Source organism: Odocoileus virginianus, chromosome 5, assembly GCF_023699985.2.
Source record: "Odocoileus virginianus isolate 20LAN1187 ecotype Illinois chromosome 5, Ovbor_1.2, whole genome shotgun sequence".
NCBI lineage: Eukaryota > Metazoa > Chordata > Mammalia > Artiodactyla > Cervidae > Odocoileus > Odocoileus virginianus.
The window spans coordinates 17,948,335-18,092,513 of NC_069678.1; the positions used below are offsets into that span (position 1 = coordinate 17,948,335).

The window sequence follows — 144,179 nt, forward strand, 5'->3', positions numbered from 1 at the left end:
CTTGTTTTACAGACATGGGGACACTTGGCCTGTAGGGTGTTACTGAATCGTCTTAGCACTGAGACTTGAGGCCTGGTAGCTGGCCATGTGAAGACCATCTGTGGTCCTGGGCTCTTATCGTAGTAGGGCTTTTACTGCCCTGTCAGATCCCCAAATAGGGACCCTGCTCCCAGGAGAGAGTTGCCGAGCCAAGGCCAGAAGTGGTGGGATGCACCAGGGCTGATTTTGCCCAAGCAGTGTCCTCCGTCTGTAGGATGGAGGCTGTGGAGACAGCTCAAGGCTCCAAGAACCTGGCCCAAATGAGACACAGTTCTCCCACTGCCTAGGGCACCTGACTGAGGGATCAGGAGGAGGGAGAGGCCAGATCTCTGCTCTTCCTGGCCTGCAGCATCCTGGTTTAGGTCCACCTGCCCTAGCATGTTGGCTGGCTGACTTTGGAAGCTGTTCTCTTGCAATTTGTGTCTGAGTCTGCTGTCTCTGTGCACACACACCCCACCCCACCCCCAGTCTTCCTGGAGCACAGGGCTCCTCAGACTGGGCACTCCACATACCTGCTTGCCTCCCGTGCTAACTTATTGCTCCTGTGTGATGGCTGGTGCACCTCAGAAGTGGTTGTGTCCTTGGCTGTACGGCTGGAGCTGTGGGGCTTCCATGCCAAATACTCCAATAGAGTTTTTGCTTTGTGAGGCAAAAAAGAAAAAGAAAAAAAAGGGGGCAGAAGACCTAAACAGATATTTATCCAAAGAAGACATTCAGATAGCTAGTAAACACATGAAAAGTTGCTCAACATCCCTCATTTAGAGAAATGAAAATCAAAACTACAGTGAGTTATCTCACACCAGTCACAAAATCTACAAACAATAAATGCTGGAGAGGGTGTTGAGAAAAGGGAAAACTCTTGCACTGGTGGTGGGAATGTATTAAATAATTTGATACAGCCACTATGGAGAACAGTATGGAGATTCCTTTAAAACTTTAAAAACTAGGAATAAAATTACCTTATGATCCAACAGTCATGCTACTGGACATACACCCTGAGGAAACCAGAATTGAAAAAGACACTTGTACCCCAATGTTCATTGCAGCACTATTTACAATAGCTAGGGCATGGAAGTCACCTAGAAGTCCATCAGCAGATGAATGGATGAAGACGTTGTACATATATACAATGGAATATTATTTAGCCATAAAAAGGAATGCATTTGAGTCAGTTCTAATGAGGTGAATGAATCTAGAGCCTACTATACAGAGTGAAGTAAGTCAGAAAGAGAAAAACAAATATCTTACATTACACATATATATGGAATCTAGAAGGATGGCACTGAGGAACTTAAATGCCGAGCAGCATTGGAGACACAGACACAGAGAACAGACTTGTAGATACAGTAGGGAAAGGAGAGAGTGGGACAAATTGAAAGAGTAACATTGAAACCTACACATTACCATATGTAAAATAGACAGTAAGTGGGAATTTACTCTATGATGTACGGAGCTCAAACCTGGTGATACGTGACCACCTAGAGAGGTGGGATGGGGGAGGGGGAAATGGGATGGAGGTTCAAGAGGGAGAGAGCATATATATACCTATGGTGGATTTACGTTGATATATAGCAGAAACTAACACAATTTTGTAAACCAATTACCCTCTGATTAAAATAAATAAGTAAATAAGAAAAAAAGTGTGGTACATATATACAATGGAATATTACTCAGCCGTTAAGAAGAATGAAATAACACAATTTGCAGCAACATGGATGGATCTGGAGACTGTCATATTAAGTGAAATCACAGAGAGAAAGAGAAATATCATATGATATCCCTCATTCATGGAATATAAAAAGAAATTATACAAGTGAACTTATTTACAGAAAAAGAAATAAATTCACAGACTTAGAGAACAAAGCTATGATTACTGGGTGAAAGTATAGTTTGGGAGTTTGGGGTCGACTTGTACGTGTACACACTGCTATATTTAAAATGGATAACCAACAAGGACCTATTGTATAGCACAGGGAACTCTGCTTGGTGTTATGTAGCAGCCTGGATTGGAGGGTAGTTTGGGGAAGAATGGATACCTGCATACGTATGGCTGAGTCCCTTTGCTGCCCACCTGAACATTGTTAATCAGCAATGCTGCAATATAAAATAAAAAGCTAAAAAAAAAAAGATGAGTAGGAGCTTCAATTGGATTTAGGTGCTTGCAGTATTAAAACTGTTAGTGTTCATGAGTACTTGGCAGAAGCAAGCAAGATTATCTCTAGAAGAAAAAATATTTTTAGGCCTCAAACTTTTTCTAAAAATAATTCTTCATAAACAGTGTGCTTCACACAACCAGAGATAACCAAGCATCCTAGAAGATAAGACATCATGAGCAAGAACTTCCTGGTGGGGCAGCCTGTCACAGATGAGCCCACAGTGGAGCATGACCCCTTTCTCTATTATTTCATCCTGAGGAGGAAGACAGAACACTACAAGACATGTCCATTCATGTATTTATAAAAAATTTTAAAGATACTTTGGGTTCAGTCTGGCTATAATTCTAAGCATGCCCTTTATTTATTTATTTATTTTAATACCCAACTCTATGGCAGAGGTGGGGGTGGGCAGTTGGGCTCCACCGTTTGGAAGGAGGAATGTCAAAGACCCTGCAGGCAAGTTTTTGTTGCACTAGTCTTTGTTGTTGCACACAGGCTTTCTCTAGTTACGGTGAGCAGGAGCTACTCTTCGTTACAGAGCACAGGCTTCTCACTGAGGTGGTTTCTATTGCTCTGGAGCGCAGGCTCTAGACACACAGGCTTCAGTAACTGCAGCATGTGGGTTTGTAGTTGTGGCGCACAGGTTCGTAGTTGCTCTGTGGCATGTTGAATCTTCCAGGACCAGGGCTCGAAACTGTGTCCTTGCATTGGCAAGCAGATCCTTGTCCACTGTACCACCAAGGAAGTCCTAAGTGTGCCCTTTATTACAATTTGTCAAGAAGGTGACCAGAAAGAGAGGAGTTCACCAACTATAAAATAATAATCTATAAGATTGAACATTTACTGAGTATTGACTGAATGGAAACATCATTCTAAACATTTAAAATATTGGTATATGCATATACACAAACATGTATAGGTGTATATGTATATACTTATATACATACATATCTATACATTTATTTAATCCTCATAATAAATATAACCATTTTACACAAGAGGTAATAGGCTTAAGGTTATCTTTTACCTTACTGACCTGGTTTGGTTTTGATTTTTGGCTTACAAATAATTCTGCTTTGGACATTCTTTTAAAATGAAACCTGCTATTGTTCATCTTTTAAAGTTATTAAATCTTTTATTCTTGCAACTGATATCTATTATGCACCATCAATGTGCTCACCACACTTTCAGTTGCTGACAATAAAAATGAGAGACAAAGGTATAAGCACTAAGAAAAGAGATGGCAGGTAAGAACTGAAAGGTGTGTACCAAGGGCTAAGAATTGCTTCCTCTTTGCAAGGTAGTTCTTCCTGTGAGGTTGGCACAGCCTCACTGGATCAGCTTCCGAAAGGAATGATCCTGGAGTGGAGTCAGTCTGGGAAGGAGGCAACTTACCAAAGTCCAGACTAAGAAGTGAAGATGAGTTCAAAGGGGAGCAGAGGTTAACAGCTGAGGCTTACCCTTCAGAGACTGTGGACAGCGAGATGAGTGATGGGGAAGTGGAGGGAGACCAAAGACCAGGAAATTAAGAGGAGACAGTGTGTTGTACTGCAGAAACCAACACAACACTGTAATCAATTATCCTACCATTAAAAATAATAACAATATAAAAAAGCAGACAGTTGTGGGGACCAGGATTCCCCAGGGCTAGGAAAACACAGTTTTTGTTCTTGCTTTTCCACACCATTTCCACCCCAAACTAGTGATAAAGAAAAATAAAAGTGGAGTTGGTATTGCTAGGAGAGCTCTTTAAAATGGAGCCAGGAAGCCATTAACAAAATGTGACTTACACATGTCTCAGGCAGGAGGGAATCTGTCCTTCTGAGCACTTATTGTCCTAATGGAGTCATCCAGAACATCCACCAGGAGCTCAGGATACTTATTGGGAGAACTCAAGATTACACTTATTGGACCCTTACCCTGCAATAATTCATGAGAGTCCCCTGGACTGCAAGGAGATCAAATCAGTCATTCTTAAAGGAAATTAACCCTGAATATTCATTGGAATATTGAATTGGAGCTGATGCAAAAAAACTGACTTATTGGAAAAATTATCCCAATGCTGGGAAAGATTGAGGGCAGGAGAAGGTGGGGCAGATGATGAGATGGTTGGATGGCATTGTCGACTCAAAAGGTGGGAGTTTGAGCAAACTCCAGACACAGTGAAGGACAGGGAAGCCTGGTGTGCTGCAGCCCTTGTGGTGTGGAGCAATGAGCAAAATAAAAAAAAGCCCTGGGTCAGCTTTCTGCTGCCCCCTCATGGTGTTAGCTGGAAAACCATGAGCAAATTCCTCCAATGTACTAGTCCGGTTTGGGCTTTTGTTTGTTTTTTACAATTTAAAAATTCTATTTAGGAAAAGTCTTTTACTGAGTGCTCAGTCTCTCAATTATGATGGACTCTCTGCAACCCCATAGACTGTAGCCCACCAGGCTCATCTGTCTATGGAATTTTCCAGGCGAGAATACTGGAGTAGGTTGCCAGTTCCTGCTCCAGAGAATCTTCCTCACCCAGGGATCAAAACCAGCTCTCTTGTGTCTCCTATACTGGCAGGCGAATTCCTTACCATTGCACCACGTGGGAAGCCCCATCTCTTATTTAAAAACACAATAAAAAGACATTGACATATTTAGATACTAGGATTGTAAGTTCAACATTCTGAAAACTAAGATCATGGCATCCGGTCCCATCACTTCATGGCAAATAGATGGGGAAACAGTGGAAATAGTGGCTGACTTTATTTTTGGGACTCCAAAATCACTGCAGATTGTGATTACAGCCATGAAATTAAAAGATGCTTACTCCTTGGAAGGAAAGTTATGACCAACCTAGACAGTGTATTAAAAAGCAGAGACATTACTTTGTCAACAAAGGTCCATCTAGTCAAGGCTTTGGTTCTTCCAGTGATCATGTATGGGTATGAGATTTGGACTATAAAGAAAGCTGAGTGAAGAAGAATTGATGCTTTTGAACTCTGGTGTTGGAGAAGACTCTTGAGAGTCCCTTGAACTTCAAGGAGATCCAACCAGTCCATCCTAAAGGAGATCAGTCCTGAGTGTTCATTGGAAGGATTGATGTTGAAGCTGAAACTCCAATACTTTGGCCACCCTGATGCGAAGAGCTGACTCATTTGAGAAGACCCTGGTGCTGGGAAAGATTGAGGGTAGGAGGAGAAGGGGACGACAGAGGATGAGATGGTTGGATGGCATCACTGACTCAATGGACATGGGTTTGGGTGGACTCTGGGAGTTGGTGATGGACAGGGAGGCCTGGCGTGCTGCGGTTCATGGGGTTGCAAAGAGTCGGACACAACTAGGGGACTGAACTGAACTGAATTGAACTGAGGATTATATTTATGTGAACTACAAACATATTAATAGATTCCTGATCATAGATTCTTATTATAGTCAGTTGTTTTTATATTTGCTCTTTGAATGAAATATAAAACCATATGAAAAATACCTGTACATTAAGCTTAATGAGAACTGGGAAAAAACATACAGTGTTTTCATGGAGTAAAGCTGCCAAATTGTATCTACTTAATCCTGAGGGAAGAATATTGAGGTAACATAATCAGGAAAGAAGTCTAAAAAGAACACAGAGAAAAGAAGGCAGAATGTAATTGTTATAGAAGACACATAATTGCCATAGAAGACTGATAAGAATTGTGGGATAGAGGATTTAGATACTCTGGAATTTCATGTCTGTTTCTGTACTTTCTTATTGCTTCAAAATTTAAAATAAACATCTGTTAAGTTGTGGCTACTGCCCAACTAGACTCTACCCTCTGTAGTGTAGATAAACAGAATTGTGTTCCTTCTTCTGCAGAGATTTTATTAATAATTCACTCATTCATTTTTTTAATTCACTCACTCAAGAAGCATTTAATGACTACCTATTGTGTTCTATGGGCTTCCCTGGTGGTAAAGAATCTGCCTGTCAATGGAAGAGATGTGTGTTCAATCCCTGGGTTGGGAAGATCCCCTGGAGATGGAAATAGTAACCCACTCCAATATTCTTTAGTAGGAAATCACATGGACAGAGAAGCCCTGTGGGCTACAGCCTATGGGATCACAAAAGGGTGGGACATGACTTAACAACTAAAGAACAACAACAGCACTGTGTGCTGTGGCTAAGAAACAGAGATAAATAAGGCGTGACTCCTAACCTCAAAGAGCTCTCATCTGATGAGAAAAATACATGAGTCAAGAAGCAGCTAGACAGATTTGAGTCTGGATAAAGAATTATGGGAACAGAGAAGAGAGAAGCCAGCCAGATGGAGCAAGGGCAGCCAGCCCTCTGGGCAAAGGGAGAAGCAGGTATGATAGCACAGAGGCACCATAGCAGCCACGGGGCGTTCATGGCTGTACTTTAGAGTGCAGAGAGAGAACAGGTGGGGAAAGCTGTGCAGAAGCCACACTGTGGAAACCTGTTTGCTTTTCAATGGAGAAAAGCTAAGGAGGCTTTCCCAACAATTTGTTGCTCCTTAGTCTAGAATGTCAATTTACTTTTTCATACCAATCATGGAGCAATGGACTGGTTCAAAATTGGGAAAGGATTATGTCAAAGCTGTATATTGTCACCTTGCTTATTTAACTTATGTGCAGAGTGTATCATGAGAAATCCCGGACTGGGTGAAACACAAGCTGGAATCAAGATTACTGGGAGAAATATCAATAACCTCAGATATGCAGATGACACCACCATTATAGCAGAAAGCGAAGAGGAACTAAAGAGCCTCTTGAGGAAGATGAATGAGGAGAGTGAAAAAGCTGGCCTGAAACTCAACATTCATCAAAACTAAGATCATGGCATCTGGTCCCATCACTTCATGGCAAATAGATGGGGGGAAAAATGGAAACAGTGACAGGCTTCATTTTCTTGGGTTCCAAAATCAATGCAAATGGTGACTGCAGCCATGAAATTAAAAGACACTTGCTCCTTGGAAGAAAAGCTATGACCAAACTAGACAGTGTATTAAAAAGCAGAGTGAACACTTCACCTACAAAAGTCCATATGGTCAAAGCTATGATTTTTCCAGTAGTCATGTATGGATGTGAGAGTTGGACCATAAAGATAGCTGAGCACTGAAGAATTGATACTTTTGAACTGTGGTGTTGGAGAAGACTCTTGAGAGTCCCTTGGACAGCAAGGAGATCAAATCAGTCAATCCTAAAGGAAATCAATCCTAAATATTCATTGGAAGGACTGATATTGAATTGGAGCTGAAGCTCCAATACTTTGGCCACCTGATGTGAAGAGTCAACTCATTGGAAAAGACCTTGATGCTGGGAAAGATTGAAGGCAGGAGAAGGGGATGAAAGAGGACAAGATGGTTGGATGGCATTACCAACTCAATAGACATGAATTTGAGCAAGCTCCAGAAATTGGTGATGGACAGGGAAGCCTTGCGTGCTGCAGTCCATGGGGTCTCAAAGAGTCAGACCCGACTAGGCAATTGAACAACAATACAACTGTAACTAATTTGCTTCTGAGGGTCAGTCATTCCTTCCTGTTCTCACCTCTTCTTGCAACACAGGAAGTGCTTCTGGCTGTACCTCACACTCAGACACACTCAGGTCACACTTCACACCTTAAATACCATGTAATAAACACCCACTTTCTGTGTGGGTGTGGGTCTTTCCTGAGCTTTCTGTGGGTAATGACCAGGGTTTGAGCCTCTTCTCATCTAGATTTCTGAGGACTACAGTAACTCAGGATCTTTATGTATAAATATAAATATACCTATATATACACGATCTGTGCTGAGTCTTCTTTTGCCACTCGCAGGATTTGTCTAGTTGCAGCGAGTGGGGATTACTCTTTGTTGTGATGTGCAGGCTTCTCTGCTGTGGCTTCTCTTGTTGCAGAGCACAGACTATAGGTGCAAGAGCTCCAGTAGCTGCAACACATACGCTCAGTAATTGTGGCTTGTGGGCCCCACAGCACTTGGGCTTCAATAGCTGTGGTGCATGCTCTGCGGCATGTGTGCACTGACAGGCAGGCTGATTCCCATCCACTGCACCACCACAAGGGAAGTCCCTCAGAATCGTTTCTATGAGGAATAAGCTCCCCATGTTGCTACCCAGCTGAGGCTAGTGATGAAGCGCTCCACTCCCACAAACACTGGTGACTTCTGCAAGATCTCTAAAACAGACCCTGAACAAATTCTTCCTTCTCCCCCATTTTCCAGTGCCAGCCTACAGCCCATGAGTGAAGGGTGCTGGTTCTCTTCAGATGCAGAGAGTGAACAGTACCTTGTGACCTAGGTTTACATTTTCAGTCTGTTCCTTCAATCACTATGTATTTCCTGTCATAGAGCATGCTGTGTGGGGTGCCTGATAGACAACTGTGTGGAGCAGTACACAAGATCACTGACAGCCCCAGAAGGACTTCCTCAGTTAGGATATTTTATTATCTTTTTAACAACCATAAATATTAACTAGTTAATAATGTTGAATTATGCTGAATGCATAATTGAAGCTGGATTTACGGAAAAGATATCCAACAGTGCTTATGTTTGTTTCAACTAAAGCTTCACTGGTTAATCCCTGCACCTTTGTTTAAACTGTTCTGAGGAACTCCCATCTCTGATATAAGTCTTCCCATCCCCAGCCAATTTCCTAGAACTTTCAGTTGTCTTCTTCTTCTTGTTGTTCCTTATCTCTTTATGTTTTTTAGTATTTTAATTTTTAAAGTATTACATATACACACACATACGGCCCTTAAAGTTCAACTTAGTAACATAAAACATAACAAAAAATAGCCAACCTCTGCCACATGCCAGAACTTCTCTCTCACATGGGTAACTATTACCAATTCTTTAATTTGTTTCTTCTATTCCCTTGATATACAGAAATAATATATCCAGCCCTGCTATTTCTTGAGTTTAGGCACTATTTATTGACTTCATGCTATGGGAATGGGTATTTGGCTGTATTGTACCCTACCCTTCTTCACCTTGCTCACTGCCACCCCACATCCCCCCTATAGCCCTTAACAACACAAAAGACTTTCCGCAAATTCGACCAGGATAGTTGTGACATACCTTTATGTTAAATGAATATTCAATATTTAAGATAACATATGATCCTCTATATAGAAAACCCTAAAGACTCTACCAGAAAATTATTAGCACTAATCAATGAATATAGTAAAGTAGCAGGATATAAAATTAACACAGAGAAATCCCTTACATTCCTATACACTAACAATGAGAAAACAGAAAGAAATTAAGGAAACAATACCATTCACCATTGCAACAAAAAGAATAAAATACTTAGGAGTATATCTACCTAAAGAAACAAAAGACCTATACATAGAAAACTATAAAACACTAATGAAAGAAATCAAAGAGGACACAAATAGAAGGAGAAATATACCGTGTTCATGGATTGGAAGAATCAATATTGTCAAAATGGCTATACTACCCAAAGCAATCTATAGATTCAATGCAATCCCTATCAAGCTACCAACGGTATTCTTCACAGAACTAGGACAAATAATTTTACAATTTGTATGGAAATACAAAAAACCTCGAATAGCCAAAGCAATCTTGAGAAAGAAGAATGGAACTGGAGGAATCAACCTGCCTAACTTCAGGCTCTACTACAAAGCCACAGTCATCAAGACAGTATGGTACTGGTACAAAGACAGAATTATAGCTCAATGGAACAAAATAGAAAGTCCAGAGATAAATCCACGAACCTATGGACGCCTTATCATTGACAAAGGAGGCAAGAATATACAATAGAAAAAAGACAATCTCTTTAACAAGTGGTGCTGGGAAAACAGGTCAACCACTTGTCAAAGAATGAAACTAGAACACTTTCTAACACCATACACAAAAATAAACTCAAAATGGATTAAAGATCTAAATGTAAGACCAGAAACTATAAAACTCCTAGAGGAGAACATAGGCAAAACACTCTCCGACATAAATCGCAGCAAGATCCTCTATGACCCACCTCCCAGAATTTTAGAAATAAAAGCAAAAATAAACAAATGGAACCTAATGAAACTTAAAAGCTTTTGCACAACAAAGCAAACTATAAGTAAGGTGAAAAGACAGCCCTCAGATTGGGAGAAAATAATAGCAAACAAAGAAACAGACAAATGATTAATCTAAAAACTATACAAGCAACTCCTGCAGCTCAATTCCAGAAAAATAAATGACCCAATCAAAAAATGGGCCAAAGAACTAAACAGACATTTCTACAAAGAAGACATACAGATGGCTAACAAACACATGAAAAGATGCTCAACATCACTCATTATCAGAGAAATGCAAATCAAAACCACAATGAGGTACCATTACACACCAGTCAGAATGGCTGCTATCAAAAAGTCTACAAACAATAAATGCTGGAGAGGGTGTGGAGAAAAGGGAACCCTCTTACACTGTTGGTGGGAATGCAAACTAGTACAGCCACTATCGAGAACAGTGTGGAGATTATTTAAAAAACTGGAAATAGAACAGCCATATGACCCAGCAATCCCACTCCTGGGCATACACATTGAGGAAACCAGAACTGAAAGAGACACGTGTACCCCAATGTTCATCGCAGCACTGTTTATAATAGCCAGGACATGGAAGCAACCTAGATGCCCAGCAGCAGATGAATGGATAAGAATGCTGTGGTACATATACACAATGGAATATTACTCAGCTGTTAAAAAGGATACATTTGAATCAGTTAGATGGATGAAACTCGAGTCCATTATACAGAGTGAAGCAAGCCAGAAAGATAAACACCGATACAGTATACTAACGCATATATATGTAATTTAGAAAGATGGTAACGATAACCCTATATGCAAGACAGAAAAAGAGACACAGATGTACAGAACAGAATTTTGGACTCTATGGGAGAAGGCGAGGGTGGGGTGATCTGAGAGAACAGCATTGAAACATGTATATTATCAAGTGTGAAACAGATCGGCAGTCCAGGTTGAATGCATGAGACAAGTGCTCGGGGCTGGTACACTGGGATGACCCAGAGGGATGGGATGGGGAGGCAGGTGGGAGGGGGTTTCAAGATGGGGAATACATGTAAATCCATAGCTAATTCATGTCAATGTATGGCAAAAACCACTAAAATATTGTAAAGTAATTAGCCTCTGACTAATAAAAATAAACGAAAAAAAAGAAAAAAAAAGACAACATATACTCACATTTGAGTCACATAAAGCATTATGACTCCATTTCCTTTCTGATGGCTCTTTGTTTTTCCTAGAGCCGATCATTTCTTTCTTCTCCTTGTAAAATCTAGCTTAATATGGTCAAACACATCAGGCAATCAAGTAATCTAGCAATTCCACTTTTTCTGTGCCTTCAGAACTCTGAATCCTGCCAGTAGAGGTTCATAATATGTGACCTCAAAAAATGTCACTTTAGGATTTATCCTCTTAACTACTTTTACTTGTAACCTACAACAATGTTGATTAAGTTTATCATGCTGTATATTACATCCCTATATTTATTTATCTTATAACTAGAAGTTTATACTTTTTAAACACCAGTTCATCCAACTCTCCCTCCTCCTACCTTATTGCCTCTGAAAACCACAAATCTTATTTACAAAACAGAAGCATATTCACAGACATAGAACACAAACTTTTGGTTACCAAAGGAGAAGGGAAGGTAGGGGGTGATAAATCACTTTGCTGTATGCCTGAAACTAGCACAATATTGTAACTGACTATACTTCAATAAAAATTAATAAGTAAAATTTAAATTTTTTTTAAAGAGTGGAGTCTCTATTCCCCACAGCTCTCTGGCTCTCCCACAAGTAAGCCCCAGTGATCTTCAAAGCCAAACATTTGGGGGCTCATCTTCCCAGTGCAGGACCTCTGCTCTGGGAATCCCAACATGGGGCTCAGACCACTCACTCCCTGGGGAGAACCTTTGTAATTGCAATTGTCCTCCCATTTGTGGATGGTCTACCTGAGAATACTGGTCTTGACTATATCATGTCTCACTATGGCTACTTCTTTGTCTCTTTGGTTGTAGAAAATCTTTTCTGCTAGTCTTCCAGCTTTTCTCATTGATGAAATGAAGTGAAGTCGCTCAGTCGTGTCCGACTCTTTGTGACCCCATGGACTGTACCCCCCAGGCTCCTTGGTCCATGGGATTTTCCAGGCATGAATACTGGAGTGAGTTGCCATTTTCTTCTCCAGGGGATCTTCCTGACCCAGGGATGGAACCCAGGTCTCCCACATTGTAGGCAGATGCTTTACCATCTGAGCTACCAGGGAAGCCCCTTCTCATTGATAGTTCTCTGTAAATAGTTATAATTTGTGTGCCCATGAGCTTCCCTGGTGGCTCAGAGGTAGAAGTGTTTGCCTGCAATGCGGGAGACCTGGAGTAGATCCCTGGGTCAGGAAGATCCCCTGGAGAAGGAAATGGCAACCCACTCCAGTATTCTTGCCTGGAGAATCCTATGGATGGAGGAGCCTGGTGGGCTACAGTCCACGGGGTAGCAAAGGGTCAGACACAACTGAGCGACTTCACTTTCTTTCTTTCTTTATGGGAGGAAGAGAGTTCAGGGTCTTCCTACTCTATTATGCTCCATTCTATTCCTTTTAAAAAATGTAATATCTTCTCATGTTTCTAAGAATATTAAATACAGATTTGGTTGTTTTTTTTTTTTTCTCCTGCTCCCTGCATTCTCTTGATTTCGTTTTTTTTTTTTTTTTTTCTTTTTTTAATTGATTCTGTTTGTTTGGAGACTCTCTTTCACAGTTTTCCTCAAATATCTTGTGTTCTTGGCTACCTATTTATATTTCAGGATATATCACCAACTACTTTACTAGAATCTTTGTAATGGATGGAGTGTGCCAATCCCCATAGTAAGTGAAGTAGGAACTAAAGTAATCAGTTGAGAGCGAAGAAAGAGATGTTCAGGGTCATTCTCTCACCTAAATTATACTTTTGGCTCCATTGTTTGCACATGGTTCAAACTCTAGAGCAATCTATTTAGCACTTCAAAGCAGCTTTCTGTCAAAAGCTCCAGCTTCCTTCTTTTGCTAGCTATTGAACACTCAAAGAAATTTTAGGCTAAAGATTCCATTTTCTTCTTCCTTTTATGAAAAGCAGAAAGGAAAAAAACACACAATAATATTGGACTCCAATTTTTATGAAACTTCCTAATAGTCCTCAAATCTTAAAGAGAATGTTCTCAACTCTGATCCATCTAGTCATTCATATGATTAAAAATATATATATTAAAATATCTACCATAAGCCAAGAACCCTCAATGGCTGAATGTCTTGTGGGGGAGACAGACAAAAAACAAGTAAACTAACAAATTAATATATACTTACAAATTGTGATAATTTGACAAAACCAACTGGGTACAATGACCCAGGGAGATTTGCTTAAATAAGGTGGTGAAAGAATGCTCCAAGGAGACAAAATTTAAGTTGAATCGGGGCCCTCTGAGCCCATTTACATAAATTTTAACAAAAAATAATATCTATGCACAATATTTAACAATTTTATTATCATTATATATTATATTTCAAATCATTCATTTTTTCCTAAATTGAATAAGCCTCTTTTCTTTCTGAGCATATTAAAACACAATTAAACAAAACATAAGCGGATGGTTTTAAACAGAAAATATGTAGCTGTTTCTTCATTGCTTTGAACTCAGTTTGCAAACAAAACCGGTTTCATGCTTTAATCAGCACAAGTGTTTCTCACACCTTGAGATTCAGGTATCAGGTCACACTCCTCTTTCTTTCTCTGTGTAGACTTCATTATCTGTGTTTCACAGAGTGACCTTCTTTTCACTTCCTATTCTTGGCTTTTCCACATGTCAAGTTCAAATCTATTTAATCTGCAAAGCTCCCAGGATCAAAAAGAGAAGAAACTCTTTCTTCAGGCTGCAGGGTAGGAAGGAACCTGAATTAACAATGATCACAGGTTAGGAGTTGGGTAAAAGGAAGAGAAGGAAAGAAATAGGAAGACAGAGAAACAGGGGGAGGAGTTTTCCAGGAAGAAAAGTAAGAGGTGCAGGGTGAGGCTAGAAGCCCCTTGAGGAAGCTGTATTCTGGGGATGGAGTTGAAATATCCTCCAGGCCCCATAGGGAGGGAGAATGCTAATGTCTGAAACCAGTTATCCTTTTTTCTTGTGCCCCATTACACCCAGCACAGACTGCCCTTAAATACTTGTCAAATTCACAGTTTAAACATCCATTACAAGCTGGGTATTGGAGGTGCAGAGAAAGGTAAGCATGGGCTTTGTCATGATTCAATTGAGGAGACAGACACATGCACAAAGACCATTTTACAGCATGTTCAGTGTTCTTCTAAAGTCATTTACTAGAGTTAGCTAAAGATGGCGACGACTGTGAGTTCCCCAAGGGGTGGAAATTTATCCAGACCTCTTCTTCACCATATCTTCAATGACTAGAACAACATAGGCCGTAAGAATGCTCTGTAAATGTGTGTTGCTTATGAACAAAGAGGTGCTAAAATATTTATACTTTACATACTGGGCAGACACCATAGTGTTTTAAGCAGGAAAGAAACATAAGCGTTTCTTTCATTTAGAATTCCCCTAGCAGCACAATCAGGAGGGTGATTGGGAGGGGAGAGACGTTAGGAGACCAGCTGAAGAATATGTGAAGCAAGGAAGGTGTGGACAAGGGCAGGTAGCATGGGGAAGATAAGAGTTCTAAGTAACGCCAGGGAGGCCTGGCATGCTGCGACTCGTGGGGTCTCAAAAAGCCGGACACAACTGAGAGACTGAACTGACTGACTGACTGACTTCTCCCTTTGGCAACAGGAAGGAAAGAAGAGATGCAGGGAGAGGCCTGGGCAAAGGACAGCATCAGTCCTGAAAAGGACGGTGACTGGAGAGAAAAAGTCCAAGAAAGAGCTGCCCAGTGGCTGAAGAAAGCAGGTCAAGGATAACAATTGAGGAGTAACCCATGAGCTCAGCCATCAGGACACCACTGGACAAACCAGCCACAAGAAGTTGAAGAGTGGATGGTTGGTGAGGAACCAGAGACAGGAAGCAGAGACAACCACTTCAGAAGTCAGTGGAGAAGACGAGAGGGGCAGGTGTGTTGGGACTCAGGTGATTTCCTGCCGTGGCCTGTGGAGGCCAGGAGAAGCCACCCTTGCCCACCAGAGGAACACGGCCCCATTGCCTTCTCAGAGTAGTTACAGGCAAGGAGAAGGGCAGAAGCTTCGTAAGCCAGGAGGACACAGGCAAGGAGGTCTGGGGCCCCTCCTCCAGGGTCTCTGCAGGACTGAATGTGGTGAGTGAAGCAACTTTCCTCAGGGAGTCCCAGGCCATTACCCAGCTGAGCCTGCTGCACACCTAGGCCGAGAGAAGGTGGGCAGAGCTCCAGAGTTCTCACCTCCTGCCACCCCAGAGATGCTCCCTGTTTTAAACTAATCCAGCCCTCCTTTTCTTCAATCATTCCCAGAACCCCAAGGAAGGCAGGCAGGCATGCTGAGAATCTGGATTGGGAGAGAAGGGTTCTCAGAAGCAAGCGGTTACCTGAGCAGAGGGGCCTGACGGGGATGGAGCTGGAGCTCTGGCTGATGGGGTTCTTCACTGTACAGTGATAGTTGTCACTGACCCCAAATCGCCAGGAGACACTGAGAGTGGTTCCCCCATGTGACACAATTGCCCCCTGGCCTCGGGGGTCCCAGCTGTACTGAACATCCTCTCCAGGCTGGTCCAGTGAACAGATGAGGGTGATGAAGCAGGTCCCATCCTTCATGATCTGAGAGCTGACTGTGATTTTGGGCTCCTGCAGTCTCTCTGTGCCAAGAAGGGAAGGTTCAAGTTATGAGAAGGCTCCAGCCTGGCTAAGCAGCTGAGAGGGAAGGTCAAGTTCAAACATAAGCCCTCTAACCCCCTCACCATAGACATGCAGGATGAAATCCTTGGTGATGTTGATTGGGGGACTATGCAGAGTTATCCAGGCTTGATAGGGGCCAGAGTCCTGCAGCCTCAGGGAGCTGATCTGAAGAGAGTAGTTGTGGCGGGGGATGCTCAGCCGATGATTGTAGGGTCCCTGAGTCCCAGCAACCAGGATTGGTTCCCCTGCTGGTCCTGGTCGCAAAATAGCAACAAGGCCTCGAGAGCTCCAGGTAACCTTTTCTACCTCTTGCCCCACTGGGACCTCCAGGGGCAGAGTGGCTGACTTCCCTAGGGTGCCGATCACTGTCTCCCCTACTGATTCCTCACCACTCAGGATTCCTGGCCCTGCAGATGGAGAGAGAAAACCACAGCTTCTGCCTCAGGGCCTCCCTGCCCGCTCAGGGCAGCCACAGGTCCCAGCCAGCCCCTCCTGCCCAGATCCCTCCAGGCTCCCCCTCAACTCCAGAGGGTCTCCTCCCTCTCCCCGACCACTCGGACACACCCTGGCCCACCCATTGTCTCTTGACTCTTTGCTTTTGTCCTTGGGGCCTGAAGGGGACCAGACTCCTTCTTCCACCTTCCATTTCAGAGCTGTCAAGCAGGGTACATGCTTGGATTCCAGGTACCTGTGCATGAAGGCGGCACCAAGATGGGAAGGGAGCTACTGTTACTGACTGGGTTCTTGACCATGCAGGTAAAGTTCAGAGTGCTGTCCCGAGGCCTCAAGGTGACACTGAGGACAGACCCTCCATGGGACACAGCAGTCTGGGGTCCCAGAGGTGTCCAGCTGTAGGTCACAGCGCCTCCTCTGCTTTCTGCCACGCACGTCAGGATGATGAGACAGTGTCCATTCCCACTAATCCTGGTGCTCACTGTGACACGGGGCTGGGCCAGCCGCTCTGTGTGTCAAAAAAAGAACCAACTGAGCACTGGGAAACTGCTCTGGACCTTCCCTTCATGGGGCAGAAGTAGAAAGTGCTGCCACCAAGACCCTGCACCACCCTGAATACACATAACAAACAACAGAGGTAGAATCTGCCCACATCTATTCTAGAGCTTGGGGATTTATAAGACGTGTCACTTAATATCTCCTCTGATTCTTGGAACAATAGTATGAAGTAGTAGCTTCATTGATAGGTTTGATCTCCTTGTAGCCCAAGGGACCCTCAAGGGTCTTCTCCAACACCACAGTTCAGAAGCATCAATTCTTTGCTGCTCAGCTTTCTTTATGGTCCAACTCTCACATCCATACATGAGTACTGTAAAAACCATAGCTTTGACTAGATGGACTTTTGTTGGCAAGGTAATGTCTCTGATTTTTCATATGCTGTCTGTCTTCTTAGCCTAGAAATACAAACCCTTTTTCCTACCTGGGCTTCCCTGCTGGCTCAGCTGATAAAGAATCCACCTGCCATGCGGGAGACCTGGGTTCCATCCCTGGGTTGGGAAGATCCCCTGGAGAAGGGAAAGGCTACACACTCCAGTATTCTGGCCTGGAGAATTCCACGGACTGTATAGTCCATGGGGTCACAAAGAGTTGGACATGACTGAGCCACTTGCACTTTCCTACTTGCCAGCAAAGCTGTCATGGGACAACAGTGACTTGGGAAATGCCCTGTGAAGCATGAAAATCTGGCCTTTTATCATCACTGTTGCCCCAGAAACCGTCTCTGGAAGACCCCAACGCTGATCCGTTAGCACAGCCTTATATCCAGCTCAGAATCCACACTGAACTCATCCTACCCGAATGGCCATCAGCACAGTGAGAGGTGCGCTCCCACCATCTCTGGGTGAACAGCCCTACCCCAGGTCCCAACAGCCCTCCACCCAGTGTTTCCTTGCTCTGTCTGAGGAATGGGCCACAGTCATTCCAAGCCAATTTATGACAGAAATGCTTTCACCCCAATCATGTGAACCTGACCAGGGCAATTCTGTCAACCCAAGTTTAAAAAAACAAACAGATCACCAGCCCAGGTGTGATACATGAGACAAGTGCTCGGGCCTGGTGCACTGGGAAGACCCAGAGGAATCGGGTAGAGAGGGAGGTGGGAGGGGAGATCGGGATGGGGAATACATGTAACTCCATGGCTGATTTATGTCAATGTATGACAAAACCCACTGAAATATTGTAAAGTAATTAGCCTCCAACTAATAAAAATAAAAGAAAAAAAAAAACATATAAAAAAATAAAATAAAAAATTCATCTATTAATAATAGGAATATTCTCTGTTCCATAACCCAGGAAATTGTATAAGAAGGTTCTCCACTTTCCCGCAATCACTCATCTTCCTGTGTCCATCCTTACTTTTCATTGGTACCTTCCGGCCACGGCATCCTGGTGACCTTGCCTGGTGAACTTGCCATCCACGGCAACCTTGTCCCTCAGGCAAAGACTGGAATCACAGCTAATCCAAGTCTTGCAAAGGCCTTGTGATCCTCCCAGAACATGAGAGGTGGGTGGCCTGTGAGGCATTTCCTTGAAGCCATCTCCCACGGGCCTCCCACTTGTTCCTCCTGGGAGGCTGTCATGAGACTGTTTTGGTCTTGAGGTCCCAGGCTTTCTGCTCCATCCCCGCAGAACAGAGCTGCTGACTACAAAACTTCTCTGCAGTCTAGAATTGGCTTCTCAGCAACTCCCATTATGGTCATCTGGCCCCTTTAGCCTCAGTGTCATCCTTCCTAGGTTATGGGATGAGGACCCAGAGATCTGAGACCTTCAGCCCCTCTCCCTCTCTACATAAGCAGGCTAAACCTAAAAGTACCTGACTGTGTCTCCACTGGCCAATATTGCTGCTGCGTGTGCCTGGCACCCCCGCCCAACTGTCTCTTTTGTAGTTTCCCCTGCTAAGACAATCACTGACATTTCCTTGAGGAATATGATAGTAGTGTTCTCCTACATCTGCACAGAGCTTTACAAAGCTCTTTGCCATGAGTTTTATTCTCACAAAAGGTAATGTTCTATTTTAGTAAGGAGGAAGCTCGAGACATCACAAGTCAGTTGTGGCAGAAATCCCATTCTCTGCCCAAATGCAGGGATTCTACTTCTGTTGGTCTGGGACACATCCCAGCCATCAACATTTTTTAGGATATTCTCCCAGGCAATTCTACTTTCCATGTTTTTCTCAGTTAAGCACATGTTAGTCTCATTATTAGAAAGAAAATTATAATTGTTTCTAAAAGGGAAGTGGGAAAGGCTATAAAAGTGACTGAAAGACAGGCTCCACACACACACACACACACACACACACCTGTTGCCATGCCCCAGATACTCACCGTAGACATGCAGGCTATACTCCCTGGTGTGGGTGACGCGGGAGCTCCGAAGATTAATGTGGACTCGGTAGGACCCTGCATCTGCCCAACTCAGGTGGCTGATCTGCAGGGAGCGTTCTGGGCCCACCACACTCAAACGACCCCAGTACCGTGATTCTGCCTGGTGAAAGGTGTCTGGTCCTCCACCTTCCACCAAGGTCACCGTGGCTATTGCCCCAGGGACTGAGCGACATACCCAGGAGATGCTCTCCACCTGCTGTCCATCCTTCAGCTTCAGGGGCAGAGTGACAGAGCCCCCCAGGGTCCCAGTTACCACCATGGGGGCTCTGGAAGCCCCTGGTCCTGCAGACAGAGAACAGCCTGTTACATTGAAGGCTCACAACAGGCCTGAGGGAGAGTCAGGGTCATGATCAGTATTCCTGTTTTATAGGTGAGAAAACAGAGACCCACAGAATTTAGGTGCCTTGCTCAAGACATTGTTAGTTATAGACAGAACTCAAACTCAAGAGGGATTGATGCAGAAGCTGAAGCTCCAATACTTTGGCCACCTGATGCAAAGAGCCAGCTCATTGGAAAAGACCCTGATGGTGGGAAGGATTGAGGGCAAAAGGAGAAGGGGATGTAAGAGGATGAGAGAGTCCATCACCAACTCAACAGACATGAGTTTGAGCAAATTCTGGGAGGTAGTAGAAGACAGGGAAGCCTAGTGTGCTGCAGTCCTTGGGGTCACAAAGAGTCGGATATGGCAGTGACTGAAAAACAACCATCACCATACCACAATGGTTTCCTTCCACATTTATAGTAATTAATTAACATATAAGGAAATAATCAATGAAGGCTGTCCTAAAGGTTGCAGGTACTAAGTGTCCTGGAGAATAAGCAAAATCCTTGGGAGGGGCCCTGGTGTTGGGGGAGGGAGGTGGATAATCTCTACTGTTTCTGTGAGTCCATCTCTTGCCAATTCAGGGAAAAGGAACAGAAATCACCCAGCCCAGTTGCATCCAGGCAAGAATTGCCTTGCAGCATCCCCCATAATTGCTTATTTGGCCACTTCTGAGACAAAAGCCAGCTCCTCTCAGGCACAGTGAGAATCTGGGAACATATCTTTCTAGAGCAGGAGGCCTAGTATTGTGCAGGCCAGCCCACATTAAGCATGGTGAGAGGGACAAACATTTGGATACCAGGCTATAATGCACTTGAGAGAAGAGTGTAACTCCAGGGCACTAGTCAGACTACCTGAGTTCAAGCCCTTGCTCTACCAAGTGCTAGCTTTGCGATCTTAGGCAAGTTACTTAACCTCTCTGAGTCCAAGTTTTCTAAACTGTGAAACAGGGTTGCCATCTTCCAGGGTTTTGTGTTAAATGAGATAATCATGTAAATACCTCACTATGGTGTTATTCAAGATACTTAATCTCACTGAGGGCTTCCCTGGTGCCTCAGATGGTAAAGAATCTGCCTGCAATGCAGGAGACCTGAGTTCACTCTCTGGATCAGGAAGATCCCCTGGAGAAGGGAATGGCAACCCACTCTAGTATTCTTGCCTAGAGAATTCCCTGGGCAGAGAAACCCAGCGGTCTATAGTTCATGGGGTCGAAAAGAGTCAGACACAACTGAGCAACTAACACTCACTCACTCTTTCAATGTCACTGAAGTAAGTTGGTGCCTTCATCTTTTTGCATCCTCACCAAAACTAGTTAGCACTCTTATAGAGAAATATATATATTTTTAAAAGAATCCCCTCCAAGTAGTGCAACCCATCTCTATTTTTATAATACTGGCATGCAGTCCCAGGAGGCAGAAAGTCTGAAACTGACTCAGGTCCGCTGCATAGCTGTTTAAAGAGAAAACGATGCTTGGCCCAGTGAGGGATGCAGGTCCTGATTCAAACTGGAATCCAGAAGTACTGGTTGTGTCACTGATTCTGAACCATGTGGTGAGGTTTTTGTGCTAAAGGTTGAACTGAGAAGTCCTGTGATAATAGCTGTGGTGATGAGGAGTAGGAGAGATCTTGCTGTGCTGTGAGAGTGGGCACTCCACACTGGGGGACATGCAGTGTCCTAGGTGCCCACCACAGAGTCCACCCTATAACCTGATGCTCCTTCTTCCCATGCAGCTCTTCTGGTTCCATTTGGAGGAATGTGCAAGTTGACTGGAAGCATGCCAAGGGAGTGCTGACACCAGATAGGTCTTCCTGTCCCAAGTTGGCCCAGAATCTTCAGTCCAGCCTGGAAGAATTCCACCCTTGATCAAGGAGCTATGCTCACCCTTGAGTACCATGATTCCTTAAGCTTAGTTCAAGTGCTGCTTCCTTTCTGAGGCCTTAGCTGAGCTCCATACTTCTAGTCCAGCCATGCCTTCCTCCCAGTTTCCTTCAGCCTATGGAAGCATCACTAGGAACAAAGCTAGTGGAGGTGATGGAATTCCAGCTGAGCTATTTCAAATCCTAAAAGATGATGCTGTTAAAGTGCTTCACTCAATATGCCAGCAAATTTGTAAAACTCAGCAGTGACACAGGACTGGAAAAGGTCAGTTTTCAGTCCAATCCCGAAGAAAGGCAATGCCAAAGAATGTTCAAACTACAACACAATTGCACTCATTTCACATGTTAGCAAAGTAATGCTCAAATTTCTCCAAGCCAGGCTTCAATAGTACATGAACCGAGAACTTCCAGAAGTTCAAGCTGGATTTAGAAAAGGCAGAGGAACCAGAGATCAAATTGGCAACATCCACTGGCTGATCAAAAAAGCTAGTAAATTCCAGGAAAATATCTACTTCTGCTTTATTAACTACACCAAAGCCTTTGACTGTGTGTATCATAACAAACTGTGGAAAATTCTTCAAGAGATGGTAATACCAGACTGCCTGATCTGCCTCTTGAGAAATCTGTATGCAGGTCAAGAAGCAACAGTTAGAACTGGACATGGAACAACAGACTGGTTCCAAATTGGGAAAGGCTGTATATTGTCACCCTACTTATTTAACTTATATGCAGAGTACATCATGTGAAATGCCAGGCTGGATGAAGCACAAGCTGGAATCAAGATTTCCGGGAAAAATATCAATAACCCCAGACACACAGATGACACCACCCTTTGGCAGAAAACAAAGAAGAACTAAAGAGCCTCTTGTTGAAAGTGAAGAAGAGCGTGGAAAAACTGGCTAAAAACTCAACATTTTAAGATCATGGCATCCAGTCCCATCACTTCATGGCAAATAGATGGGGGGGGGGGGGGGGAATGGAAATAGTGACAGACTTTATTTTCTTGGGCTCCAAAAGCACTGCAGAGGGTGACTGAAGCCATGAAATTAAAAGATGCTTGCTCCTTGGAAGAAAAGCTATGACCAACCTAGACAGCAGGTGAAAAAGCAGAGACATTACTTTGCCAACAAAGGTCCATCTAATCAAAGCTATGGTTTTTTCAGTAGACATGTATGGATGTGAGAGTTGGACTGTAAAGAAAGCTGAGCGCCAAAGAATTGATGCTCTTGAACTGTGGTGTTGGAGAAGACTCTTGAGAGTCCCTTGGACTGCAAGGAGATTCAACCAGTCCATCCTAAAGGAGATCAGTCCTGGAGTGTTCATTGGAAGGACTGATGCTGAAGCTGAAACTCCAATATTTAGGCCACCTGATGTGAAGAACTGACTCATTGGAAAAGACCCTAATGCTGGGAAAGATTGAAGGTGGGAGGAGAAGGAGATGACAGAGGATGAGATGGCTGGATGGCATCACTGACTCAATGGACATGAGTTTGAGCAGGCTCTGGGGGTTGGTGATGGACAGGGAGGCCTGGCATGCTGTGGTTCATGGGATCAGAAAGAGTCGGACATGACTGAGCAACTGAACTGAACTGAACTGTGCTTTTTGTTGGCTTGTTTGTTGGCTTACTTCATTCTGCTTCACACAAGTAGCTGTGCAGTTTGTCTTTCCCCATAGCTCATGAGTTCCCCAAGGAGAGGAGAAGGTAGAAGGGAATTAGTTATCTGAACATTAGAGTAAGGCTGATGGTTTAGCTGAGTGGCTAGGTGCAGTGAGATGTGTGCAGAGCTTCCTTTTCTGAATCCTGTATCTGGATTCAAGTGAGGGAAAGAGACAGAAAGGGAACAGCTCAGGACATGAATCTTCGGTGCCAGACACTGTGCCAAGTGCGTTAAGCACATTATTTCATTTAACCTTCACAGCAGTCTAGTAAGGCCCATATTCTTATTCCCACTTCACAGATGAAGGCCATGAGACTCAAAGAGCTTAAAAAGCCTACTTGCCCAGAGTCACTGGCTATTAGAAGCAGCAGAGTCCACATGAAACCCAAGTTCGCCTGCCCCAAAAGCTCTGTCAACTACCCTGTGCTGCCAACAGCAGGACTGTACCCTACCTCATTCCCCACTGTGTACCACTCACCTCTACCCCATCACACACAGCACAGGACCAGCACATGAGAGGCCTCAATAGATATTTCTGGAACTGAACCCAAGAAATATGAACATTTCTTTTTTAAGGCAAGATCTGTCTCACCCATTTCTTTGTCATGTGCCCAAAGGATGCCCCCATGGACAGTGATCTCCAAGGGCCTGACCTGGACACCATGGAGGAAGGGAAGCTCATTCATTCATTTACTCTGTGGGAGGACAGGAAAGTGGCAGCAAGAAGAACCTGACAGGAATCCGTTGTCTGAGTTTCAGTTCTGTGAATTTGGTTGGAGACAGTATGGTTCTGAGTTTCCTTTTTGCTTCTGCATTCCCACAGGTGCACTGACTTTCATTCTCACAGATCACCAGCTGTGTGCCAGAAGGTGTCATCTCATGTCCCAGTTCATCTTCTGTAAAGTGAGCTTAATACTCTCTGCCTTATCTATACCACAAGATTGTTGGGGGAATCAGACTATTTTAAATTTGAGTAAAAGTTCTTTATAAACTTCCAAGTTTTAAACACCTCTAAGGGATTCTATGGCAGGCTTAGGGCACAGACTAAAGGCTAGGATGGGAGCCACCCTGAAGCCAGGTGACCCCAATAACTAAACAAGCTGCTTTCCTCCTGAAGAAGGATGAAAGCGAAAGACTGAAACTCAGATGACTAAGAGTAGAACCTGGCCCCTCACCGTGGGTTTCTCGGGAGATCTGTTTCCCTGGCCTCCAGTTCCCCAGCCTGTCTTCTGCCAGCACTCAGGTCCTTGGGGGCAGGGGAAGGAGCAGTAAGAACTCAGAAGGACAGGACCTGTCACAAGGTGCTATGTTCGAGATCACCTACTGATGTCATTTGTGGGACCGGAAAGCCCAATTCACAATGAAGGTGACTCATAGGGGTGGAAGGGAAGAGAGGCATGAGACGATCATACTTGAGATGGCAAGATGCAGACAAGGTCCCGGAACTGACTGTGGCAGATTCTCTATCTCAAGTCCCCAGCTTCAGTCTGTCTGGGGGCATCCAGGCTCCCTGTGACTCACTAGCAGTGTGAGAGTGACAAGACACAATCAGAATTTGCATGATCTGAGATGATAGTACACACACCTCACACACACTAGTTCCCCCCCCTCCAAACACATACACAAGCACATACACACAGTCTGGCTCCCAGTAAAGCAACATCTTCAGTGAAAATGACCTATTGCTAGAGAAACCCAATGTGCAAGGAGGTAGAGGTGCCTGGGAGGTAGTGGCAGGGACAGACTCACCAGTGAGAAGACCAAGGAGGAACAAGGACCACAGGAGAAAAATACCCATCCTATTCAGCAGACTGACCCGCCTCAGGACGGCCAATGGGCCATGTGCATGTAAATGTCAGCCCACAGACACTTCCCGTTTTTATTTATTTTATTTTATTTTTTCATTTCCTGTTTTTAGAGCTCACTTTAATCACATGTAGCTTTTGAGTCACAGGATGTAAAAATAAACGGACGTGAAAGAAAGAAGCATGAGAAGTAGCAGAGTGAGCTGTTTTAAAGCCAAAGCTGACAATGTCTCAGCCTTGCTTTAAACCCTTCCAAGGTCCCCCACCCTTTATATGCTAAAGTCTAATTAAGGTCACAGTCCTGGAGGACAAAATCCTTCAGGATCTGCTGGCTTCCCGTCTTGAGCTTGGTCTCATGTTCCATCACCAAGTCTACCATCTAGGACTCCCCCACATGATTTCTTACTGCTGGAAATGGTTGCTGCAACTTGGTTTACTGGATTACCCTAGTCCCTGCCACCTAGCTTACCTTTCCCCAACACCCTCCCATTCCCCCATTAAAGTTGTGCCCACCTCGGGAAAGACTTCCCTAAAACCCCAGGCTAGAACAGGTGCCCGCTTCAGGGCCTCTCAGTTTCCTCCTGTTCACCTCTATGGTTATATCCACCTTGCTTACCATAAAAGTCTGCTTACTTGAATATTCTTTCCCCAGTATACTCTCAGCTCCTTGAAGGTAGGGTCTACCTTTTTCATCCTTTAGTTCCTAGTGACTAGCTCAGTATCAGCATATAATATGAATTTAGTTCCTACATACTGTACCTTCTTTAGCACACAAAGAATGCTGGAAGGATCCAGGAGAAAAGACTTTTAGGTCCACCTCTACCTCCAACCACGAAGGACTACCAGATATTATCTTGCTCTCTTGGCCTGTTGGTGGTATGATTGAGGGAGTTGTCTTAAAAGTCCTGATCCATGGCTGGATGGAGGGAAAAGGTAGAACTGGGGCAGGTGTAGAGATCCCTCCCCTCTTCTCCATACCTAAGAGTCCTGATGACTTTGTGAGGCTATGCAAACTCTGCTGACATCTCCGTGAGGATGTGATTTGACTAGTGTTTCCCGTTGGCTCCCTTACTTCTCAAATTTTGACAAGCATCTCCCTAGTAGTCAGTGTATGGTGGCTATATGTCCTGACAAGACTTGAAGAGAATCCATGCTGTTTTTAAGAAGGTCACAAGTGGTCTCCCATTGGTCACATGCTATAGACCCTTTGGCCCTTATCTTATGTGACTGCTTGGTGGAATTCGATATTGCCATCCTCCCTGCTTGAAACCCTCTCTTGGGGGTGCTCCAGGATGCTACTCTCACTGGATTCTCCTCACTCATTTTTTCAAAGCATTGCACTAAGACTGCTGATTCAAAGATGAAAAGAAGTCTCTGTAAGCATGTTGCTCATAGGCCAGTGGGAAAGAAAGTCACATCAATAGAAAAATAAAGTGATGTGGATGACTTAGCCTGGGGATTGGGTGCAGTGGGATAGGTGGGAAACTTTATGATATGAGTCCTGCCTCAGCTGCTTACTAGCCCTGTGATCTTAGCAAACTACTTTCCAATCAATAAGACTCCCCCATTACCATATATTTCCCTAAAGATGGTTTTAGTGCATAGAAAATCATTCATAGGCTATATTGTTTTTAAGAATTAATATTCAGTTTATTAAAAACAAATTAAAAACCTTGGTCAGCCTTAAGGCCAGTTCAGCTTACAAGTCATGTTGGTCTATTTACAAATCAAGAAACTTTTAACAAACCTTTTTAGTGACTTTTGATAATATTTGACTTATTTTACAAATGTATAAATTGATTCTTTTAAGGACTTCAGTCCATTCACAGATCACTGACTTGTCATGGCAAAGGAGCTTCCATAACTCAATGAAGCTATGGGCCATGTCATGCAGGGCCACCCTAGATGGATGGATCATAGTGGGGAATTCTGACAAAACATGATCTACTGGAGGAGGGAATGGCAAACCACTCCAGTATACTTGCCATGAGAACTTCATGAACTGTATAAAAAGACAAAAGAATACGACACCAAAAGATGAGTCTCCCAGGTCTGAAGGTGTCCAATATGCTAAAGGGGAAGGGCAGAGGACAGATACTAAGCACCAGAAAGAATGAAGCAGCTGGGCCAAAGCAGAAATAATGCTCAGTTGTGGGTGTGTCTGATGATGAAAGTAAAATCCGATGTTACAAAGAACAGTATCGCATAGGAACCTGGAATGCTAGGTTCATGAATGCAGGTAAATTGGATGTGGTCAAACAGCAGATGCTAAGAAAAAACATCAACATCTTAGGAATCAGTGAACTAAAATGGACAGGAATGGGCAAATTTAATTCAGATGACCATTATATCTACTATTTCGGGCAAGAATCCCAAAGAAAAAATGGAGTAGCCCTCATAATCAACAAACGAATCTAAAATGCAGTACTTGGATGCAACCTCAAAAACAAAAGAATGACCTCGGTTCCTTTCCAAGGCAAACCACTCAACATCACAGTAATTCAAGTTTATGCCCCTACCACCAATGCTGAAGAAGCTAAAGTTGATCATATCTATGAAGACCTAGAAGACCAACTAGAACTAACATCAAATAAAGATGTTCTATTACACCTGGAGTAACAGGCAAATTTGGCCTTGGAGTATGGAATGAAGCGGGGCAAAGGCTAATAGAGTGTTGCCAAGAGAACGCACTGGTCATAGCAAACATCCTCTTCCAACAACACAAGAGAAGACTCTACACATGGACATCACCAGATGGTCAATAATGAAATCAGATTGATTATATTCTTTGCAGCCAAAGATGGAGACACTCTATACAGTCAGCAAAAATAAGAACGGGAGCTGACTGTGGCTCAGATCATGAACTCCTTATTGCCAAATTCAGACTTAAACTGAAGAAAGTAGGGATAGCCACTAGACCATTCAGGTATGACCTAAATCAAATCCCTTATGACAATACTGTGGAAGTGAGAAATAGATTTAAGGGACTAGATCTGATAGACAGAGAGCCTGATGAACTATGGACGGAGGTTCATGACATTGTACAGGAGACAGGAATCAAGACCATCCCCATGGAAAAGAAATGCAAAAAGGCAAAATGGTTGTATGAGGAGACATTACAAATAGCTGTGAAATGAAGAGAAGCGAAAAGCAAAGGAGAAAAGGAAAGATATTCCCATTTGAATGCAGAGTTCAAAAGAATAGCCAGGGGAGATAAGAAAGCCTTCCTCAGTGATCAATGCAAAGAAATAGAGGAAAACAATAGAATGGGAAAGACTAGAGGTCTCTTCAAGAAAATTAGAGATACCAAGGAAATATTTCACGCAAAAATGGGCTCAATAAAGGACAGAAATGGTATGGACAGAAACAGAAGCAGAAGATATTAAGGAGTGGTGGCAAGAATACACAGAAGAACTGTACAAAAAAGATCTTCACGACCCAGATAAGCACAATGGTGTGATCACTGACCCAGAGGCAGACATCCTGGAATGTGAAGTCAAGTGGGCCTTAGAAAGCATCACTATGAACAAAGCTAGTGGATGTGATGGAATTCCAGTTGAGCTATTTCAAATCCTGAAAGATGATGCTGTGAAAGTGCTGCACTCAATATGCCAGAAAATTTGGAAAACTCAGCAGTGGCCACAGGACTGGAAAAGGTCAGTTTTCATTCCAATTCCAAAGAAAGGCAATCCCAAAGAATGCTCAAACTACCACACAATTGCACTCATCTCACACTCTAGTAAGGTAATGCTCAAAATTCTCCAAGCCAGGCTTCAGCAATACGTGAACTGAGAACTTCCAGATGTTCAAGCTGGTTTTAGAAAAGGCAGAGGAACCAGAAATCAAATTGCCAATATCTGTTGGATGATTGAAAAAACAAGAGAGTTCCAGAAAAACATCTATTTCTGTTTTACTGACTATGCCAAAGACTTTGACTGTGTGGATCACAATAAACTGTGGAAAATTCTGAAGGAGATGGGAATACCAGACCACCTGACCTGTCTCTTGAGAAACCTGTATGCAGGTCAGGAAGCAACAGAACTAGACATGGAACAACAGATTGGCTCCAAATAGGAAAAGGAGTACGTCAAGGCTGTATATTGTCACCCTGCTTATTTAACTTCTATGCAGAGTACATCATGAGAAACCCTGGGCTGGAAGAAGCTCAAGCTGGAATCAAGATTGCCGGGAGAAATATCTATAACCTCAGATATGCAGATGACACCACCCTTATGGCAGAGTGAAGAGGAACTAAAAAGCCTCTTGATGAAAGTGAAAGAGGAGAGTGAAAAAGTTGGTTTAAAGCTCCACATTCAGAAAACTAAGATCATGGCATCTGGTCCCATCACCTCATGGGAAATAAATGGAGAGACAGTGGAAACAGTGTCAGACTTTATTTTGGGGGGCTCCAAAATCACTGAAGATTGTGACTGCAGCCATGAAATTAAAAGACACTTACTCCTTGGAAGGAAAGTTATGACCAACCTAGATAGCATATTAAAAAGCAGAGACATTACTTTGCCAACAAAGGTCCATCTACTCAAGGCTATGGTTTTTCCAGTGGTCAAGTATGGATGTGAGAGTTGGACTGTGAAGAAAGCTGAGCACAGAAAAATTGATGCTTTTGAACTATGGTGTTGGAGAAGACTCTTGAGAGTCCCTTGGACTGCAAGGAGATCCAACCAGTCCATCCTAAAGGAGATCAGTCCTGGGTGTTCATTGAAAGGACTGATGCTGAAGTTGAAAATCCAGTACTTTGGCCACCTCATGTGAAGTGTTGACTCATTGGAAAAGACCCTGATGTTGGGAGGGATTGAGGGCAGGAGGAGAAGGGGACAACAGAGGATGAGATGGCTGGATGGCATCACCGACTCGATGGGCATGAATTTGAGTAAACTCCAAGACTTTGTGATAGACAGGGAGGCCTGGCGTGCTGCGAATCATGGGGTCACAAAGAGTTGGACACAACTGAGTGACTGAACTGAACTGAACTGATTCATAATTGGGGATTGGAATGCAAAAGTAAGAAGTCAAGAGATACCTGGAGTAACAGGCAAGTTTGACATTGCAGTACAAAAGGAAGCAGGGCAAAAGCTAACAAAATCATGCCAAGAGAATGCACTGGTCATAGCAAACACCCTTTTTCAACAACACAAGAGACAATTTACATATGGACATCACCAAATGGTCAATACTGAAATCGAATTGATTACATTCTTTGTAGCCAAAGATGGAGAAGCTGTAAATAGTCAGCAAAAACAAGACCTGGAGCTGACTGTGGCTCAGACCATCAGCTTCTCATAGAAAAATTCAGGTAAAACAAAGTGGGGAAAACCACTAGGCCAGCCAGGTAAAACCTAAATCAAATCCTCTATGAATATGCAGTAGATTTGAAGGATAGATTCACGGAATTAGATCTAGTAACCAATGTGCCTGAAGAACTATGGATGGAGATCTATAATATTGTACAGAAGACAGTGACCAAATACATCCCAAAGAAAAAGAAATACAAGAAGGCAAAGTGGTTATGTGAGGAGGCTTTACAAATAGCTGAGGGAAGAAGAGAAGCAAAAAGCAAAGGAGAAAGGGAAAGGTACACCCAACTAAACACAGGGTTCCAGAGAATGACAAGGAGAGACAAGAAGGCCTTCTTCAATGAACAATGCAAAGAAACAGAGGAAAACAACAGAAGGGAAAAGACTAGAGTTCTCCTCCATAAAACTGTATATATCAAGGGAACATTTCACTCAAAGATAGGCACAATAAAAGACAGAAATGGTAGATACCTAGAAGAAGCAGAAGAGATCAAGAAGAGACAGAAAGAGTACACAAAATAACTGTACAAAAAATATCTTAATGACCCCAGTAACCATGACGGTGTGGTCAGTCACCCAGAGATAGTCATTCTAGTGCATGAAGTCAAGTAGGCCTTAAGAAGCACTGCTGTCAATAAAGCTAGTGGACTTGCTTTAGAGCTATTTAAAACCCTAAAAGATGATGCTATCAAAATGTCGCACTTAATATGTCAGCAAATCTGGAAAATTCAAATCTGGAAGATCCAGGCCACAGAACTGGAAAAAGTCAGTCCTTATTCCAGTTCCCAAGAAGGGCAGCATTAAATAATGTTCAAAGCATGGGACAATTGCACTCATTTCCAATGCTAGTAAAGTCATGCTCAAAATCTTACAAGCTAGGCTTCAGGATTACATGAACCAAGAACTTCCAGATGTCCAAGCTGGGTTTAAAAAAGAAAGAAGAATCAGAGAAAAAAATTGCCAACATTTGCTAGATCATAGAGAAAGCAAGGGAATTCCAGAAAAATATCTACCTCTGTTTCATTGAATATGCTAAAGCCTTTGACTGTGTTGCTCATAACAAACTGTGGAACCGTCCTAAAGAGACGGGAATACCAGACCATCTTACCTGTATCATGAGAAACATGTATGCAGGTCAAGAAGTAAGTTAGAACCCTGTATGAAACAACTGACTGGTTCAGGATTGAGAAAGGAGTATGCAAGGCTTTTCTTTTGGTCACCCTGTTTATTTAACTTACACACTGAACACATCATGAGAAATGCTGGATTGGATGAGTTACAAACTGGAATAGACGGGAGATACAGCAGCAACCTCAGATATGCAAATAATACCACTCTAAAGATTGAGGGCTAGAAGAGAAGGGGTCAATAGAGGATGAGATGGTTGGATGGCATCACCAACTCAATGGATATGAGTTTGAGTAAACTCTGGGAGTTGGTGATGGACAGGGAGGGCTGGCATACTGCAGTCCATGGGGTCGCAAACAGTCAGACATGATTGAGCAACTGAACTGAACTAAATGGAAGAAAGCAAAGAGAAACTAAACCTCTTGACAAGGGTGTTCAGTTCAGTTCAGTCGCTCAGTTGTGTCTGACTCTTTGCGACCCCATGCATCGCAGCACGCCAGGCCTCCCTGTCCATCACCAACTCCTGGAGTCCACCCAAACTCAATGTACATTGTGTCGGTGATGCCATCCAGCCTTGTCATCCTTTGTCGTCCCCTTCTCCTCCTGCCTTCAATCTCTCCCAGCATCAGGATCTTTTCAAATGAGTCAGCTCTTCGCATCAGGTGGCCAAAGTACTGGTATTTCAGCTTCAGCATCAGTCCTTCCAATGAACACCCAGGACTGATCTCCTTTAGGATGGACTGGTTGGATCTCCTTGCAGTCCAAGGGACTCTCAAGAGTCTTCCCCAACACCACAGTTCAAAAGCTTCAATTCTTCTGTGCTCAGCTTTCTTTATAGTCCTACTCTCATATCCATACATGACTACTGGAAAAACCATAGCCTTGACTAGATGAAACTTTGTTGGTAAAGTAATGTCTCTGCTTTTTAATATGCTGTCTAGGTTGTGAAGGAGAGTGAAAAACCCAGCTTAAAATAAAGTATTAAAAAAACTAAGATCATGGCATCCAGCTCCATCATATCATGGCAAATAGAAGGGGAAAAGGTGGAAGCAGTGACAGATTTCCTCTACTTCAGCTCTAAAATCCCTGTGGATGGTGACTGCAGCCATGAAATCAGAAGATGGTTGTTTCTTGACAGGAAAGTTATGACAAACCTAGACAGTATATTGAAAATCAAAGACATCACTTTGCCAACAAAGGTCTGTATAGCCGAGGCTATCGTCTCTTCAGTGGTCACATATGGTTGTGAGAGCTGGACTGTAAAGAAGGCAGAACACCAAAGAATTGATGCCTTTGAACTGTGGTGCTGGAGAAGACTCTTGAGAGTTCCTTGGAGAGCAAAGAGATCAAATCAGTCAATCTTAAAGGAAATCAACCCTGAATTCTCATTGGAAGGACTGATGCTGAGGCTGAAGTTCTCATATTTTGGTCACCTGATGTGAACAGCTGACTCACTGGAAAAGACCCTGATGCTGGGAAACCTTGAGGGAAGAAGGAGAAGAGGCAGTCAGAGGATGAGATGGCTGGATGGCATCGCTAATGCAATGGATATGAAGTTGGGCAAACTCTGGGAGAAGGTGAAGGACAGACAGGCCTGGTGTGCTACAGTCCATGGGGTAGCAAAGAGTTGGACATGACCGGGCAATTGAAAAACAAGAACTTCAAATCTCACTATCAAGTGTTATATATTTAATTTCCTTTTAAAGGTTTGATCAACAAATAAGCCCTCCCAAATACTTAAAGAAGGCTTATAAATCTAACCCATTAAAGTTTTAATTATGGTAATTATTAATTTGTTTTAAAATATTCAATACCTCATATATACTTGATAACATTTCCAACTAAAATCTAAAATGTAAATCAATTACTCAACTACATAGTTCAAATCAGAACCACAAAGTTAACTATTACTTTAATAAACTAAATTTCTCAAACAATACATATGCTTAAACAAATGTATTAATTAATATCTTGAACATGTTTATTCTGAGTCTTTTGTCTTTCCAGAATTGAAAGATTCATAACTACAAAGGAAACAATAGTTTCAAGACCAGTTATTCCTTGGGGAACCTTCTTAACCAAGTGGTTCAGTCAATCAGTCACATCCCACTCTTTGGAGTGGGACTGTAGCCTACCAGACTTTTCTGTCCTTGGGATTCTCCAGGCAAGAATACTGGAGTAGGCTGCCATTTCATTCTCCAGGGGATCTTCCTGACCTAGGGATCACACCCACGTCTCCTGCATTGCAGGCCATCTTCTGCATTGCAGGCAAATTCTACCACTGAGCTACCAAGGGAGTCCTCTCAGCCAAAGACAGTTGCTTAATGACCAGGCATCACTGAGACAGTCAGTCAGTCAGTTCAGTCGCTCAGTCGTGTCCGACTCTTTGCGACCCCATGAATCACAGCACGCCAGGCCTCCCTGTCCATCACCAACTCCTGGAGTCCACCCAAACTCATGTGCATTGTGTCGGTGATGCCATCCAGCCATCTCATCCTCTGTTGTCCCCTTCTCCTCCTGTCCCCAATCCCTCCCAGCATCAAGGATTTTTCCAATGAGTCAACTCTTCGCATGAGGTGGCCAAAGTATTGGAGTTGCAGCTTAGCTGAGGTTCTATTTACTTGCTTTGCTGATGCCCTCTAAAACACTGGTCTCATAGCTTGTGTCCTCCAGATTCAACTTGCTTACTGTGGTATTATCTAATTCTTTCCCTTCCTGCAGCTACAGAACTTGATTTTTCCTTTGCATTTCTTTTGTTCTTAAGATATTTAAATCTCTTTCCATTTTGGTGTAAAGAGTTTTGAACTTGTCAAAATTCTATACTCTTTTCATATTCTTCCAATCTTTAGGAGTTTATACATATTAAAACCCCCACACAACATTAAAAGTAAAGTCCAACAAAGTGCAGTTGTGTAAAATGCAGGGTCACCTTAATTGCAGAGTTCATGAAGAGCTGACTAGGGGCTCATGGTGAGTCTATGCAACTAAATTTAGGACTATGGCTTCAGGATCCAAATCATAGCCCAGGCTGGGGTTTGATGCTCTCTGAGGGCAATGCCCAGTAGATATGACTGGCTGGATTCCAGGACAGTAGCAGGGATTCTGTCCTGAGAGATATTTTCCAGGCATTTGTACTCTTTGCAGGTCTGGTTTAAGGACATTGAGAAACTGGAGATGCTGGGACCAATCTGCCTCCTCTCTGCTTCCCAGGACTAGGTGCCTTTGCATCCCCAGCCCAATGAGAGCATTAGCCTTCCCTGTATGACCACAGGGGCTAGGATAATACAAGACCCCATTTGCTGACTACATTATATCAAAATTCACATTACTTTAGATTTTTACTGTACTTAATTACTATACTTAAGTGATACTTCAATTGGAGATCTGTGTATCACAAGACTTATCTATGTTCACAACTTCAGAGAAGGTCCTTCCAATGACACTTCCCTCAGTAAGCCTCAGTTGGCTTCCCTGGTGGCTCAGATGGTAGAGCATCTGCCTGCAATGCAGGAGACCTAGGTTTGATCCCTGGGTCAGGAAGATCCCCGTAGAAGGAAATGGCAACCCACTCCAGTATTCTTGCCTAGGAAATCCTATGGATGGAGGAGCCTGGTAGGCTATAGCCCATGGGATCACAAAGAGTTGGACATGACTAAGCAACTTCACTTTCACTTTTCATTATCTCTAAAATGGGGGTAACAGGAGCATCAATGAAGTAGGGTTGATTTGAGAATTAAAAGAAAAAACATTAAAATTTTGAGAAAAATTAAAGATAAAAAGATAATTAAAAGAGAGAATTAAAAAAGAAAAGGAGAAAAAGCTCCAAGCACAAAATCTTACCTATAGTAATTACTCAACAGGTATTAGTGATTATTTTTATTATTATTGATACCTTTGAACCCTCCCCCACCTTTGTTCTCTCCTCCCACGCAGGCTGTCCCTACTTTTATGCTCTTACCTGGGCTCCCTAAAAGCCCCTTACCTCTCTTCTCATACTGCAGTCTCATTCCTTCCATCCACCTTTCACTACTGCTGTTGGAGTAAGCTTTCTACAAGTCCTTGAATCATGCCATGCCTCTGCTTGAAAACACCTGTGAGGGCCTTCTCTGCTGACTCAGTGGTAAAGAATCCATCTGCCAATGCAGGAGACGTGGGTTTGATCTCTGGTCCAGGAAGATGCTGCGTGCTACAGAGCAACTAAGCCCATGCACCACAACTACTGCACCCACATGCCACAATTACTAAAGACCCCAAACACCTAGACCCTGTGCTCTGCAACAAGGAAGCCACTTCAGTAAGAAGCTTGTGCACCATAACCAGAGCAGCCTCCACTTGCCACACCGAGACAAAAAGTCCAAGGAACAGTGAAGACCCAGCACAGCCAAAAATAAATAAAATTATTTTTTAGAAAATACCTGCTGGATCACCACTGCCCTTAGTCTGTTGTCTTAGTCCATTTGGGCCACTAAAACAAAATTTCTATAGACTGGGTTCCTTATAAACAAGAAATTTACTCCTCACAGTTCTGGATGCTAGGAAGTCAAGGTTTAAGTCACCAGCAGATGTGGTGTCTGGTGAGAGTCTGCTTCCTGATTCACAGCAATATCTTCTCATTGTGTCCTCACATGGCACAAACTCTGGGATCTCCTGTATAAGGACATTAATCCCATTCTTGAGGGCTCCAGCCTCTTGACCTCATCATCTCCCACTTCCTAATACCATCGTATTTGGAGTTAGATTTCAACACGTAAATGTTGGGAAGACACAAACATTTAGTCCCTAGTTCCTAGGTTGTAAGACCCTTTATCTGGGCTTGGCAACCATTCTTGGCCCCATGTCCTGCAGCTCCTCTCTAGACAGCTTTGTTCTAGCCACAGGGCCAGTACTAGAGTGAAGTGAGAGAGGCACCTGGAGCAGGGGTCCCCCACCCCTGGGCCGTGGACCAGTACCAGTCCATGGCCTGTTAGGAACCGGGCCATACAGCAGGAGGTGAGCAGTGGGCAAGTAAGCAAAGTTTCATCCGAATTTGCGGCGGCTCCCCATCACGCGCATTAACACCTGAGCTCCATCCCCTGTCATGTCAGCAGTGGCATTAGATTCTCAAAGGAGCACAAACCCTACTGCATGTGAATCACCCCAAAACCACCCCCCAACACCCGCTCTGTGGAAAATTTGTCTTTCACAAAAACGGTCTTGGTATCAAAAAGATTGGGGACCACTGATCCCCAAATTTAAGGAGACACAAATTTAAGCAGACATTCTCTCTCTCTGGATTGCACATCATCAGCATGACCAGCCTCTGGAGAAGCTCTCCATGGGCAGAGTCTGCTATCCTAATTGTCCTCCCCTTCCTCTTCTTCCTCTTAGACTTCCTGGGTTCAAATTCTCATTGACTACAAAACTCAGAGTGAGCTACTTAATCTCTCTGTATTTCAGTTACCTCTTCTATTCAAGCTAAGTCACTTCAGTTGTGTGACTCATTGCTACCCTATGGACTGTAGCCCACCAGGTTTCTCTGTCCATGGGACATAGAGTGTCCACTCTGTCTATAGAGTAGAAATGATTTTTAAAAATATCCATCTCATAAAGCTGTTGTAAGGATTAATGAATTAATACATGTCAAATATTAGAAAAGAACTTAGCACCCAAGAAGCACTCACTGAATGTTAACTAAATCTACACACTCCACCATCCTGAAGTTTTCAAGTCCTCTAATGTTACAGCCTGAGTAAATATATGAATCTCAAGATACAAGAAGTTACAGCTATTACACTGTCAATTAAAAAGAAGCCAGCTTCCCAAGGCAAGATAAAAGGAATTTTTATGTCACCCCCAACCACCAGGACCCAGTGACTCCACAGAGACTGAGCCAGACCTGACTTTGAGTGTTTCCTATGGAGACATAGGTCAGCAGTGGCCTGCCACAGGGACAGGGGCTCTGGCTGCAGCAGACCTGGGACATGTAGCATGTGGCATAAGCCCTCTTGGAGGAGGTCACCATTAGCCCCACCATAAAGCTGCCAAACAGACAATGCACAAACTGCAGAACAATTATACCAAAGAAACTCTCACACTGTTAAGAAAGTTCTTAAGGGCCCACAACAGATTTCCCAACCTGGGGATCTGGAAAAGGGACTGAGAAATCCCAGGGAATTTGACCTTGGAGGTCAGTGGGATTGATTACAGAACTTCCACAGGAATGCAAAAACAGGCTATTGGAAGGCACAAGCAAAACTTTTGGAAGGCACAGGAGCCAGGAGAAAGAGGCAGTGTCCCTACAAGAGATTGAGCCAGACTTGCCTGTGGGTGTCCGGAAGTCACTAGCGAAGACACGGGTTGACAGTGGCCTGCTGTGGGGTCAGGGGCACTGAATACAACAGTAAGTCCCTTTGAAAGAGGTTGCCATTACCCCTACCATAGTTTGGTCTCAGGCTAAACAACAGGGAGGGAACACAGCCCAACCCCTCAACAGAAAATTGGATTAAAGGTTTACTGAACATTGGCCCTCCCGTTAGAATAAGACCCAGATTCCCCCAAAGTCAGTCTCTCCCATCAGGAAGCTTCCATAAGCCTCTTATCCTTATCCATCAGAGGGCAGACAGAATGAAAACCACAATCACAGAAAACTAACCAAACTGATCACATGGATCACAGCCTTGTCTAACTCAATGAAACTATGAGTCATGCTGTGTAGGATCACGCAAGACGAATAGGTCTGGCAGAGACTTCTGACAAAACGTGATCCACTGGAGAAGGGAATAGCCAGCCACTTAAATATTCTTGCCTTGAGAAGCCCATGAACAGTATGAAAAGGCAAAAAGGTATGACACTGAAAGATGAACTCCCCAGGTCGGTAGGTGCCCAATATGCTACTGGAGAGCAGTGGAGAAATAACTCCAGACAGAATGAACAGACAGAGCCAAAGTGAAAACAATACCCAGTTGTGGATGTGACTGGTAATGAAAGTAAAGTCTGATGCTGTAAAGGAAAATGATACAGAGGACCTGGAATGTTAGGTCCATGAATCAAGGTTAATTGGAAGGGGTCAAACAGGAGATGGCAAGAGTGAACATAGACATTTTAAGAATCAGTGAACTAAAATGGACTGGAATGGGCAAATTTAATTCAGATGACCATTATGTATGCTACTGTGGGCAAGAATCCCTTAGAAGAAATGGAACAGCCCTCATAGTCAGCAAGAGTCTGAAATGCAGTACTTGGATGCAATCTCAGAAATGGCATAATGACCTCTGTTAGTTTCCATTGTAAGCCATTCAATATCACAGTAATCCAACTCTATGCCCCAACCACTAATGCTGAAGAAGCTGAACCTGAACGGTTCTATGATGACCTATAAGAGCTTCTAGAACTAACACCAAAAAAAGATGTCCTTTCCATCATAGGGGCCTGGAATGCAAAAGTAGTAAGTCAAGAGATACCTGGAGTAACAGGCAAGTTTGGCCTTGGAGTACAAAATGATGCAGGATAAAGGTTAACAGAGTTTTGCCAAGAGAACGCATTGGTCACAGCAAACAGCCTCTTCCAAAAACACAAGAGATGATTCACACATGGACATCACCAGATGCTCAATACTGAAATCATATTGATTTGCAACTGAAAATGGAGAAGCTCTATACAGTCAGCAAAAACAAGACCAGGAGCTGACTGTGGCTCAGATCATGGACCCCTTACTGCAAAATTCAGACTTAAATTGAAGAAAGTAGGGATAACCTTTAGATCATTCAAGTATGACCTAAATCAAATCACTTACCATTATACAGTGGAATTAACAAATGAATTCAAGTTGATTAGATCTGATAGACAGAGTACCTGAAGAAATATGGATGGAGGTTTGTGACATTGTACAGAAAGCAACTGTACATACTCAACAAAGTGATCAAGACCATCCCCAAGAAAAAGAAATGCAAAAGGTAAAATGGTTGCCTGAGGAGGCAACTTACAAATAGTTGAGTAAAGAAGAGAAGCTAAAGGCGAAGGTGAAAAGAAAAGATATACCATTTGAATGTAGAGTTCCAAAGAATAGGAAGGAGAGATAAGAAAGCCTCCTAAAGTGATCAATGCAAAGAAATAGAGGAAAATAATGGAATGGAAGACTAGGGATCTCTTCAAGAAAGTTAAAGATACCAAGGGAACATTTCATACAATGATGGGCACAATAAAGGACAGAAACGGTATGGACCTAACAGAAGCAGAAAATACTAAGAGGCGGCAAGAATACACAGAATAACTACACAAAAAAAGATCCTAATGACTCAGATAACCATGATGGTGTGATCACTCACTGATAGCCAGACATCCTGGAACACAAAGTCAGCTGGGCTTTAGGAAGCATCACTACAAACAAAGATAGCGGAGGTGATGGAATTCCAGTTGAGCTCTTTCAAATCCTAAAAGATGATGCTATAAAGTGCTATACTCAATATGCCAGCAAATTTGGAAAACTCAGCAGTGGCCACAGAGACTGGAAAAGGTCAGTTTTCATTCCAATCCCAAAGAAGGGCAATGCCAAAGAATGTTCAAACTACCACACAATTGCACTCATCTCACATGCTAGCAAAGTAATGCTCAAAATTCTCCAAGCGAGGCTTCAACAGTATATGAACTGAGAAATTCCAGATGTTCAAGTTGGATTTAGAAAAGGCAGAGGAATCAGAGATGGTATTGTCAACATCCATTGAATATAAACATCCATTAAATCTTAAAAAGCAAGAGAGCTCCAGAAAAAAATCTACTTCTGCTTTATTGACTAAGCCAAAGCCTTTGACTGTGTGGATCACAACAAACTGTGGAAAATTCTTAAAGAGATGGGAATACCAGACCACCTGACCTGCCTCCTGAGAAATCTGTGTGCAGGTCAAGAAGCAACAGTTAGAACTGGACATGGAAAAACAGACTGGTTCCAAATTGGGAAAGGAGTATGTCAAGGCTGTATATTGTCATGCTGCTTATTTAACTTATGTAAGTCCATTTTGCAGAGTCCATCATGAGAAATGTTGGACTGGATGAAGCACAAGCTGGAATCAAGATTGCCAGAAGAAATATCAATAATCTCAGATATGCAGATGTCACCACCTTTATGGCAGAAAGCAAAAAGGAACTAAAAAACCTCCTGATGAAAGTGAAAGAGGAGAGTGAAAAAGCTGACTTAAAACTCAACATTCAAAAAACTAAGATCATGGCATCTGGTCCCTTCACTTCATGGCAAATAGATGGGGAAATAAAGGAAACAGTGACAGAATTTATTTTCTTGGGCTCCAAAAGCACTGCAGATGGTGACTGCAACCATGAAATTAAAAGATACTAGCGCCTTGGAAGTAAAGCTATGACCAACCTAGACAGCATATTAAAAAGTGGATACATTACTTTGTGAACAAAGATTCATCTAGTCAAAGCTATGGTTTTTCCAGTAGTCATGGATGGATGTGAGAGTTGTACCATAAAGAAAGCTGAGCACCGAATAATTGATGCTTTGGAACTGTGGTGTTGGAGAAGACTCTTGAGAGTCCTTTGGACTGCAAGGAGATCAAACGAGTCAATCCTAAAGGAAATCAGTTCTGAATATTCATTGGAAGAACTGATGCTGAAGCTGAAGCTCCAATACTCTGGCCACCTGATATGGAGAACTGACGTCACTGACAGCACTGGAAAACACCCTGATGCTGGGAAAGATTTAAGGCAGGAGAAGGGGACAACAAAGGATGAGATAGTTGGATGGCATCACCAACTCGATGGACATGAGTTTGAGCAAGCTCTGGTGATGGGCAGGGAGGCCTAGGGTGCTGCTGTCCATGGGGTCACAAAGAGTCAGACACAACTGAGAAACTGAATGGACAACCTACCTTCTCAACTCGATTATACACCTGTCACTAACAATATCCATCCTCAGTGAAGTTTCCCTGGTGCTTTTTCCAGATTAGTTAAATCTTTCAGTTGCATTGCCAGGAATTCAACACAAACTGGCTTAAGCAAAGTAGGGAATTTGTTGGATCATTCTATTATTTATCCACTGCTAGGTAACCAATTATGAAATTTGGCAGCTTAAAACAGTAAACATTTATTTATTTATTTATTTATTTTAGACATTTATTATCTTGCCGTTTCTATGGATCAAGAATCTAGACACAGCTTAGCTGGGCACCTCTGGCTCACAGTCCCTCACTAAGCTACAGTCAAGGTGTCAGCCAGGACTACAGTCATTTCAAGGCCCTCCCAGGGGAGGATTCACTTCCAATTTCACCTCCAAGGCTCTTGGAAGGCCTCAAGATCTCATCAACTATCGACATTAATTCCTTGCTGGCTAGAGGCCATCCTTACAACATAATACCTATCTCCTAACATGAGGTCAGGGAAGGATGGGACTGTGAAGGGAGGGTAGAGAGAGTCAGCCCAAAATGGAAGGCACATCCCATCCCTTCTGCCACATTCTACTCACTAGAAGCAAGTCACTAAATCCATCTCATACTCAAGAAGAGTTGATTACACCAGGGCATGTACTAGTTGTCTCTACCAAGAGGTAGAGATCTGTAAGGGGCATCTTCAGAGCCAAGTTTAGAACGTAAGTCTCCTGAGACTGAAGCTAGTTATGCCCGTTATAGGTTTGCAAGTACTGTGAAGGTTAATAATAGACTTGGGAGCTCTACCCCAGCCTGAGCATATACAAATCTGTGGTGCTCGGTATAAACAGCCCTCGCTGGAACACAAACACACACAGAGCTGAGGAAGTTGTGGTAAGTGCTTCCCCCTTCAGCCTGTAATCTGAAAGTAGATCATCATGGCGAGCCCAAGGAGACACACAGATGACTGGGTTCTGCAACGTTTCTGCAATAAGCCACCGAAGAGTCAACCACACATACTCTCTCCCTGTCTATGGACCCTTCTCCTCTTCTTGCTCATGGGTAAGTCCACATTGTGGCCACTGGTATTCCTGTGAGGCTGGTCACATTTTTGCTTGGGACTCTAGTTATGTAAGGGCTTCCCAGGTGGCACAGTGGTAAAGAATCTGCCTGCCAATGCAGGAGCCACAGGAGCTGTGGGTTCCATCCCAGGGCTGGAAGATCTCCTAGAGGAGGAAATGGCATCCCACTCCAGTATTCTTGCCTGAAAAACTCCGTGGACAGAGAAACCTGGTGGACTACAGTTCCTGGGGTCACAAAGATTCGGACATGACTGAGCAACTGAGCATGGCACACAGCACTAGTTGTTAAAAGCAGGAAACAGTCTCCTTTTGGTAATTTTTCTGCAGGTTCCACCTTACTGTGAACTCTGTGTGTGTGTGTGTGTGTGTGTGTGTGTGTGTGTGTGAGTATACATAGTTACACACCATGAGTAGGTGAATTTCTAGGCCGAGACTCAAATAACCCCAGGTTTAGACTCTATTCCTCTTGCCGTTACATTTTCAGAATAAGAAATGCTGCACGATGAGTTTGTTCCCTATGCAATGTGGGTAAGACCTACAGAGGGATACAAGAAACTTGTCCTGATAACAAAACACCTACCAGTTTCCAAGGGAAGGATAGGACTGCTGCTGCTGCTGCTAAGTTTCTTCAGTCGTGTCCAACTCTGTGTGACCCCATAGATGGCAGCCCACTAGGCTCCTCTGTCCCTGGAATTCTCCGGGCAAGAATACTGGAGTGGGTTGCCAATGCATGAAAGTGAAAAGTGAAAGTGAAGTTGCTCAGTCGTGCCTAACTCTTAAGGATCCCACGGACTGCAGCCTACCAGGCTCCTTTACCCATGGGATTCTCCAGGCAAGAGTACTAGAGTGGGTTGCTGTTGCCTTCTCCAGATAGTACTGCTGGAGCTTCTTTTTATATTCTGCCTTGTTTATCACATGCTTGGAAGCTTCACTGGGGATCTGGAGATGGTCTGGTGGCCCTCAGCTAGTTGGTTTCTATCTGAATATCTTTTCTCCCCAACATTTTACCTCCCCATGAAGGCCCAATTTCTGCTAGTTTCTGGAAACTTTTCTCAGGAACATGGCCTGAGCCATCTCTCTCCAATGGGAAGAGCTGACACCAGTACCCCAGAAGGGTCTCAACCACTGATACAGTGGCAGTTACTGTCCCTCTGGAATTCTGCTTCCTCATCAGGGATTTGAGAGGATAATGCAGGAGCACTAGGGACCTCACAGTAGTAAGGATGAAGTTAGTGGCTGAGCAGTGAGCAGAACTCTAGAAAACTCTCGGATGCATGTATAGGGGTAGAGGGACCCCAGACCTCAGGCTGGATTTCAGTCTAACCTCTCTTCACTTTCTATTTCATCTTTGTTTACCATAAGAACACAGGTAGCAGCAAGGCTATTTATATTCACACTTAACTCTTGGGGTGCTTCCTTGTTGTGTTGGATAAACCTGGAATTAGCCACATTCAATGGCACCCAGATGGTCAAAAAAGTGAATTTCAAACAGTTCAGTGCAAAGAGATATCTCCCTCTGTGATAACACCAGTCAGGGTGACCTCAAACCTTACTGTTTTGGTCTAGAAGGCAGTTTTCTTGATGCTTCCATGTTTCCAAGGAGTGCTTTCAGGAACTTAGGAGGCAGTAGGTTGAACAAGTCCAACCCCCTGCCCCCAGCTTTAATATCAGGAATATTTGAAATTAAGTTCTTGTTCCATCATTTATCAGGTGTGTGAGTCTCTACTTCTTAAGTGTAGAATACAAACAATAAGATGTACTATGCAAGACTGTTTTATAGATTAAGGATGTATGTGTAAATGCTTGGCATACAGTTGGTGGAAGCTATGTTTGTTATTATAATAATCATTGATATAAGTACATTATTCAGAAAATATTAAAGAATGGGCAAGTCAAATTCAGTTATCACAATCTTTAAACCCTCCATTTAATAATTTGTCAAACGATGTAGTTCAAGATAAGATGGATGATACCTGCAACTCCTGTATGGGATCTATGTAGCACTGCTTACTGCAATAGGATCTGACCTGTAGGAACCACATCGTGCTCCTCCCACTGACATGTGTGAGTTTTGTTTACCATTGTTGTGAGGAGAGACAAGGTCAAGACACATTCATATGCCCCCAGCCAAGACCTACCACCTTCTGGGCTCCCAGGATGGGGTCATCAGTGCTCTCAGCCTTTATACCCCAGGGTATCATCTACCTAGAATCTGGGTTCTGCCACTGATCAACCCTGTAATCTCAGGCAAGTGGCTTAAACTCTCTAAATTTCAGTTCCTTATCAGAAAAAAAGGACTACTTATGAGATTAATTTTGAGAATTCAAATGAATGATTTCTACAAAGTGCCTAATACACACATAGCAATCATAAGCAGGGTCTTCTGGATGACAAGAGCTCTCTTTTAGGCAACCTCAAACCACCATCACATCAGCTGAACTTCTGTCTTCTGAATCTGCCCCAGAGTCTACCTGAACAGACCCTCCCACGTCCTGGATGTCTAGTCCTGTATCCTCTCTGGCAGCCTCTCTGGAAGGTCCAAATGCTCAGCTGATGGGGGTCTGGGCAGAGACCACTGCCCTGGCCTGCACCAGTCTCCACCCTGCATCCGTGTTTCCTGTGACCTTTAGGCTTTAAGAACACACTTCAAACTTTTCCCATCCCTCCCAGCTATTCTTTGGCCTCTCCTCTCTCTCCAACATTCTCTACATATTTTCCCACCCAAATTCTAGTGGGAATAATCTGAGTCCTGAACCCATCTGATTTAGTCTAGGGTTTACAGAGTGCTCTTGAGAGTCTTAGAAGCCTGGAATTTGGGAATCCAGGCTGGAGTCACTCAGCAGAACTCACAAGGTGTCTCCAAGGAAATAAGTTGCTGTAGCCAAATGTCAGGCCTCTGGAAGCCTTGGAAACAACAGTTATCAGCAATCTGAGTCTTTCCTGAGATGAGCAAATCAGGTGCTTAATCAATGCTACCCAACCCCAAGCCTTTATCCTAAGGATAGACCAGATTTTCCTGGCCAAGTCAAAGTTAAGCTGAGATTCCCTGGACACTGAGGAAAAGGTAAGGTGATAATAGAGGTGAAAGATGCTTTTTTTTGTTCCCAATATTTTATTATGAAAATTCTCAAATATACAGAAAACTTGCAAGAATTTTTCAGTGAACACTCAGATACCTCCCATCTCAGTTCTCCCATTGGGGTTTTACTTTTCTTGCTATATCACACACCTATTCATCTATCCACTGGTTTAGTCATCCATCAATACATCTTGTTTTTTTAAAGGTACTGCTTTTTTACTTCACTAGTCCTTTATGATTTATAGCAACCTGATTTTATTTCATCTCTAACACATTTCTGGAAGAAGATGGTACAGGTGGGATATTTCTAGCTTATAGATGAGTAAACTGATTCTCAGGGAAATTCAGAAATTCATCCAAAGTCACCATTCTCATTTCCTTGTGGAATAGAAGGCTATAAAGTCTTCTGTATTGATTATTGTAGCTACATTCATGAGAGAGAACATCATGAGAGAAAATAACTTTGCTAAGCAATGGACCTAGAGGGAGGACAGCCAAAATATCATCTCATTTCTCAACATCTAGCATTTATTATCAACATGTGTTTTTAGAATGAATGAATGCCTGCATGCATGCATGCATGAATAAACAAATGAATGAATGCTGGCTAGAGGATCCCAGCTGCTTCTCCAAGTCCCTCTTTTGTCTCTGCAGGGCAAGGAGCCTCTGAAAAGGACTCAGCCTCAACAGTGGTGAAAGGCATTCTAGGGGGTTCAGTGATTCTCTCCCTGAATATTTCAGTGGATGCAGAAGTTGAGCGCATCACCTGGAGTGGTCCCAAAGACACTATTGCTTTAGCATTCCCAAGTGGAGAGATTTTGTTTTTAGACAAAAGCTACCAAGGGCGAATAGACATCCCAGAAAACAACTCTTTGTCTATTAACAAGCTGACTCTGAAAGATGCTGGTTCATACAAAGCCCGGATAAACCAAAAGGGATCTGAAGACATCAATGAGAGATTCATCTTACATATCTATGGTGAGTTCTGGAGAGCACATGTGAGCTTTGACCTTTTATTTTTAAAAGTAGTCTTTTTTCCTCTGCAGGAATTTATCTAAGATGAAGAGAGCAATGATGTTGGCCATTTTCACCCAATTTCATAAGTACAGATATCAAGAGTGAAAAACAACTAAAATATGGTTAAGAGCCATTTGGATTCTCTCTCTGTTAATATTGTTTATCCATCTGTATTAGCTTGTTAGAGTTGCCATAACAAAATATCACAGACTGGGTCATTTAAACAAATAAAATTCATTTTCTCACAAGTCTGGAGGCTTGAAGTCCAAGATCAAGGTGTCGGCAAGCTTGATTTCTTCTGAGCCTCACTCCTTGGCTTGCAGATGGCCGGCATTTTGATGTGTCCTCACATGGTGCTCCCTCTGTCTGCATTGTCTGTGTTAGTCTCCTCTTTTTAGAAGAACGCCAGTCATACTGGATTAAGGCCCACATCACAACTCCACTTTAACTTAATTATCTCTTTAAAGACTCTGTCTCCAAATACAGCCACATTCTGAGGTACTAGGGATTATGACTTCAACATAGGAATTTCTATTCAACCCACTGAATAAGAATAAAAATAGCACTGTGGTCTCTGGTTCCCCCAAACTCTTGTCTTTGTCACAAAATACATTCACCTCATCTCAACAGCCCACAAAGTCTTAACTCATCCCATCATCAAATTCAAAATCTTTTCTAGATCTCATCTAAATCATATGTAAGTGAGATTTGAGGCAAAATTCCTTTCCAGTTATGGACCTGTGGAACCAGACAAGTTACCTGCTTTCATGTTGGCACAGGGACATGATAGACATTTACATTCCAAAAGGGAGAAATTGGAAAGAAGAAAGGGGTCACAAGTCCCAAGCAAGTCTAACCCTATTAAGGCAAATTCCATTAGATTTTTTAAAAATTTTTATTGGGATATAGTTTATTTACAATGTAGTGTTAGTTTCAGATGTACAACATAGTAAATCTGTTATACATGTATGTATATCCACTCTTTCTTAGATTCTTTTCCCATATAGGCCATTATAGAATATTGAGTAGTGTCCTTGTTCCATACACAGGAACTATACAGTAGGTCCCTATTAGTCAATCTATTTTATATGTAGTACTGCGTATATGTCAATACCAATCTCCCAATTTATCCCTCACCCTCTCTGGTAACCAGAAGTTTATTTTTTACATCTGTAACTCTATTTCTGTTTTACAGATAGGTTCATTTTTAAGATTCCATGTATAAGCAATATCATATGATGTCTTTCTCTGTTTGACTTACTTCACTCAGTATGACAATCTCTAGGCCCATCCATGTTGCTATAAATGGAATTCTTTTTCTTTTTTTTATGACTGAGTACCACATCTTTTTAAGGTTCAAGAACCACCCCCACCAACACTCCATGGGCCTACATCCTTTAGGCCCGTGATGCCAGTGGCAGACCCGTTAACCTCTGAACTTCCCATGGGGCCATTCTTCCCTTTTCCTGAAGGATAAGGGATGATCTCAGTGGGATATCTCTACTGGCTCATTCTTGAAAATCTCCCAAATCTGATATCCTTCCTTCATTTAGTGCCATCTGTGTCTGTTTAATCCAAGCTGGCAGAATTTCTACTTAGATAGTTGATTGGATCCATGAATCACACCATTGTCTATCCATACTCTCAGTGTTTTCTCCAGACACAAATTCTCATTATTTATTTATTTATTTATTTATTACAATATAGATAGGCTGAGACTTTTCCAAATCTTCAAATTCTGGTTTCTTGTGGCTTAACAATTCCTTCCTCAGTTTATCTTTCCTTTCTGACATTTTACTACAAGCAAAAGGAGAAAACAGTGTTCCTGGGTAGCTCAGTTGATAAAAAATCCACCTGCAATGCAGGAGACCTGGGTTCAATCCCTGGGTCGGGGAGATCCCCTGGAGGAGGGCATGGCAACCCACTCCAGTATTCTTGCCTGAAGAATTCCACAAACAGAGGAGCCTGGCAGCCTATGGTCCATGGGGTTGCAAAGAATCAGACTCAACTGAGCGACTAAGCACAGCACAAAAGGAGAAAACAAATAGTGCCCTCAGCGCTTTGCTTGGAGATCTCCTTAACTGAACAATAAGTTCATCACTTAAACGTTCAAAAGCAGAACACAATTTGTCTAAGTTCTTTGCTGCTTTATAATAAGTATCACTTTTCCTCCAATAACATGTTCTTCATTTTCAACTAATACCTTACCAGGAACACCGTTAATGTTTATATTTCTACCAATGTTATGTTGATGATAATATATGTCTATCTCTGAGATAATAGGAGCTTTCTCTACAGCTGTCTTCTTTCCTTTTAAGTTCTTACCAGAATCCCCTTTAACATCCCTGTTTTTATGAACGGTCTCTTGAAGACAATCTAGGCTTTTTCTCACATGCATCTTAAAACTCTTCCAGCTTCTATCCATTAACCAGTCCCAAAGTCACTCAACATTTTTGGGAATTTGTCACAGGAGCATCCCAGTTGTGGTGCAAAAGTCTATATTGGTTTGCTATGGCTGTCATAACAAAACAGCACAGACTGAATTACTTAAACAAGAAAGATTTATTTTTTTCACAACTCAGAAGCCTGGTTAAGATGTCAGCAGGTTTGGTTTCTTCTGAGGCCTCTTTCTTTGGCTTGCATTAGGCCACCTTCTTTCCCTGTGTCCACAGATGTTTGTCTCTATGTTGTCTTTATCTAAGTCTCCTCTTCTTTTTGTGTTTTTTTTTTAATTTTAATTTATTTATTTATTTTAATTAGAGGCTAATTTCTTTACAACATTGTAGTGGTTTTTGCCAAACATCGACATGAATCAGCCACAGGCACATATGTGTTCCCCATCCAGAACCCCCCTCCCACCTCCCTCCCAATCCCATCCCCCAGGGTCGTCCCAGAGCACCAGCCCTGAACGCCCTGTCTCATGCATCAAACCTGGACCGGTGGTCCACTTCACATATGATAATATACACGTTTTAAAGCTACCCTCTCAAATCATCCCACCCTCACCTTCTCCCAAAGAGTCCAAAAGACTGTTCTTTACATCTGTGTCTCTTGTGCTGTCTCGCATATAGGGTCATCATTACCATCTTTCTAAATTCCATATATATGCGTTAGTATACTGTATTGGTGTTTTTCTTTCTGACTTACTTCACTCTACATAGGCTCCAGTTTCATCCACCTCATTAGAACTGATTCAAATGCATTCTTTTTAATGGCTGAGTAATATTCCATTATGTATATGTACAACAGCTTTCTTATCCATTCATCTGCCGATGGACATCTAGGTTGCTTCCATGTCCTGGCTATTGTAAACAGTACTGTGATGAACATTGAGGTACACGGGTCTCTTTCAATTCTGGTTTCCTCAGTGTGTATGTCCAGCAGTGGGATTGCTGGGTCATATGGCAGTTCTATTTCCAGTTTTTAAAGGAATCTCCACACTGTTCTCCATAGTGACTGTACTAGTTCGCATTCCCACCAAAGGTGTAAGAGGGTTCCCTTTTCTCCATGCCCTCTCCAGCATTTATTGCTTGTAGACTTTTGGATAGCAGCCATTCTGACTGGTGTGTAATGGTACCTCACTGTGGTTTTGATTTGCATTTCACTGATAATGAGCGATGTTGGGCATCCTTTCATGCGTTTGTTAGTCATCTGTATGTCTTTTTTTGGGGAAATGTCTGTTTAGTTCTTTGGCCCATTTTTTGATTGGGTCATTTATTTTTCTGGAATTGAGCTGCAGGATCTGCTTGTATATTTTTTAGATTAATCATTTGTCTGTTTCTTTGTTTGCTATTATGTTCTCCCATTCTGAAGGCTATCTTTAAACCTTGCTTATCATTTCTTTTGTTGTGCAAAAGCATTTAAGTTTAATTAAGTCTCATTTGTTTATTTTTGCTTTTATTTCCATTATTCTTGGAGGTGGGTCATAGAGGATCCTGCTGTGATTTATATCAGAGAATGTTTTGCCTATGTTTTCCTCTAGGAGTTTTATGGTTTCTGGTCTTACATTTAGATCTTTAATCCATTTTGAGTTTATTTTTGTGTATGGTGTTAGAAAGTGTTCTAGTTTCATTCTTTGACAAGTGGTTGACCAGTTTTCCCAGCACCAATGGTTAAAGAGATTGTCCTTTCTCCACTGTATATTCTTGCCTCCTTTGTCAAAGATAAGGTGTCCGTAGGTGCATGGATTTATCTCTGGGCTTTCTATTTTGTCCCATTGAGCCATTATTCTGTCTTTGTGCCAGTACCATACTGTCTTGAAGACTGTAGCTTTGTAGTAGAGACTGAAGTCAAGCAGGTTGATTCTTCCAGTTCCATTCTTCTTTCTCAAGATTGCTTTAGCTATTCAAGGTGTTCTGTATTTCCATACAAGTTGTGAAACTATTTGTTCTAGTTCTGTGAAGAATACTGTTGGTAGGTTGATAGGGATTGCATTAAATATATAGATTGCTTTGGGTAGTATACTCATTTTCACTATATTGATTCTTCTGATCAATGAACATGGTATATTTCTCCATCTATTTGTGTCCTTTTTTATTTCTTTCATCAGTGTTTTATAGTTTTCTATATATAGGTCTTTAGTTTCTTTAGGTAGATATATTCCTAAGTATTTTATTCATTTCGTTGCAATGGTGAATGGAATTGTTTCCTTAATTTCTCTGTTTTCTCATTGTTAGTGTATAGGAATGCAAGGGATTTCTGTGTGTTTATTTTATATCCTGCAACTTTTTTTTTAAAGGAAATCAGTCATGTTGGACTAGGGGCCATCCTAATGACCTGATTTTAAATTAATTACCTTTGTTTCCAAATACAGTGCTATATTCAATCACACTCTGAGGTACTGGGGGTTAAGACTTCAACATATGCATTTGGGGCAGGAGGGGGGGGTGGGACACAAAATTAAGCCTAAGCCTATGGCTTAATTTTTCTATCATATCGTTTGACATTTTTGACTGATTTGTAGTGAGCTCTGTGTATATTAAGGAAATGGAATTCTATGCAGTTAAGAGAAACAGAAAGAACCAACTTAATATATACTAATATACAACCATTTCCAAAATATACTATTAAAATTTTTAAAAGCTTCAGGATTATATGTATAATATGCTATCATACATGTGTCTATAACTAGAATATCTCTGAAAAGATCAACAAGAAATTCATAACACTAATTCCCTCCAGGAACAATAATTCCTTAGGAGAAAAATTAGGTGGCTAGGGGCAAGAGAGCTTGTTTCTTTGTGTGTGTGTGTGTGTGTGTGTGTGTGTGTGTGTGTGTGTATACCTTTTGTATCTTTGCAATTTCAATTTTATATATTGCCTACTCCATAAAAAAGAAAATGAACTTACACACACACACACACACACACACACACACACACACATGCACACACACACTGTGAACAGAGGAAATGGAACAAAAGGGAAGGAGAGGACCAGGAAGAAAGTCTGAAAGCAAAATGGGTTCCAAATTTAGACCAAAAGGCAAGGGCAACTCAAATCATAGAGGCAGAGCTTCCAACTCCCTAGAGTCTGAGGCTAGCTCAATTCATTCATTTATTAACATTTACGAAAGATTCATGAGTGCCTTTCACGGGTCAGTCAGGTGCTGGATGTATAGGTATGGATACTGGCTCTGTCTTTAAGAAATTCACAGACTGGTGGGGGAGAGAGAGTATTGAGACTGTTGTCATGTTGAATCACAATGATAACACCTGTAGAGGGTACTAAATAAGCACAGAGGAAAGGCAGTCAACCTTTGTGGGAAACTAAGTGAAAAAGAAAGAAAAACTTCCCACAGGAACAGACAATGCTGGCCTCTCCCTTCTGCCCTCTGCTCCTCTACTATCCCCATCTTTTTCCCTTAGCCCTTTCCTGCTGGGGAAGCAGTCAGAGTAGTCTTTTCATTGCCATTGTCTTTGCAGAACAGCTGCAGGAGCCCCAAGTCACCATACAGTCTGTGAACATGTCTGAGAATGCCTCCTGTATCATCACTCTGGTATGCTCTGCGGAGGGAGCAGGGGGAGATGTTCAGTACAAATGGACTTCGAGAGATCCTCGTGCTTCTGAATCCTGGGGGGACCCTACTCTCATCGTCTCCTGGTTGCCCTGTGACGCAGACCTACCATACACCTGCACAGCCAAGAACCCGGTCAGCCAGAGCAGCTCCTACCCTGTCCATGTCTCGCAGTTCTGCACAGGTAACTGGCTTCAATAAGGCCCAGAAATAGTCTAAGCAGCTATAGAGTCTAAACCCCAGGATTCTGGCAGGACACAGATGAAATAGTGAGGTAAGAGAACAGACTTGCAGATTCCTTTTTCTCTACCCTCAAGAGGATAAGAGAGACTGACAGGGGACTTAGGCACTCCCAGGGCACTGTGAAACCCTAAGAGTCTGCAGAGAAAAGGAAAGAATGTATGGATGCAGAAATCTAGATTGCTCTTTGCTGGGGTAGGGGGTGTCTCCTCAGATGTCCTCAAAACAGCAGAGAGGCAGGAGAGGCCTGGGTATGCACTAGGCAGGGCCAGGTGCTTATTTGTGCATGACAAATGGCCATGGGAAAGCAGCAGGGATGCCTCATCAGAAAGGGGGAGAAGGGATCCTGGGCAGGAGGGTCTCAGGGACTTCAGTCCCTTCAGGCAGGCTGAGGGTCAAGGGGTCAGGACCAGTGACTGAAATTGCAATATCTCACCTCTGACCACAGATCTAGGAGCCTCCCGAGGAGGATCAATGGGGGAGACGGTGCTAGGGGTCCTGGGGGAGTCCATCACCCTGTCCCTGGCACTCCTGGACAGTCAGCACGTAGACAATGTTGTCTGGATGTTTAACACATCTATTATCAGCAAAGAGTGGAGAGGAGAAGGAATAGCCAATCAACTCACTGAGTTCAAGAATCCGGATCAGAGCACAGTGTGGGTCTCAAGCCAAGACTACTCTCTAAAGATTATCCAGCTGAAGATGGAGCACGCTGGCCTCTACCATGCCTACATGTGCTCAAATGCCAGAATTGCCAGCGTGAAGCACATCAATCTGCACATCTACCGTGAGTTTCTGAGTTGAGCACCCATCATCAGATTCCTTTCCTGAAAGATTTCTCTCTTTGCTGCCTATCCCACCTCCCTCCTCCTACAAAATGCCTTAGACCACTAAGACAACTACTCAGTTCACACCAGTCAGTTGACAGGAGGACAATACAACCAGCAGATGGGCAAAATCTCCCTGCTCAGGGCCCCCTTCTAGGCTTCCAGTTAAGCCTCAGCCAAGCAAATTTCGGTACCTGCCCTGTCCTCCTGCATTGATTTATGGGTGGGACCAGGAACTCTACAACATATACGTTTATAGAACTTTGCAATTTTGTATAAAGGCAAAGCTGGCTGGGGTAAAATCACAGAAGACTGGAGAAAGTCTTTAATATCCTGTGAGCTCCAGGAGCTTGGAAGGGTACTCAGCTTCCCTAAGTGTGAAGGACAGAACTCACAGTCTCCCTCCTCCACCTTGGGCTTCACTGGAGCTTGGCTGGACAGTTTGTATAATTTATATTTGCCAGCTCCTTCACCTGTACCATTCAGACATGGTCAACCTATTTCCTGCCTAGGTGTGTTGGTGTCTCAGTACTTGGGAAAGTAGTCACAATCCATGATCCTGTTAAAATATGTAAGTCAGCTAGTTCACAGCTATTGTTGCCTACTGTTACTCAAATATCAAAGAACCAGGAAGAAAATCAAGTAAAAGGAATAAGAAACTGGGAACAAAGTGTGCCAGCCATATGTTGCTTTTAAAATTGCTAGTATTTATTAAGTACTTACTCTGTGACAGTGCTCTGCTCTCCTTTCTATACGCCTTATCTCATGTAAGCAAACAAATTAGATGATGGGACCTCGGAATGTAAGCCTTGGAGGGTCTCAGGGCAGGTAGAAGCATTGTGCTTATCTGCGCTGATTGGTTTGCTTGTTCTTCACAGTATACCATATAGAATGATGCCTTTTATAGCATGTCTTTCACCTTTCATTAACTCTTCTATACATGGGCTTCCCTGGTGGCTCAGAGGTTAAAGCGCCTGCCTACAATGTGAGAGACCTGGGTTCAATCCCTGGGTCAGGAAGATTCCCTGGAGAAGGAAATGGCAACCCACTCCAGTGTTCTTGCCTGGAGAATCCCATGGACAGAGGAGCCTGGTAGGCTACAGTCCATGGGGTCGCAAAGAGTCAGACACGACTGAGCGACTTCACTTCACTTCACATATCTGATCATCAAGTGATAAGCTGAGATTTCATAGCAACCAAAGGAAAGGCCAGGTGAACCTTCCCAGCCCTAAGGCAGTGTCAATGCACAACTTAATGAATATATTTTGAATGGTCCCTGCCCAGTGGGCGGGCCTGACTCCAAATTTGGTCTGCCTTTCTCCTCACACAGAGAGGCTGAAGAAGCCAAAAGTCACGAGGAGCCTTGGGCTCACAAAGGACGGCATCTGCAAGATCAGCCTGACATGCTCAGTGGAGGACAGTGGACACAATGTGACATATGGATGGGCCCCTCTGCCTAAAGGAGCTGTCATTTCCCAAGGAGGAGCTCACCTCAGCATCTCCTGGATAAGTGGAGAAAAACACCCCAACTTCACCTGCACGGCCAGCAACCCTGTCAGCAACAGCTCCCGGCAGTTTCTTTCTAGGGACCTCTGTCCAGGTTGCTCCCCATCTCTGTTCAGCCAGACCTCAGAGCTTTGGGTCCTTGGACCTAAGAGTTTTCCTTCCGAGCAGTTCTTTATGAAGTGCAGCAAGTGGAGTGAGAGTCTTTAGAGCAGCACATGCCAATAGAAATATAACAGAAGTCACATAGGTAATTTAACTTTTTAAGTCATATGGAAAAGGCAAAAACAAAGGTAAAATTAACTTTAATCATATATTTTATTTTACCCAACATATCCAAAATATCATCCTTCAACATGTAATCAACACAAAGAATTATTCATGACATAATTTGCATTTCAGTTCATATGAAGCCTTTGAAATCCAGGATGTGCTTTACCCTTATGGCACATCTCAATGAAGTACTTCCTTTCTCATGGGAAGTACTTGATCTGTATTCAGATTTCATAAAATTTGCCATTGAAAAAATATATTTTTTGATTGGGTCATTTATTTTTCTGGAGTTGAGCTGGAGGAGTTGCTTGTATATTTTTGAGATTAATCCTTTGTCTGTTGCTTCGTTTGCTATTATTTTCTCCAAATCTGAGGGCTGTCTTTTCACCTTGCTTATAGTTTCCTTTGTTGTGCAAAAGCTTTTAAGCTTCATTAGGTCCCATTTATTTTTGCTTTTGTTTCTAAAATTCTGGGATGTGAGAGGGAGGTGGGAGGGGGGACTGGGATGGGGAATACATGTAAATCCATGGCTAATTCATTTCAGTGTATGACAAAAACCACTGCAGTGTTGTAAAGTAATTAGCCTCCAACTAATAAAAATAAATGGAAAAAAAAAGAAAAAAGAAAAAATATATTTATATCCAACTTGTTCCAAATATACTTAACAGTTTTTTGATTAGGAATTGAGTAACTGTTTTTAAATTTAAATTTTAATTAATTTAAATTAAACAGTTTAATTCCTCAGTCGTACTAACCAAGATCACACAGCAAAAGCAGGATTGAGATTCTGCATTCTATGCTCTGCTCTTTCCTAGCAAGAAGTAGAGGGGAAAACAACGAAGGTCACCCAGGATGTGAAAATGCTGAGTCAGGCTGTGACTGGCAAATGGGTTTAGAGCCCTGATCAATAGTAATCTGGACTCACTATGTAGAATTCTCCTTATGCCACTTTTAGAGAAGGGCAGTGATATGATGGATAAGGGTGTTTTAGAGTCTGGCAGCCTGTATTCAAATCCAAGCTCAGGTTCTCTGTGACACTGGACAAGACATAAACCTCTCTATCCAGGGGTGGTACCTGCCTTACTGCTATAATTTCTTGCTTAGAGGATGACTGCTCAATAAACAGTTGTAGAATGAATGAATGAATAGGAATATATTCTGCAATAGTGTGGGATTTTAAGAGGAAGGTAGGATGGCCATTCTGTTCTGTTCACAGTTTACCCTAACTCTCTTCTTATTACTTATACTAATATCCCCCATTTCCTCTTCACAGGACCTGAGAGAAGCACAGAGTTTTGGATTGGGCTCTCCCTGGTGGTTCTTTTCATCCTTCTGGGCTTTGGAATCTCTGGCTGGTGCTTTTGGAAGCAAAAAAGACGATGTGAGTTTCTGACATCAATTTCATCTGCCAGCACTAGGCCATTTCCTTGGGACCTTTGGAGACGTCCTTGTCTTCTTATAACCCCTTTCTACCCCTTCTCTCTCAAACCTCATTTCTTCTCAGAGTGATCAGAGAGAGGTGTCAGTGGGGACTCTTTAGTTGCAAATAATTGAAACCCAATTCAAGCTAGCTTAGACAAAAAAAGGGTGATGTGAGCGCAAGGGGAGTGAGTTGTTATCTGAGGGCTTATATGGTCAATCTTTGGGGAAGGAAGGGAAGAGCTGGCCTAGAGACAAACATCACCAGAGCCTCAAAAGTCACTAGGGTGCTCCATCTTTCATCCCTATTTTTCCCTTTGAGCCAGCTTAGCTCTCTTTCTTCAGCCAACTGAAGGGCAGGGGGGGTAGAATGTACCAAAACAGAGCAGCTTGTACTCCAGACCTACATGTACTGGTAGTTCAGACACCAGGAAGGGGAGAAAGATGTTTCCCCACCAACTCCAATTTGAAAAACCTTAGAAACCTGATTGGCTCCACTTAAGTCATGTGACTGTTGCTTGGACTAATCACTGTGGCCAATAGGATGAACTTTTGTGATTGGCAGCTCTTTCTGGAATATTGAAGGGAGATGGAATAGTTTCCAGGAAGAACAGATTGGTTAGAACACAGGGCCCCTGGAAGAATTACTGTGAGCCAGCAAACCAAACTGATAAGTGGCACCCACAGAGGGATCATAGCTCTCCCTTCCAGAGAGATGGCAGGAGGCTCCAGAGCATTCTCCTCAGCTGAAAATTACCCTAGACTATGGCCATCCCTTCCTGTGGGCTCGTTCTTACATCAGGGTTCACCCTCCTCCCAAAAGCCTTTTCCCTGTCTACATCTTCAGAAATCTCTCTCCCTCTCCTCTGACTCTCACAAAATCAGAAACTCTCTTCTCACAGCCCGATTGACACTCCTTCTCTAACTTTGTTTTCCAGGTTCAGCCGCAGCTTTCAGTTCCAGTCAAGCTGAGACATCAGTTGACACACCAGGTAATGTGTCACCAATGACACAGGCTATGGGGTCCCAGGCCACATGGAAGCTCCAGAACATGGCTACTCAGAGTGTGATCTGCACGTGTGACCAGCAACATGAGTATCCCCAGGAGCTTGTTAGAAATGTAAATCTTGGGCACCACCCCATAATTCTGAATATGAATCTGTATTTTAACAAGATCTGTAGGTGAATCACAAGGCTGTTAAAGTTTGAGAAGCTACGTGTTAAAGGAAGGTGATTTGGAGAACAAAAGAGACAAGGAGGCTGGACTCCTGAAAGATGGTAACCAGAGCTAGGAGAAGTAGTCTGTCCTCTGGGATATCTAGGATTCCTCAGGCACTGACTGTCATTACTGCAGTGTGCCCAATGATGAGGATGAAGCTATTGGCTCTACTCCAAGAATGGAGAAATAAAGACCAGATGCAATAGTAAATCTGTGACAGAAGCAAAATTAAAACATAAGACTTTCTAGTTACCTATTACCCAAGAGTATTACTGAGGCAGTGGTTTTCGGATTTTTGATAAAGCTAAGGAATGCTTTCTTCAAACAAAATATTATGCAACACCCCAAAAGCACAGTGCATGTAAAAATGGAGCTGTTCTGCTGAGCTTTGGGATGGAGAGCTGAGATGCCTTCACCCTACTCTCCCACTCCGGAATCTCAGTGTTCTAAATTGCCACCTTGAACTCTGGAGCTCTGGAGTTCTAAGGAATCCCCAAACCCTGACCACTCAGTCAAATCCTTCTTTTAAAAATCCCTGTGTCACTTCTCATGGAGGGGATGCCCCAAGGAGGTAGAATAGGAGGAGGGCCTGCTGAGGGGAGCTAGGGGCTCAGTGTAGCCTTTTCTGATAGGAAAATGTAACCAAGAAAAAAGGGGCAAGAAACGAAAATAAATCTGGACTTTGGAGATTCCCACCAGCTTCCTCCTGAGAGCTGGCAGGACAGACCCTGGTCTCCACTAGCCTGAACTCTCTTTCCTTGGCATCCTGGGCACAAGAGGAAGAGAGAGAAAGTACTGGGGACACCACTGGCATCCGTGCCCCTCCTGTCCCTCCCCCCCAGCACCTCTCCTCAGTGCCCAAGTCCTGCTTCTTTCACTTCTCCATTATCTCTTCAGCTTCCTTTTCTCTAAAGACTCTGCCACTGCCTGAGTTCATGCTGTCACCAATTTTTTGTTTTATTGAATAGGTTTTTTTTTTTTAATTGAAAAGTCAAATATTCACATGGTAAAAACTAAAAATAATCCCCTCCTAAATCTCAATGACCAGGTATTTCCCTGAAAAGACCTCTATAGTTAAGATATATGTATGTTTACATCCTTTGAGAGCATTTTCATGCATTTACAAGCTGTATATTTTTTCCTTTGATCACATATGCGAGAGTAATCTATCACATTTTTCTGAGTCTGCTTTTTAAAATCTAATTGTAGATTAAGACTGACTCTCATCTATTCCATTCTACAGATATACCTTAATAAGTCTTTATTAATAGACATTCCCATGCCTGTAACTTCTTCTCTAAAATATTATAATAGTTTCCCAACTAGCCATTCCATCTCCAGATTTTCTCCTTTTTAGCCCTTCTGATGTCACTTTGCAAAGCTCAATTATGACTATTGTATAACCATCAATGGCTCCTTGTGGTCTTTGTCTGTTACTCAAAAGGCAAGATAACCTAGTGGTCATGTGTATAAATTCTTTAATATTTATTTATGTATTTATTTTTGGCTGCATTAGGTCTTAGTTGCAGATGCTGGATCTTCGTTGTGGCACACAGGCTTCTCTCTAGCTGTGGCACGGGCTCCAGAACATGTGGGCTCTGTGGTTTGTGGTAGGCAGGCTCTCTAGTTGAGGAGCATGGGCTCAGGAGCTGCTGTGTACAGGCTTAGTTGCCCTGCGGCCTGTGGGATCTTAGTTTCCTGACCAGAGATCCAACCTGCATCCCCCGGTTGGAAGACAAATTCTTAACCACTGGACCACCAGGGAATTCCCAGGTGTAAGAGGCCTAAGTTCAGATAATACTGTGTCTCAATCTTAGCTCTCCTCCTCTTTAGTGATCTTGGGCATTTCAGTCTCTAAACCTTAGTTTCCTTACTTTGCAAAATGAGGGCACCAACCTCTTAGCATTGCTGTGAGGACTGCAAGGGACAGCAGGGAGTCCACAGTATGCACTCAATAGTGAGAGGGTAACAGGCAGGAAGGCCAGGGGTCTCCAAACGAGGAAAGTGGCTGCAAGTGCCAGACATTTTTATCTCTCTTAAGCGGCAGGAGGAAACAAACCAGTGATATTTTTTCTTCTCTATACAAATTTAAAAGGAGGTTTCTCTTAAAATGTTGTGTTGCCATGACACCTGGTTTCACCTGAAGCAACCTACTCTCAAACCTTGAGTTAACCAATACATTTCTTTTTCTTATGGAAATGTTGTCTTAAGCTATGACTCTATCTTCAAGTTGGTTCTGCCAAATGGCCCAACCTACTTACTCAGGTATTGTTCCCCTAATCTATGTGAACGAAACTATTTGTTGGCAATCTGCCCTTCTACAAGATTCAAGTCAATCGTTTTCTGGCCAGGGATGAATTATCTGGTGCCATTCTAAGTTTTATGACATTCCTTTCTTTTCATTAACAGATTGTTAGTAGCTATATAACAATAAGGCATCCTGCCTGAGGACACTCTTTGGATTAAACCCTCTGGCTAATTCTGTTATCTGAAAACATAAATTATGGGAGTAGGTCTGGTCTTTACAAGGATGTATCCTGCCTGAGGACAATTTTTGAATTAAACCTTCTGGCCAACTCTGTTATCTTATAATGTAATTCATGGGAGTAAGTCTTGTGAGGTCTTTACAACCTCCAGACATTCTTTGGATTGATTGGAGTGTATATAACTCCATTGCTAATACTAGCAAAGGGGTACTCTTTTGCCCCCTTCTGATGCCTATGTCAGAAGCTTTCTCTATCTCCTTTATACTTTAATAAAACTTTATTACACAAAAGCTCTGAGCGGTCCAGTCTCATCTCTGGCCCCAGATTGAATTCATCCCCTCTGGAGGCCAAGAATCCCGGGGTCTTATCGTTCAGCAACAACCTTTCAATAGGAGATAACTTTGTGTGTTGGGGCAGGGAGGCTCAGACATGTCCGACTCTTTGTGACCCCATGGACTGTAGCTCACCAGGCTTCCTCTGTCCATGGGATTCTCCAGGCAAGAATACTGGAGTGGCTTGTCATTTCCTTCTCCAGGGGATCTTCTTGACCCTGGGATCAAACTTGCATCTCTTGTGTCTCCTGCACTGGCAGACACATTCTTTACCACTAGCACTACCTGGCTTCCCAGGTAGATAAGTACTATTATCACTCAATATCTGGCCAGGTCGTCTTTAGTCTACTTTTTTCCTATGTAAAACTCTTAGGGGGCAGTATTGAGTAGCAGGTAAGAACATCAGGGGTCAGACTACCTGCATTCAAATCCTGGCCCTCCCACTTAAACTTGGGCAAATATTCAACCTTAATGTGCTCTGTTTTTTCATCTGTGAAACGTAAATAAGGATAGTTATTATCTATGTTTAATGGGGTTTTATGCAGATTGAATGAATTTATTCATGAAAAGCATTATTTTTAGAACAGTGCCTGACTCACAGTTGGCACCTAAAAAGTGTAAGCCATTATTATTCTACATGTAGATCAAATGGGTTGATTGATATGTCCCAAAGGCAGTAGAAGTCCACCCAGTTGTTTATAGCAGCCACCCATTCTGATTGTCCTCTGCCCAAACCACGTGGCTGCTAAATATTTTAAATATCATCCTTTTCCAAAAGAGAAGGTGCCTCAAGTTTCATACCTGCCTTTAATCATGCTGTTCTCTCCACCAAGAATACACTTTCATTCATCAAAGTCCCAGGGTGAAGGCCCACCTTAATTCAGTCCTTTCATAAGCTCTTCTCTGCTTCTGAACTGGAGACTATGTCCTCTCACTCAAGCACTTTTCTCATAGTTTTCCTATGATATTGTCATAGCTGGCCTTACATAATTTGATTTATGTATGTATCTGACTCCGCTAGACAGTGTACTCCTTCAACACCAGGTCTAATTCACATATGTTTCCCCAGAATACTGCTCACTGAGAGCTGCTAAGTCCATCACATGTCACCCTCAATGAATGTTTATCAAATGAATGAATAAGTGAGCGCTTGAAAGAAAGGAGGAATGGGGAGGGGAATGGAGCCCCATGAGGGAAGACAGGAAAACTTTCCTTCTCCTCCAGTTCTCTAGGCCTCATCTGGGGTAGGAGTCAGAGCAAAGCAAGAGAGAGGGGGGTGCTGGTACATCCTTTACCAATCCTGAACAATGTGTTCCAGAGCCCACTGCTGGCCGCATACCATACTCCATGCTTTCCCAAGGGTGTGAGGAGCTGGACACTTTCCCTAAGACTGCCAGGCATGCCTCCGACAGCAGCTCTGACAGCAATGGAACAACTGAGGAGGATGAGGAGAAGACAGGGATGCACCAGCCCATCAATGGAAGAGACCAGGTGTGTGACTCGGGCACTCGGGAGGACGCCGGACTTGACTCGGACTCTGAGGGCCAAGCAGAGTATGATCTCGTCACTCCAGATAACATGGCACCAGCACTTGTGGTTGAAGGGGAAACGGTGTACACACAAGTGTTCCTTAACTTGCAGGTGAGCTCTTTTGATCAGTACACCTTCCCTTGCCCTTCCCTTCTAGGACCATCCAGTATCCTGGAAGGCTAATCCCTCCAAACTGGGGGACAGGCACAGCAGTGCATGGGTAGAGAATTGTGATTCTATCCATGTTTACCAACCTCAGGGATCCTCAAAGCAAAGGAACCCATCCCTCAGCTCCCAATCTTGTGCCATAAATAAGAGAGGTGCTGGGAAAACAGAGGTGCTGTCTCCACTGCACTAAGGCAGTCCCACCCTCTATGTGAAATCAGAACCTGGTGAGGTGATCCTTCACCTCAAAGACTGAGGGTGAATCCCTGGAAAACTCTTTTTGGGTGATTATGGACAGTCTGGTGTTGATCTGTTACAGGGAAAGACTCCAGTTCCTCAGAAGAAAGAGAATTCAGCCACAGTCTACTGCTCTATACAGAAACCTCAGAAGGTGAGAACAATTTTCTCTGTATCCTGAGGTCCATAAAGTGAGGCCCAGACCATTTTAACTGAAAGCAGAGGAACTTAAGCTCCACCCACTGTGCACCCCCTGACACACTCCTTGGTCCATAGAGATATTGAAAGAATTATTCCTGATTTACATCTATGCAGCCGAAAGCTGAACATTTCTAATTAATTTAACAATATCTTATATTGATTGGTCTTAGCACTGACGAGAATGTGTCTATAAACACAAACACTATACGGTCCATATATGTTTCTAAATCTTTCTCTCATCCATCAAAATGGAAACTTTCCAAAACAATTGGAATATAACCAACAGTATAATGTCAAGATTTTTTTGAAAATGTGCTATTTAATTACAGCACATTGGTTTCATTATAGTGTTAAAAGATCCCTTAAGCATAAAAATGGAGAAGGAAATGGCAACCCACTCCAGCATTCTTGGCTGGAGAATCCCATGGACAGAGGAGCCTGGTGGGCTACTATCCTTGGGGTCACAAAGAGTCAGACACAGCTGAGTGACTGAACACTAAGCATAGAAATTCCCATTAATAATAAGTTTATATAAACTTTAATAGTTTACAAAACATTGACAAACATAGTCTCATCTGATCCTTATAATACCTTTGTAAGTGTGCTATCATGCAAATTTTATACCCAGAGAAGCTGAGATTGAGGAAACTAAGTTTGCCTAAGTACACAGAGCAAGTGGTTAGGAAACACAGAGATTTTTATTAATCCTGAAAACTCTTAAACAATTAACTTTGATCTGAATCTGGCTGTCTGCTCCTCTTTCACTTTCCTGAAAACATTGGGCCCATTCATACTTTCACTTTCAAGTCTCCCCCAGAATTTCCTTCCTGTAAAATGTTCAAATAAGACTTTTTTTTTTTAGCTCTCAAAGTTTTTCAGTTATGTTCCTTCTCTATAGTTGATGAATCAAACAGTAGATATTTATTCAATACCTTTTGTTTGCCAAGAACTGGGCTGAGTGCTCTGGGGATTCAGATATGTTTAAGGCACTAGCCTTGACTTTTAAGACTTGTTATATTATCTATCTTTGATGTAGGAGAGTTGGAGTGATTTAGTAACCTGGATGGGGAGAGAAAATATTCTACATGACTATATATTATGTATGCAATTCCCAAGGGTTCTTCATACACTGGAAATGGTAGATAGCACTGCACAGAGGTAGACAGGAACAACTTCATGGAAAAAATAATTTGGACTAGACCTTAAAAGACTGATAAAATTTGCTTGGTAAACACTCATGCAACTGTATAGTTTGATTCAACCATCTTCTGCCTCATGTCCTGATTTCTAGAGCATGGCCTAATGTTTAATCAGCTAAGAACTTTATCTTTGGCCTTGAAGCCAAATCTGTGCTATTCACTACATTCCCAAAGCTGCTTGGGCCTGGCCCTTTGTGTTTGGGTCAATACTAGTCAATCTTAAAGTCATGGACATCAGTCCCTGCTCCGAGTTTCAGACAGGTCATGAGACCCCCTTTGTCTGGTCAGTTCTGAATGACTCCTACACCACTCCAGGAACTTAAGATCCCTAAAACCACCCTCACCCACAATACAAGTGAAAAAATCAATGCATTTCCTGACCCAACCTCCAGATAGAATTTATTCTTTACCTTCAGAATTTTCAAGAATCCTCATTCTGGGTTTCCTAAAGTGACCATTTCCCACTTGATCAGGAAATCCTCAAGCCTTCTTTAGTTATTATTTTCTGACACTTGTATCTGCATGATATCTCAAAGAAGATTGTGCTATTCCCAAGCTATGGCTGGTACGTAACCTCCTCTCTGGGCTTCCCAGGTGGCTCAGTGATAAAGAATTCACCTACAATGCAGGAGACTCAGGTATGATCCCTTGGTCGGGAAGATTCCCTGGAGGAGGAAATGGCAACCTTCTCCAGTATTCTTGCATGGAAAACCCCATGAACAGAGGAGCCTGGCAGGCTACAGCCCATGGGGTGGCCAAAGAATGGACACGACTTAGCGACTAAAGAACAACAGACCTTCCCTCTGCATCAGCTCATGTCTCATCTGCTCTTTTGAGCCTTTCCTGAACTCTCACAAACAAGGGATTCCCAGAACCCTTGGAACATGAAGGTCTAGTGGTTTGGACTATTACTATGGAACTCAACCTCTAAAACTTGAATTATCTTCATATAAATGTTTCTCTCACTAGGGTGAAGATTGGGATCCCAAACTGTATCTTCTTGAGAGCAAAGCCTTTTATTGTCACTTATGAACTCCCTCAACTTGTTGCACAAAACTGTCCTAAATCTCCCTTCCAGAGAGCCTGGCACATGGCGCTGACCATTAGGGGATTTTACATAAATGCTTATCATCAGCTTGAATGATTTCTCCATCCTTACGCCAATCCATATGACCTTACTCCTATAGGATGGACCATTCATAGCCTGGCCTCACCTTCCTCTCTCTTCCCAGCACAAGGTTGAGAAAACTGGTAACTTCCCGGCTTTATTAACCATATTCTTGTGTGTGTTTTGGCTCACAGGTTGTGCCACCACCACAACAGAATGACCTTGAGTCTCCTGAAATACCTACCTATGAAAATGTCCCCTGAAAAGAAAGGCAACTACCTCCCTCAGTGAGGTTAGAGAGGCTGCTAGACCTAATAAGGCCTGGGCCCCTGCAGACAGAAGAACTTCAGAATTTCCTTCATTGTCTCAGATATGCCTGCATTTGGGCCTCCTCTTTTTCTCACACCTCGTGACTTCCCAAATCCACCAACAGATCAGAGGCTGATCAGACAGCCTCTGGGCTCCGTTTGTCTCCTATGCTCATATTGTACAACCTCTTAGCTCAGATGCATGCCTCAAAACTCTGCCAAGGCTTGTCATGTCGTCAAAGAGGACCACGATCTTCACATGGTCCTATAAACAGCTGCTAAGATAAATCTAACAGATAATCTCACTTATGAACTCAAAGATCTAGGTGAAATCATGGCCACTGTAGTATTTTTTTAAATAAAAGACTAGAAATAACCTAAGGGTCCATTTAGTAGGAATCTGATTAATCACATGAAAATGTACCCATGCAATGGCAAAGCCTGCCACTTTTTTAAAGAAGGAAAGTAGAGACTAATATGTGCTAATAAGAAGGAGCTCCAAGATACGTCATTTGATGGACAGAACAAAGTCCTGGACAGTGTGTATCATATGTCACCAGTTGAATAAAAAAGAAATAGATAGCTGTATGTTTACATGAAGAAAAATTCTGAAAGGAAATACAAAAAAATTGTCAGTGGCTGCCTCTGGGAGGAAGCTGGGTTGGTTTGGGGATACTTTTACTGCATATATTTTGTACTGCTGGATTTTTTAAACCATTTGTGTGTATTACTCTTTTTAACCAGTATTCTTGGGCTTCCTTTGTGGCTCAGCTGGTAAAGAATCTGATTGCAAAGCAGGAGACCTGGGTTTGATCCCTGGGTTGGGGAGATTCCCTGGAGAAGGAAAAGGCTACCCACTCCAGTATTCTGGCCTGGAAAAGTCCACAGGGTCGCAAAGAGTTGGACACGACCGAGCGACTTTCACTTTCACATTATTTTTTTATATATTTTTAAGTGCTTAAAAGCAATGGAATTCCAGGTGAGCTATTTCAATCCTAAAAGATGATGCTGTGAAAGTGCTGCACTCAATATGTCAGCAAATTTGGAAAACTCAGCAGTGGCCACAGGAATGGAAAAGGTCAGTTTTCATTCCAATACCAAAGAAAGGCAATGCCAAAGAATGCTCAGACTACAGCACAATTGCACTCATCTCACACACCAGTAAAGTAATGTTCAAAATTCTCGAAGCCAGGTTTCAGCAATATGTGAACCAGGAACTTCCAGATGTTCAAGCTGGTTTTAGAAAAGGCAGAGGAACCAGAGATCAAATTGCCAACATCTGCTGGATCATTGAAAAAGCAAAAGAGTTCCAGAAAAACATCTATTTCTGTTTTATTGACTATGCCAAATCCTTTAACTCTGTGGATCACAATAAACTGGAAAATTCTGGAAGAGATGGGGATACCAGACCACCTGACGTGCCTCTTGAGAAACCTGTATACAGGTCAGGGAGCAACAGTTAGAACTGGACATGGAACAACAGACTGGTTCCAAATAGGAAAAGGAGTATGTCAAGGCTGTATGTTGTCACCCTGTTTATTTAACTTATATGCAGAGAACATCATGAGAAATGCTGGGCTGGAAGAAGCACAAGCTGGAATCAAGATTGCTGGGAGAAATATCAATAACCTCAGATATGCAAATGATACCACCCTTATAGCAGAAAGTGAAGAGCTAAAGAGCCTCTTGATGAAAGTGAAAGAAGAGTGTGAAGAAGTTGGCTTAAAGCTCAGCATTCAGAAAACTAAGATCATGGCATCTGGTCCCATCACTTCATGACAAACAGATGGGGAAACAGTGGCTGACTTAATTTTTCTGGGCTCCAAAATCACTGCAGATGGTGATTGCAGCCATGAAATTAAAAGATGCTTGCTCCTTGGAAGGAAAGTTATGACCAACCTAGAAAACATATTAAAAAGCAGAGACATTACTTTGCCAACAAAGATCTGTCTAGTCAAGACTATGGCTTTTCCAGTAGTCATGTATGGATGTGAGAGTTGGACTATAAAGAAAGCTGAGTGAAGAAGAATTGATGCTTTTGAACTGTGGTGTTGGAAAAGACTCTTGAGTGTTCCTTGAGCTGCAAGGAGATCCAACCAGTCCATCCTAAAGGAGATCAGTCCTGGGTGTTCATTGGAAGGACTGATGTTGAAGCTGAAACTCCAATACTTTGGCCACCTGATGCAGAGAGCTGACTCGTTTGAAAAGACCCTGATGCCGGGAAAGATTGAGGGCAGGAGGAGAAGGAGACGACAGAGGATGAGATGGTTGGATGGCATCACTGACACAATGGACATGGGTTTGGGTGGACTCTGGGAGTTGGTGATGGACAGGGAGGCCTGGCGTGCTGCGATTCATGGGGTCGCAAAGCGTTGGACACGACTGAGTGACTGAACTGAGCTGAACTGAAGCACTTAAAATGTCCCTTCTGTTTAAGATTCCTGTATTTACCCAAAAAGAATTTTCCTCCTTATTGTCATGTCCAGATGTATATGAGCCATATCTCTTTTCTCCCCCAAACAATCACCTCCATCCTGTCTCCCTGCCTATAAGTTACACTGCTCTTGACTTACATTCATGATACTCTTGTGTGCACTTGTGTTACATGTGCTTTGTGGCCCATTTGTGTTTTTTAATACTGTGCTTCTGCTGTCATCTGCCCCAGCACATGGTCTGTGAAATCAGAGTGTTGTCTGTGGCCTGCAGTGGGTATTCCTGGGGAGCCAAGCAGTGCTTCATACACAGCAGGAACTTATTTACTGCTTTGTTCACTGGCTGGTAATTGCATGGATAATTATCTTTTTAAGGCATTATCACAGAGTTCAACAAAGACATATTAGATGATAATGATAATCATTATTACATTCCAGAATAGAGCATCCCTGAAGTTGCTAGACCCATAGAATCTCTTTTGCTCCTTAAATGAATCTGCACAGTTCAAGATCTATGCAACTTAGGACATGTAAAAGGCCAGCAGTAGGCAAAGGTTAGCATCTCTGCTGTTCATCTGAATTGCTATGACCCCTATAATTTGCTATTCCTTCTTCTCACGAAACTCCTGACTAGGCTGTTCAGCTGCCCACTGATCCAACAATCGCATTGGATCCTCTCCCCATCCTTTTGCAGTCTTCAATTTTTACCCCAATACTTTCTCAAAGATGTTGTCTATCGACTAGTCTACAGGAAGAAGCTAACTTGACCAATCACACACCCACAGGGGAGAAGGATCCGAGGGGCATGAGCAAGTGGCTACCCCCCAAGACTAAGTGGGCACTGGGATCTGGGGACCCTAGAATCTGCTGTTCCAGTGTGAACAAGGCTAGGAGACAACTAGCTCACCAGGAGTCCAGACTCCTCTCCAGCAGGAGTTAAACAGCGTGTGTTTATTGATGGCCCACAAGTGCCCTTTGGCTGGGAGAGGAAAAGTACAGAGTAGGGAAGAGACCCATTTCCATTTTCTATCCTAAATTTCAGAAAAGAAATTTAGATTGCCTTTAAGTAATAGCACAGATCTATGTTAAATTCATACCTTAAACACAGTGGGGCAGTTGAAGAATCAGGCTCCATGCAATGTTACCTGTTGGGGTCTCTGACCAGGCCCTCTTGCAGTTTCCCCTTTCCTGGGCTCAGCCAGACTTTCAGCCTGCTCCCCACAGTCTTGTGGAAGGGTCTGGCTTGAAGGCTCAGGGGAGCCCAGCAGGGTGCCTGGGTCCTCACTGCTCAGCTGCCTGAGCCCTCCCTCTAGCATTTGCCATGGGGAGCATCAGGACTTGGAACTTAAATGATACTGTTTCTAATGGTGAGGAGTGTGTAAAGAAGCCAAAATAGATGTCTAATAATGTGTTTGTGTAAATCAAACATCATTCTGTAGGCAAAGTTGCTTCTACTGCCCAATTATTAGGATGGCATGGACTCTGGGTGATTTTTCCACTCAGCGATGGGCTTGATTTGCATCATCTACTCTTGCTCCTGCCCACACCCATTTGTGACCAGATGGCTAGAGGTAAAGTTTAATATGTATTGGGGAAGTTTTTCCTCTGTATTTGAGTATAGACCAGGCCTGGCTTCCTTGGAGAACTTGCTAGTGCCTTAGGGCTATTTAGTATACCTTCACTAAGGTATACTAAAAACTAAAGAAAGAGGGACCTCTTTCTTCTCCTCTGAGCCCCCACTATCTTTCCTTCCTTTTTGGAAGATGAGTCTGGGCAAAGAAGGGTCTAGAAATGTGGTCATCATTGATTAGGGAGGAGTGAAGATGAGTCACCAGGGGAAAACCAGGGAAACAGAATCTTAATGTGATAGTAACACCACATTTACATAGCACTTGGAGATGACCAGCACTTGGACATGCTGTGTCATCTTTTGGAAACTACCCAACATCTCTATCTGCTCTTGTCTGGTCTGTGAGTTGAGATATTACTTAACAGCCTTGCTTTTAAAGCAGCTGTTAGAAATCATTTTCAAATAAATAAATTTATATTTAAAAAAAATAAAAGTAATGTTTAAAAAAAAAAAGAAATCATTTTCAAAATGAATATAGACCACGCACAAACTCTTATATCGTCTCCAGACTAGGAGCCACTCTGCAGAGACTCATGTGGTATCATCCATTGTGCTGATTCCCAAAGCAGAAGTTGGGCTTTAAGAGGGGTGAGAACAGCCATGGCAACTAGGAATATATGCAGAAGTTCTCCAGCTCCCTACGACTCAGTCGAGCAGGGTTCTCAGCTTTGGAAGTTCTTTTTCCAACCTGCAGAAGAAAAGAAGAACTTCAGACGCTCCCACTAAAAGATCCTTATAACAGTCCTGTGGGCTATGAATTATTATCCCCGTTCATCATTCATAACAGAAGGAAGCTCAGCTTGGGAAGGGAAATAACTCAAAGTCAACAACTAGCGAGAAGTAAGGGGCTTGAATCCAGTTCTTCTGGCTCCATTTCTAGTGCTGTTAACCACACCATGCTTCTTCATGACCCACTTTGCCTTGGCCCACACAGTGTCCTCTACAAACCTTGACTGTCCAGTTGGCTTTAATGTGGGGCTGCAGCTCAAGTGCCAGAAATTCCAGCAGGCACCCATCCACTCTCCCTTGTGACCCGTGGCAACATCTTTATCAGGCCACAGGTGGAAGCTCAGGTGCTATATGAGGCTGATGAGCAGGGTGCTCTCCATGCCTTCAATTCTCTGGGTATAAATGGGAAGTATAATTACACTACCTCATAGCATTCTGTGAAGATTAAATGAGATAGATAGTGCACATGAAGTCACTGGCAGGCTACCATTCATATGTATATACAATAAACCTCCAATAAACACTGAGTGCCTACTTTCCATTCCCTAAAAGGCTTGATGAGAATCAATCCAGCCACCAGGCTCGATGGTCACCATTGTGCAGTGTCCATCCTAGCAGCAGCTGAAGATTATGTGTCCTGGAGTGATGCCCAATTACTTGCTAACTTGGGGAAATCATTTACATTCATTTATCCTCTCTTCTCTGCCCCCCACTTACCAACACACACATATCCATGGAAAGGAAAGAGGTCCAGTGTCTGGCCCACAGCCAGGAAACCAGTATGGGAACAGCCCTAATTTAAAACTCAGTCTTGGGGAGTTCCCTGATGGTCCAGTGGCTAAGACGCCACACTCCCAACACAGCAGGCTGGAGTTTGAATCTTGGTCAGGGAACTAGATCCCACATGCCACAACTAAGAGTTCATATGTTGCAACTAAAGATATCGCATACAGCAGTGAAGATTGAAGATCCCACATGCCATAAATAAGACTTGGAGCGGTCATATAAATAAATAAATATTGGGGAAAGATACAATCTCCCCAAAAGGAGTCAAATCCCCAAAATATGATAAGATCTTGGGTTAGACCATAGCTCTTCTTGAACCTCTGCTTCCTCATCTCTAAAATGAAGATTCACATTAGAAGATCCCTGAAATCCCTCCAACTCTGAGATGCTATGGATGACTTTTCTCACATGTGACTTCAGAGCTATGCTGTAAGCACTAAACCCATTCAGAAAGAATTCCAGAATCTTACCTCTTCATAGATAGTTTTATTGAAGGATGGGCTGTGGTTCACCTTCTTGGATCCAGTCTGGAATTTCAGAGGGGAGAGAGTGCTTAACTTCAAGTTAAGAAATGTCTTACTTTTAACTGGTGTGAGAGGTCCCAAAGGAGACTCGAACCCAGAAAGTGCCTGAAGTTTTCTCACCCAGAAGTGTCTAGAATTTTCTACCCTGAGAGTAAACAATAGTGTTCATGGTTTCCAAAGAAGGAACAATACACAGTTGCCTATGACATGATATTTCTGAACCAAAGTCAAAGTTTAGTAGCCCACACTCACATACCCCTGAAATCCACACATACACATATTCCCAGCACCCACACAGACACACACCCTTCAGACAAATCTAATTCAAATACTGCCTCAAACTGTGTATCTTTTCAACACATAACATACATACACACGGTTAGTGTAAACAATTTTGCCACACACTTAAGTACCAGTCCTAGCACATACCCTGAACACAGTAAACACTGGAGACATGGGAACTCAGAAGCTTTCTCAGTAGTATACAGAGCTTTCAAAACCTAATACCAAAGCATATGATCACAGTGTCTGTGACTATACATTCATAAACTACAGTGTATAATTTAAGCATGGGCTTCCCTCATGGTTCAGCAGTGAAGAACCCACCTGCCATTGCAGGAGATGAGGATTTGATCCCTGGATTGGGAAAATCCCCTGGAGAAGAAAATGGCAACCCACTCCAGTATTCTTGCCTGATAAACCCCATGGACAGAGGAGCCTGGTGGGCTACAGTTCATGGGGTCACAAAAGATTCAGACATGATTTAACAACAAAACAACAACAACATAATTTAAATATAAATATCTCTCATGGAATCTGGGCTTCCCAGGTGGCACTAGTGGTAGAGAACCTGCCTCCCAATATAGGAGACATTAGAGATGCAGGTTCAATCCCTGGGTCGAGAAGATCCCTTGAAGGAGGCCACTGGCAACCCACTCCAGTATTCTTGCCTGGAGAATCCCATGGTCAGAGGACCCAATAGTCCATAGGGTCGCAGAGTCAGACAGGCCTGAAACAGCTTAGTACACATGCATGGTAGAATCCAAGTTGACTTAATGACTTATTAGAAGGGGAGTGAATGAAAAATCTAAAAATTTTCCCAAACCTCTCCTCCTCTTGACACAAACACAGGATCCTTGACCCATATGAGTGCAACACTTCCACAGTTTGGCAGATTCCCAACTTCCAGACTACAGTGGCAAGGTTTTGGCTTCATACTGTGACTCCAGCCTTGGAATTAACATTCTGCCCACCCCCTCTCTTCCAAGGTAGAAATATGACCAGGGGCATTAAGATGTCCTACTTTGTGGTCCCAGGCACAGGTAACAGCCATGAGCTCAGCTTGGAGCAGGTTCCAAGGGGACTGTGATGGGTTACCTCAGTCTAGAGACCACTGCCAGCAGGTGACTGGCCAGAACCTTTGTTTGATTCTCTAAGAGTCAACACTGTGTCCCTCTTAGTCCAGTCTACTCCTCCAGCTGTAGATTATATGCCCGTGCCTTGAAAACCTCTCCAGGATCTCTCACCATGGCCTCAGCTGGTCCGATGAAGACTCTGTGGGCCTTCTGCACAAAGCGCCTCCTTTCTGTCTTTGATTGTCCACTGCTTCTCACAGAAACTCACAGAAAATCCAACTCTCCTCCTAATCTCGGAACTGTTCTTTTTCTCCAAACGAAACCAGAAAGGCATTTCTAGTTGATCCATTAACACTTAAACAGTCATTTCACACAAGCTACTCAGATACACACAGTGGAAGACAACTCACTTAGAAGTACACCCATGCAGACACACAACACACCCTCTGCAAACACATACCTGAATATGCATGGACAAAATACATATCTGTATATAAACAGCAGCCCATAGAGAAGACTTACCTTCCAGGGAGCCTGTACTAATGAATACAGTGTATTTGCATTATCTTGTGACGTGGAAGCAGAAGGCTAAAGAGAACAGAAACAAAGTCATTTCAGAAGCATATAGCCAGCACAATCCTAGAGAGACAGGCATCTATCTCTTCCATTCCTCACCCTCAATCTTCCCCAGATGGAAGCTCAAGATGTTAGTGAAAAGAACCCTAGATTAGTTGGGAGGTCAGACAACCTGAATGCTAGTCCTGCTTTGTCATTAAAGATAATGACATATGTCATAATTTGCTCCATTCTACAGATGATACTCCAAAAGAGTAAATAGCCCAAGTCAGACAGTGTGCTCACAATAGAAGCAGGATTTAAGCCTCAGACTTTCAAGATTCTCTCTCCAGCACCTCAATAGCTCCCTCTGACATCATTCCTTCCCTCTCTGGATCTGAAGCAGGTGTTCTCAAAGGCAGGTAACCATCCTCTTTTTGCTCAGAGGAGAAATCTCATTCTCACCAGCATCTCAGTCTGAGAGGAGCTCTTCCCTTGCATTTATTTAAATTCCTCTTGTTATAATTCAGAGTGGCTGAAGCCAGAAATTGTCCTTACATATCTCTTTGACACACTCTGACCCACTATCAGCAAACCACATCATCTTAAGGGGAACAAGAGAAAGCAACACCCAGCTTGGGAATTCCAGGGTGGCTCTGAGTGGTTGGGTGCCTCCCTCCCTCCTTTCCTCTTTCTCTTCCATTTCTCTCCTCTCTTCCTCTCCCTGCATTGCCTCTCCTTGTCCTCTTCCCCTTCCCTTTCTTCTCTTCCTTCTTTTCTTGATCTTCCTCTGAAGCTTATCACCATTCCCTAAGAGTTTCCTTTGCCCTGCAGCCTAGCCACAAAGCTAAAGAGTTTGTTGCCTGAAGTCTTAGCTTTAAAAAAAAAAAAAAAAAAGTCATTTCTATCAGAAATTTTCATCACTGGCCACCAGGAGACAGCACTTCTTTTGAAAACAATGCCCCAACCTGGGTTATCAATAGTCATTTTAGCAGTCAATATTAGAGGTTGCTTCTCTAATCTATGAACGAAGTCCTACAACCCCAAAATGTTAAAGATGAAGTAGGCAGAGGTAGAGAGAAAACTTGAAAATCATTTGGCTCAGGTTTGTCACAGCAGAGCTATGTGGCCTTGAACACATTTAGTTAAACTCTTGAGTCTGTTTCCTCATCTACAAAATGAGTTTTCTATTAGACCTATTTCATGAGGTTGTTTTATGAGATTCAATAAGAAAGTGGCATGTTAAGTGCTTAGTAAATGTTATTATTAAGTCATAATTAGATAAAAGAACAGCACAGATGCATTCTCTCCTGAAAACAGGTATAGTTAAGGGCGAGAATAAGAAGTACAAAGTCCCCAAGTACAGGGGGCATCAGGAAGAGAAAACAGAAGTTGAGTCCCCTGACAAGATTCCTCCTCCCACTGGACCACCCTTGCTTCCAAGCATGGAAGAGAAAAGGATGTCTGTGTCAGAATTTCCAGTCCTGTTCAGCTGTCAAGACATTCCAGGACCGCACTCATCTATACAAACACTGTAATGCAACAGAGGCCAAGCTGTCTTCCAGTCTCCAGGAGCACCAAGGTCTTACTTTGCCACTCAAGGGTGTGAGTTTCTAGGGGGGCATTAGGAATCCCCATGGACAGGCATGGACTGGATTCTAGAAACCAGAGCAGTACCTGGGACTGGATCGTGGAGTAGATGGTTTTCTCTTCTCCAGGGGGTTTCTGCTCCTGCACAAAAGATAGTAAAGGGACATATGGTGACATGAGCAGACAGGCATGTCTGTCTGGATGTGAATTGACTGGGGAGAAACAGGATAAGCAATGGGGCTCCGGGGAGTGTGGGAAGGATGTGGTCCTCGCACATCTCAGGATGGGGACAGATACTCACCATGCAGCAATGTCAGGAGTGAGAAACCATGCAGTGTTTCCACTATGACTGCAGGAGTCACCATGCAGTGTCAGGAGTGAGAAACCACCCAGATGTGAAAGAATTGCATCAAGTGACCCTGCCCAATGGAGTTTCCTGTAGCTTGCTTTACTTTGGTAGCTTAGAAACTTGCCTTTGCGGACTTTCTGATTAAATTTGCAATGTAATTATTGACAATGGGCTGAGCTTTGGGTGGGGCTCTAATCTGAGCCTTACCTATTAAGAAGTGGCTTCCCTGGGGGCTCAGACAATAAGGAATCTGCCTACAATGCAGGAGACCTGGGTTCGATCCCTGGGTCGGGAAGATCCCCTAGAGAAGAAAACGGCAACCCACTCCAAAGAACACAAATTTGGGGACCCTAATTGTTCCAAATCCCTCTCTCTAGACCCAGCTTTGGTGGCCAGCTTGCCCTTGGCCTCAGTCCAGCCCCCTGTGCAGCTATGGTGCTGAGTGGAGCCTTGGCCAAGGCCTGGGGCAGGGAGCACACTCCCTTCTGGCTTCCCTCTTCAGTCCTGCCCCACAGGAGATTGGGGCTTGCGGCATTTCATGATGCCCTGAGTACATACTGCCAGTTTTGGCTCTGAGGGGGAGTCCATGGAGCCCATTACAGTCCATGAGACAAGGAACAAGCTGAACTCCCCAGAAGCAGGAAGGTGATGAGAGAAGCAGAGAAACACCAGCCATCCTCGGAGGCTAGATTCGTGGGCATCTGGCAAGAAACAGAAGTTTATGCTTTTCTCTTCTGCCCAGACCTGACTGAAGTATCTCTAGAAAGGTCAAAGCCAGGACCACATGAAGCTTGCGATATAAGCCTTCAAGCAGAACCTTGGGGGCACTAGGGACAGGCCATGGAGAGAGGGGGTCACAGAAGGAGGAAGACCTGAGTCAGAGGCAGAGTAACAGACTTCAATCCCCAGCAGGTCTCTTTCACTCTAAATAGTTTCCCCTGTGCTCTCCTTTTACCTGATTTAAAGTCATCTTTATTCTGCTGGGGAGGAAAGGCTATTTTTATTGAGCATTTGGGCATCGGTGACTGTTGGAAGATGCACTTGCTCCCAGGAACTTGTACCAGCATCCAGTAGTGATGGGAGAAACAAAGTCTCCTGCCATTTTTCATGCCCCATTACTCCAAGGAAAGAGGCCAGGGGAGCTGCTCTAGTTCCAAATGCCCTAATTCCAAAGCCTAGACCTTTAGGAAGCTGCTTTTCTGTTCTGTGAGGCCTCACAGGGCCTCACACTGGTCACCAAGAGCAGCCCCACTGCTGTGACTTCCTCCTGAAGGGAAGCATCAGGAATGGGAGTGGGAAGAGGCCCTTCCTCCCTACACCCATCACCCTTCCCTCCTGGCATTTCAGCTGGGCGCTGCCTTTCCCCAAGGCCTGTCCCTACACTCTGCCCTTCTCAGGGGCAGTGCAGTTCCTTGTGGTTTCCTCCTCTCTGACACCCCTGGACTATAGGTGGAGTTGGCCACAGCCTGCAGATACTGACTGGCCGGAGAGGTTCCCAGAGGAACTAACTTTTGCCCTAACCTGGTTACTCTCTAGCACCTCAGCCAGACTCAGGCATCTTCTTCCAAAAATACTGTGAGCATAGATCACAGAGCCAGCTATGAAACTGCTGTGCTTGGGCTAGTCAGGCTGGCATCCTTCCCAGCCAGGGCAATGATTAAGGGACCCACAAAAGTAAACTCGGATTTGCAAGGACCTGAGAATTTGTGGTCAGACACAAAATGCAAGCAGGTTGGACTCTTCCTGGAGCTTAGCCTGGCTGGTGAGACCAGGCAGAAATGAGGATACCAGGGTACCATCCTTCCCAGCAGGTACAATTCTGCACCAAGATTCCCTTCTGCTTCCTTTGTCTTCTCTGCCCTCTTATTTTCCTCTTCTCCCCCATTGCCAGAGCCAAGAGCTTAATGGAGAAAAGATATATGGGGAGGACTGAGGACAATTGTCTGGTCCTCACTCTCCCCCTGCCCAGATTGGCCATCCTCCAAAGAATATCTCTCAGACTAGCTGAGAAAAATCCCAGCCCCTAGCATGTCTTACTTGATTCTTCCTGGTTCGCATGTTGTTGACATCTTCATAGATTGTCAGAACTTCTGGGGTTGTCCCTGTTAGAGGAGGGAAGCAAAGAAAAGAGCTGCAGAGATCTCCAGAGGATGTTCCATCCAGGCTTCCACCTCTGGCAGTCCCACCTCCATCCCATATGAATTAGACCTTGAGGAAAGTTCTAGAAAGGAGGCAGGTTACTGTTCTTCCCAGGATACCTGAAAAGCACAGTGGCAGCAACCTCGCCTGACATACCTGTTCTATCAGGCCAGGCAGACTGCAGGCAAATTTGCACATTGGGGAACAGGCTGTAGGCATCCAGCAGCAACCCCAGAGGGCAAGAACAAAAAGAGGGCCCAGCAGCCACTGCCAACCATCCGCCAACCATACACACACACATACACCACTCTACGCCCCCAAGGAAAGTATGTACTTGGCGCCCAGGCACATGCCACTGGGGATGTCAAATCAGGCGACCTATCTAGGGACCTGCACTTACGTGACTGCTTCCTCTTCCTCCTCCGCACACAGAGGTAGATGAGGGTGCCCAGGAACAGTGACACGAGGAGAATCATGACACTCACCAAGATGAACGGGAAGGTGACATCTGAGGGGTATGGAAGACATGAGCCTTGAGTGCAAAGCCCTCTCTCCTCTCCCTTCCCATCTGTCTGCTGCAGAATCTGTTTCAGAACCACACTTCTCTCTCAGGCGGCTGGTCTCCGCCCACCCTGTGAATTCACCATCAAAGTCATCCTCCTGCTCATTTGGGCGACCTCCCTTGAGTGATGCTAAGATCATGGGTGTTAGTACCTCACAGACCTGGCTCCATTCTAATTCTATAGCCTCTGTGCTCTTGGATAATGTCCTTAAGCTCTCTGAGCCTGTTTTCTCACTTAGAGAAAGGAGATAATGTTATCTACACATGGAGGTTAATTATGACTTTAATATATGTAAAACACCTGGCACAGCAAATGTTACATCCATTCATGCTTTTGTTTTTAACTCAACAAACATTTGTTGGACACCTACTATGTGCCAGGCAAGTCTTCCACTTCACCTTCTGTTATTCCTGCCTTCACTGCTCTTCTTCATTCAAACTTTAATATTTGTGTCACAAATGTAGCCTGATACATGACCGAACCAACATGAGGAGAAGGGAAATGAATTCATGTTCCGGGTGCCAGCTGACTAGGCTCTTTACAAACATTACCTTAATCTTAGCAGTACTCCTGTGAGATACTTATTATTATCATCCCTAGTTTACTCAAAAGAAAAACAGCTACAGAGATGTAATGAATCAGCTTGAGATCAGAGAGCTAGTGGATGATGAAGTCATGGCTGGCATGGACAAATCTCCAGTGTCCTTGTCAGTCCACATTCCTTCAGCATGTTTCTTTTTTGTTCACTAGTGTTTAGTTTGCTGCTGTATTTGGTTAGAAGTTCCTTTAGGATAGGGACAGGAGGTTTTTTCCTGTATCCGCTATGCTGATACCTATGCTGATGGCACATTAAGTCTTTGTTTATATAATGAAAAGTGGTGCAAACTTAACTCAGGAAAAAAAGAAAAAAAACTTAACTCAGGATAACTCTTAGAATGAGCATAAGCAAAAAAAAAGAAAAAAAAACAAGAACTCTTCTAAGTATCCCCAAGACGATCCTGATGACCACATGACCAGAGTTCAGTACACAGCATAGTTACCTCTTGGGAAACTATGTGGCTTGTGGGAGTATCCCTCAGGAGGAGGAAGGAGGTCTTCATCAGTCTCTCAAAAAAGAATGTAATGATCAGCACCCGCATCAGGGCAGTGACTCATCAAACAGCTAAGCATTCCCTAAATGAAGGAGAAACTCACATCTCCCAGAAGGAAGCTCTTTATGGGGATAAAATTCTTCCCCGACCAAGTGAGCCCTGGTTTTACAGGGACTGTATGCCTAGAGGCCACGGCTTGCCTGGGGAAGGGCTGCAAAGCTCTGTGGGAGTTAGTCAGGGGATTTGCAATGAGCCTGGCTGTGGGGCTCCACACCTGCAGCCCCTCTTACAGCCCACGGTGCTCCACTTACCTTGGTGGTCACTCTGGCAGCCCTGCGTTAGTTGGAGGCTCTGGTTTGCCCAACTGACTGGATTGCTGACATTGCAGGTATATAAGTGCAAGCCATTGACATCAACCCACTGCACCAGTTCCGTGAGGTTCCCAGGTGTCTGTATCAGCTCAGTCCCTCTATACCAAGCATAGCTCACATCACCACCTCTGGTGACTGAGCAGGACAGAGTCACTCGACAAAAGTCCCCATCCAGGACGTTCCGCTTCTCCACCAGGTGGGGCCTCTCAACATGATCTAGAAACAGAGATTCTGATCAGAAAGATGCTGGAAATACAAGCCCTGCAAGAGTTAGAGGGGCAAGATGAGATCTCTTGAGGACTCACCAAATATAGAAACCTGGAACTTGTGTGTCCAAAGCTTCCCAGAGTGATCGGTGATCTCTAGGATGTAGAGGCCACTGTCCTGTGGCTGAGCTGCCTTGATGAGAAGAGTGGAGTCTTTGCTTATAAAATTGAATCTTTGGTTGAAATGATTTAAAGTCTGATTCAAAGTTCCCCCTACTTCGGTCCAGCCAGAATCATTCTTCCAAGTCCGTGTGAAATAATTACTTGAATCTGAGGATGAAGGCATCTTCCACTTAACAGAATATATATTTGTTTGTAAGCTGGGGGGGTGTAGCCTGACAGGCTCTCCTGAAATTCCAACCACATGATGAGCAGAACCTAGGAATTACAGGAAAGAGAACCCATGCTGGAGCTGGAAGGAAGGGGATCAAGCCTGAGCAATGTGGGTTGTTGGATGTGACCTCCCTTAAACCAAGAGGATGGAAATGCACATGAAGAGCCCCGAGTCTAAGAAAACCTGAAAGTCTATCTCCCTTATCTGCCTCCCCTACCCCATGCTCTATGCCTTCATCTGAAGAGCCCACAAACCAGTAATAACAGTGAAAATCTCTTGAGTACTTATTATGGTACAGGAAGATCTTAAACATATTTTTACTTTTTCACTTTACAATGACTCAAAAAAGGTCTTATCCCCATTTTAGAGATGAGGAAACTGAGTTAGAAAGAACTTAAAAGTAATTGGACCAAGTTACACAGAGAAAGATGAATCTAAAATCCAGTCAATTTGGCTTTAGAGGGCAAATCCTTAACCAGTATGTTTTAAATATCGTATATGAAGTCACTCTTTTACTGTAGTGCTGAGGTAAGCAACAGTGGCCAGCAGTGACTACTGGAAATTCTTTTTATCTTTTAATTTTTAGTTAATTGGAAGATAATTGCTTTACAATACTGTGTTGGTTTCTGCCGTGTATCAACATGTATCAGTCACAGGTATACATCTATGAACCTTCCTCGTGAACCTCCCTCCCATCTCCCATCCCGTCTCACCTCTCTAAGTTGTTACGGAGCACCTGGTTTGAGATCCTTGTGTCATACAGCAAATTCCCACAATCTATTTTATGTATGGTAACGTATATGTATTAATGTTACTCCTTCAATTAATCTCCCTCTCCTTCCCCCACTGTGTCTGCAAATCTGTTCTCTATGTCTGCATCTCCATTAATGCTCTGCAAATAGGTTCATCAGTTTCATCTTTCTAGATTTCATATACATGGGTTAATATGTGTTTTTCTCTTTCTGACCTACTTAACTCTTTATAATATGCTCTAGGTTCATTAGCATTGACTCAGATGTGTTCTTTTTTATGGCTGAGTAACATTCCATTGTATATATGCACCACAACTTCTTTACCCATTTATCTGTTGATGGACATCTAGGTTGCTCCCATGTCCTAGCTACTGTAAATAGTGCTGCAGTGTATATGTGTACATGTGTCTTTTTCAATTATGGTTCATATGACCAGACCCAGTAAGGTTAACTCCCCAAGCTGAACTCATGGCTCCCTCATCTGTCCTCCCATAGAACTAGAACTAGATTCATAATCCTTTCTTGTAGCACTTAAAGTGTTCATTTTAGAACTGTGATCATTATTCATTAAGGTTTGCCAGTTTTTTAGTTACCAGAAATTATCCACAGGATTGTTCCATAGAAAACAAATCAAGAGAGAAAAATAAAACTATACTACCAAAGCATATCCTAGTACATCCCTCCCAAAGGACAAAGAAGGGGGCTAATGACCATGGGAGTGTGACATAGAGCGGCTTGTCATTGCCTATGCTAGAGCACCCCACTGCAATCAACGTAAACAAGTGGAAATTCCTGTGGCCATTTTTGTAGGGGAAGCTATGTAGCATGGCCCAGTGGATGCAGGGACAGATAGATGCCTGTCTGAGTGGGTTGTAAAGGGTCAGGGAGAATCTGGAGGAGAGAACAGAAGATGGAGGTAGTTATACAAACATATTTTTTTCAAATGGAGAACATTGAGAATAGAGAAATGGACAGAGATTTCTAGATGTCCACATGCATTATAAATATTCACTCCTAACCATGCATTCACACTGGCATTTTCTCAAGAGACTAAGCAAATAATTAAATGTGTTGAATAAACCTGTAAAGAGAAGAAACTAAAAAAAAAAAAAGACTTATAATTACTATTTGGTGAATATAATATGTTTCTCTGATTTGACACTCCTAAAAGTAAAACACATGGAGTTCCTATTCATATTCCTGAGACTTGAACTGGCTCTGCTCATTACCAGACCAAAAGCAGAGACTACGCTATACATCTCTGTGACTTTGTCTCTTGAGATCCTGGCACTATCTATCTTGAGAACAAAGGTGAACAATAAAACAATTACTAAACCTACAAAAAGGACATGCACTGTACTCACCAATTGTGTAGCCTTTACTGAGTCCCTACTGTACCCAGGGCCCTAAAAATGCAGAGCCTCTTCATGAATAAGATGATTCTTGATGCCAGAGAATTTATGATCTGGAAATAGAACATGCTTTCATTCTGCAGCATACACTTCAACATTGAGATAAATAATCATCTAAGCAATTCCAATTCCAATAATGGAAGACCAGGTTAAGACATGCAGTCAATGCTTCCACTGAAAATAGCTAGAAAAATAGGCAAAGTATAAAATAGGTTGTTAACAGCATCAGAGAACTAATAAAGTCATATAAATTATAGGTCCAAGATCTATAAGAAGGAAATTCAGAGAAGTGAGACCAGCATTATTGACTCCTGCTTCTTAGAGGCATCTTCTGAGTCCATAAAAAGCAGCTGAAAATCTGAGAAGCTTAAAAAAAGAAAAAAGAAAAGCTGAGAAGCTGAGCAGAGTTTACAGTAAACTCAAGGATCTAAAAGAACATGGAGTTCAGGAACATTTTGATAGGAAGTGGGTACACCTAAAATTCATCATATTTGGGGTTGGTACCACAAAGAGATACATGGTAAAAGTAAGGGTGAATAAGAAATAGGCCAGCTCTTATAGACATTAAATCCCAATTTTGAATAATCTCAACCCTGGATTGGATTAACATTATAAAAAAATCTCCACTATTTCTAATCTAGCTGCCTATATTAGAGACAAATATAAATTATTCCTGTAGAAAAATAACAAAAGCCAGCACATTAAATATTTCTAAAATTTATCATACAACAATGTCCAAAATGAAATTAAAAATAAATAGACATAAAAAGAAGAAACATGTCCATAAACCAAGAGAACTAGGCCCAAGGGACATTTAGATAATAATGTTATCAATCATAAGCTTTAAAGTAATTTTGTTTAACATGTTTAAGGAAATAAAACATGCTTGAGAATTATAGCAAAGAACACGTGTGATAGAAAGCAAAAGTGGCCATGCTGTCTGCAATGTGACTTTGTAGCTCCTTCCATCATCAAGAGATAGAGTTCAATTTCCCATCTCTTGTAACCAGACTGGCCTTCTGAAGAGAATGCAGCAAAAATTAGTTTCTGTTAGTTCTAAGCCTAGATCTGCAGAGGCATTGCACATGTCTTTTGGAATGTGCCTTTATATGTTCCCTTGAAACCTGTCTAGCTGACGTGTAAACAAGACTCAGATAGCCTTCTGGAGGGTGAGAGCTCACATGGGGCAAGCTAAGGCCATCTTAGATCAGCCATCCCCAGCCAATCTGGCAGCTGACCATGTTTGCCTAAATGGTGCAAGCTGAAATGAAAAGAATAACTCAGTTGACCCCTGCCCAAATTGCCAACTAGTGGAATTATTGACTAAATAAGTGGTGGTTGTTTTAAACTACTAAGATTGGAGGTGCTTCGTTGTGCAGCAATAATTACCTGAAAAAATGAGATTTTTTAGGTTCTGTTAGTTCTAAGCCTAGATCTGAGAGCCAAATGAAGATGAGCCAACTCATTAGAAAAGACCCTGATGCTAGGAAATATTGAAGACAGGAGGAGAAGGGGATGACAGAGGACAAGATGGTTGGATGGCATCACTGACTCAATGGACATGAGTCTGAGCAAGCTCTGGGAGATGGTGAAGGACAGGGAAGCCTGGCATGCTGCAGTCCATGGGGTTACAAAGAGTTGGACATGACTGAGTGACTGAACAATGGCAAAAATGAAAATTGTAGAAATAAAACATAAAATTACTGAAAATTTAACTTGAGAACTTTTCTGATTATAACAGTATGAAACTGTTTGAAACTGTTGAAACAGTATGAAAATTGTTTCTTTTTTCACAGAAAGAAAAATGAGAAAAGAACAAACATATGGAGACTAAACAACATGCTCCTAAAAAGCCCATGAGTCAGCAATGAAATAAAAAAAGAAGTCAGAAAAGGTCTGTAGATAAAGAAAATGAAAACACAGTCTTAGACTATGTTTTATAACATAGATTATAACAAAGTTTATAACCTCATGAGATTACCTTATGAGTTATCAAAGACAATGATATCATAACCTTATCAGTTAACAAACATAACCATATGAGATGCAGCAAAAGTAGTTCTAAGAGGGAAGTTCATAGCAATATAGGCCCACCTCAAAAAATAAGAAAAATCTCAAACAAGCTACCTGTAGCCTGAAAGAATTAGAAAAAGAAGAACAAACAAAACCCAAAGCCAGCATAAGGAAGAAAATAATGAAGATCAGAGAGAAAATAGAGATAAAAAAACAACAGAAAAGATCAATAAGTCCAAGAGTTAATTTTCTGAAAGGTGAACAAAATCAACAAACCTCTAGCCAGCCTCACCAAGAGAAAAGAGAGAGGACCCAAATAAACAAAATAAGAAATGTAAGAGTTGACATTTTAACCACTGAAGACACACACACAAAAAAAAACATTTTTTAAAAACTGAGAATACAATGAATAGTTATATGCAAGCAAGTTGGACAACCTGGAAGAAATTAGCAAGTTTCTAGAAACATATAGCCAGTTAAAACTGAGTCAAGAAGAAACAGACCATTTAAACAGACTGATCACCACAAGTGAAATAGAATCTGTAATTTAACAAAACTCCCTGCAAACAAAAATCCAAGACTGGACAGCTTTACTAAGGAATTCTACCAAACATACCAGAAAGAACTTATACCTACCCTTTTCAAACTATTCCAAAAAATTTAAGAGGAGGAAACACTCCCAAATTTATTTTACAAAGCCACTATAATCCTGATACCAAAACCAGACAAAGACACAACAAAAGAAAATTACAGGCCAATATCTTTAATGAATATAGATGCAAAAATCCTTAATAAAATATTAGCAAACTGAATCCAACATTATATAAAAAGGGATCATACACTATGACCAAGTTGCTTTCATTCCAGGGTCACGAGGATGGTTCAACATACATAAATCAATCAATGTGATATACCACATTCATACAAGGAAAGATAAAACATGATTATCTCAAAAGACACAGGAAATGCATTATACAAAATTCAACATCCATCCATGATATTAAAAAAAAAAAAAAAAAACCCTTACCAAACTGGTTATAGAGGGAACATATCTCAGCACAATAAAAGTCATTTATGACAAAGCCATAGTCAACATAATATTCAATGGTGAAAAGCTGAAAGTCTTCCCGCTAAAATCTGGAATAAGAAAGAATTCCAACTTTCCCCACTTCTATTCAATATAGTATTGGAAGTCCTAGACACAGAAATCCAACAAGAAAAAGAAATAAAAGGTATCCAAATTGGAAAGAAAGATGTAAAATTGTTAGCAGATGACAAAATACTATATATAGAAAACCCTAAAGACTCCACACAAAAACAATTAGAACTAACAGATTAATTCAGCAAGGTAACAGAATACAAGATTAATACACAGAAATCAGTTACATTTCTTTACACTAACAATGAAATATCAGAAAGGGAATGTAAAAATGAAAAAAAAAAAATCTTTTAAAATCATCCCCCCCAACACACACACACAAAATACTTAAGAATAAACCTGACCAAAGAGGTAAAATACTTATATGCTGAGAACTATGAAACATTAATAAAGAAAATTAAAGATGATTCAAAGAAATAGAAAGATACCTCATACTCTTGGATTAATTATTTTAATTAATTAATTAATTAAAAAATTAATTATTGTTAAACTGGCCATATTACCTAAAGCAATCTACATATTTAATACAATCTCTACCAAATTACTCATGACACTTTTCACCAAACTAGAACAAATAATCTTAACATTTATATGGAATCATAAAAGACCCAGAATAGCCAAGGCAATACTCAAGAAAAGAACAAAGCAAGAGGCATAACCCTCCCACGCTTCAGATAAACACTACAAAGCTACAGTAATCAGACCAGTGTGGTATTGGCACAAAAACAGACATATGGATCAATGGAACAGACTGGAAAGCCCAGAAATAAACCTACATATCTTCAGTCAATTAATCTTCAACAAAGAAGGCAAGAATATAGAATGGGAAAAAGACGGCTTCTTCAGTAAGTGGTACTGGGAAACTTTGACAGTTGAATATAAATCAATGACGTTAGAACACAGCCTCACACCACCATGCTCATCAGAGTAGTCTCCACTCAGATGGGAGTTAGTGAGTTAGAGAATGGCAGTCAGGCTCTGCCACACGGATTGATTCTTCCTTTAACAAATGATTTGTCTGTAGCAGGCAAAACTGTTTGATAGCATTTTAACCATAGTAAAACTTCTTCCAAAATTGAAGTCAGTCTATTCAAACCCTGCTGCTTCTTTGTCAACTAAATTTATGTAATATTCTGAGTCCTTTGCTGTCATTTTTACAATTGATTGTGTTCACCATCTCTTATGAGTGCAGTTTGTGGCAATCCAAAACAACTGCAATAATGACATCAAAGATCACTGATTACAGATCATCATTGCATATATAATAATAATGAAAACATCTGAAATATCGAGGGGATTGCCCAGATGTGACAAGGAGACACAAAGTGAGCAAATGCTGCTGTCAGGAAAGTGGAGTTAATAGACTTCTGTGACACCGGGTTGATGTAAACTTTCAACTTATAAAAACTCAAAGACTGCAGAGTGCAATAACATGAAGTTCAATAAAACAAGGTATACCTCTTTATAACTGACAACCCAACAAAAAGTGGCAGAAGACTGGGGCAGGCATTTGACAAAAAAAAAATGATACCCCATTGGCAAACAAGCAGCAAAGAGGTCCCCAACATTGTTGGTTGTCAGAAAATGATAAGACTACTATATCTGCACCAAAATGGCTAAAAGATTGAAAATTCCAAGTGTTGGCAGGGATGAGATTCAATTGAGGCTCTCATTCATTGCTGCTGCTGCTGCTACTTCTGCTAAGTCGCTTCAGTCGTGTCCGACTCTGTGAGACCCCATAGATGGCAGCCCACCAGGCTCCGCTGCCCCTGGAATCTCCAGGCAAGAACACTGGAGTGGGTTGCCATTTCCTTCTCCAATGCATGCAAGTGAAAAGTGAAAGTGAAGTCATTCAGTCGTGTCCAACTCTTCGCGACCCCATGGACTGCAGCCTACCAGACTCTTCCGTCCATGGGATTTTCCAGGCAAGAGTACTGGAGTGAGTTGCCATTGCCTTCTCTGCTCATTCATTGCTAGGGAGAGTCCAAATTGGCACAATCACTTTGGAAAACCGACAATATATTTTAAAACTAAAGTTACATATGCCCTGTGGCCCACAAGAGTATTTCTTGTGAATATTCAAGAAAATGTATACAAAAAAAGCTCATAATGGCTTTATTCATAATAATTCAAGAAGGGGGAAAATACCAAATACCAGTCATCATTATTTGAGTAAATAAATCATGTTATATTCATATCATGGAAAATTACACAGCAGTGAAAAAGAATAAACTACTCTACAAGCAAAAATGGGGATGGATCTTATCAACAAGGTTGTTAACAAAGAAATGTTTTACTTCTTGAGATGGGTGGTAGCTATATGTACATATATATGTAAAAGTTCATCTACATGTAAAAGAATGAAATTAGAACACTCCCTAAAACCATACATAAGAATAAACTCAAAATGGATTAAAGACCTAAATGTAAGGCCAGACACTATAACACTCAGAGGATAACATAGGCAGAACACTCTCTGACATAAATCACAGCAAAATCTTTTTTCACCCACCACCTAAGGTAATGACTATATAAAATAAAAATAAACAAATGAGACCCAACCAAACTTAAAAGCTTTTGCACAACAAAGGAAACCAAAAACAAGACAAATGAAAATCCTCAGGATGGGAGAAAATATTTCCAAATGAAGCAACTGACAAGGGATTAATCTCCAAAACATAAAAACACTGTTTAATATTTTTTTTAAAAAATCCAATCAGTAATCAATAATGGGTGGAAGACCTAAATAGACATTTCTCCAAAGAAAACATACAGATGGACAATAAACACATGAAAAGATGCTCAACATCATTAATTGTTAGAGAAACACAAATCAAAACTATAATGAGTTACCACCTCACACCGACCAGAATGGCCATCATCAAAATATCTACAAACAATAAATGCTGGAGAGGATGTGGAAAAGAAGGAATCCTCTTATACTGTTGGTGGGAATGTGGTTTGGTGTAGCCACTATGAAGAATGGCATGGAGGTTCTTAATAGAGCTAGCACGTAACCCAGCAATCCCATTTCTGTGCACATACCTGAATAAACCATAATTCCAAAAGATACATGCACCCAATGTTTATTGAAGCACTATTTTTTCCCATTTATTTTTATTAGTTTGAGGCTAATTACTTTACAATATTGTAGTGGTTTTTGCCATACATTGACATGAATCAGCCATGGATTTACATGTGTTCCCCATCCTGAACCCCCCTCCCTCCCCATCCCATCCCTCTGGGTCATCCCAGTGCACCAGCCCCGAGCACTTGTCTCATGCATGCAACCTGGACTGCCAATCTATTTCACACTTGATAATATACATGTTTTGATGCTGTTCTCTCAGATCATCCCACTTTCCTCTTCTCCATTACAGTCCAAAAGTCTGTTCTATACATCTGTGTCTCTTTTTTTGCCTTGCATATAGGGTTATCATTACCATATTTCTAAATTCCATATATATGCATTAGTATACTATATTGGTGTTTATCTTTCTGATTTACTTCACTCTGTATAATGGGCACTAGTTTTACCCAACTCATTAGAACTGATTCAAATGTATTCTTTTTAAAGGCTGAGTAATATTCCATTGTGTATATGTACCACAGCTTCCTTATCCATTTGTCTGCTGATGGGCATCTACGTTGCTTCCATGTCCTGGCTATTATCAACAGTGCTGCGATGAACATTGGGATACAAGTGTCTCTTTCAGTTCTGGTTTCCTCGGTGTGTATGCCCAGAAGTGGGATTGCTGGGTCATATGGCAGTTCTATTTCCAGTTTTTTAAGGAATCTCCACACTGTTCTCCATAGTGACTGTACTAGTTTGCATTCCCACCAACAGTGTAAGAGGGTTCCCTTTTCTCCACACCCTCTCCAGCATTTATTGCTTGTAGACTTTTGGATAGCAGCCATTCTGACTGGCATGTAATGGTACCTCATTGTGGTTTTGATTTGCATTTCTCTGATAATGAGTGATGTTAAGCATCTTTTCATGTGTTTGTTAGCCATCTGTATGTCTTCTTTGGAGAAATGTCTGTTTAGTTCTTTGGCCCATTTTTTTATTTGGTCATTTATTTTTCTGGAGTTGAGCTGCAGGAGTTGCTTGTATATGTTTGAGATTAATCCTTTGTTGCTTCATTTGCTATTATTTTCTCCCATTCTGAAGGCTGTCTTTTCACCTTGCTTATAGTTTCCTTTGTTGTGCAAAAGCTTTTAAGTTTCATTAGGTCCCATTTGTTTATTTTTGCTTTTATTTCCATTATTCTGAGAGGTGGGTCATAGAGGATCTTGCTGTCATTTATGTCGGAGAGTGTTTTGCCTATGTTCTCCTCTAGCAGTTTTATAGTTTCTAGTCTTACATTTAGATCTTTAATCCATTTTGAGTTTATTTTTCTGTATGGTGTTAGAAAGTGTTCTAGTTTCATTCTTTGACAAGTGGTTGACCAGTTTTCCCAGCATCACTTGTTAAAGAGATTTTCTTTTTTCCATTGTATATTCTTGCCTCCTTTGTAGAAGATAAGGCGTCCATAGGTACATGGATTTATCTCTGGGCTTTCTATTTTGTTCCATTGATCTATATTTTTGTCTTTGTGCCAGTACCATGCTGTCTTGATGACTGTGGCTTGTAGTAGAGCCTGAAGTCAGGCAGGTTGATTCCTCCAGTTCCATTCTTCTTTCTCAAGATTTAGGTTTGTTGTATTTCCATACAAATTGTGAAATTATTTGTCCTAGTTCTGTGAAGAATACTGTTGGTAGCGTGATAGGGGTTGCATTGAATCTATAGATTGCTTTGGGTGGTATACTCATTTTCACAATATTGATTCTTCCAATCCATGAACACGGTATATTTCTCCATCTATTTGTGTCCTCTTTTATTTCTTTCATCAGTGTTTTATAGTTTTCTATGTATAGGTCTTTTGTTTCTTTAGATAGATATCCTAAGTATTTTATTCTTTTTGTTGCAATGGTGAATGATATTGTTTCCTTAATTTCTCTTTCTGTTTTCTCTTTGTTAGTGTATAGCAATGCAAGGAATTCTGTGTGTTAATTTTATATCCTGCAACTTTACTGTATTCGTTGATTAGCTCTAGTAATTTCTGGTAGAGTCTTTAGGGTTTTCTATGTAGAGGATCATGTCATCTGCAAACAGAGAGAGTTTCCCTTCTTCTTTTCCTATCTGGATTCCTTTTACTTCTTTTTCTGCCCTGATTGCTGTGGCCAAAACTTCCAAAACTATGTTGAATAGTAGTGGTGAGAGTGGGCACCATTGTCTTGTTCCTGATTTCACGGGAAATGCTTTCAATTTTTCACCATTGAGGGTGATGCTTGCTGTGGGTTTGCCATATATAGCTTTTACTATGTTGAGGTATGTTCCTTCTAGTCCTGCTTTCTGGAGAGTTTTTACCAAAAATTGATGTTGAATTTTGTCAAAGGCTTTTTCTGCATCTATTCAGATAATCATATGGTTTTCATCTTTCAATTTGTTACTGTGGTGTATTACAATGATTGATTTGTGGATATTAAAGAATCCTTGCATTCCTGGGATAAAACCCACTTGGTCATGATGTATGATCTTTTTGATATGTTGTTGGATTCTGTTTGCTAGAATTTTGTTAAGGATTTTTGCATTTATGTTCATCAGTGATATTGGCCTGTAGTTTTCTTTTTTTTGTGGCATCTTTGTCTGGTTTTGGAATTAGGGTGATGGTGGCCTCATAGAATGAGTTTGGAAGTTTACCTTCTGCAATTTTCTGGAAGAGTTTGCATAAGATCGGTGTTAGCTCTTCTCTAAATTTTTGGTAGAATTCAGCTGTGAAGCCATCTGGTCCTGGGCTTTTGTTTGCTGGAAGATTTCTGATTACAGTTTTGATTTCCATGAAGCACTATTTACAATAGTCAGGATATGGAAGCAAACTAAATGTCCATCAACAGAGGAATGGATAAAGAGGATGAGGCATCCATCAGCAGACAAATGGATAAGGAAGCTGTGGTACATATACACCATGGAATATTACTCAGCCATTAAAAAGAATTCATTTGAATCAGTTCTAATGAGATGGATGAAACTGGAGCCCATCATACAGAGTGAAGTAAGCCAGAAAGATAAAGACCAATACAGTATACTAACGCATATATATGGAATTTAGAAAGATGGTAACGATAACCCTATATGCAAAACAGAAAAAGAGACACAGATGTACAGAACAGACTTTTGGACTCTGTGGGAGAAGGCGAAGATGGGATGTTTTGAGAGAATAGCATCAAAACATGTATATGGATGCATGAGACAAGTGCTCAGGCCCGGTGCACTGGGAAGACCCAGAGGGATCGGGTAGAGAGGGATGTGGGAGGGGGGATCGGGATGGGGAATACATGTAAATCCATGGCTGATTCATGTCAATGTATGACAAAAACCACTGCAATATTGTAAAGTAATTAGCCTCAAACTAATAAAAATAAATGAAAAAGAAAAGAGGATGAGGCATGTATACACAATGTAGTATTACTCAGCCATAAAAAGGAATGAAATTGTGCCATTTCGACAGACAGCGAAGATGTGGATGGACCTAGAGACTGTCATACAGAGTTTAGTGAGTTAGAAAGAAAAAAACAAATATCATATACTAACACACATACTAACACGTTTCCCATATATGTGAAATCTAGGAAAATTACACAGATGAACCAGTTTGCAAAGCAGAAAGAGACACAGACAGAGAGAATGAATGTATGGACACTATGCAGGGAAAGGGAGGGAGGGATGAATTGGGAGATTAGGGTTGACATATACACACTATTGATATTATGTATAAAATAGACAACTAATGAGAGCCTGCTGTACTGCACAGGGAGCTCCACTCAGTGCTCTGTGGTGACCAAACGGGAAGGAAATTTAAAAGGGGGGGTAAACATATCCTTATGGCCGATTCACTTTACTGCACAACAGAAAATAGTAAAACATTGTAATATAAATTTTTTAAAGTTCATCAAGCTGTTTGCTTAAACTTTCTGTATATTACTATAACTTATATTTTGATAAAATATAAAAAAGGAGTAGTTACTACCCCTCAGAGAGTGGTTTTGATCATTTAACTAAGTAATATGTACTTTGATAAGAGCAAAGTGTGATATTGCCACTTGTGGAAACAGTACCAGAGCAAGAGTGGAAAAATAGGAGATTTTTAAATTTCCTTTTAGCTAATTATTAGAAAATTCTTCCTGATACTTAACTCACACCATAAGTCAGTGGATCAGGAACTTTTCACAGGTAAAACAGACTAGAAAGTAGGCTACGTAAATTTACAGATTGATGAAGATGTCCTAAACCCATGTTCCAGGTACATCTATAAGAATCAGTGGGCTCCTTTGAGGCAATGAGAAGACTATTCACTCCTGTATTCAACAAGTATTTTTGAATATTCTCTATGTGTCAGACATTGTTCTAGGGGAGATATGTTAATCTCAACACTCGATCTTTGGGGCCTGTTAGTTCCCCGTTGCAGGGGACAGGGGAGATGGCCTGTGAATCATAAGGATATGCAATATCACCCCTGGCCTCTGCCCTCTAGATGCCGGCACCCCTGCCCCAGTCATGACAACAACAACAAAATGTTTAGACATCTCCAATTGTCCCCTGGGGGCAAAACAGAGAACCACTGTTCAGGGGAGTTGAACTAGAAAAGTGAGCAAGAGAGACAAGACCCCTGCACTCGTGAAGCTTACACTTCAGTTGGGTTATGCACCATAAATAAGAGAAAAATGAAACAAGATCCTTTCAGAGAAGCATAAGTGCCATGAAAGTAGTTTTAAAAGATAATGTAACAAAGTGACTGGTAGATTCATGGCCAGAGAAAGTGACATTTGAGCTAAGAAATGAAAGATATGAAGAATTCAATCAGGAGGAGAGCTATAGAAAAGGCATTCCAAGTAGGGGGAACCACAGCTTTAAGGGCCCTCTGGGGACAGGGAATCAAGCAGAAGGTGCAGCCCGTAGGCAGAATATTAGAGATAGAATTAAGAGAGATGGAAATACATATATATCATAAGTCTTAATTTTCTAGAAACAGGACATCACCTTCACAGACTATGGAAGCAGGGGAAATTTTTTTTTTTTAATTACATCCAAGAGATTAGCCCAGGCAAGTAGAGTTGGGGAGAATTGTGAATAGAATGGTACAGGGAAAGATGGAAATGCCCCCAGTACATCACAAGCAAGTGCTAAAGGAAGGACTTCCCAGCTGGTGCTTGTGGTAAAGAATCCATCTGCCAATGCAGGAGACAGAAGAGACACAGGTTTGATCCCTGGGTGGAGAAGATCCCCTGGAGGAGGGCATGGCAACCCACTCCAGTATTCTTGTCTGGAGAGTCCCCTGGACAGAGGAACCTGATAAGCTACAGTCCAGAGAGTCGAAAAGAGTCAGACATGACTGAAGCGACTGAGGACACACGCAAGGCAGTAAAGAATTCAGACTGCAGATGGCTCTTGAGTATTCCATGGGTGGTAACTCCAAGAGCAATAATAAAAGCCAAGTTTGGAACTTTCCTGGTGGCCCAGTGGTTAAGAGTTCGCTTTCCAGTGCAGGGAATGTGGGTTTGATCCCTGGTCGGGGAACTAAGATTGTACATGCCATGAAGCAACTAAGCCCATGGGCCACAACTAGAGAAGCCCAGGAGCCACAGGAAGGATCTCACATACCTAAACTAAGACCTGATGCAGCCAAAAAAATAAAACAAGTTTAAGGGCTCTCAAGGATGGGTACCAGAAGTCCTTGATACAAAAGCAAAATTTATAGGGCAGGGCATGATTTTAAATAAGGAATGAAAGCCAAATAGTAAGAAGAGAACAGGACCAAAACAGAAGCACGTAAGGATAATATGGAAGCTGTGAAGAGCCACAGTTACTAGTGCATGCATGAAGGCATCTTACTGGCCCAAAGGCTGGGAAGAAGTTCAGCCAACACACCAAAGAAAGCTCTCCAGGTTGCTCAGAGCTTGCATCTGTTATGATTACTGTTGCTCATATCATATCTGCAAGTAGATATTTGCAATATCACTCCTATTTTAGAGAATAGGATTATTAAGGGCACTGGGCAAAGACATAAAAGAAAAGTTACAATCTCTGTTTTACTATGCCTACAGTCTAGAGGAATATAGACCTAAAATAGCCAAAGACTTGATGTGAGCTGTGCTATGGGGGTATGCCCAAGGTGTGACACAAGCATAAGGAAAGCGCGCATTATTTTTTCCCTGGGGCATTAAGAATGACTTACCAGAGGAGATGACCTAGCTGTTGCCTGGGGCACCCATACCTGCCAGGGAGATAGCGAAAGGTGTATGGAATAGGGCATCAGAGGCAGAGAAGCAGCATATCTGTGGACATCCATGTCTCTGACTTACGGGTCTGCTAAGGCTGGTCCAGAAGCTCTCTCCAACAGGTTTGGAGAATGGAGTGATAGAACATGAGTTTAATTTTAGAGGGTTGTGTCTCTAGGGCCCAGGAGCCACAGCTGAGACCCTGTGCCACAACCACTGAAGCCCACATGCCCTGGAACCGGCAAGTCGCAGCTCCTGAGCCAGCGTTCTGCAACTACTGAAGTCTGTGCCCCTACAGCCTGTGCGCTCTGCAATGAGAGAAGACACCACAGTGAGAAGCCCGCATACCGAAACCAGAGAACAGCCCCCACCCTGCACAGCTAGAAAAAGCCCACAGCAGCAAAGAAGACCCAGTGCGCCAAAAATGAATAAATAATATAAATTTAAAATAGATAAATAAATGCATTTGACACTGTGTGCAAGTCAAAAAATGAAATGAATTAAGGAAATAGAGCCTTCATTCTAGTTCTCCTTCATTGTGACAAAATTGAATAGGAAGTACACAAAGAGTGATTAAGCTATAGACTAGACTGTTAAATACTTAAGGAATCAAATGTATGATCTACACTTCTGATGCTATGCTGCCTTTGTGGTCATTTTTAAATTACACTATTATATTTTCTTTTACTTTCATGTGAATTGTATCAGTTTGTACACTTACAAAGAGTCTGTCTCCAAATAAAAAGGAGCTAGGAAAGAAACTACCACAGGAAGAACATCAGGTGTTATTTTGCTTTGTTGGTTTGGTTTTTATGAGGTAATGGAAATATACATATATGTACATTATGTATATTTATATACACACATATATGTCATTTTTATATACATAAAAGTCTCTCTCCACCCCCCGCCCTGGTTCCTGGCACAGAGTTTCTGATCCTTGTAATTTCCCAGTGATAAAGGCATCTTTTGCTTTAGTATTTAGTCTTTGACCCCATCCCTGACACAGGGCTCCTAAAACCTTTGTAAATTCCTTAGTAAGAAGAGCACCAGGAACATCCTTTATTTTATTAAAATGACTCTGGGGAAAAAAAATAAAATAAAATGACTCTGGGGACTTCCCTGGTGGTCCAGTGGTTAAGAATCCACCTGCCAGTGCAGTGGACACAGATTCAGTCCCTACTTGGGTAAGATCTCATGTGCCACAGGACAACTAAAGCCATGCGCAACGACTACCGAGGCCCACACACTCTAGGGCCCATGCTCTGCAACAAGAGAAGGCACTGCACGGAGAAGCCCTCACACTGCAGTAGAAAGCAGCCTCCACTCTCCACAACTAGAGAAAAGACTGCGGGTAGCAATGAAGACCCAGCGCAGCCAAACAGTAAGATAAATAAATTTTTTTTTTTTTAATTTTTAAAAGGTGGCTCAGGATGGACCCAAGTGGGAGGGGCTGAGCCAAAAATAAAAGGCCAAGCCATGATTAAAAGCTTGGAATTTTCAGCCACATTCCCCATCCTTCAGAGGAGGGGCCGAGAATGGAAATGGAGTTAACAGGAGCTAATAGTTAATAACTGATCACGTCTAAGGGAGGAAGCCCTCACAAAATCCCAATAGCATGAGTTTAGTGGAGCTTCCAGCTTGGTGAACCCCAGCTCCAAGGGAACAGAAGCTCCCTTTCAGACCTTGCCCTGTGTATCTCTTCATCTGGCTGTTCAGCTATACCTTTTTTTCATATTATTTAATAAACTGGGAAATGTGTTTCCTTGAGTTCTATGAACTGCTCTAGCAAATTAATTGAACCAGAGAACGAGGTCACCGGAACCTCTGATCTACAACCTGGGCTTGAGACTGCTGTCTGAAATATCAGGGGGAGGTAATCTTGTGGGAACAGAGCCCTTAACCTGTGAACTCTAACTCTGTCTCTGGGCAGATGGTGTCAGAACTGAGTCAAATTGTAGGACACCCAGCTGGTGTCACAGAAGATTCCTTGGTGTGGGGAAAAAACCACATACACATTCAGTGACCAGAGATACCAGAAGGAAAGTGTTCAATATGAGTAGTAAAAGGGACTCTTGGGAAAGAAAAACACAGGAGAGGAAAACTGGGTGGTATTCCAACATAGATTTTCAAATGGCAGGATAATGAACAAAGAGCAGAGAACCAACAGAAAAGGAGCAGTTGAAGAAAGATCAGAAATATCATGGCCTGGGCAGGTCCTGCATGGCCTCCCAGAAGAAGCCATGATGTCCAGAGCACAAAGACTGGCCAAGGACAGGAGGAGATCTCCCTAACACGGAGCAGAGGCGAGTGTGGTCGCTTAAGGGAGATAAGGTGAGGTCAGTTGACATTAAGGGATTGTTGATGGGGTTGGCAGAATCCCTAACTGGGATCTCCACTTCCTTGGAGAAGGAGAGTGTAGGCCAATAGAGGTTGTGGTGATGGAATAGGATCTTGAACATACAGTGAAGGTTTGGAATCACCCCTTTGGAGAATGGGTAAAGCTGTAGATCAGAAACAAGGATTCCCAGGACACCTGTGGACCCAGCTGAAATTGAAGACTCTCAGTCTGTATTTGCTCTTTGTTCTTGAATATTCTTCTGCAGCCCTCAACAGCCCAGTGTGGGGGAAAGGCTTCAGGGTGAGGCAGGGCTGGACAGGGAGGCAGACGGGGTGAGGTTGTGTGGGAGGGATACAGCAAAAAGGTGAGTGGGCATGTAACTGATGCAGAAAGACCTCATCCCTGTCCCTGAGGGCCGTTAAGTGCCAAAGAGAGAGACAATAAATGCCAATGTGGAAAGGTAAGTCAACAGAAGTTCTCACATGCTTAGTGAGAGGTAGAGGTGGGCGCGACAAGTGGGGGGGTGTTCAAAGTGGAGAGGCCGCAGCAGGTTCCGGTGGTCAGAGGAGGCTCCAGGGCTGCTGCCACCTCCGCTGTTAGCGCTCAGCAACTTCGAGGCCCCTTTTCCGGTGGTTAAGAAAGAAAGGGGTGAAACAATTCTGCAGAGGGAGGGTGGAGCCGCTGCCTCCAGAGCCAGGCAGTGTCCACAGTCAGCTCAGCTTCCTCTAACGTGGACGTGCTGATCTGAGGAAGGTGAGGTGGGAGGAAGGGTGAGGCCTGAGCACCGGGAGAGGGGGCCGGAGAGAGAAAATACAACTTTCAGAAAAGCATAACTTCCCCTTGCCAGCAAAGGATGTTGAGGTTTTCTCAGTTCTGGGTTGTGACACCGGGCTTGGGGTGAGGCAACAGAAGGGGTTCCTGATGTGGACTGAGTGGATAAAGCTCAGTGAGTTCCCCCAAAGTGCTGGGGCAGATCTGGCTCTAGTCAAGGCAAAATTACAAAGCACGTAAAATATCCTCCAGATCCACAACCCACTTTATCACCTCTCTTCTTCTCAGCCTAGGGACCTCCCTCAACCCTTGGGACCTTCCTACTGACTGCTCCTCTCAGATAAAGCAACTCCCCCCACCACCCTACCCCCTGTCAAATTTACCTAGCCTAGGTCCCACTCTTTGTATCAGTTAACTGAATCATCCCATTTTTAATACTGTCTTTCTCCAATCTGTGTTTTCCCTACTTCTGTTTTGGCTCTTCCCTCTGCTTAACTTGTCCTTCCACCTTAGTCCTCTCTCCTGAACTCTTCTTCTTATTATTATTATTTATAATAATATAATAAACATTATATAAATTTTATAATTATATAAGACCCTGTGCTGGGTCTTTGTTCCTACGCTCAGGCTTTCTCCAGTTGTGGTGAGTGTGGGCCACCCTCTAGCTGTAGTATCCAGGCTTCTCAGTGCAGTGGCTTCTTCTATTGCAGATCATGGGCTCTGGGTGTTCGGGCTTCAGTAGTTGTGGCACAGGACCTTGGTTGCTCTGTGTCATGTGGGATCTTCCCGGACCAGGAATTGAACTTGTGTCTCTTGCATTGCAAGGCAAACTCTTAACCACAGGACCACCAGAGAAGTCTCATCCTGAACTCTTGCTTATCCTTCAAGGACACTTCCCCAGTGTCCCTACATAGAAGGAATTTCCATCTTCTTTGCACCCTTTGTGCCTGAGATTAATCTGCCTGTCAGCGACACGTAGCATTTTCTGTCTTCCCTTAGAGTTGATATTATACAGGCCTATTTTCCTCTGTCTGAAAGAGTCTTAAGGATGGAACCAAATTGTATTTCATCTTTGTTTTCTCTACAAAATCTTACATAGTTCTTAGAACATAGGAAGGGTTTAATGAAATGTTCAGTTGATTAAATAATTAATTAAATTCAGTTCCCAGAAATGACTCTTTGTAGGAATTTCGTGCAAAATACCAGGGAAGCCACATATATGTGGTTACCCTGGCTTTGACTTTCACCTTTCAGGCGTCACAGCCCTGTGCTTTCATTTCCCATTTGCAGGTCTGAGAACACAAAGCCGGTGACCCTGAAGCTACTTGGAACTCTCACACACAGCTTCGTTCAGCCACTTTGGAAAAGACTTTGGCAGCATCTGCTAGATATATATATATATATACATACCCAGGGATTCTACCCTCAGAGATACACCCAACAGACATGCATGCACAAAAAGGCTCATAGGGGACTTCCCTGGCTGTCCAGTGGTTTAGATTTTGTACTTCCACTGCAGGAGGTGCAAGTTTGATCCCTGGTCAAGAACTAAGATCCTGAGTTCCACACAGCACAGCCAAAGAAAAAATAAAGAAAAATGGCTCATAGCAGTGTGATTATAGTAGGGAAAAAACTTTGGGAACAACTCAAAGGTTCATCAATAGGAGAATACATGAATAAACTATTGCACAGTCATACAATAGAACACAGCCACGAAAACAACCAGCTACAAGTGAAAACAGACATAAATCTCATCAGATGTTGAGCAAAAAAAGACAAATGCAAGAGTACATAATTATGATTGCATTTATATACAGGCAAAACTAACCTATGATGTTAGAAGTCAAAAGAGTCCAAAAGTCTGTTCTGTACATCTGTGTCTCTTTTTCTGTTTTGCATATAGGGTTATCATTACCATCTTTCTAAATTCCATATATATGCGTTAGTATACTGTATTGGTCTTTATCTTTCTGGCTTACTTCACTCTGTATAATGGGCTCCAGTTTCATCCAGCTCATTAGAACTGATTCAAATGAATTCTTTTTAATGGCTGAGTAATGTTCCATGGTGTATATGTACCACAGCTATAAAGTAATTAGCCTTCAATGAATAAAAATAAATTGAAACATAAAAGAAGTCAAAAGAGTAGCTATATTTGTGGAAGACAGAGGAGATAATGAAGGGAGAGAGCATGTGGTAGATACATGGGTGTATTTACTTAATAATAACTCATTAGTGTATGTTTATAGTTTTGTGCACTTCTCTGCACACATATCATGAAGACAATGGTCCAGCTACCTCTGGAGATATTTCTACAGAACTGCCTCCCCATGGCAGTGCTGCAGCCCTGAGTTTCCTGAGTCTTCATCTCTCTCCTATACACAGGAACTTCACTGTTCGTGCTTTGTTTGAGGGGAAGTACAAAGAGGAAAAGATGGACAAAAATGAATCCAGTCTTCTTGGAACTTGCCTGGATCCCAGCCAAAGCATACGCAATCAGTGACTCCCACCTGAGAAGTGAAAGTTTCAACACAACCTACAGGAAGAGTCTGCAGCCTTCAGAGGTGTCTGTAAGATGCTGTCCCTGCCCTTATTTATTTATTTTTTTGTCCAGCACATCTCACCCCAAACCTTGCAGCCCCTGGGCATTGACAGTCTCTGGTGTGTCCTTTAGAGTTTCCTCAGAATGCATAGCCAAAATCTGAACTTAGGGTTCAAAGTGAACTGTAGGGCTCAAGTCCACTCTTACGAGTGGTGATTTGAAGATCCTTGCTCCCCAACACATCTGACCCCAAAATCATCCCAATCTTCCTCTAAGATGTCTGAAAATAATTCATTTATTTTCTCAACTAACATGTTTTGAGCACTTTGTTGTGCACTAATCACAGCTGTAATTATACGTTAATTGATGTAAATGGTGTAGGCTCTGTGAACAAAGGAGTTGTGTACTTATTCACATCTGAATCCTCAGTTTCTAGTCCAACACCTGCTGCAGAGCTGCTCAAAACCTATCCAGGGAAGGAATGGGAATAGAGAGGGAGATGCTATTGTGAAAACAGACTATTTTACAATACAGTATAATCATGTGCTTCAATGTCTTGAATACATGTTGCCTTAAGTTAAAAATGTTGACTTATATATGTATATATATATATGTATACTTATAACTGATTCAAGTTTTTGTATAGCAGAAACTAACACATTATAAAGAAACTATCCTCCAATTAAAAAAATTTTTTTAAATAAAAGCAAAAAGAGAAGCAAGTGACACAAACTGCTAAAACATTTTCCCCAAAAATTCAACATGGTAGCCACCTAGAAGGCATATAAAATTGATAAATTGTCAGAAACTTTAAGAGAATAAAAACACAAATTTACAGGGCATAGCTGCATATGAGATTACATACACAGGACTCTATGAGAAATAAATGTATTAGTCATTTTTTTGAATAACAAATGCCTGTGCACTGCTTATCTGTGTGGGTTTTTTTTTTTGATGAAAATGCAAAATCAGCTTTAATAAATACTTGTTTTAATAAAATAAAACATAAGAATTCTTTTAAGACTGTGCAATATCAATCTATCCATCTAATTCAAAGATCTTTATGTAAAAAATATTTTCATATACCAATAGTAAAATAAAAAATGTTGAAGTCTCCCTAAGATCTTGGTTATGACAATGAGAAACCCTCAGAAAAGGGTCACACTTAAAACTTTATCATCTTATCTCAGTATTCTCTAACTCACTTTCAATTCAATTAATTAGAGTTCAACAAAGGATTACCAAATAATTTCTCTCTTCTTCACTCACTCTGACTACAAAACTAAGTGAAATACTTGCCCTGCTTCCAAAGAGCTGAATAACATGAAAGTTCAGTTTGGAGTTCTTTATATACTGTATCTCATCTTTATATCTAATCTAATCTCATCTAATCCTCACACTTCCCCTAGGAAGTAGGCATCACCATTGATTTCATGTTTTGAATGAAAAATTAAGAAACAAGAGATTGGTTAACTTCCTCAAGGCCACAGAGATAGTACTTCAAAACAGTTTTCCCAATAAACTTTCTGGTAGGCCGATAAATTCACTTTATTCTATGGATTACTTAAAGTATTCACTCATTCAATAAATATTTATTGAGGATATAGTTGTGCCAGATACTGCTCAAGATGCTGTAGATACAGGAGTGAACAAAAAAAAAGCCCTGCCTTCATGGAGCATACATTCTAATAAGGTGAAGTGGAAACTAGGAGACAGAAAATAAAACAAAAATAAACATGTAGTATGTAAAATGGAGACAAGCATACAGAGAAAAATAAGCCGAGAGAGAGAGAAGGAGTTGCAAGGTGGAGGGGCTATTTTTAGTGGGAAAGATATCATTGCGGAGGTAGTACCTGAGCAGAATAAGGAAGCAAGCCTCACAGAAAATGAGGAGGAAGCAGCATTCCAAGTAGAAAACAGTGCAAAGCCCCCAGTGAAACAAGTGTGAGGGCCATCAGGTCAGCGTGACTGAAATGCAGTGAGAAGAGCAGAGAAGGGGTAATGGTCAGGGCGGCTGGATCACTTGGACCATTGTGAAATGTATGGCTTTTACTCTACGAGAAGTGAGAAAGCTTTGGAAGACTTTTGCAAAGCATAATATGAACTTCTTACACATATGTGATGCATATTGAATTCTTCAGTAAACCAAGTTTTAGAAAAAAATGTTTCACTCTCATTGTGTCTCCAGATTGGATGCACTGAAAAAGACATGTCATCACTTTTGTGGTATTCCTGCCAAAAACACATGACCTGAATCTTATGACAAAACATCAGACAAACTCAGATTGTAGAACTCTCTAGAAAGCAACTGACTTGTACTCCAAAAATGTTGTTGTTATAAAATATGAAGAAAGTTTAGGGAATGACTGTAGGTTAAAGATGACCAAAAAGACACAGCAACTGTAACTTCCCTGGTCCAGTGGTTAAGAATCTGCCTTGCCCTGGTGCACTGGGAAGACCCAGAGGGATCGGGTGGAGAGGGAGGTGGGAGGGGGGACTGGGATGGGGAATACATGTAAATCCATGGCTAATTCATTTCAATGTATAACAAAAACTACTGTAATGATGTAAAGTAATTAGCCTCCAACTAATACAAATAAATGGAAAAAAAAAAAAAAGAATCTGCCTTGCAATGCAGGTGATGCAGGTGTGATCCTTGGTTGAGGAACTGAGATGCCATGTACCTTGGAGCAACTAAGCCTGCATGTCTCAGGTATTGAAGCCCGAGAGACACAACTGCTAGTAGAGAGTTTAGTTTGTGCACTGCAATGAAAGATCCACATGAAGCGAAGAAGATCCTTTGCACCACAAATAAGACCCACTACAGCCAAATAAATAAATAATTTAAAAAAACAGACATAATAATGGAATGAAATACATGATCCTGGTTGGATTCTGGATGGGAAAAAAAGGTGTCATAGCACATCTGGGGCTTCCCAGGTGGTTCTAATAGTAAAGAATCTGCCTGCCAATACAGGAGACTAGGAGACGTGGGTTCAATCCCTAGGTTGGAAAGATCCCCTGGAGGAAGGCATGGCAACCCACTCCAGTATTCTTGCCTGGAGAATCTCATGGACAGAGGAGCTACTGAGTTAGACACAACTTAAGTGACTTAGAAAGCAAGCTCACAGCACTGGGGGAACATTTGGTGATATTTAAATATGCATTATATATTTGATTGTATTGATGTTAAATTTACTAAATTTTATAGCTGTGCTGATATCATGATATAGAGATATTCTTGTTTTTTGAAGCTGTGTGCTAAAATAGCTAAGAGTAAAAGGGGGTGATGTCTGCAATTTACCCTTGGATATTCCACAAAAATAATGATAATTATTATACAGCTATTCACACATGCATATATTTGGAGAGAATGAGAAATAAACCAAATGTGATAAAATGTTAACAACTGGTGAATCTAGGTGAAGGAAATACAAGAATTCTTTGTACTACTATTCTTGCAACTTCCCTGAAATGTCAAAATTATTTTAAACTAAGAAGTTTAAAAATTGAAATAAATAACTATAGCAGTTTCTGTCAACTTACACAAGGCCAGCCCCACAGATACAGTATATAGCAAGAAGAGAGAAAATTTCCTAAGGCCCAAGTCCACCCCTTCTGGTGCTCAAAGAATCACTCACCTGGCTCCCCCCTGCAATGGATTTGGCAAGGCCATGCCCAGAGACTGCCACAAGGATGGAGGGAGCATCACGTAGGCTCATGATCTCAGAGTCAGCCCAGCCTTCTCTTCCTGCACTCCCACAGCCAGGCATCAAACCCTGTGGGTCCTACCTTGGCTTTCAAGGTTCTAATCTAGCTTTCTTGCCTGGGATCTTGCATCTTTGGATACCCCCAGCCCACACACATGAGTCCCAGGCTCCAGACTTCTCTCTCTGCTCCCTGTTCCTCATCACGCCCTGCCCTACTCCACCTGTATTCATACAAATGCCGAGCCTAGAATGTGTCTTCCTGAAGGATGTCTGAGTGCCAGAGGCTCAGTGATTGAACTGGGTACCCAGGGACGGCTTGTAACGGGCCCTAAACAAACACTTCCCTGTGCCTCCGTTTCCTCCCTTTGCAGCCAAGTGTGCCTTCCTCTCACTCCACCTCCATTCACCACACCCCACAAAGAGTTACCAACTTAAAATGCAGGCTCCAAGTTTCAGAGCACCCTAGACAAAGTTGGAGAGAAAGGGGGAGCACCCCTCACTGAGAACCCTTGCCCCCTCATTTGCTGGCTCAGGACCCAGTGGAGAGTTTTCAGTTTGCTATGGAACCTCCTAATATGTCTCCTTTTCCCTTCCCCGCCCCTTGCCCCCAGCCAAAGTGAAAGTGTTAGTCTCCCAGTCATGTTCAACTCTTGATGATCCCATGGACTTCTGCCTGCCAGGCTCCTCTGTGCACGAAACTCTGTAGGCAAGAATACTGGAGTAGGTATTCCCTTCTCTGGAGGATCTTCCCAACACAGGAATCGAACCGCAGGCTCCCTCATTGTGGGCAGATTCTTTACCATCTGAGCCACTAGGCAAGCCCCCAGCCAACATCTCCCTAATAATTCTCCGGCTCCCTTGGCCTCTGGGCTGCTGACAGAGTTGATGGAGAGGGACCAGCCCTTGCAAGTAAAGCCTCTGTTAGGGCCTTTGTCTCACCCTTCCTATCCTCCTCCCCCAACTCCACACTCCCTATCGCTTGCCAGGGCTCAACTTTCCTGCCTCAGAAAATAATCTGTCAGTCTCTGAGCTCCAGAACCACCCGACTTCCTTTGAGAAACCCAAGTTCATGGCCACTGCTTCTCTCTTTCAGCAACTGCACCAAATGAGAGGATATTTCATTCTTACAGCCAGCAGGGAGGACACTCTCTACCCCCAGACAGAAAGGAAAACTGAAGCCGGTTGGAAGGACTCATCTTGCCAAGGTGGACTGGTTTGCTGATGGCATGGCCAGATACACGCTTCTCGAGGACCTCCCAACCCACTGCCAGCCTTTGCTGTCTGACCCAGCCTGCCCAGAGCTGCAGGGAGCTGCTCTGAGTCACAGGTCCAGGTGACCAGTAAGCTGCACAATCCAGAGGCACACATCCTGATTTCCCTGAAGGCCGCAGCACCTGGTCCATGCTGGCCCACCCCTACCAGGCTGGGCCTCCTTACCTTGGCCCTGATGTCCCTTGATGAGCAGGAGGAGTGTGAGGCCGAGCACTTGCCCCAGCATCCCCACAAAGCAGGTGTAAGACGCTGACAGAGGGGTCAAACCAGCTTCTTCCCCACCAGATACTCTGCCCTACACAAGCTCAGCAGCCGCCCATCAGCAGAAGGTTGACAGGGAGAAGAACTCTGCCGGGCTTCAGCCACAGTTTCCTCAGCTTGAGGATGTTCTCGTCAGCTGAACGCTTGCAAGGTTGTTGAGGAAGCCCCAGTCCCTGGACCTGGTCTGATAGTTCCCACAAGTTAAACTTAAGTTCGCCTCAAGTGGGCGGATGCTCAGAATACACAGTGACTCACAAAACCAACTTAGAAATCTTGTCCTGAGCTCTGCCCCAGCCCAGCCTTTTTGTTTAAAGGACAGTTGCCCAAGAAAGTTTACATTCATCTGCATCCTACTGGCAATATAGAGAAAACTATATGGGGACCAAATAGCCATTAGGTAAGCCTGTCCAATCCCAACAGACATTGTGAAGGTGAAGGAGAGAGGGTTTGAGAAGGATGTAGATTGAAAAGTGGATCACTAGACAATAGGTGAAATGCCGAAGAAGACCAGCAAAGGCACTAGAAAAATCTAGCAGGCCTGGGGGTTTCCTGAAGAGTGATACCAAAGTTTCAACCTTAAGCACATCCAAATTAAAATGTTTCCATAATAATACCCTTTTGCCTAGTTTCCAATATGTACTTTTAAATTCCTTCCCTTCCACTTTTTCTACTTTCCGGTAATAGTTCTTTCTTCTCAGCTTCTCTCACCCAGGCAGCATGTAGACCCATTTTTGCTGCGCCCCCAACACACACTCTGATCCACCCTCCAGAAAGGCCAGGCAGCATTTGACTCTCTTCACACCCGCATGGAGGGATGGAGGCATCCAACTTTCCCCAGAACTCAATTGCTTTGAGACCGCACCCAGAGTTCTATGCCCTTCTTTTTCTTCTGCTTTCCCCTCAGCAGAAAATACTTTCAGTTCCCTTCAATCCAGTCCTTCTTCTCCTTTTCCATCTGTTGATCCATTTCCAGTCACTGTATCTGAAGTTGGGCTGGGGGGAGGCAGACTGAAAGACTTGCCTGCCAGAAAAAAAAAAGGCAGCAATGATTTTCTGGGTCAAACACTGGATTTGTAGTCTAAGGTGACACTAGTGGTAAAGATTCCACCTGCCAATGCAGGAGACCTAAGAGACACACGTGCCGGAGTCCAGTCTCGGCAGGATCCAGGGGGTACCCTCAGGATAAACGGCGTCGGGGAGAGAGAGAGAGAGAGAGAGAGAGAGAGAGAGAGAGAGAGAGAGGTGAGACCAGCCTTGATAGGGCCAAGTCTATGAGGGAGAGAGAGAGAAAGAGTGACCAGACCGAGGCGGGGTGTAGCAGAGTCTGGCAAAGTCTGGCAATGCTTTATTTTTTACCATGGCTTTTATACCCTAAATTAGTACATTTCTAAGGGGAAGATAGTTTAACATTATGTCAGCTTGTCCTTCACGAAACCAGGGTGTTTTCTGCATGCTTCTTTGTTTATGAGGGTCTTGTACATTATCTTCTAGCCTTGGAGCCTAATAACATTTTATGCAGGTCAGGTGAATGTAAACCTATTTTCTGTTTCTATGGTGACCTTAACTGAAAGGTAGCAGTCTCATAGGGCAACAGTACAGAGTGAAGTATAACCTTGTTAACACAAAAATTAATCCTTCTGCAGAATTTGTCAGTTGTGTTTATCTAAGAAGTTTACAGCACACAGATTCTGCAGCTTCGGTGAGGCAGCTTCTGCCTGGCACTCCTGGCTGACAATTAACAACCGTCTCATTGTTACCACACTAGGGCTAAACTCTTATTTCTCTAGATCTTTAACTATATTAACAACGGTTTCTATAACACAACCTTAGCACATTAAAAGCAAAAACACAGCAAGCAAAACACAGCAAGCAAACGTCAACCCAATAACCACCTTTAGAATAATTTTTCTTATGTTTTCTAATAGGACTTCCTCACTCCCTGAAGGGCTCTATGTCTACTGGGGCCTTTATATGATCAGGTTCTTTATGCTATTTTATGATTAGGGTATTATGAGCAATCATGCATATTAGTACCAAGGGCATAAACGCATTTGCCAAACAAACTAAAATACCAGCAAAGGAATTTAAATTAAAACACTCCTTTCACCCTGAATAATCTCGTAAAATACCACCACCTGGGAAACTTATTGATTAAAGTTCTAAATTGCTTCTTATTTGGGAAGAGATCAGGGAAGGCCTTCTGCCTGTGTCACAGAAATTAGGGAGTAGTCTATTGAAGCAGGCATCAGAAAGACAGATAGCATCTTTAAGGTGAGCGCCGGGGACAGCTTTTCAAAATCCCTGAAAACCTGATCTGCCTTGCCTGTCAGACTTTCTCCTCATGACCTTGTCATGGGTGGGATCTCGTGAGCTGGCCTTTTTCAAAACCCCTGAAAACCTGATCCGTCTTGCCTGTCAGGTTTTCTCCCTCATGACCTTGTCATGGGTAGGATCTCATGTGCCAGCTCCCAGCACACAAGTTTGATCCATGGGTAGGGAAGATCCCCTGGAGGAGGTCAATATTCTTGCCTGGAGAATCCCATGGACAGAGGAGCCTGGCAGGCTACAGTCCATAGGGTCACACAGAGTTGGACACGACTGAAGCGACTTGGCACATACATGCATGTAGACTTGAGTTCCAGTTCAGCAACTCACAGCCTGTGTGATCCTGACCAAATTATTTTCTGAGCCTGTGGGGTCAACAGTATTTGGCTCCCATTCGTCACAAGGTAGTTTTCAGATGTATAACCTCCATTAATTGAAGTAAAGAAAAACAAGCAGGTTAACAAGTTATTTTAATATGTAAATGCATATTACACAAATGTATTTTTTAAAAAAGAATCAAATTAAAAACTGTACCTGAGAGTATGCAAATTAAAAATGCTGAAAAAAAAGTTTTGTTCATTTTTTTAAACGCAGACCTACACAGATTTTTCCTGTTGATCTAATGGTTATCATTTCTTCTTTCTATTTTCCCCTCCCAAGAGGCAGCCCTTTAGCCCTGGGAAGTTTCCTCAGAGTTGATCTGGCCATGCCCCTGACCTGAGGTGGTGCTCAAGGGATGATACAGTAGGAGGATAAATTTCCTCCCATGAAAGATGTAATAGTCCCAGTTCTGAGACTAATTGTAAATTTGGGATCCCTAAGACTACCTTCAATTTTGGTAATTTACTAGAAGGCAATTTAACAGAAATCATTACCATGTTAAATACATATGCTCTGGGACTTCCCTGGTGGTTCAGCAGTTGGGCATCTGCCTGCCAATATAGGGGACACAGATTCAGTCTCTAGGACCTCACACACCGTGGGGCAATTAAGCCAATGCACCACAAGTATTGAGCCCATACTCTAGAGCCCGCATCCTACAACTGCTGAAGCCCTAGAGCCTGTGTTCCACAAGAAGAGAACCAAACTCAGTGAGAAGCCCATGCCCTGCAACTAGATAGTAGCCCCTGCTCACCAAGACTAGAGAAAATCTGTGCGCAGCAATGAAGAGCTTGTGCACTACAACAAACACAACCAAAAACAAAACGGCCTTTTCAGGGAGTAATACCCACTCTTTGAGTTTATCCACAGAAATACTGTCATTAATGCATTAAAATATTTTCACAAATGCTCAAAAGTTCCTCCTTATAGCATTGTTAAGTAAAAAATCAGAAATAATCTGTATGTTAATCATAGGGAACAATTTTATAAATACAATATATTCATTCTATATTATAGTATATTAAGAAGCCTTTTAAAAGAGTAAACTCTGTAACAACCTAAAGAGGCAGGGTGTGGAAGGAGGTGGCAGGGAGATTCAAGAGGAAGGGGACATATACATGCCTATGGCTGATTCATGTTGATGTTTGGCAGAAACCAACACAATACAGCAAAGTAATTATCCTTCAATTAAAAACAAAAAAAAATGAAAGAGTAAAATAAATGTCTACATACTCATGTGAAAAGAGCTCTAAGACATTCACAAAACCATCTGCATAATATAATTCTGTTTAGGTGGACAAAATGAATGTGTGTATATTTATGTTCTCTCAATGGTTGTAAATGTAGGGAAACATGCCTGGGGGAAAAATATTCATGATGATAACATTTAGATAAAGAAATAGAATTTTGAATAGAGGTAAGTGAGAGTGAGTTTTACTTATTATTCCACATATGCTTCCTGTTCAGAACTTTTTACAATGACTATATTACATATGCAACAACTTAAAATATCAGCTTTCAGACTGCCATGGGTGCTCCAGTGGTTAAGACTGCACTAGGGCTCCATGGCTGGTGGAGGAACTAAGATACCACATGCCTTGAGGTGTGATCAAAACAAAAAAGAATGTAAAAAATATGTGTATAATATTTCAGTTCCCCAGGTTTCTAGATTTTCACCTACATAACATAAGATCAATGTATTCATGGAACTGTCCAGAGAAGCAGAACCAATACAAGCTATATAGACAGGGAGATAGAGATGGAAATAGAGATAAAGAGAACTGATTCAACAAGTTATGGAGACTGACAAATCCAAAATCTGCTGAGCTAATGTCTCAGTTTGAAGGTCCTTAGGCAGGAGGACTGTCTCTTACTTGAGGGAGAGTACACCTTCCCCCCGCCCCGGCCCCATTGAAAAGGTGCTGCAGTACAAATGATCTGTGACTGGTTGGATCTTCAGATGTACAACCACCTGAATGGAGGGCTGACTCTATAAAGTTATACTCAGATTTTAGACTGGTGGGGGCAGAATCAGCACCATTCACCCCGACATAGCTCATTTTTCAAGGGTCATCTGTATAAAATCAAAATCCGATTTCCATAAATTATGTACTTAAGTTGTTAAATTTAACAATAATATATCAGAGTGTTTTACAAAAATGGAAAGAAAATATAATGACTCTAGGTGTCCTGCCACCAGTTTGTGAATTACATCTATTTTGTGAATTATAAATTTAGAAGACCAAAACTGAATGATAAGGCAATTCGTGCAAACCAATGTTCCCTTTCACTTATTAAAACTGTGCTCACTTGTTGCTCAGTCGCTCAGTCATGTCTGACTCTTTGTGACCCCACGGATTGCAGCATACCAAGCCTCCCGTCCTTCACTGTCTCCCGGAGTTTGCTCAGATTCATGTGCACTGAGTCAGTGATGCCATCCAATCATTTCATCCTCTGTCGTTCCCTTCTCCACTTGCCTTCCTTCTCCCAGCATCAGGGTCTTCTCCAATGAATCAAGTCTTCACATTAGGTGGCCAAATTATTGGTGCTTCAATTTCAGCATCAGTTCTTCCAATGAATATCCAGGCTTGGTTCCCTTTAGGATCGACTGATTTGAACTTCTTACTGTCTAGGGACTCAAGATTCATCCCCAGCACCACAGTTTGAAAGCATGAATTCCTCAGTTCTCAGCCTTTTTTATGGTCCAACTCGCACATCTGTACAACTACTGGAAAAACCATAGCTTTCACCAGACAGACCTTTGTCAGCAAAGTGATGGCTCTGCTTTTTAACACTCTGTCTAGGTTTGCCATAGCTTTTCTTTCAATGAGAAAGTATCTTTTAATTTCATGGCTGCAGTCACAATCTGCAGTGATTTTGGAGCCCAAAAAACAAAGTCTGTCACTATTTCCATTGTTTCCCCATCTATTTGTCATGAAGTGATGGGACTGCATGATCTTAGTTTTTTGATGTTGAGTTTTAAGTCAGCTTTTTCACTCTCCCCTTTCACCTTCATCAAGAGGCTCTTTAGTTGCTCTTCGCTTTCTGTGAAGCAGTGTCGTCTTTCTGTGAAATGGTGTAGTCAGCATATCTGAGGTTGTTGATATTTCACCTGGAAAACTTGATTCCAGCCTGTAATTTCTGCAGCCCGGCAATTTGCATGGTGTACTCTGCATAGAAGTTAAATAAGCAGTGTGACATCATACAGCATTGATCTACTCCTTTCTCAATTTGAACCAGCCCGTTCTTCCATGTCCAGTTCTAACTGTTGCTTCTTAACCCGCATACAAGTTTCTCAGGGGCAGGTAAGGTGATCTATATTCCCAGTTCTTGAAGAATTTTCCACAGTTTGTTGTGATCCTCACAGTCAAAGACTTTCATGTAGTCAGTGAAGCAGAAGTAGATGTTTTTCTGGAACTCTCTTGCTTTTTTGATGATCCAGTGAACATTGGCAATTTGAACTCTGGTTCCTCTGCATTTTCTAAATCCAGCTTGTACATCATGAAGTTCTCTGTTCATGTACTGTTGAACTCTAGCTTGAAGGATTTTGAGCATTACCTTACTAGCATGTGAAATGAGCCCAACTGTGCAGTAGTTTGAACTACAATTCTTTGGCATTGCCTTTCTTTGGGATTGAAATGAAAATGTCTTTTTCAGTTCTGCGGCCACTGCTGAGTTGTCCAAAATTGCTGGCATATTGAGTGCAGCACTTTCACAGCATCATCTTTTAGGATTTGAAATAGCTCAACTGGAATTCCAATACCTCTGCTAGCTTTGTTTGCAGTGTTTCTTCCTAAGGCCCACTTGACTTCACACTCCAGGATGTCTGGCTCCAAGTGAGTGATCACATCATCGTGGTTATCTGGGTCATGGAGATCTTTTTGTACAATTCTTCCTTGTATTCTTGCCACTTCTTCTTAGTATCTTCTGCTTCTGTTAGGTCCATACCATTTCTGTCCTTTATTGAGCCCATATTTGCATGAAATATTCCCATGATATCTCTAATTTTCTTGAAGATATCTCTAGTCTTTCCCATCCTATTGTTTTCCTCTATTTCTTTGCATTGATCACTTAAGAAGGCTTTCTTATGTCTCCATGCTATTCTTTGCAACTCTACATTCGGATGGGTATATCTCTCCTTTTCTCCTTTGCCTTTCACTTCTCTTCTTTTCTCAGCTATTTGTAAAGCCTCCTCAGACAACCATTTTGCACTGGTGCATTTCTTTCTTGGGGGGATGGTTTTGGTCACCACCTGTACAATGTTATAAACTTCCATCCATAGTTCTTCAGGCACTCTATCAGATCTAACCCTTGAATCTATTTGTCACTTCCTATGTATACTCACAAGGGATTTGATTTAGGTCATATCTGAATGGTCTAGTGGTTTTCCTTACTTTCTTCAATTTAAGCCTGAATTTTGAAATATGGAGCTCATGACATGAATCACAGTCAGCCTCCAGTCTTGTTTTTGCTGACTGTATAGAGCTTCTCCATCTTCAGATGCAAAGAATATAATCAATCTGGTTTCAGTATTGAGCATCTGGTGATGTCCATATGTAGTGTCATCTCTTGTGTTGTTGGAAGAGAGTGTTTGCTATGACAAGTGTGTTCTCTTGGGGAAATTCTGTTAGCCTTTGACCGGCTTCATTTTGTACTCCAAGGTCAAACTTGCCTATTACTCCAGTATCTCTTGACTTCCTACTTTTGCATTCCAGTCTCCTAGGATGAAAAGGATATCTTTTCTTGGTGTTAGTTCTAGAAGGTTTTGTACATGTTTTAGAAGATCTTCATCTTCTTCAGCATTAGTGGTTGGGGTACAGACTTGGATTGCTGTGACGCTGAATGGATCGCCACAGTCACTTCTGAAAACAAATGCATGGGATCAAAGTTTCAACTTGCAGTTCGAAGCTTATAGCCGTTATCTTGTCATTTTAATGACATGAGCATTCATTAACCAGTTAACCATAAATGAAATTTTCTTGATTTGATAAACTCTGTCCTGGAATATTTTCTTTTCTTCACATTGTTGTTTGTCTGTCATGTATAATCCATATCAGTGTTGACAGATCCCCTGATTCTTTGTGCAGCTGTATCTACCATGTGCCCACATACCCACTCACTAGGCCGCAAAAAATGAAGAGCCTAGATGGGATTTCCCGTCCCCCAGGAGTTCCCCTTTTCTCTACTTTCCCCCCAATACCACCTCCTTACAACTCTCATGAGTTCCCTGTCTTCTGACAGACTGTTCTACCTGTCTCTGCTGATATTTCTTAGCACATCTATGTGCTTTCTTCTTATGAGGATAGAGTCTTGGGGATTACATGCTGGGGCCTCCCCTCACCCCAATCTCTTATCTGATACTTTGTTTCTGTCTCCTATCCCAGCCAGGGCAATGGAGCACAAACTCAGGCAGTTAGACACATCAATAAGTGTCTAAAAGTACATCAGTCTCACTCCAACTGGTGGTTTTAAAGTATCATTTCAGATTTATAAATCTTAAGTGGAGACTTTTGTTGCCTTGTGTCTTAATTTTAGCAGTTCTTTCCAGCCTATGTCAAAGGATAACTTTTGTGTCTTGGATCCCATAAATTTTACTCCTATTCACTTCCTCAAGTCTGAAAAAATACCATTTTATTTTTCACATCGAGCCCCTTTTGATTAATTAAAACTTCCACCACACTTGTGGGAAAAACAAGTTGGGATTCCACTAGTCTGAATCTTTAGATATTATCAATGAAATAACATTATCTACAGGTAATGCTTAAAGAAAGACAATGAAATTTCCTCTTTTTCTACCATTTCAACCATTAGTAGCTTTCCAATTTAGTTGTCTATTTACCTCATGAAGAATGAAAGCTGTGGGGTTCTGCCCAGAGGGCGTAGTGCAGAGAAGTCATGTAAGAGAATCATGGAAGCACAATCTTGATGAGTTGTTTTTTCCCATTGTCTATGGAATTTGCTATAGGGTCCTATGGTTAATTACTTCCTTGAAATTTCAAAACAATGTAAAAAGATACTCTCATCCTTTCATTTTCTTTCTCACCTCCCCTATGATCCCAAGAAGACTTCAAGCTTTCTTTAAGTGAACTTGATATACCAATTACCAACAGATTTACCCAACCTCTTTTCCGCTGAATCATCAAAATCTTGAGAAATGTGGAATGAACTATTCTGACAATCAGAATTTTTTGTAGTAAAGATCATAGTAAATTCTTCATGGGACCAGCAAAAGATCCTGAGCACAGGAAATAACAGCAATTAATACAGACTATAACACCTTTCTTATTTCCTAATTCTATGCTCATCATAAAAGGAGGGATTGAAAAATCTTTGACACCGAGAACCACTGTTCCTTAACATATACTATCACTAAAGTAAAAATACATGATACACATTTGAAAGAACATATTTGCAATGTGTATGACCAATAAAAGGTTAGTATTAGTTAATACTATTATATAAAGAAATTTTATTAATCAATCAATTAATAAAAGGATAAACAATCTAATAGGAAATTCTGCAAAATATATGAACAAGGATGTCATAGAAAGAGAGGTACATATAGTCAATAAGCACATGAAGATTTATTCAACCTCACTAGGAATGAGAAAATTCAAATTATGAATATTTGATTCATAAAAAATAAAGTCTGATAATACTAAGTATTCAAGAAGATATGTACTGATTGAAATTGTTATATATGCTGACGGAAATATAAATTGGTACACTTGGGAGAGTGAAGACTGTTATCTTATAAAGTTGAATATTCACAAACTCTAATGACCCAGAAATTTGAATTCTAGTCATATCCTCAGGAGAATTTTAGCACATATGTACCAAAAGACACATACAACAATGTTCTTGGCAGCATTGTTCTTAATCAGAAAAACAAAACAAATGCTCAGTAATGAGACAGTAGAAATATAAATTGTGGCAAATGCATACAAAGGCTTCCCTGGTGGCTCAGATGGAAAGAATTCACCTGCAATGAAGAAGACCCAAGTTTAATCACTGAGTTGGGAACATCCCCTGGAGAAGGGAATGGCAACCCACACCAGTATTCTTGCCTGGAGAATCCCAGGGACAGAGGATCTTGGTGGGCTACTGTCCATGGGATCACAAAGAGTCAGACACAACTGAGTGACTAAGCACATACACATATCCATACAGTGGAACATCAATAACATTACAAATAAGTGAACAACTGTACAACAACATAGAAGAATCATAACAATATAACATAGGAAAAAAATATGCTCCCAAAAGACAACATATGATATGATTTTATACAGTCTGAAAACAGAAATTAAACACTGTATCATTTAGGCATAATTTGGTAAAGAATTGACCTGCAATGCAGGAGATCCTGGTTTGATTCTTGGGTGAGGAAGATCTACTGCAGAAGGGATAGGCTACCCACTCCAGTATTCTTGGGCTTCCCTTGCAGCTCAGCTGGTAAAGAATCTGCTTGAAATGTGAAGACCAGGGTTCGATCCCTGGGTTGGGAAGATCCCCAGAGAAGGGAAAGGCTACCCACCTCAAAAGCCTGGCCTGGAGAATCCCATGGACTATATAGTTCACGAGGTCTCAGAAATATAGTTCACGAGGTCTCAGAAAGTCTGACATGACTGAGAGATTTTCACTTTCATGATTGCCATCATGTGGGTGTGATTATTAAGAGTAATTTAATCAACAAAATGAGATTGTCAATTTCTCCCTTTATCTGTTAATATCTGTTTTATGTATTTTGGTGCTCCTATGTTGTGTGCATATATATTTACAGCTGTTACATTTTCTTGGATTGATCCTTTGATCATTTGATAATGGCTAGTCTCTGGTTACAGTCTTTGTTTTAAAATCTACTTAGACATAAGTACTGCTACCCCAGTTTTCTTTTGATTTCCATTTGCATGGAATACATTTTCCCCATCCACTCACTTTCAGTCTGGATGTGCCTTTAGATTGGAAGTGATTCTTTTATAGGCAGCATACACATGAGCCTTGTTTTTGTACCCATTCAGCCATTCTATGTCTTTTAATTGGACCATTTAGACCATTTAAACATTTAAAGTAATTATTGATAGGTATGTAGGGCCACCCAAGATGGATGGGTCATGGTGGAGAGTTCTGACAAAACGTGGCCCACTGGAGAAGAGAATGGCAAACCACTTCAGTATTCTTACCTTGAGAATCCCATGAACAGTATGAAAAGGCAAAAATATAGGACACTGAAAGATGAACTGCCCAGGTCAATAGGTACCCAATATGCTACTGAAGATCAGTGGAGAACTAACTCCAGAAAGAGTGAAGAGACGGAGCCAAAGCAAAAACAACACCCAGTTGTGGATGTGACTGGTGATGGAAGTAAAGTCTGATGCTGTAAAGAGCAATATCACATAGGAACCTAGAACGTTAGGTCCATGAATCAAGGCAAATTGGAATTGGTCAAACAAGAGATGGCAAGAGTGAAAATCAACATTTTAGGAATCAGCGAAGTAAAATGGACTGGAATGGAGGAATATAACTCAGATGACCATTATATCTACTACTGTGGGCAAGAATCCCATAGAAGAAATGGAGTAGCCACTATAGTCAACAAAACAGTCTGAAATGCAGTACTTGGATGCAATCTCAAAAACAACAGAATGATCTCTGTTCCTTTCCAAGGCAAATCATTCAATATCACAGTAATCTAAGTCTATGCCCCAACCAGTAATGCTGAAAAAGCTGAAGTTTAGTGGTTCTATGAAGACCTACAAGACCTTCTAGAACTAACAAATGAAAGAGATGTCCTTTTCATTACAGGGAACTGGAATGAAAAGTAGGAAGTCAAGAAATACTTGGAGTAATGGACAAATTTGGCCTTGGAATACAGAATGAAGCAGGGCAAAGGCTAACAGAGTTTTGCCAAAAGAACACACCAGTCATTGCAAACATCCTCTTCCAATAAAACACATGGACATCACCAAATGGTCACTGATGAAATCAGATTGATTATATTCTTTGCAGCTAAAGATGGAGAAGCTCTATACAGTCAGCAAAAACAAAACTGGGAGTTGACTGTGGCTCAGTACATGAACTCCTTATTGCCAAATTCAGACTTAAATTGAAGAAAGTAGGGAAAACCACAAGACCATTCAGGTATGACCTAAATCAAATTCCTTATGATTACACAGTGGAAATGACAAATAGATTCAAGGGTTAGATCTGATAGAGTGCCTGAAGAACTATGGATGAAGGTTCATGACATTATACAGGAGGCAGTGATCAAGACCATTCCCAAGAAAAAGAAAGGCAAAAAGGCAAAATGGTTGTCTGAGTAGGCCTTATGAACAGCAATGAAAAGAAGAGAACTGAAAGGCAAAGGAGAAGTGGAAAGATATACCCATTTGAGTGCAGAGTTCCAAAGAATAGCAAAGAGAGATAAGAAAGCTTTCTTAAATGAACAATGCAAAGAAATAGAGGAAAACAATAGGATGGGAAAGACTAGAGCTCTCTTCAAGAAAATTAGAGGTACCAAGGGAACATTTCATGGAAGATGGGCACACTAAAGGACAGAAATGGTATGGACCTAACAGAAGCAGAAGATATTAAGAAGAGGTGACAAGAATAAACAGAAGTATACAAAAAAGATCTTCATGACCCAGATAATCACTGTGGTGTGATCACTCACCTAGAGCCAGACATCCTGGAATGTGAAGTGAAGTGGGCCTTAAGAAGCATCACTGTGAACAAAGCTAGTGGGGGTATTGGAATTCCAGTTGAGGTATTTCAAATCCTGAAAGATGATGCTGTGAAGTGCTGCACTCAATAGGGCAGCAAATTTGGAAAACTCAGCAGTAGCCACAGGATGGAAAAGTTCAGTTTTCATTCCAATCCCAAAGAAAGGTAATACCAAAGAATGCTCAAACTACTGCACAACTGTACTCATCTCACACGCTAGCAAAGTAATGCTCAAAATTCTCTCAGCCAGGCTTCAACAGTACTTGAAACATGAACTTCCAGATGTTCAAACTGGATTTAGAAAAGGTAGAAGAACCAGAGATCAAATTGCCAACATCTGTTGGATCATCAATAAAGCAAGAGAGTTCCAGAAAAACATCTACTTCTGCTTTATTAACTACACCAAAGTTTTTGACTGTGTGGATCACAACAAACTGTGGAAAATTCTGAAAGGGATGGGAATACCAGACCACCTGACCTGCCTCCTGAGAAATCTATATACAGGTCAAGAAGCTACAGTTAGAACTGGACATGGAACAACAGACTGGTTCCAAATTGGCAAAGGAGTACATCAAGGCTATATATTGTCACCCTGCTTATTTAACTTACATGCAGAGTCCATCATGAGAAACGCTGACTGGATGAAGCACAAGCTGGAATCAAGACTTCCAGGAGAAATATCAATAACCTCAGATATGCAGATGACACCACCCTCATGGCAGAAAGCCAAGAAGAACTAAAGAGCCTCTTGATGAAAATGAAACAGGAGAGTGAAAAAGTGGGCTTAAAACTCAACATTCAGAAAATGAAGATCATGGCATCAGGTCCCATCACTCCATGGCAAACAGGTGGGGAAACAGTGGAAACAGTGACAGAATTTATTTTGGGGGGCTCCTAAATCACTGCAGATGGTGACTGCAGCCATGAAATTAAAAGATGCTTGCTCCTTGGAGGAAAAGTTATGACCAGCCTAGACAGCTTATTAAAACCCAGAGACATTACTTTGCCAACAAAGGTCCATCTAGTCAAAGCTATGGTTTTTCCAGGAGTCATGTATGGATGTGAAAGTTGGACTATAAAGAAAGCTGAGCACTGAAGATTTGATGCTCTTGAACTGTGGAGTTGGAGAAGACTCTTGAGAATCCCTTGGAGGGCAAGGAGATCCAACCAGTCCATCCTAAACAAAATCAGTTCTGAATGTTCATTGGAAGGACTGATGTTGAAGCTGAAACTCAAATCCTTTGGCCACCTGATGTGAAGAACTGACTCCTTCGAAAAGACCCTGATGCTGGGAAAGATTGAAGGTAGGAGGAGAAGGGGACAGTAGAGGCTGAGATGGTTGGATGGCATCACCGACTCAAAGGACATGAGTTTGAGTAAACTCTGGAAGGTCATAATGGACAGGGAGGCCTGGCGTGCTGCAGTCCATGAGGTCGCAAAGTGTCAGACACAACTGAGCGACTGAACTGAACTGAACTGACCTACTTATTGTCATTTTGTTCATTGTTTTGGGGTTGTTTTTGTTGTTCTTTTTTGTTCCTTACTTCTTTTGTTCTCTGGGTTATCAGCGGAAACAGTTTCAGAAGGCGTGGCTATTTTAACTGTGAAGACTATCACAACAGGCTGGCTCCATATAACATCTGTCGGTATGCTTTGTTGGTCCCTTCACCCTAGTTATTCCAAGACTGAACCACTTTTCTCCTTAAAATATCTCAATGTTCATAGTTTTGCCACCTAGATCTCACATATTTATAGTTAAATTTATCCCCAAATATCTTATTTTTTATTGTTATCATAAGTGGAATTTTTTGTTCCGTTATGTTTTCTGACTTGTTATTTAAATAAAAGGGAGAGTTACTGATTTCCATACATAGAGTTTTGTCTCATGGCCCCACTGTGATGGGTTGCAGTTTTTTCTTGATTCTAAAGGAGTAGAAATAATATACAAAGAAGAAAGTATTCCTTCTCTAAGATTCCAAGAGAGCAGAACCAGAAACCCAACTCTGTTGCAAGCCTAACATATGAAGGAAGACAAAGGCATCTTACAGTTAAAAAATGGCTGAGTCCAGGACAGGATTGCAGAAAAGGAAAGGACAAAGTTGCCTGCAAAAAGGCTTAATGTGCTACTGAGTGAATTGCTCAGCCATGTGGAGACTAATATATATGAGACCTATTATGGGTTGAATTGTGTCCCCCCAAAAGATGCTGAAGTACCAATCCCTAGTACCACAGGATAGGACCTTATTCAGAAATAGAGTCTCTGGAGAAAATCACATTAAGATATGTCTTTAGGGTAAGCCCAAATCCGATATGACTGATTTCCTTATGAAAATGGAAAATTTGGACACAGAGACAGGTACATCTTGTGAAGTTAAAGGTGAAATCTCAGTGATGCATCTACAAGTCAAGGGATGCCAAAGTTTGGTGGAAAACAACCAAAAGTTAGGGGAGAGGCATGGGACAGATTTTCCCTCACACCCTTCAGAAGGAACTAGCCCTTCTGAAATCTTGATCTCAGACTTTCAGGTTCCGGAACTATGAAACAACACATACACACTGGTCACTCAGTCGTGTCCAACTCTTTGAAACCTCATGGACTGTATCCCACCAGGCTCCCATCCATGGAATTCTCCAGGCAAGAATACTGGTGTGGTCTGCCATTTCCTTTTCCAGGGGATTTTCCTGACCCAGGGATCGAACCCAGGCCTCCTGCATTGCAGGCAAATTCTTTACCATATAAGCCACTCTTTGCTGTCTGAGCCCCCAGTTTGTGGTGTTTTTCTACAGTAGCTCCAACAATCTGATACAGGATCCTAACTAGAGAAAAGAAATTGTTCTCGAAGTGTGGTTCCAAGACCAGCAGCATCAGAATCACCTGGAACTTGCTACAAAAGCAAATTCCTGAGTCCTCCTCTATATCTGCTGAATCAGCAACCCTGGAGGTATTCTAAGGTGTCTTCTAGATTATTCTGATGCACTACAGTTTGAGAACCACAGCTCTGGAAAAAATTCCACATTCTTGGACAGTGGGAAGCACTCTGGAAAATGGGAATCTGAAACTGTTGGAATACACATAACAAAATTTACCATCTTAACCATTTTAAGAGTGTATTTCAGTGGTATTAATTACATTCTTACTGTTGTACAAGAGTGAGCTCAACAGTCAGCACTGTTTGTCTTGCAACACTGAAATTCTATATGTATTAAATAATAACTCTCCATTTTAATCCTCCTTCCAGTTCCCAGGAACCACCATTCTACTTTCTGTCTCTATGATTTAAATACATTTAAGCATTTAAGCAAAATTGTACAGGATTTTTTCTTTTCATCACTGGCTTACATTAATTTACATGATGTCCTCAAGGTTCATCTATGTTGCAGCATTTCAGAATTTCCTTCCGTTTAAAGGTTGAGTAATATTCCACTGTCTGTTTTACCACATTCTTGCTTATTCATTTATCTGTCAGTGGACATTTGGTTGTGTTCCTGTTTTGGCTACCATGAAGAATGCGTCTATGGACAAGATATACATATGTCTTCAAGAACTGCTTTCAATTCCTTGGGGTATATACCCAAAAGTGGAATTGCTATATCATATGGTAATTCTACCAATACTTTTTTAAGGAACTGCCATATTTTGTTCCATAGGGGCCATACCATGTAACATCCTCACCAACAGTGCATAAGGGTTCAATTTCTCCACATTCTTTTCATCACTTATTATTTTCTTCTTTTTTAATAAAGACCATCCTAAGGATATGAGGTGATATCTCATTATAGTTTTGATTAGCATTTTCCTAGTGATTAGTTGTGTAGGCCATCTTTTCTTGTGCTTGATTGGATTTTTATATCTTCTTTAGAGAAACGTCTATTCAAGTCCTATGCCCATCTTTGAATTGAGTTTATTGTTGTTATTTCTGTTATTAAGGAATTCTTTATGTATATTGGACATTAATCTCAGGTCAACTATAAGATTTGTAAATATTTTTCCCATTCTGCCTTTTTTTGCTCTGTTAACAGTCTAATAATATATAGTATTTTTAATTTTCATGAAGTGCAATTTGTCTACTTTTTTTTTGCCTGTGCCTTTAGTATTATATTCAAGAAACCATTGCCAAATTCAGCATTGTGAAGCTCTGGCCCTATAAACTCATATGCATCTCTCAGCACTCAGCTCAGAAGTGCTGTGGTCACCAGCCCTTATACTCCAGTAGAATTAGGTGTCATGCAACCCCTCAGTAGTATTTCTGTTATACCTAAGATCCTTCATATTATACTTCTGTTTTTGTGTGAATGTCTGTCCTGCCAGACACTGAACAAATCACAGGCAGTCTTAGTGTCTCCCATGCCAGCAGTGTATCTGCTCCCTGCATGCTTGTTAAAGCGCAGGGGGGCACATGTGCACACAGCGTCACATCTGCTTTGCACCATGGCTGGAAGGAGCCATGGGGACCAGGCTGTCACAGGGAGGAGGAATACACACGCATTTGGCTCCACCTTCAGCCCCTTGGTGACTTGTTAAGACCAGCCTGGAGTCATGTGCTCAGAGCAGAATAACCAGCCCAATGGAGAGACAGGTTTATTTCTATTGTAATGGGTAATAGTTAGTTTATTTCAGTGAACCAGAAGTTGGCAGCATAATAGCCTTCATGGGGGATGCCACACACTCGTCACTGGCCATCAGACCTGAGGTTCTCCCTGCCAGGCAAGCTGCCTCATCTTGCCTGGGAGAGAGACAAGCTGAGGAGGAAGAAGAGACAGGATCTCAGTGTCACGTGCCAGCAGCTAAGGACCCTTGTCTCAGACTGTACACTTGTGGAGGGATGGGTCCTAAGTAAACTTGCTTACTCTTGACAACTCAGGCCCTGAGCAGCCCAAGGGCTCCCTGCTCATCCTGCCTCTGGCCATGAGACATCCCACAGTGACTAGGAAAAACAGGAGTTGAGTGATCCCTGGCCTGGGCGGACACGGAGGCTGCCACAGGTGAGAGCTGAGTCCACCTGCCCTTGACATCAGTGCACATTGTGACTGACGACCAGAGAGAGAGCACCTGGTGGGGAGGAGGGTGGCCTGAGTGAGGCCAGGGGAGTCCAGGATTCTTCCAGTAAGCCCCCTGCTCAGTGAGAATCTGTGCAGACACTTCAGGAGTGAAGAGGTCAAGTTTTGCTCTGAAAAGCTAAACCTCAGATCAAAAATGACAACATCTTGTGTTTCTCAAGCAATCTCGGCTCCAAAAGTTTCCCACAGACTGCTCCTGCACACAAGCCTCACCCAACTCAGGCAACTGAGCAGCTTATCCCAAGGCTGAGCATAAACAGTGGTGCTTCTGAAGCCCCAGCCCTTCCAGTTCAGTCCTCAAAGGTGCACGATGTCAGTGCCTGGACAGAGGGTCCTATAGCCCTGGCCCCGGAGACGCAGCAAGGAGTAAAGGAAGACCACATTCCCACACACACTCACACCATGGTCACACCACACCCACACACACGGACAGACAATCCGTAAGCGCCCAGGGGGCCCCTCAAGGGTTCACATGATCCACATTACACCTGGCGACTGCCTCCAGCACACAAGGCTCTGACTACTCTCTCGTTATTAAACACATGCACTAGACAAATCCACAGTGAATTCCTCTGAAAACAAGAGGCAGAAAACAGCATTAAGAAACGTGCTAGAAACAGCCTGTTTAGGTCACCTTAGAGATTCTCTGTGCCCAGTACTCCAGCCTGACTTGGAACCCATTCGCTCTGTAGACAATGGTGGTGCATCTGGCCTCAGTCTTGGACTTTTCCCCACCCTGAGACCAAAAGCCAGTCCTCAGAGAGGGTCCCTGGTCTGCCAGAGGCTTGAAAGGAGAAATTCACGTGTACTGGAAGAATATCACCAAACATCTACAAAGGCGCCATGACCATATTAGCAGGTTTACTCACTCTGATCCTGGCCACACTTTTCTTGTTCTCCTTTAAAGTCTCAGATTCTCAACAATAAATAATGACTGCTTTGTATTTTACATCAAAGGCTCAGCCCCCATGAAGGCTATTATGCTGCCAACTTCTGGTTCACTGAAATTAACTATTACCAGTTACAGTAGAAATAAACCTGTCTCTCCATTGGGCTGGTTACTCTGCTGGTTACACATGACTCCAGACTGGTCTTAGGAAGTTAGCAAGGGGCTGAAGGTGAGGAATAAAGAGTCTGACGCCAAATTTCTTCATTCCAAACCATGACTCTCCCATATATACCCTGGGATGTGGGGCACATTCCTGAACCTCACAGTGCTTCAGCTTCCTCATCTACAAAATGGATCTGGTAAAAGCTCAGAGGTCAAGAGTAGATTAAAGGAGACAGTACACATAATATCCATAGAGGAGAATCAGGCTATAGTAAAATAAAGGTTACCCAACATAACTGAATTCTATGCCTTTTCTATTATGAGTTCAGAAGGGCAAAATGACTTGCGATAGCCAAGGGGTAAGTAAAAAGATGCAGTTTTCTGGGCATCACAAAATCAGACCACAGGTATTGCCAGGCTGTGGTCAGTACATTCCCCCCTACATTTCACAGGGAGTTTTCACGAGGTATAAGTAAGTCATTACACAAGGACACTAGCTTTCATTCTCTGATACATGCTGCCATTCTTTGAGGGCAAAGGGGAAACAGTGCTTGCTCAGTAACTGATACCATTTCAAGACGAGTCAAAGTAAGATCTTTCCATTTTCCTGGATTCAGCCACTCAGGAGCTCTGCATTCCCAACAGCCGAGGGCACCATAAACGCTCTTACTCGTCCTCGGTCATGCTCTCTCTCTCCCCAAAGCCCAACCTCCACTGAATGCTCCTCTCTCGCGGGTCTCTTCCCTGGCCTGGCTCAGAATTTCAGGGAGAAGAACAGGAGCCATCAGAGAATCTAGGTCAGGGGAACACGAACCATAGGACCACATGACCAGCCTTAGTCACTTCTTCAGTCTCTACACTCAGGAAACCACCCCCAGCCAGCAGCCCCATGTACCTGGGAGAACCAAGCAGATTCTGTCCCAGTCTCCGGAAGAAGCCAGTGTCGGTGTGGTACCTCAGCAGGGAGCTGTTCCTCCAGTGCTGCAGGGGGGACTGGTTGGGCACGTGCCAGATGCCCAGGTCCTGGGCCTGGATGTCGTAGTAGCCAGGGTTCTGCAAAGGGACACACACTCAGGCTTACTGACCCAGGAGGTGCCACCAGCCAAAGACCCACACACACAGCCCTCAGTGGAGCTGAGAGCTCAGGGCTCCAGGGAACAGGTGCCCAGCAGTGCTCAGAAACCCACCCTCCTCCAGTAGATAATGAGACCCCACCACCCAAATAGCCTTGGTTGGAGGAAGCTGTGATTCAATACATGGACTTCTGTCCTTCTTCTCCAGCCCCACCTCCACATCCCCATCTCCTGCCTTCTCTTCCACATGCTCTGCTCCAGCCACACCCCACTCCCCACCCTTTCCACCTGGGTGCTCAGTGCCACCCACCTTGTAGTCATCACTGGAGGCCGCCTCTGCAGACCCAAACGTGTTGTAATTGGCCCAGCTGCAGTCCCCCTCTGGGTAGTCAGCACTGTTGCCCTGCTGACTGGACCACTGATCACCCAATGTGCGTTTTCCAAGCGTGTTATTCTCATGCAAACTGGCCACCAGGGTCCAGCCACCACCTTCATGTCACAGAAACTCTGGTAGATGACACCATTCTCAGTGAGGAGGTGATACAGGCCATCTGCAGAGGGAACCAGTCAGAGACCCCCTGTCTGAGAGCACAGGGTCTATCTCAGGCCCAAAAAAAAAAACGATCCGGTGAACAAGAAACATGGCCAAAGGGTTCCTCTTCCGAGTCTTATCACTGAGTGTCCTTACTGGCACAAGAGGTTCCCTGAGTTCAGAAGACCATGCCCCATGACTGAGGCAGAGCATAGAATTATCAAAACTTCCAATGATATTCCTCAACAATTTAAACATTGAAACCCAGTAATTCCACTCCTGGATATATACCCAAGGCAATTTAAAACAGCAACTTACATGCTTGTACACCAGTGTTCACTGCAGCATTATTCACAACAGCCAAAAGAAGGTAACAACCCAAGAACCCACCAACAGATGAGTGGATAAACAAACCGTAGCGTGTACATACAATGGATAAGAAGGTGGACTTCCTGGCAGTACAGTGAATAAGGATCCACCTGCCAATATAGGGAACACAGTTTCAATCCCTGGTCTGGGAAGATTCCATATGTTGGTGGTGGTATTCAGCCACTAAGTTTTGTCCAACTCTTTGTGACCCCATGGACTGCAGCACACCAGGCTTTCCTGTCCTTCACTATCTCCCAGAGCTGCTCAGACTCATGTCCACTGAGTCTGTGATGCCATCCAACCATCTCATCCTCTGTTGCCCCCTTCTCCTCCTGCCCTCAATCTTTCCCCACATCAGGGTCTTTTCCAATGAGTCAGCTCTTCTCATTAGGTGGCCAAAGTATTGGAACTTCAGCTTCAGCATCAGTCTTTTCAATGAATATTCAGGAATGATCTCCTTTAGGATTGACTGGTTTGATCTCCTTGCTGTCCAAGGGACTCTCAAGAGTCTTCTCCAACACCACAATTTAAAAGCATCAAGATTCCACATAGCACAGAGCAACTAGGCCCATGCGCCACAACTACTGAAGCCCATACACCTAGAGCCTGCGCTCCACAATAAAAGAAGCCACTGCAACAGAGAGTGGTCCCCACTTGCCACAACTAGAGAAAATTTGCTCAGCAACCGAGACCCAGCACAATCAAAAGTTGATACACTATTTTTAAAAAGGAGTAAGGTTCTGACACTGCTACATGGATAAGCCTTGAAAACATGAAGTAAACTGAGACATTAAAGGCAAGTATTGGTGCCTCAGTCATGTCCGATTCTTTGTGACCCCATGGACTATATAGCCTGCCAGGCTCTTCTGTGCATGGAATTCTGCAGGCAACAATATTGAAGTGGGTTGCCATTTCCCTCTCCAAATACTGCATTATTCCATATATATGAGGTACTTAGAAAAGTCATAGAGACGGAAAGTAGAATAGAATTTAACAGGGACTGGGGGAGGAGAGGAATATGAAGTTATTGTGGATGAGTACAGAGTTTCTGTCTCAGGTGATGAAAAACTATGGGAAATCGTGATAACAGCCGCACAACACTGTGTAGTCGATGCTACTTAACTGTACACTTAAAGTGATAAAATATCGATTTTTAAGCTATCTAACTTTTATCACAATTTTTAAAAATCTCCTAGTGGGACTTCCCTGGTGGTCCAGTGGTTAAGAATCTGCCTACCGATGCAGGGGACACAGGTTTAATCCCTGGTTCAGGAAGATTTTACATGCCTCGGGACAACTAAGACCATGTGCCACAACTACTTAAGCTCCCATGGCCTAGAGCTCATGCCCAACACGAGGAGCCACTGCAGTGAAAAACTCATGCACCACAGCTAGAGGGTGAGCCCCCACTCAGTGCAACTAGAGAAAGCCTTCACTCAGCAGCAAAGACCCAAAAATAAATAGGCAAAATTAAAAAATAAACTCTCAGTGGACATAAACCTTACTGTCCTTCTGGGCTCAGGGTCAACACTTCATCACCTACCACACGCACCGCAGCACCTCACTCTGATTTTCTTGTAGCTTCTGGGTAGAGATGGAGAGAAAAATGACAGGTCCATTTTTCTTTCCATGGCATAGGCATAACCAAAGTACTGACCACAGCTAGATGATACACAGAGTTTTGTTCTTACCACTGGTTTGACACAAAGCCCAGGCTCTCCTTGCTCCCACCCCAGTCCCATTCCTCCACTGGAGCGAAGCCTCACTGCCTGGGATGTAAGGCCCTGCAGCGTCCAGCATCCCACTGGCCCAGTGTCCATCACAGGTTTATTGCGCCCCTCCATCCACATGACCTCACGCTTCTTCCGGGCCCTGCCCTGGGCACTGGGCTCTCAAAGAAATCATGCATTCCCCCAAGAGTTTACATCCACAGAAATATACGTTGAGAAGAATAAATTTAAAAAGAAAGACAAGCTGAGGAGAAAAAAATGAGAGAATCTGAGATGAGACTGTACTGGCCAGCCTGGGGACAGGGGATTGTCTGTGGAAAGGATGTCAGTGGTTACTCAGAGAAGGCCTCCTCGTCCTAGTGCTAATCGTGAGCGAGTGGGCATGACTTTACAGTAGAAAGAAAAGAGAATGCAAAGCAAGAAGCCTAGCATGCCCTCAGGCATGGAAAAAAAAACACAGCATAATCCACCTGTCAGGAAGTGTCAGTAGTTTAATGTGGCTGAAACAGGAGGTGTAAGGTAGGAAGTGGTGAGAGCAGGCCAACAGTCCAACAGAGGTATTGAATGAAGAACTTTCTGTGCTAGCCTAATTGCAGACAATTCTAAAAGAATGGGAGAACAAAGCATTCCAAGTTGTTTTGGTTTTGCTTTTCTCTTTGACGCAGAGAGGGCTGTGCTGGTCGTCATTGCTGCCTAGGCTTCTCTCCAGTAGCTGCGAGCGGGGGTACTCTCTAGCTGCAGCGCTCGGGCTTCTCACTGTGGCGGCCTCTCTTGTGGAGCGCGGGATCTAGGGCACATGGGCCTCAGTAATTGCAGCACATGGGCTCACTACTTACACTCCCGGGCTCCACAGCACAGGCTCAATAGTTGTCACACACGGGCTTCTTTTCTCCAAGGCATGTAGGATCTTCCTGGATCAGGGATCGAACCCATGTCTCCTGCATTGACAGGCAGTCCTTTACCACTGAGTCACCTGAGAAGATCATTCCAAGCTTTTGAGGTCAGAGGTATTCAATTATAAGTAGCTCAACACTTAGAGTTGAGAGTCCTTGTGGTTATACCTAATATATCTGAGCCTGTTCACTCGTAACTAAAATGAAGCTAGTAAAGAGTGATTTGGTGAAGATCAAATGAGATGATACTTAGGAACATGCTTTGCTTCTTTCTAAAAATGCATAAATGACAATGAAGAGGAAGATAAATTTCTTAATGCCATTATTATGCTTGTTGTGGGGAAGAAGACTGGGAAGACAGGAGTCCTGGGCACAAAAACAGACCATTCAACTTCCTCTGAAAATTGCAAGATCAAGCCCACTGAAATGGGGAGAGATTGGGAGGGGACACAGTTCTTAACACAGGCCTCTGAAGGCCACTCTGAGGGTCACACAAAGGCACACACCTGGGACCCAGGACATGCCTCAACCAACACCCTACTGCTACAGGTTAGATCCCACCAGACACAAGAAATCAGCACTCAGCCTACAGACATCTCAAGTCTGCAGCATGAAGTGGCCTCTCTGCAGCTCAAAGACATCCCCTCTGCCTCAGAGACCCCAGGACCCTGGGGCAGCCCAGCCCAGTTCTGTTACTGACACTTAAGAGGAGAGCAGAGGAAGTGTTGCTCCAGGAGACAATCTCCTGCATCGCACCCTCTAGTGGCCAATATGAGAAATAGCAGGAAGCTGGGCTGGATCCCTGTAATCTAAGGAAGTGAAGAAGAGAATGGCAACCGACTCCAGTATTCTTGCCTGGAGAATCCCATGGACAGAGGAGCGTGGGCAGGCTACAGTCCATAGGGTCACAAAGAGTCAGACACGACTAAGTGACTAACACGCACACACACTCTGAGGAAGACAAGATGCAAGTTACCTTCCTGATCATCTTTTTTCTCTCATCCTCTATGCCCAATTCCTATCGTCCTATAAAGACTCAAAGACTAAGGATCCCTTGTTCTCCACTTGTCTCTGAGCTGGAATCCAGACTCCCGCATTCACAGACCTTGTCTGAGTCTCAGCAGCACTCGCTTCTAGCACAGAGTCCCCCTCTTTCTCTCCACACCGGGGCCAAAAGCTGAGCACTGTACAGCCAGGTGGACACTGGGAGCTTTCTCTGCAGAAGCTCCACAGGCTCTCAAAGACACATGTTAAAGGTCACTTCTTAGCACAGTGTTCAGATATGGGGATTTCATGGACCTGTGTATCTTCCAAATGAAAATACATGAGGACAAGACTAATAAGAGTGGTGATGATTTTGATTTTTTGCTTATGTCTCTCTTTCTGGCAAAACACACACATTAGAAAATTATTTAAGGTTAAACACTGACTATCATCATCATTTTCTAGAACAAAAAAGACCCAAATGTACAGAACAGACTTTTGGACTCTGTGGGAGAAGGCGAGGGTGGGATGTTTTGAGAGAACAGCATCGAAACATGTATATTATCTAGGGTGAAACAGATCACCAGCCCAGGTTGGATGCACGAGACAAGTGCTCGGGCCTGGTGCACTGGGAAGACCCAGAGGGATTGGGTGGAGAGGGAGGTGGGAGGGGGGATCGGGATGGGGAACACATGTAAATCCATGGCCGATTCATGTCAATGTATGACAAAAACCACTACAATATTGTAAAGTAATTAGCCTCCAACTAATAAAAATAAATGGGAAAAAAAAAGAACAAAATTCTGACCATCTCAGAAGACATAAAAATCTTCCACTGAAATAAATTTAGCTTTATACAGAGACATTACTTTGCCTATAAATGAAAAAATGATCTCATTTTCCCACAAACTAGTGAACATTTACAAGAGATGAGCAAATGAAAAGACTACATGTGAGGATAAGTCAGTACAAACCATCCTGATGATTTAAGCTTATTCTATCATTTCTCTCCCAGTGGCATTCTGTTCTCAGATTCTTCCTTCAGCTATAATAGAATTGATCCGTTCCTCCACAGTGATACCACATACCTAATACATAATAACTTTATTATACTGCTGATCACATCACAATGTTGTTGTCATTGTCATTATGCTAACATTTTCTGTCTTTGTAGGTTCAAAGTACTGGCTTATACAAAATACTAGATTCAGGAAAATAAAACACTGTCCAAAAAGAAAAGCTCCAAAGGAAAGTTATGCTTCTTGTAATACATTCTTTTATTCCTTCTAAGACTTACTTTCTCTTATTTTGACATCTTTAATTTCACTGTGCATCTCATCCTATGTGGTATGAAATCAAGGAATAACATACAGTCGACAGCACATAGACATCTGGGAAAACGGTACAAGTAACTTTAGGGACATCACCCCTTCTAACCACCTTCATCCAGTCACAGCCAGTGACCCACCTCCTAGTTCCTCTGAAATCTGTATCCCACATCACTACCCTCAAGTCTTACTGCCCCTGACACTTAATTAGTTCAGGTTTAGATCAGTTATGAGGCTTTCACCTGGGACTAATACTAAACCCACCTCAAGCTGGCTTAAGCAAAGAGTACACACATCACCTCATGAAACAGGAAATTCAGAGGCAAGGCAGTTTCCGGCCTGACTGACGGCACCAGCTCAGGGTCTTCAAGGGCCTGGGCACTTTCGGCTCATCCTCTGGCCGAGGGTAAAACGTCCTCTGGTGTTCTCAGCAGCACGTGTGCTCCCATCACAAAATACCGCAGACAGGTGGGGACAAGGGAGCCTAAACAGCAGTGTATTTTCTCGGTTCTAGAAGGTACAAATCCAAGGTCAAATGTTGACAGGTCTAGTTTCTTCAGAGGCCTCTTTCTTGGCTTGCAGACGGCCACCTTCTCACTGTGTCCTCACAGGGTCTTTCCTCTGTGCATGAATCCCTAGTGATCTGTGTGTCATCAAAGTGCTTTCTCTTATAAGGATATGAATGAGAGTGGGTTGGACCCTCACTTTAACTTCATAACCTCTTTAAAAGCCTGATCCCCAAATGCAGTCATGTTCTGAGGTACTCAGAGTTAGGGTTCTGGCATGAAATGGGGGAGAACACAGTTTAACCCATAATAATCTATATTATTATTTCTAATTCTTTTTAATTTTTTGAAGTATAGTTGATTTACAATGATGTGCCACTCTCTGTTGTGCAGCAAATTGACTCAGTTATACGCCTAGAGGCAATATTTTATATATTCTTTTCCATTGTGGTTTATCACAGGATATTGAATATAGTTTCCTGTGCTATACAGTAGCACCTTTTTTTAATCCATCCTATACATAACAGTTTAAAAGTGCTAATCCCAAATTTCCAGCCCTGCCCTCCCCACGCCTCTCCCGTACTTTGGCAACCACAGATATGTTCTCTATGTAAGTCTGTGTCTGTTTTGTAAATATGTTCATTTATGCCATATTTTAAACTTCGTATGTAAGTGGTGTCATATAGTATTTGTCTTTCTCTGACTTACGTCACTTAGTATAATCATCTCTAGATGCATCCATGTTGCTGCAAATGACAGTATTTCATTCTTTTTGTGGCTGAGTAGTATTTCATGGTGCATATGTACCACGTCTTTTTTTTTTTATTTTACTTTACAATATTGCATTGGTTTTGCCGTACATTGACTTGAATCCACCATGGGTGTACATGTGTTCCCATCCTGAAGCCCCCTCCCACCTCCCTCCCCACCCCATCCCTCTCATCCCAGTGCACCAGCCCCAAGCATCCTGTATCATGCATCGAACCTGGACTGGTGATCTGTTTCACATATTGTAATATACATGTTTCAATGCCATTCTCTCAAATCACCCCACCCTCACCTTTTCCCACAGAGTCCAAAGTCTGTTCTTTACGTCTGTGTCTCTTTTGTTGCCTCACATATAGGGTCATCATTACCATCTTTCTAAGTTCCATTTATATGCATTAAGATACTGTATTGGTGTTTTTCTTTCTGACTTACTTCACATATAGTTGCTGGTAATAGACTCTTATGATTCTTTGTACTTCTGTGTTTTCTGCTGTGATTTTTCCACTTTCATTTCTAATTTTGTTGATTTGATTCTTCTCCCTTTGTTTCTTTATGAGTCTGGCTAATGGTTTGTCGATTTTATTTATCTTCTCAAAGAATCAGCTTTTGGTTTTGTTGAATTTTGCTATGCTCTCTTTTCTTTCTTTTGCATTTATTTCTGCCCTAATTTTTAAGATGTCTTTCCTTCTACTAAGCCTGGGGTTCTTCATTTCTTCCTTTTCAAGTTGCTTTAGGTGTAGAGTTAGATTATTTATTTGGCTTTTTTCTTGTTTCTTGAGGTAAGCCTGTATTGCTACGAGCCTTCCCCTTAGCACTGCTATTACAGTGTCCCATAGGTTTTGGGTTGTTATGATTTCATTTTCATTCATTTCTATGCATATTTTGATTTCTTTTTTTATTTCTTCTATGATTTGTCGGTTATTCAGCAGCATGTTGTTCAGCCTCCATATGTTGGACTTTTTAATAGTTTTTCACCTGTAATTGACATCTAGTCTTACTGCATTGTGGTCAGAAAAGATGCTTGGAATGATTTCAATTTTTTTTAATTTACCAAGGCTAGATTTCTGGCCCAGGATGTGATCTATCCTGGAGAAGGTTCCGTGTGCACTTGAGAAAAAGGTGAAATTCATTGTTTTGGGTAAAATGTCCTATAGATATCAATTAGGTCTAGCTGGTCTATTGTATCATTTAAAGTTTGTGTTTCCTTGTTAATTTTTGGTTTAGTTGATCTATCCATAGGTGTGAGTGGGGTATTAAACACTATTATTGTGTTACTGTTAATTTTCCCTTTCATACTTAGCATTTGTCTTACATACTGTGGTGCTCCTGTGTTGGGTGCATATATATTTATGATTGTTATATCTTCTTGGATTGATCCTTTGATCATTAAGTAGTGTCCTTCTTTCTCTCTTTTCACAGCCTTTGTTTTAAAGTCTATTTTATCTGATATGAGTATTGCTACTCCTGCTTTCTTTTGGTCTCTATTTGCATGAAATATCTTTTTCCAGCCCTCCACTTTCAGTCTGTATCTGTCCCTTGTTTTGAGGTGGGTCTCTTGTAGACAGCATATATAGGGGTCTTGTTTTTATATTCATTCAGCCAGCCTTTGTCTTTTGGTTGGGGCATTCAACCCATTTACATTTAAGGTAATTATTGATAAGTATGATCCCATTGCCATTTACTTTATTGTTTTGGGTTTGAGTTTATACACCCTTTCTGTGTTTCCTGTCTAGAGAAGATCCTTTAGCATTTGTTGAAGAGCTGGTTTGGTGGTGCTGAATTCTCTGAGCTTTTGCTTGTCTGTAAAGCTTTTGATTTCTCCTTCATATTTGAATGAGATCCTTGCTGGGTACAGTAATCTGGGCTGTACGTTTTTCTCTTTCATCACTTTAAGTATGTCCTGCCATTCCCTTCTGGCCTGAAGAGTTTCTATTGAAAGATCAGCTGTTATCCTTATGGGAATCCCCCTTGTGGGTTATTTGTTGTTTTCCCTTGCTGCTTTTAATATTTGCTCTTTGTGCTTGATCTTCGTTAATTTGATTAATATGTATCTTGGGGTGTTTCACCTTGGGTTTATCCTGTTTGGGACTCTCTGTGTTTCTTGGACTTGGGTGGCTATTTCCTTCCCCATTTTAGGGAATTGTTCAACTATTACTTCCTCAAGTATTTTCTCATGGCTTTTTTTTTTTTTTTTTTTGGTCTTCTTCTTCTGGGACTCCTATGATTCAAATGTTGGGGCGTTTAACATTGTCTCAGAGGTTGACCTCATTTCTTTTCATTCTTTTTCCTTTTTTCCTCTCTGTTTCATTTATTTCTACCATTCTATCTTCTACCTCACTTATCCTATCTTCTGCCTGCTTATTTTACTGTTGGTTCCCTCAAGAGTGTTTTTGATCTCATTTGTTGCATTATTCACTATATATAGACTCTTTTTTATTTCTTCTATGTCCTTGTTAAACCTTTCTTGCATCTTCTCAATCCTTGTCTTCAGGCTATTTATCTGTAACTCCATTTTGTTTTCAAGATTTGGGATCATTTTCACTATCATTATTTGGAATTCTTTTTCAGGTAGGCCCCCTGTCTCCTCCTCTTTTGTTTGGTTTGGTGGGCATTTATCATGTTCCTTTACCTGCTGAGTATTTCTCTGCCTTTTCATCTTGTTTAGATTGCTGTGTTTGGAGTGGCCTTTCCGTATTCTGGCATTTGTAGTTCCTCTTTATTATGGAGGTTTCTCACTGTGGGTGGGGTTGGATGGGTGGCTTGTCAAGGTTTCCTGGTTAGGGACACTTGTGTCGGTGTTCTGGTGGGTGGAGCTGGATTTCTTCTCTCTGGAGTGCATTGGAGTGTCCAGTAATGAGTTTTGAGATGTCAGTGGGTTTCGTGTGACTTTGGGCGGCCTGTAGATTGAAGCTCAGGGTTATGTTCCTGTGTTGCTGGAGAATTTGCATGGTATGTCTTGCTCTGGAGTTTGTTGGCCCTTCGGTGGTGCTTGGTTTCAGTGTAGGTATGGAGGCGTTTGATGAGCTCCTATAATTTAAGGTTCCCTGGATTCAGGAATTCTCTGGTGTTCTCAGGATTTGGGCTTAAGCCTCCTGCCTGTGGTTTTCAGTATTATTCTTACAGTAGCTTCAAGACTTCTCCATTTACACAAGCACTGATGATAAAACATCTAGATTACTGATGAAAATTTCTCCACAGTGAGGGACATCCAGAGAGGTACACAGAGTTACATGGAGAAGAGAAGAGGGAGGAGGGAGATAGAGGTGACCAGGAGGAGAAGAGGGGGAATCAAAAAGGGGAGAGAGCAAGCTAGCCAGTAATCACTTCCCTATGTGCTCTCCACAGTCTGGACCCCTCAGAGATGTTCACGGGGTTACACAGAGAGGAGAAGAGGGAGGAAGGAGACAGAGGTGGCCAGGAGGATAAAAGGGGGAATCAAAAGGAGAGAGACATATCCAGCCAGTAATCAGTTCCCTAAGTGTTCTCCACAGCCCAGAACACACAAAGAGATCCACAGATTTGGGTAGAGAAGAGAAGGGGGAGGGAGGAGATAAAGGCCACTTGGTGGAGAAAAAGGAGAGTCCAAAGGGGGAGAGAGTAATCAGGCCAGTGATCTCACTCCCAAGTAAAAATGTGTACTCAAGATTGGGTTCTTAAAGGTACAAAGTTGATAACAAATACCAAAAAGCAAAGATTAAAAATCAGAGGTTAGATTCTCAAAAATACAATATTAAGAAAAAAATAGTCACAAAAATTATAATATATATATATATATATATGAAGTTTGCTTTAAAAATAGGGTCTTTCTCTTTTTTTTTGCAAAGTAATAGTAGGTTAAAAATGAAAATTAAAGGAGTAATGAGGAATTAAAAATAAAAATAAACCAAAATAAATCTTTTAATTTAAAAAATGATAATAGTAAAAATATACCTAAGACTTTCTCTGGAGCTGTTGTGGACAGTGTGGAACAGTTCATTTTCAGATAGTTCCTTGGTCCGGCTTGTACTTCTCAAGGTTTATAGGCCCCTTCCTATATGGTCGGTGCTAACTACAGGGTTTTAATCTATTGCACCTGTCACTTCCTAAGCGGTTCACTCTGTTTATTTTAGCTTCTGTTTGCTGGTCTCTTCAGTGTCTAAATTCCACCCTGCGACAATGGGTGTGGTGGTGGTCACTTTTTTTTTTAAGCTAGCTTGTTCAGTCGTGCTTTGGGGAGGGAGGAACACTGCGAACAAATATCACTGGCGTGCGCTCCCAGTGATTCAGCTGCACTGGGTTTGCCCCCGCTCACGGAGTGTGTGCTTTCCCAGTCTACACTGCTCAGACTCTAGGTTGCTCTGCCGGGAACTGTCTGAGGCGGGCCCTGGTTTACATGCACTTCCCAGGTCTAAGCCACTCCGGTTCAGGTTTTCGGGTCCTCCACAAAGGCGCAGACTTGGTTGGGCCCGCGTTTTGCTCCCGTCCCTGGTCCGAGCAGCTCAGGTGACCGGGTGCTTGGCTCGCGGAGTCGCCCCCAGTTGAAGGCTGAGGCTTATCCTCTCCCCCGTCCCAGCCGCTGGGTTTTCTGGGTGTACAACGGGCGCGCCTTCTTAGATGTGCCGTGTGTCTATTCTGGGGAGCTGGTCTCTGGCTGTTACCCTCCTGGCAGATGTCGATCATCCAGAACCCCAAGAAGCCTTGGTGAGCCTGCAGGTCTGCCTGCAGTTTGGTAGAGGATGCCTCTCTGGAGCGGATTACCCCCTTTCCCGCTCTGGTTGCCCTCGCCTGCCTGTCTCCAGCGGGGGATGGGCCGGTCCACAGCTGGCTAGCTCTGCTCAGTCCTTTGTTCTGTGAGCGGGCCTGGTGGTGTCTTAGGTTAGGGCTTTTCGCAGGATAGATATCCCACAGTCTGGGTTGCTATCTCCAGCTTTTGCCCTCAGAGCGTTCAGGCCCAGTCCTTGCCCTAAGCAATGCAGCCTGCTCCTCCCTGCCCCTCCCCCACTTGCTACTGGGGGATGCGAGCATCTGGGCTGCTGCTCTGCTGGGAGTTGCTGTTAGGCACATGTGCTGTGGGTTTTAATCATTTATTTATTTTTCCTCCCAGTTATTTTGCCCTCTGAGATTCCAAGGCTCGCCACAGACCTGCCAGAGAGAATGTTTCCCGGTGTTTGGAAACTTCTTTCTTAAGACTCCCTTCCCGGGAGAGATCTCCATCCCTTCCTCTTTTGTCTCTTTATCTTTTATATTTTGTTCTACTTCCTTTTGAAGAAAATGGGCTGTCTTTCTGGGTGCCTGATATCCTCTGCCAGCATTCAGAAGTTGTTCTGTGGAATTTGCTTGGTGTTCAAATGTTCTTTGGATGAATTTGTGGGGGAGAAAGTGGTCTCCCTGTCCTATTCCTCCGCCATCTTAGGACGGCCTCTCCACATCTTCTTTATCTATTCACCTGTCAATGGACATTTAAGCTGTTTCCATGATCTCGCTATTGTGAATAGTGCTGCTATGAACATAGGGGTGCACTTTTTTTTTTCAAATCAGTTTTGGATATATTTTTTGATTACTTACTTATTATTTAGCTTTCTTGGATCTTAGGTGTGGCAAGCAGAATCTTCATTGCATTATGAGGATCTTTCGTTGTGGCACACAGGGTCAGAAGTTGTGGCCTGTGGGCTCTCTAGTCGTGGCATGCAGGCTTAGTTGTTCTGTGGCATGTGGGAATCTTAGCTTCCTGATCAAGGGATCAAGCTCACATCCAGCTCACTGCAAGGTGGATGCTTAACCATTGGATCACCAGAGAAGTCCCCAGGAATGCATGCATCCTTTTGAACTGTAATTTTGTCCAGATATCACTCAGGAGTGGGATTCTTGGATCATATGGTAATTTTATTTTTAGTTTTCTGAGAAACCTTCACACTGTTTTCCATAGTAGCTGAATTAACTTATATTTCCACCAACAGTTTAGGAGGGTTCCTTTTTCTACACACAGTCTCTAGGGTTTGTTGTTTGTAGACTTTTTAATGATGACTGGTGTGAGGTGGTACCTCATTCTAATAATTAGTGGTATTGAGCATCTTTCCATATGCTACCTGGCCATCTCTAAGTCTTCTTTGGAGAAATGTCTATTAAGGTCTTCTGTCCAGTTTTCTATCAGACAACCCATAATAAACTATAAGACTAAGGAATATCCAGAGCAAAAACAGGGATCACTTCCTCTGGCTCTTTTGTAGAAGAAATGAAGTTTTTCCCAGAGGCCCCAGCACACTTTTCCTCGTGTCTCATTGGGCAGAGATAGGACACATGCTGGCTCCTGAGCCAGTCTCTGGCCAGAAGGCTGGAACTACTTTGATTACCTCAAACAAATTATCTGGACATAGGATGACATTGGTGACCATAGAACAAAGTCCTGCTGAGGCCTCCATTCCTGAAATGGCCTCCTGCCCCTTCCTAATCCTCACTGTGTTCAGTGTTGGCCCCCTTCAATCCCTTCCCTACACTGCTGCCAGTAAGGGTCCTTGTAAACCATAAGTACCTCCACACTCTTACTAACAATACTCATGGCATCAGCTAGAGCAGCAGGCTCAACCTCCACACCATGGATGTTGGGATCAGCTATCAAGTGTGCCACAAAAAGCCACTCCAAACCCAGGGGCTTAACACAGTGATGATCCTTTCTTTTGCTCCTGAGTCTACAGCTTGAGCAGAGCTCAGTGGGGACAGCTTGTTTCTGCCACACGTGGTGTCACTGGGACATTTGAAGACCTTCTCTCTTCCCTCAGTGACCTTCTTCCACCAGCACCTCAACTTTGCCTTCTCTCTTCCTACTCTCCCTTCCTCTTTTCCTCCTTGATTCCTATATCCCCTGACCCCTTCTATCTTTTTCCCTTCCTCCTTCTCTGGCCACCCTGTCCCCATTTCTCATAAGCAATCAGTTGCCATCACTCATTCAGTGTCCCACCCTAGACAATGTACCATGTGACCAGGATAGATTTCAAATCAGTCCTCTGCCTCCCCCATAACTCTTCCAGAATTATTATAAAGAGACAGGTAGAGTGATCACAAACCACATAGCTTCTAGTTTTGTTTTGTTTTGTTTTTTCAATCTCTTCAGTTTTTTTCCTAATTTTTATCTTTCTGAATTGGCAGCTCCTAACTTATATGCAGAGTACATCATGAGAAACGCTGGGCTGGAAGAAGCACAAGCTGGAATCAAGATTGCCGGGAGAAATATCTATAACCTCAGATATGCAGATGACACCACCCTTATGGCAGAGAGTGAAGAGGAACTAAAAAGCCTCTTGATGAAAGTGAAAGAGGAGAGGGAAAAAGTTGGCTTAAACCTTAACAATCAGAAAACTAAGATCATGGCATCTGGTCCCATCACCTCATGGGAAATAGATGGAGAGACAGTGGAAACAGTGTCAGACTTTATTTTTGGGGGCTCCAAAATCACTGCAGATGGTGACTACAGCCATGAAATTAAAAGATGCTTGCTCCTTGGAAGGGAAGTTATGACCCACCTAGATAGCATATTAAAAAACAGAGACATTACTTTGCCAACAAAGGTCCATCTGGCCAAGGCTATGGTTTTTCCAGTGGTCATGTATGGATGTGAGAGTTGGACTGTGAAGAAAGCTGAGAGCTGAAAAATGGATGCTTTTGAACTGTGGTGTTGGAGAAGACTCTTGAGAGTCCCTTGGACTGCAAGGAGATCCAACCAGTCCATCCTAAAGGAGACCAGTCCTGGGTGTTCATTGGAAGGACTGATGCTGAAGCTGAAACTCCAGTACTTTGGCCACCTCATGAGAAGAGTTGACTCATTGGAAAAGACCGTGATGATGGGAGGGATTGGGGGCAGGAGGAGAAGGGGACGACAGAGGATGAGATGGTTGGATGGCATCACCGACTCGATGGGCATGAATTTGAGTAAACTCCGGGAGTTGGTGATGGACAGGGAGGCCTGGCGTGCTGCGATCCATGGGGTCACAAAGAGGCAGACACGACTGAGCAACTGAACTGACTGACTGAACTCAAGTCTTAGTTAGCACTTTCATTTTTGCCCCAGAATTTCATGTATGGAGGACCCAGGCTAAGATAAATAGCACTAGAATTGGTTCTGGAAACAAGCTATCACAATGGGCTTTAGAGTCAAATGGCTCACATATCTAGTAGGAAGAGTGACCCATTGCTGCTGGTCTCTGGGATTCTGTGAACGTCTGGTACTTGCCCTCTGTACCTTTCTCTTCCCCATTTTGTGACTTTTATGACTTTTGGATCAATTTCTCTCACACTGAACTTCCCTGTGAACCAGAAGATAGGGATCATGGAGAGAAGTTAAGAGGGAAACTGTAGACCCGGCAGGGAACATTAGAGCACTGGCCATGAAGAAGGGATGGACAACATGAGGGAAGTGGTAGAAGTGGTGACTGTAGCCCCTGATCTTTCCACTACCGGAAAGTGGGGAGACAAGGAAAAGTTTGAGACTGGATTGTGTCTGGCAACAAGCTGGAACTGTTGAAATGTATAGAAGAGTTAGTGAGAGTGTAAAAGAAGGATAAAAATTGATTCTGATATATTATTACTTTTTGTGAATTTAAATTCATCATCAATCACCAGTCCATAGAAAGATAATTCAAAATGTACCTTAGGCAAAAGAAAAACAGATGTGTTTACATAGAAAGAATAGTGGGGATAAAAGCCCTGACCCCTGCCACCTTTTCCAGCCCAACTTCTCTAAGTGAATTGTTTATGCTTTATTGTTAAAAAAAAGAATAACAAAAAGAACGTTATAAAAATTAACACAAATACAGGAAAGGCTATAAGGCATGAATATACAGTTTAGTGAATTACAAAAAAGCAAAGACTTATAAAACTACCATCCTGCCTAAGAAACGAAAGGTTGCCAGAGCTCCAAAAATAGTACTTCCAGATAACAAACCCTTTCTAAGTCATACCTTGGAGCTATTTTGCAGATACTGAAACTCGACCAGGTGGAAGAAGTTAACTGTATGCCAACCACAAGCACACTGACCCCAGACCAGCTGGAACCAGAAGGTGGATGATGTTGACTCCCAGTAACTTCACCATCAACCAATTAGATGAAAGTCCACCAGCTGATCCTGCACCCTGCAACCCTCTTCCTCACCCTGTGTTTAGAAACACTTCCTTGAAAGCCACTGGGGAGTTTGGGCATTTTGTGGGCATTGGCTGCCTAAACTCCTTGCTGGACATTTGCAGTAAATGTTTTACTTTCCTTCACCACAGCTCCATGTCAGTAGACTGGCTTCCCCGCACATAGGCCAGCAGACTCAAGTTTGGTTTTATAACACCCTGACATGAGAGAGATAAAAGGCAAGAGGTAACAAAAATGAATAGAGAAAGAAAGAATAAAGGAGCAAAAGGTGAAGTCCGGAATGTGCTAGTAAGGGACAAAGATTTACTAAGGAGGTGAAAGCATAAGAGGATACTAGAAAGAAAAAAAAAAGGAAACACAGGTGACTCTTGAACAATACAGATTTGATTTGTGTTGTCAACTTATGTGCAGGTTTCCTTGACACAATACTACACCATCCATGACTCACTGAATCTGCGGTTGCTGACCACAAACTCAGAAACCACAGATATGGGAGAACCATGGTGCAGAGGGCCAAGTATGAGCTAATCAACTGTGCAGGGGATCGGTGCCCACAGGTTGTTCAAGAGTCAATTATATATTAACAGCAGATGACCTAGTACCATACAAACCAGGTTTAGCCAAGAACAACCACAGGTCTTTCACTTCACCCTCCAGCCAAGACAGCTGCTGCCCAAACCAAAAAAAAAGCCCCAGGGCCCCAACTGTGGCTGCAGTTTTCCCCTCAGAAGGATTCAAGGGTCAGACTTGTAGGACTCAGCCTTTCACATGGTGATCTGGCACTGTCTCCTGGTAGATTGGGTCAAAATTGAGTTGACTTGGAGGACTCCCAGATACTTTTCAGTGAACATCTTGGTATTGTGAGAACACTCCCCAACACACACACATTGCAACACGTACTAGAATCATTGTAGGGACACTGTCCTGAGTGTCAAAGCTGGAGGAATAAAGCAATAAGGTCACAGCTGTGACCTTAATCTCGTTTTTCCTACTGAATCTAAGTAATCTATTCTTCTTTAAGATGTTTACGTAAAGGACTTTACTTGATAAGCTAATAACGGTATGTTACAAAAAAATTCATAAGAATCATTTTCCTCTGCCCTTCAGTCTCATACTAGAGTCTCCAGAATTGGGCAAACTTGTGTTTAAGAACTTGAAGTTCCAAACTCAGAATGTTCAGAGAGGTATTCACCAGAATGAGAGGTATTGTTTCAAAACATCCCTTCAGGTCTTCAGGTCTCAGTCAATTTGTAAATAGACTCAAAGAAATTCAAAACCACAAAGTGCACAAAGTGACATAATTTATCCCCCTCCTCTCCTTGTTAACATTCTATTTTTCCATCTCTGAGGGTCTGGTGTTAGGAGTTGGCTTCCGTGTCTCATACCACACAGCTCTCAGCGGTAGAACAGGAGCACAGCTGCCTCAGTGATCTCCCGGCTGGAGCTGTAACCCCAGTGAACTCCGTATCCATCCCAGTCAAAGGAGGAGAAATCCCCACACTGCAAGGGACTGCCCTCTGGGAAGTATCCTCCTCCGCCGATGCAGTGCTGGGGGGCAGGGAGAAGACACAGTGAGGAATTGGCTGTAAACACACCAGTGAGCTCTCACTGGTCTAATCTCCTGTAAATTTGGTCCTTCTCCTACTTGGCCTTGACCACTTCCCTGCACAGAACTCACTCTCCAGTGGACTCTGAAATCATGTTCTCCTGAATTCCTTTTTACCTTCTTTCCCATTTATTCTCAGGCCCCTCGGCTCACCCCTTTTCCTTAATCAATCCCCAAATGCTATTCCTCATAGTTCTGTCTACTCTCACTCTCCCAGTGAGGCTTATCTTCTTCCATGACTTTTGCTAACACCAGCATAATCATACATTGTCATGATGCTCCTAAATTTCAGAGGGCAGCCAGTTATTTTCTGTGTTTGAAACCCTATATCCAACTGTCACATGAATCTACATATCTTTAGATCTAAAATTCCACTTGAGCAAAACAAAACTAATTCTCTCTTGCTGTCCTTGAATCTACTCCTCTCATCACACATCTTAAATGATAGCATCCAGTCACCCAAACAAAACCCTGAAGTCTGTTCGGTCTTCATCACTTGCCACCTCCCATATTCATTTAATCATCAAGAACTGTTGATTCCACCATCTATGATCCATCCTTGCTCTTTCAGTTTTATCAACAACACCCTAGCTCAAGTCCTCAGTATTTCACATCTGCACCTCTACACCTGCCTCATGGTCTTGTTAACTCTAATTTCCCTGCTCTTGAATCCATGTTCCCCTCCTTGCTAAACCAAAGTGATCAGGTCACTAATCTGGTCAAACTCTTCTCATGTGTCCCATCACCTATAACATAAACTCTATGTCCTGAACATAATGCAAAAGCCCCTCCTTCCCCTACTTCCTGCAAGTATTTCCAGCTCTTGATTCGACACCAGGTGCATACCATGATACAAGTTACACA

At 42.5% G+C, this 144,179-nt stretch overlaps 3 protein-coding genes and 1 pseudogene across 12 annotated transcripts; 1 reads left to right on the plus strand and 3 right to left on the minus strand.

Moving 5' to 3' along the window:
- Positions 1-13,675: 13,675 nt before the first annotated feature.
- On the minus strand, positions 13,676-43,158 carry LOC110134674 (T-lymphocyte surface antigen Ly-9-like). Of its 4 annotated transcripts, none has more exons than XM_070467642.1 (6): positions 43,036-43,158; positions 19,353-19,694; positions 16,706-16,978; positions 16,080-16,424; positions 15,711-15,977; positions 13,676-14,101 (listed from the first exon to the last, which is right to left on the minus strand). In XM_070467642.1, the coding sequence occupies exons 2-6, from the start codon at positions 19,669-19,671 to the stop codon at positions 14,028-14,030; spliced, it is 1,278 nt and encodes a 425-aa protein (XP_070323743.1). In that variant the 5' UTR covers positions 19,672-19,694; positions 43,036-43,158; the 3' UTR covers positions 13,676-14,027. The 4 variants fall into 4 exon arrangements, with proteins under 4 accessions (XP_070323743.1, XP_070323742.1, XP_020744989.2 ...); XM_070467641.1 differs by lacking the exon at positions 43,036-43,158 and adding an exon at positions 25,021-25,129 and having other exon boundaries at positions 13,676-14,082; XM_020889330.2 differs by lacking the exon at positions 43,036-43,158 and adding an exon at positions 25,021-25,128.
- LOC110134670 (T-lymphocyte surface antigen Ly-9-like) lies at positions 42,242-68,099 on the plus strand. 6 transcript variants are annotated; one of them, XM_070467634.1, is made up of 10 exons: positions 42,242-42,435; positions 46,189-46,512; positions 52,476-52,751; positions 53,256-53,594; positions 54,965-55,234; positions 56,684-56,791; positions 57,768-57,949; positions 62,185-62,507; positions 62,881-62,952; positions 64,793-65,578. In XM_070467634.1, the coding sequence occupies exons 1-10, from the start codon at positions 42,312-42,314 to the stop codon at positions 64,980-64,982; spliced, it is 2,208 nt and encodes a 735-aa protein (XP_070323735.1). In that variant the 5' UTR covers positions 42,242-42,311; the 3' UTR covers positions 64,983-65,578. The 6 variants fall into 6 exon arrangements, with proteins under 6 accessions (XP_070323735.1, XP_070323738.1, XP_070323736.1 ...); XM_070467635.1 differs by having other exon boundaries at positions 42,243-42,435; positions 65,501-68,099; XM_070467636.1 differs by having other exon boundaries at positions 42,244-42,435; positions 57,768-57,821; positions 65,501-68,099.
- An 872-nt stretch (positions 68,100-68,971) lies between these two features.
- Positions 68,972-106,086, minus strand: CD244 (CD244 molecule). 2 transcript variants are annotated; one of them, XM_070467644.1, is made up of 10 exons: positions 105,784-106,086; positions 82,445-82,545; positions 80,034-80,372; positions 79,669-79,944; positions 78,104-78,211; positions 77,602-77,666; positions 75,303-75,356; positions 73,593-73,658; positions 71,662-71,718; positions 68,972-70,364 (listed from the first exon to the last, which is right to left on the minus strand). In XM_070467644.1, the coding sequence occupies exons 3-10, from the start codon at positions 80,278-80,280 to the stop codon at positions 70,284-70,286; spliced, it is 954 nt and encodes a 317-aa protein (XP_070323745.1). In that variant the 5' UTR covers positions 80,281-80,372; positions 82,445-82,545; positions 105,784-106,086; the 3' UTR covers positions 68,972-70,283. The 2 variants fall into 2 exon arrangements, with proteins under 2 accessions (XP_070323745.1, XP_020744980.2); XM_020889321.2 differs by lacking the exon at positions 82,445-82,545.
- An 18,634-nt stretch (positions 106,087-124,720) lies between these two features.
- On the minus strand, positions 124,721-128,027 carry LOC110134669 (intelectin-1-like; annotated as a pseudogene).
- Between the last annotated feature and the right edge of the window lie 16,152 nt (positions 128,028-144,179).

What these genes read in the sequence shown, in the direction of transcription:
- LOC110134670 (XM_070467634.1), top strand. Translation starts at nt 42,312, where the DNA reads ATGGCGAGCCCAAGGAGACACACAGATGACTGGGTTCTGCAACGTTTC. An exon ending in ATTCATCTTACATATCTATG is followed by an intron (nt 46,513 to 52,475) that starts GTGAGTTCTGGA and finishes TTGTCTTTGCAG; the next exon opens with AACAGCTGCAGGAGCCCCAA. An exon ending in AAGTGTTCCTTAACTTGCAG is followed by an intron (nt 62,508 to 62,880) that starts GTGAGCTCTTTT and finishes GATCTGTTACAG; the next exon opens with GGAAAGACTCCAGTTCCTCA.
- LOC110134674 (XM_020889330.2), bottom strand. Translation starts at nt 25,069, where the DNA reads ATGGGTATTTTTCTCCTGTGGTCCTTGTTCCTCCTTGGTCTTCTCACT. An exon ending in CCTCCTTGGTCTTCTCACTG is followed by an intron (nt 19,695 to 25,020) that starts GTGAGTCTGTCC and finishes CTCTGTCTGCAG; the next exon opens with GACCAGGGGCTTCCAGAGCC. An exon ending in CGTCAGGCCCCTCTGCTCAG is followed by an intron (nt 14,102 to 15,710) that starts GTAACCGCTTGC and finishes TTGTTAATTCAG; the next exon opens with GTTCCTTCCTACCCTGCAGC.
- CD244 (XM_020889321.2), bottom strand. Translation starts at nt 105,844, where the DNA reads ATGCTGGGGCAAGTGCTCGGCCTCACACTCCTCCTGCTCATCAAGGGA. An exon ending in GTTCCAGGTTTCTATATTTG is followed by an intron (nt 79,945 to 80,033) that starts GTGAGTCCTCAA and finishes CTCTGTTTCTAG; the next exon opens with ATCATGTTGAGAGGCCCCAC. An exon ending in ATAAAACTATCTATGAAGAG is followed by an intron (nt 70,365 to 71,661) that starts GTAAGATTCTGG and finishes TTTCTTCTGCAG; the next exon opens with GTTGGAAAAAGAACTTCCAA.